Here is a 144,179-nt window from a genome sequence, read left to right on the forward strand (position 1 = left end):
AATGCTATAAGAAATGTTGCATCATGGACTGCCAAAAAGCTTATGTTATGCATTTTGGGCCTGAGGCTTGTCCCAATGGCAAATATATTTGCCGCTTAAGAGTGCCATATAGGTTCGAATTTCTTTTGATGAAAAAGAGAGTATTAAACTATCAATGGGTGTGTATTTAAGTTATTGTGAATTTTTGTTTTTTTTAGTTCAATTATTTTTTATAACTAGTCCACTCTTTTATGAATATCCAGAAATCACAGATTAGCAAGTATTCACCTATATGACATAAAGTACAATTCTCTTTGAGAAACTTAAAATAATTCTCCTTTTTTAATTTGTACGTTTCATAATGAATTGCACGGTGTCACCTTGTTTCATTTCTTACATCTGGTTCACCATCATAGTTCAAGCTGTAAATTCAAGCAACAAAAATATTTACACCAATATAAATAATGGATGTTCAAAACACATGTACTTTGTTCAGATTTTAAACCCAAACTAAATTAGGTGATATTTCATTTCATCTCTCTCTATTTGTAAAATTATATAACAATCAACGCACTCATGTTTTATAAAATATAATACTAATTTTGTTATCTCTAAAATTACTTATTTTTTAAATTAGTTTCTAAGAGATTAAATTAGTCATATTAATTTTCAGAAAATAAAGTATAAGTTAAATTAGTTCTTTCATCAGTTGAATAATAACGTATCATGTTAAATACCACATGACATAATGTCATGTCATGATGACATGATAGTTAATGTCATCTATTATAAAATGATTGATTGATATGTCAAAGCAATAATACGTATTATACCACATGTCATCTTACATGTTATAAATTTATTAAGAGTCAAATTAATTCTAAAAATATACACATTAATCATTTTTATTTTTAAAATTTTAAAAATTAATCAAATTGGTCCTTATATTATATAAATCTCTCTTGTTTTTTCTTCATAATATTAAATTGTTAATATTTTTAATACTACGGATTTTAACATGATTTTTTAGACCTTAATAAATAAATTTTTTTACATAAAATAATAGAAATAATTAAATTTTAAAAATAATTACTATATTTATTTAGTGAGATTCAAAAAAATAAATTTTTAAGTATATAATTAATGATAGTTTGATAAAATTACTAAAAAAAGAATTTGAAAATGTAAAATGTTAAAATACAAATAACAAAATAATTTTTGTAATAATTTAATTATTTTTATTATTTTATGTAAAAAAAATTTTGTTTATTAAGATCTAAAAGATGATATTAAAATTAGTAGTATTAAAAAATATTAAAACTTTATATTAAAAATAAGAAAGATTTATATAAAAAATTAATTTGATTAATTTTTAAAATTTTAGAGATGAAAATGATTTATGTATATACTTTTAAAGATTAATTTGACTTTAACTAAATTTATGACATGTCAGATGATATCTGACATGACACATGTTACTGACCTGATACATAACCAATCATCTTGTGATACATGGCATTAACCTATTACGTTATCGTGTTATATAGTACTTAATATGACATGTCATTATCTAATTAATGAAAAAATCAATTTGACTTATATGTTATTTTTCGAAGACTAAAATAACTAATTTATTCTTTTAAAATCAATTTGAATAATAAATAATCTTTTATGGACGGATTTAACTATATAAACCCTAACTTTCCAATTTCCATGTAAATGTAGCACTTACCTTTTGAAGAGATCACTGGTGACTAGTATAATTTCCATTTTTAAATGTTCCTTTTGTAGTACTAGAGTTGCATGCACATAATCTACTACCAAATGGTTCTGTACCTTTTACATCAAGTATCCAATTACTCCTAATCCTATAGCTAAGAGCTATTTTGCATAGTTAATTTCCTGCACACTTTTCAGAACTACATTTTTTTTGTGGTTTGTTAAACTAAAAAAAAATGAAAAAAAAAAGGAAGAGAAGAAGAATATTGTAGATCTATACAAATTAATGTAGACACCGGTGGAGAGGAGAAGAACATGATGCATTACCTTACAAAACTTTCCTAGGCTTATTCTTTTATCTTTTCTTTTTTATACACAAGTAGAAAATTTACATGGATTTCATCACCTTAGGTACTGTTCAAGACATTCTTTCAATTTTTGGAACGTCACAGGTTTTGACACAAATGAATCCATACCATTTGCATAACATTCCTCTGCACTCTCTGTTACTGTGTTTGCTGTCATCTACATCAATAATAAGATAAATTAATAAAGGCTCATTTAGTCATTTATAACAAATAAGATTTTGCTCATGGAAGATGCAAGTCTTTTCAATACTAAAATCACTTCTTAAACTTTTTGACCTTGCAAATTTATATCAACCAATTAACATGAGTTTGAAAGTTCAGTTAATCTGCTGTCCCTGTAGTTCAATTCAGTATGTTTTTCACTTAAGTTCTTATATTCTTTAGAAGTTCTTAATTGGTAACTTAGTCTATAGTGCTAGTTAATCACCTATTCCTTTTAATCCAGTCTAATATTTTAGATTACTCCTTTCACTCCATAATATTTATCAATTTCGAAATTCAATATGTTCATAACTCATTATATCTGCTACAAATTTGTCTAAATAGATTGAGTACGAATATATCAAATTTGTCTAATTACTCACCGCAATAATGTGGATCCGCTTTCTAGGTGGTACACAACATTCATAATCTGAAATTTGTTGTATTTGTTCAATTCCAGAATTTTTTGCAGCATCCCAGTTTCCGGTTTCCTCATAAGATCGAATCAGTTTCGTCGTCTGAAGACCGTTCATAACTGGCATGAAAACGTCCTGTGAAAGTGCAAAGTTCCAAACTATTAGCAGAAACTAAAAATTTCTAAGCAGAAATTGACCTAAAATTATGAACATACAAATTAATAAGCAGCATTATTTCCAGCAATCATACTTGTGAGATAAACCATAAGCAAAGTATGAACTCCAACCATAACACTTAGTCACCATAAAACTGCTTTATACTTACTATGCATCAAAATTGAATTCAAACTGTTATCTATCAACTTCAAGAAAATTACCATGAGAATGATGTCATAAGTGTGACGCTGAACGGCACGAACGGCTTCCACTCCATTGTTAACAACATCCATGCTATACCCTAACCTCTTCATCATTGACTGTGTCACCATCACATTGATCTTGTTATCTTCAACAAGAAGAATCTTAGGCTTCACTTTAGAAGAATCTTTAGTCTCTTCCGTCGGCGATGCAGTGCTGCTAGTAACACATTGCGAATTCGCATCTTCCTTCTTCATCAAACCCTCACACGATGACTTTCTTGATTCATTCATTTGTTTCGAAGAATCATCACAACCGTTACTATGTGACGAAGGCTCGTGCCGCGATTTCGCGGAATGTTCACGATGATCTTTTTCTTCGGTCGTCGATGAACTCGTTGATTCTGTCAGATCCGAAGCATCAACAACAACGGAAGATGAATCTTCAACGGAATTCGTTATCGCTTTGGAAGCGATGGCGTTTGGAGATGGCAATGAGAAAGGATTGGGCGGAAATCCGTTGAACTTGTGCGAGGTTCGCCTTGTGGATCCATTGGAAGAGAAGAGAGATCCTAAAGTGCGGGGTTGGAATTGGAAGAAGCCTTCTGTTAAATCGTCGGAAACGGCGTCATTGTTGTCCACATCGGAGAGTTCGTCGGTGTCGTCGGAGTTTTCATCAGAAGCTATTGAAACTTTGTACGGAAGTATGAATGTGAAGGTAGATCCAACGTGTTCTTTGCTTGATACTGTTAGACGACCTCCCATTAACTCAACCTGAAACATTTCATTTTAGCGATTCAAATTTGCTTCTTGAATTCTAAACCCTAAATCTTACAAATTTGTATACCAGTTGTTTGCATATTGCTAATCCGAGTCCCGTGCCTCCATATTTTCGAGCGTGATCTGCACTCACTTGCATGTATCTTTTGAATAAAGTAGGTATGGCCTTTTCTGTCACATTATGACATTCAAGATATTAAATACTTGTCTGTAAAAATAAGTCAATCTTATTTGAATCATAGCTACCTGGTATTCCAATTCCAGTGTCATACACATCGCAACGAATCCACACTGTTGTTTCAGTTGAGTGATTTTCCTCCTCAGTGTCACCACCATTCATTGAGTAATCACTCTTAACTGAAGATCGAAATTCGTTGTTAAACGCGTGATCACTGCCATGATGATTTTGATCACTGCCACTCTTAGCTAGTGTTGATTGATATCTATGATCCTTCACTCCATTTGAACAAGTTGTTGATTGTTCTGAGTTCATCTTTTGATTGCATTCTTCTGTTTTGGCAAATGGTGGCTCTGTCACAACATAAAGGTTTATTCCTACTTTGCCTTCATGTGTAAACTTCACAGCATTGCTGCAATCATATAATATAAAGCATCAAAATGTAAACTAAAAGAAATACATTTGTTATTGAATTTATAACTTCAATCATACTCGTAAATTATTTTAGATATGGAGCAAGTAGCAACATTAGCATATTTTTTAGGGTTTATACCTGACTAAATTTGTGAGAATCTGACGAATTCTTAACACATCTCCAATGACCTGAAATTATGCATGAACCATTCTGTGAATCTTTTTAGTTAATCACTTCAATATCAAACAATGCAAAAGTTTGGCAGAAAATGTTGCATAATGTTCTTACCTCAATAGGTATGTCATCTGCCACATTCCCTTCTAAGGTTAGCATTTTCTGCAATGATGCTGCTGCTGTTTGAAGTACATGCTTTACTACCTCTCTCGGCCGGAATTTCGTTGCTTCCAATTTCATAGCTCCTGCACAGAGAACAAGCGACTTTATGCACACGAAACGGATTCAAATGATCCGCTCCATATACAATTAATATTCTGATTATTTTATGAATTCAGTACAAATATTTGAATAATCTAAATTAGTCTTTATACAACTTTCATGTGCAGATAGATACCTTTGATGACAAGGAAAGGCGCGAAAGGATTAAGATTTCTAACCTGACTCAACCTTGGAAAGATCAAGAATGTCATTTATGAGTTGAAGAACCAAATCTCCTGAAGATATCATGACATCCAAGAGTTGTCTCTGCTCGCGATCAAGTTTTGTCGTAGAAAGAATCTCAGCCATGCTCACAACCCCGGACAAAGGTGATCTTATCTCATGAGACATTGTTGCCAGCATTTGTTTTGCTCTCATAGTCTCCTCTGTTAAAAGGGAAGGAATAAAATTAACCTTTCTTGCATCCGAAGCAAATTAAAACAAAGAAAAATCCACAAACAAGTTTATCAAAACTCAAACCTGTAATATGAATGGTTTTATTCAGTTCAGTCTCCTTTGCTTTCTGAACCGCAATCTCTTCACGAAGCTTCGCCATCCTTTCTCTTTTTCTCACCTAAATAGTTTTGTGAAGAATCCAATGTAAATAACATATCCAAAATACAAGAATTGAAGTAACAATTTAAAACCAAAATTTTTAACAATTTACCTGATCTGTTATTTCCATTCCCATGTAATTTATTCCTATTGTTTCACCTGCCTTGCTAAACACAGGTTCTACATATATCAAGAATGTTTTTGACCCGAATAGATCTGTCTCGAATGTGATTTCCTTTTTTGCAGGTAATCCTTTCTCCATAACTTCTCTCTTAAAATCTTGAGATTCTTTCACGCCAGAACCTGTGAAAATTTCGACATCTGTTTTTCCTATGATGTCCTGATAAAGCAAAACATAATGAGCCATTTAAGGCATAGTTAAACTCTGTTAGCAAAAGAAATAAACTAAGTTATGAAGAGTAAAGAGGATTCAACAGATTATGGTAAAAACTATTTAATGCAACATAAATGATTTGAACAGGCGAAATTCAGCTTCAACAGCAATCTTTACCTCCTCTTGCAATCTTGGATAGTGATTATAGATAAAGCGATAGCGCAACTCTTTGTCCTGCAAGAAAAATACATCAGAGAATCAGAATTCTCCAGACTAAGAGATCACTCATAATTGCAAATAACTATTTAACATTCATAATGAAATTAATGATGCACAAATTGAAACAAGCAAACAAGTAATTTGATACTAATTCTGAATTTTGTAACAAGTTTCTATATTTATTCATGTTTTCTGCACCAATTTGATCGCCCCATCATAATTAATACAAATATAAAAGAAGAATTTGGTTGCTCACATCACTTATTCTATGCAGCATAGTATAAGGCGAATTAATATTTGAACTAAGAAGGTTAAAGAACTTCATAAAATATGCATGTGATTTGTGATATAGTTTACTACCGCTTCTATGAAGTTTTGCTGAAACATATTGCATTAAAAGAATATAAATACTACTACATAAATGCATAATTTTCTTTCATATTCAAGAAAACAACAACTGTCAGATTAACAAAATTGGTATATTAAAATGCTTGCTGGCTCCAACTCTATAAGTTTTAGACTAATTTTGATATCAAATTCCAGAATTCTTAAAATATAAGAACCAAAATTACTCACTGAATTGTACCTGGTGACCAATGACAACAGGTGCATTTTGAAGTATAAAATGCAAGAAATTATCAGCTCTCTTCAGAATCTGCGACAACTCTTCAACCGGCGAGGACTGCCTCTCAATAGTCTTAATGCTTTCTTGCAACTTATCCATAAGCGTCTGCTCGCGCTGCATACTCGCCTCCAACTGTTTTTCCAGCTGCAGCGCGCGCTGCTTCCAGTATACAACAGTATCATACTCTGCATCAATCTCAATCCTCTTGTTCTGCACAACAACATCACTTTTCCGGCTTGGCAGATCCTGCCAAGTGTAATAAACTTCATCCAATATAGAAACTGGCCTCTTATCATCTCCATAGTCTTCCTCAAACCGATTCTCTTGCAATATCTCCAGCCTCCTTTGCTCAACTTCCTGCCTTTGCCTGCTCAAGTTGTCGAGTTCTTCTCTAAGAAGGCGAACGGCGTTGGCCTGCTTATACTCCCAATGTTTCATTAAGTAGGCCAATTGTGAAGAACCTCTATCTGTATAGTTAGTTAGCTCCATTAATCGCTGGAAATCAGCTATGGTTGGTTCCTCCATGATTGTAACATCTTCCAACATGTCTTGATCTCTGCCAGGCTTCTCTATATTGAACTGCTTTCCTGCGTCTGTTCCGATATCTTCCGGCCACATTGAAGGCAGGACTTCAACTTCCATGTCCTCAATACATTCACTCTCCAATTCCATCTCACAACCCATGATTGCAACCACAATAATTGCATCCAATTTTCTTTCTTTATTTCACCTTACAATTCACAACTTGTGATTTCAATTTCAGTTTCAACTTCAACCATCAGATTCATAATCAAAGTCCAAATTCCAGAACACTGATTTTTGCTAGCAGCAATAATCTGGTAATAAAAATAAATAAATAAAAAAGGTTACACATAAGTTTTCAGCATTAAACTTGAAAATTGGAATGCATATATATAATATTAGAACTCAATTTCCAAGACAGAAAGTGGAACTGAAATTAAACTCAAAAAAAAAAAAAGAAGTGGAACATTGAAAGTAGTCAAGATCAAGAACTTTAGACAAAAGTCACCAACTAAAGAAGAATAAGGGGAAAAAGTCATCATATGAGACGACAATTAGTGGTTACTGGTTAGATTTTAATCAAACAAATGGCAAAATTCATGTGCTGCACCATGATCAAAAGACAAACAGTAGAAGAAAATTATAAGTGGTGGGCATGAAACTATATAAGATTTTTTTAATATAAAGAATTAAGAAAATAAAAAATAAAAACAAAAGAGGGGAAGAAACTTGAACATTTTGATCAAAAGTTGAAGTGGACGTGAACATTCACAAGAAGAAGAAAGGAAGAGAAGAAAAACATAACAAAATAACACTCAAATTTCAATAAACACTTACAATTGCAAATCAAAGATAATAAATGATGAATGGTCTCAATTACAAACATGAAGGATGAAACAAATAAGATCATTATGACCAACAAATGAAATCAAATTTTTTTAAAAAAAAAGGAAAATTGAAAAATGATATAAGAATTGAAAATTGGGTTCCTTGAAACCAATCCTATAATTAGTGATAAAAAAAACAAAACCATCATTACAATGACATGAATTAAGAGAGTTCTAACCTTACTGCATTAACTGAATTAAAACCATTTAGTATGTCACCAAAGAAAGGATCATCAGAAACATATGAAAAACTGAAGTTGACAATGTCCAAAAAGCTTTCCCTGTAGATCTGAGGAATCTCTTCAACTATGGAGTCAAAACCATTCAATGAAAGAGAGCAGAAAGAGAGAGAAAGAGAGAGAGAGACAGAGAGAAGAGAAAGAAATAATTTTTAAAAAATGAAAAGAAAAGAAAAGATTCAGGAAGGACACCATGTGATTCTAAACTTCAAAGGGTAAAAGAAAAATATAATTTTTTCTTAAAAAAATCTTTAAAATGAAAAAATTCCAAACAAAAATGTAAGAGAACAGAAATCCAAGCAGCCATGTGCATTAAGGAGGTCAAATATGATAAAATAGAAATGGTTCTTTGGCAATATACTATTCTTTTTTTTTCTTCTTCTTAGTTGTCTTTGCTGTGTCATATTATGAGGCAGCAATGTTACCCTTCACAGTTTCAGAGCTCTTTTTTCTTTTATCATTGTTGCATGCACCACATGAAACCAAAAGCTATATTATTAGAAAATTACTTTTTTTTCTTAAATAATTTTTTTCCCATAGAATAATACCTTTCTATAAAATATTTTAATCACATTTAAAGGAACAAATTAAATAAACAACGAAGTTTAAAAATTAAAATATACAATTTTTTTTTTAGAAATCAAAACCAAAAATCAACATTTACCATTTTTTAAAAGAATTAATTTGATATATTGATATATTATTATTATTATTATTATTCAATCATATTTATATGTATAGATGATAATTTAAATAATAAATTAAAAATAATTATTTTTGTTAATATTACACTGCATAATTATATGTCCGTACATACACGAGCTACATAGAACATATTATGTTTTTCTAATACTTTACACCACCAAGTATATAAAAGATATTTAAAAAAAAAAAGCGAAAGAAAGAAGATGTGAATAGCATATTATATATATAGAAGAATATATGGAGCATAGAAAATTTTCACTTTAGGTGGTTGAATGTTGATGCAGGAAGTCTCCATGAATAAGAGAGGACACTTGTAAAAAACATATTAAACAAGTAAGCAAAATATAATTAGATAAAGAATACTATATTTAAATGTAGTGGAAGCTAAGACAAGACTAATTAAATCTACATGCATGAATAAACGTCACTCTAATTAAATCAATTTAGTGGAAAATTAAAATAAGGCAACCCACTTGAATCTTATATATGAAAAACTTATTAATAATAATAAGCCAATATTTATATATAGACATACATGTATAGTAGTAGCATATTGCACAATAATAATAAATATTTGAATCAAACAATCATATATATTATTGAAAGAATTTTAAATGTTTTTAAATCATATTAATATTTTAATAATTTTAATATTTAATTTTAGTTATAAAAAATATATATAATATATTAACTAAAATTAGCAATTAAAATTACTTGAATACTAATATTTTAAGAGTATTTAAAAAATATCTTATTTTATTAGGTCTCTTATTACTTATCTGAAAAATATTAACCGTAGATTCAATTAGTTATGAAAATTAGAAAATATTCGGCTAGAGAAAAGGATTAAAAATGAACCTATTTCATTTTTATTTTTATTTATGAATAAATTACCAAAAATATACTCGAATAATTTTGTCGTCGATAAAAATGCACTTAAATTTTGTTATCGATAAAAATAACTGTAAATAATGTAAAAATGCGATAAAAATGTTCGAAAATAATTTTTTTTTTGTAAGGGGCAAACGACTTTTGTATTTGACAAACTGTTTAGCATTTGATCCAGAATTTTATAAGAATATTTAGATAACTATTTAAAAAATACATACAAAAAATTAGATAAAAATTTTATCTCTATATTTTTTATTTTTCAAAAATTTATTGTATTTTAAAAATAAAAATATCTCATTTTTCTAATTATATTTGTAAAAGATTGCATCAAAATTTAATCTCTAAAATATCTTTTAAAAATATGTATTTAATACTGTGTATTTTTCCGTGTTTTTAAATTATTTAAAAGAAATTTTCTCGATAACAATATTTAAATACAGTGTATTTTTTGTGGTTTATCTTTTATTTAATTATATATTAATGGGGAGATGGATTTTTTAAATCCGAAGGAAGCCATTGATGTTCCCCGCCATTTCCAAGGTGACGTACGCGGGATGTGGTGGCTGAGAGCGTGCACTCACGCGCCATTTGTCGCGAGTGAAATTTAATTAAACTTATTTTTTATTATTATCATTATAGAGAAAACAAGTCACATGATGGATCTATGCTTAAATGCATAGTTTACTATTTTACTTTGTGATGCGATGCATGTATTTGAGACTCAATAGGGCGGTTGCACAGATTCTTAATTATATAAATAAGATTATCTCTGATCACCCGTTTTAGATTAATTGAGTTCTGAAGTTAATGCTTATCATGGTAGTTTATAGAGTACAGTCATAATTATATTTTTAAAATTTTGATTTTAAATTAATTAATTTTTATAAAAAAATATTAATTAAATTTTTTATAATAATAAATAATAGACATGTATCTTCTACGTCTATTAATAGATAGTACAAAATAAATAAAGTTATTTATATATTTTATTATTTACAGTATTTTGTTATATGTTGTCATATGAATATAGACACAGTGTAGATTTAGACAATAAAATATTTATTATCTGAATTTGCATATAATGTCTATCAACTACTTTTTGTTTATCATAAATCTTATTAAAACAGGTAAAATTTCGCTCCAAAAATTATTATTTACATGACGATCTTTTTAAAATAAACATAACACAGTATTTAACGATACGTATAAATATCACCTGTAAATTTTACATAATAAATTAATAAAAAGATATCATATTTGCGGATTGCATACGGCTCTACTATGGAATTGGTTTAGACCTTCCATCAAAGAAATAGAACATATACTAGGTCTATCAGACCCAGATCAGCATCAGTAAATGATCCAATAACCATCCTTCTTTTTTTGTTTGAAGTATTTATAAAATACTATGATGGTTCCGTTGCTTTATTATTTCGTCTGTTCTTCAGTAATCCCAAAGTGTCTTTTTTTTTTCAAATAGTTAGATATGTTTATTATTTGCTATTTTAAAAGATCAAATTATTTTTTTTAAATTAATTAATTCAAAATTAAAATTTTTGGAACCGAATTATTATTTTATTCTAATTTTTAATTTGATTATTTTTTTATATATGTTAATCAATTATATTAAATATACATTAAAATTAACTATTAAATTTATCATTAAAATAAAATATATATTAAAAATAAATTAAACTATATACATATATTTATTTATAAATATAGTGATTAATTTTAATGATGGGTTTCAGCCACAAATAGATTTTTGTGTGTTAATATGATATATGCATCAATGCATGTGTTTGGTTTTATAAGTTGCTTTTGATTGGTTAAACAAATCTAACACGTCAATGATTGATTGTTTCGAAGTTTAATAAACCCTAGATTAAAAAAATTGTTAAAATAAACCCGTGATTGGCATCATGTCATTAATTAGTAAATGACTAGTAGGTTTTTTTTTTTTTTTTCCAAAAGTACTCTACTTCATGCAAAATGCTTCATAGGGGAAATAAATAAAAATTAATGACTTGAATTTTCATCTACTTAATTACTAAAATAGAAATCTTAAGATAACATTAAACAACGTGTTAATGCTGTCCGCATACATAAGTGATTTATTAATCAAGTAATATCAAACTTGTTAATTGAGAATAGTAAAATAATTTGTTCCATAAAGCAATAGACTTAAACTAATTATAAAGAGACACATATAAAACACAAGTAACCCCACAATAATAATAAAATCACGTCCTATTAGTTGGAGAGACATGGGTAGTGTGTTATAAATTAAATGAAATGAAATTAAATTGGTTTGTGTAGGATATAATAAGCACTAAAACACATTGTGATATACCTCCTGTTTGTTTATGAATATGAACAACTAAGCCATATTCTCTCTCCTTTGTTGTGTCTGCTCCTTAAACTCTGTCAGATTAGCCATTTGCATGTGATAGGCTCCTAATTTAATTTGCACTAGTAACTACGTCAACTCAACAACTGCCACGTGGCTTGTTGACTTTTGTCAAACATCTTTCATTTTTTTTTTGAGGGATCAATTTGTATATATTATTAGTATTTATTAATACAACAAATTTTACATAGATATATCAAATTATATATCGTTACATTGTTAACAATTATTTTTGCTATGTGAGGAGATAGACAACCAAAATCATCTTATTCATATATAACGATTAAAAGTAGATTTCTTTTACTAATATATACCAAGGTTGAACCGGACCGATTAATAAATCGGTAAAATTACTAGTTCAATGGTTCATTAGTTTGATTAGGGTTTAATCGAAATTTAATCGGTTTAATTAAATATTAAATAAATTTATTAAAAAATTTAAAAATAATTTTAAATATATAAATTCAATAATTTCTAACTTAATAAAATTTAAAATTTTACATAATAAATTATCCATAACTTAATATTAGAGGTTCACAAACAACTTCAAACATCAAAGTTTATAACTAAACAACTTCATAGATCATTAAAGAAGAGAAATATAGTGATACTAAGAATTTGAAAAGTGCCACGTTCAACTCTTAAGTAACAAGTTTAAAAACAAAGTAATTTTTAGAAATTTGGGCAGCAAATAGCAGCAAAATATAAGCACATGAATCTAAAAATTATAATTAACATGAGAAAAGCATGGATTGCATGTACAGAGGCAGCATCAAACTTAATTTTACAAGTACAGTTCAGTAGGGCAGCAGGTAGAATCAGGTCACATGAAATAGAAACAGCACAGCAATGATCACACCAACATCATTTAGCAAACGAGCAGTATTAAGCCATGTTGGATAATCAAGAACGGAACAATTATCAGGCCTAGAATCCTCTAACCACAACCTAGCTACCTAACAGCATATATATCTATCTATCCTAACAAACAGAATTAATCAGCAATCTAACTAAAATTAACAGCAGAATTAATAAAAGAAAGTAAAGAAATAGAGCAGGAAGCAGGGATGAGGTAGGGGACCTGGAATGTAACAGAGACAGACTGAAAAATGGAAAGGGGAAGAAGAGCAGAAGTAGTGTTACCCAGAGTTGGTGGTGACCGGCTAAGCTCGCGGCGAAACGATGCATGGTAGAGAGATTCAGCTTCTCTCTGTGGCAGTGACGAGAGCTGGGGGACATAAACAAATCAAAATCACAAACACATAATTCAGAAAATCAAAAACCATGAACAAATAAATAATTCTTCAAAATCATGAGGCAGCAAACAAGCAAATCAAAATCGCAAACAAATAAATCAGAAAATCAAGCACATGAAATCAGAAGGCAGAGAAGAGGAATAACCGAATAAGTGAATAACAGAGTAATGAGTATTACTTACTGGCGGCAAGTAACGGCGACGAAAAAGGAAGCGAGATCGGCGACGACGAAAGAGGAGGCGGTGGTGGTTGCGGTGGTCAACGCCGTCGTTGCTGTGGCTGCGGGATGCGGTGGCGACAGCGATGGGCTGCTCGATTGATGGTGGTGGCGACGTCGTGATTCCTCTTCTGGCTTCTGGGTGTTACTAAAGAGTGAAGATTATGGCTGTGAAGAATTGAAGATTGATTAGGGCTTCGTTGTTTAGGCGTTTAGCCTTTCTTTAAAAAAAAAAATAGACAAAACGACGCCGTTTAAGAATTTTACCTTCAAACCAAAAATCTGTTAAAAAACCGGACAGTTTGACCGGTTCGTCGGTTAACCGTCGATTCGATCGATTTTTTACCTGCAGTTTTTGACTTCGGATCGATTAGATGATCGGTTTCTAATTAATCTGATTAAACCGGTCGGTCTGGTTCAATTTTCAGAACCATGATATATACACATATTGTGGTCAGTACATCATATTATATGTATGTATAGTTTGCTAATATATGCCGGTTAGCATAGTTCAATCATTCATGCAGACAATGTGAGAATTAGTTTGATGTTTTCTACGTATTTTGATGTATGTATGTATGTATGTGTTACGTTGTTTTCTGTTTCTTATCCCTCTTTAATAAATACTAAAATAGAAATGCCAGTTAATATAACATTCGACCATCCATTCTGGATAGAATGATTAGCATCCCATAAGCCAAGTTGCAACGCAATGCTTCCTTTCCTAAAACAGACATGCAATTGACGATAACATACATTATTTTAATATTATAAAATTCTATCCAATTTTTTTAAAAAATAAAAGATAAATTATTCTTTATGATATGTATATGTCTAATAATTATTGAATAAAATAAATTATTTATTATAATTAATTCTTAATTTAACTTAAAATTTGATCATTTAACTAATTAATTATGATATATTTGTTTTATAATTTATAAAAATTATTAAAAAATCTTATTTTATAATTTTTTTAAAAAAATTATACATCTATTAATCATTAGTTTCAATCACAAACAAAATCTCAAAAAAAAAATAAAAAAAATTAAAAAAAATTCAAGATGCACCAAAAATTCAAAATCTGTAAAATCTTTTCAGTAAATTATTATTAATAGGTAAAAATTTTTTGAAAAAATAAAGCAAGCAAGAATCTCAAGATTCACAGCTATGAATATTGATGACCTTAGGTAAATTCATTCGGCTATTATAAAGCTCTATAACTGAAAGTAACTTATTTTCAATTATTTATAGGGCTGATAATACTAATTCTATCAGTGGTCAGTGGTCGAGTATTTAATTTGATCCAATCTATTTAAGTAGGATTGACAACTCAATTTATAGCGAGTCAAATTGAGAGTAGATTGAGTTGTTGGTTAAGTTGAATGCGAATTTAAACTTAACGCAATCTGCCTAATATATTAGGCTGTGTTTGATAGTGAAGATTGGAACTGAGACTAGGAGACTATGATTCAGTATTGTGTTTGATGGTTCCATTTTCAAAATTTTAGTCTCTTCAGTATCTCTAGAAAATAAATACACAGGAGATTGAAATTTCGGTAATAGAGATTGAAACTTTAATAATTTGTTTTCATCAAATGCCCTCATTTAAAATTTCATATTTCAAGTTTATCCTTCACCCCAACTTCATCTCTACCTCTCACTCCACCATCACATCTCTGCTACCAATAACAACAGTGTCGACAACAATAACAACACTCTCATCAATCAAATTCAACAACAACAACAATTTCATAAATCAGATTCAACATCAACAACAATAATTTCATAAATCAAACTCAACAATAACAACAATAATACAAAAAATAAGAACCATCTCATAAAAAAATAACAATCTCAGAATAGAAAAGAAAAAAATAGTGAGATATAGAGACGGCGTGACGAACACAGAAAATAAAGATGGTACGGCAGTCTATCAGCGAGCATAGGGAATAGAGGCGGCACGGCGAGCACAAAGAACAGAGGCGCAATGAATTCGACCCCAAGTGCAAGATCGGCGACGGTGACGGCAGAATAAATGAGAGTAATTAATGGCAAAGAGAGAGGACGGTGACGGCAGAATGGTGGGTTTAGGATTTTTTATTTTTTTAATTAATAAGGGAATTTTAGTTTTTGTTTTTATCTCAAACTAAATTGGATATTGAGACACAATTCAGTTTTATATACTTTATATCAAATATAATATTGAGACTTATTTCAGTCTCCATCTCTCACTCTCAGTCTTTCAGTCTTAATCTCTCTTCCAAATGCTATTTTATAATATGTAATTAAAAATTATTATACATACATAATAAAATTGATAGAGATCAAATCCACATTCTCTCATTTTTATAATTTTAAAATACATTTTATTAAAATAAAGTATAATTTTTATCCGTAATATTTATAATTTTCTTCAAAAATATCCCTAACGTTTAATTGTATTCAATTTGTCTCTAACATTTTCAATGTGTATCAAAATTACCTCTAGATGTAACTCTATCTGAAATATTGGGAACAAAATTGAAAACATTTAGGAATAGTTTTGAAACAAATTGAAAATGTTAATGACAAAATTGAATAAATCGAAAATGTTAGGGACAAAATTGAATAAAATTAAACATTAGAAATATTTAAAAAAAATTATAAACCTTAAAAACAAAAAATATACTTTATCCATTTTATTATGATTTTATTATTTTTAATTTTAACATGGGCTTAATTTTTATTTCTGTTTTATTAGTATTTTATGAACGGGATGATTAAATATTATGTTTGATTAAAAAAATTGATTTGTTGTGAGTCGGATCGATTAAGATCAGGTGTAGAAGTTTAAAGTTTAAAGTGCAAATAGAATTAAAATTGAGAGATTTACAACCCACTAATAGAATAGAAGTGAATTTTAGAGAAAGTTTAAATTCACAATTAAAATTAAAAGTGGAGTCTAAACTTATCCTATTCTACTTGTTGCGAGTCCTATTTATTTATTAACAATCAAATCAATACTTGCTAGCTATATTGAGCAGAGTGAGACTTTCCAACTATGTTTCCTACATTTCTAAAGCAAGTCCTTCTAACATCCTCACCTTCTTTAAGTTTAGAAAGGAACTAAGAATAAAAATCGTATTAAGATATTTTTGGTGAAGTTTGAATTATGCACATGTCTCAAATTTGCATGTGAAAAACAAGCAACAAATGTGTTAACATAAGACAATAATGACGCATATCATAATATTGTTGTTGAATTAAAAAAATTAATAACAAATTAATTGACGATAACTAAATATTATTATTGGGTTAAAAATTCAATTAGGTGTGCAATTAAATCATTCATAGTACAGAAAATTAAAAAAAGCAAATCTGATCTAATAAACAAGTTAACACAACCCAAAAAAGAGACAATTTTATGTGGTTAGTGTGCCGAAATCCATATAGACCAAAACTAAGCCTCAGGCTCAAGTCCATTCAAATCACTCACTCACAAATAGTCCAAAATATGGTTGCTAGTCACTAACTAAATTGAAAGAAAAAAAATTCACTTCCATCTGAACCAAATTAAAGCTATCGAACCAGGTTTTTTTTCTTATCTCTTCTCTTCTCTCTTATTCACGTGAAATCACAAAAACAAGAAAAAAATAAAGTACAATTAGGGTTCAAAACAAATAACAAAAAGTGAATTACCGAATTCAAGTAAGTAAAAAATTATGGTTCAAAAGTTAAGATCAAATCAAGAGATGAATTAGAAAATTCTTTCTTTATTTGTGCTTCATTGTTAACTTGATGAGAATGCTCTCTTTCCATAAGCATCGAACTGAAAAGTTGAAGAAATTGGAAGTTATGGAGCTCTGCTACAAATCAAAGGTCAAGAATGAAACTTGGAGTCAAAGCACAAATCAATGGTTAAGATCTTTGAAGAAATTTGAAAAATGATAAAAAGAAGATAGTAGGTTTGGATGCATGTTTGCTATAACCGCTGCTACAGTTCCATCTCTCTTTTGCGCCGCTGTTGCTGCTAATTTTGGGGAATAAGAAGTTAACTGTTTAATCCAAGTTTTAAGTTTTAGAAGCTTTACTCCTCTATTAAAGGGATAAATAGCCAAAGATTGGTTCAAAGAGTGAGCACATAGTTTGGGTTCTCATAGCTTTCAAGTTAACCCTTTTTCTCCTTCAGAGTTTTATATTGAATTATTTGTTCTTTAGTGTTCATCTTTTCTTTGTTTCTTTTTAATGAAAAAAGGCATTAAGTGATGAATCAGTAAAAGTCATTGAGAGAAAAGGCAGAGAGAGTTATCAGATAAAAGTCAGACAATTAGTGAGGAGATTCTCTTACTAAGTTGGGTAAGCACTTAATGGTTGCAAGTCTAGGGAGTGAACCTAGCCAAATCTAGCTTGGATAGAAGTTGGATTTGTCCCATATATGATTGGGTTGAATTCTATAAAAATTGGTGTTTGTAATATTTGAAAGATAGTAAAAAATTTCACTACTGTTATAGAGGAGACTGAATGTAAGTCATATTGCATATGGTGACCGAACTAGGATATATGGCTGTGTAATTTTCTCTTCTCTACTCTCTTTTGATTTTTTGTGATAAAAGACAAAACAAAAATATCTTCTGCATTATCTATATCTCTAAAGTCACAACTATTTTCAAACAACGAAATTGTTTTGGTTTTAAACTCATCGTAAAAAGATAAAATAAAATTGTCTCCTAAATTTTTACTTGACAAACTAGAGTAATTAAGTTCTTATTTCAGTCAGAAACATAAGCAAAAAAATTTATCAAAAAGAAGCAATAGATTCAACATCTTCTCTAAACTATTTACGAACCTTCAATTATTTATCTATATATTAGTTTGATATAATGTGTGATAGCATAATTTGTTTATATGTCATTTAACATGTCATTATTAGTTTATTACAGATACATTAAATTGATTTCTAATTTTATTTTAAGTAATTTATTTTAGTTTTAAATTGAACATCGTAAACTAAATTAACTCTATACTAATTTTTTTCATTCTTTTAGTAAATTCAAAATTTTAAATATCTTTTAATTGTATTATTTTTTTATTATTTTTTGAATGCAAATATTATTATAAATGTTTTTAAATTTTAAATTTTATCCACATAATTTTTTTGGCGATTGTAGAAAACATCGTGATGGTGATGAGGTATAGTGATGGTAATGATATTAGTGTTAGTAGAAAATATAGTGATAGTAGTGAGGTATGGTGATACAATAAAAATAATGGACATGGAAATTATGATAGTAGTGATGGAAATTTTGATGGAAGTTTAAAATTCTTGTAAATTATAAATAAAATTATTTACTTCTTATTTGTTTGACAAACGTTTTTGGTATTTCAACGGGCTTAAAAGCCCAAAAACTGGGAAACAGAGATAAATCGGGGTAGTATTCTGTTTCTTTTTGGTCAGATAATGGCAATTCGCATGGTCAAAGAAATACATGATTCCCCATCCAAGAAAAGAAAGAAAGAAGTAACATAATAACCATGTACATAGGTGGCAACACTACTCAAATTTATAGGTATTCACTTCATTTTTATTTGTTCAAGACGGGTAATTATCCATTTTTATATTGGAGCAGGTTTTTGGACGGGTCGGTTTATAGTAAACTCACCTTTACCCGTTCTGATATATATATATATATATATATATATATATATATATATATATATATATATATAAAATAAGAATAAATGACTATTTGTATTTATAAAAGATAAAAAAATACTGATATATGTATCCATATTAAATCAAAACTAAATTTGTATTTACGTAAGTTGTTTTTCGTGTGACAAAAATACCCTGTTTTTAAACATGAAGGACATCTTGCGTGGATACAAATTTAGTTTCGATTTAGTATAGGTACATATGTCAACGTTTTTATCTTTTATAGGTACAAATGGTCATTTATTCTATATAATAATTAGTGAAATGATTAATAATATTGTATCATATTTAAATTTTTACTTTAATTTATGTTATATATGTAATGATGATTATATAAATTTTAAAATTTAATTTTATTTGTTGAATTTAATAATTATAAGTGCGGATAGGGACAAAACGGATACTCGCAGTCGCAGGAGATAAAAACCTTTCCTTGCTACCGAGAGCTGTCTTGCTTTCCAATAATATGTATGCAAATTATAATATATATAGACATCTTTCATCAAATAGTTTACTTTTATTTAATTTATTTTAATTTTAGTTATAAACTCACTAATTCTTAAATTAATTATATTTTTATTTAACAATAATTATAAATTCACTTATTTTTTCTTTTCATAATTATATAATATATTAATATTATTTTTTAATAAATATTTGTAATATATAATAGATATAAACTAATTAATAAATTATTAAAATTTAAAAATAATAGTTATTTTAATATAAAAACAAAATAAAAATATTTATGATAGAATAAAATTAACAAAATACTTATAGTTCCTGTTATATATTGTTTTAGAATAGTTAGATATTCTTAAAATATTAATAAAAAATATGTATTTTAAATTTTAGTTTTAAAAATTTTATTATTTTTATTTTTTATTTATATATGACCGGATTAATCGGTTCAATCAGTAATTTACCGATTAAACTAATAATCTAGTAGTAACTTAATAGCTTGACCGGTTTAATCACCGATTTAATTCTGATAATTATGCCCCTATATGTCCATGACAAAAAATAAAACAGAAAACAAAAAAGTCCAGTCCCAAATGACAAGGAATGTTCAATTCTTCAGCCTTTCGGCCTAAAGTATTTTTCTCGCCGCTCTTGGCAAACGAGAGATTTATGGCAAAACAAGGAAAAAGAAAAGTGCGATTGCAATTTAGGTTTTTTTTTTTTTTGGGTGTCTGCAACTTAGGCTTTAGTTGAAGTGGGAAATTATGGCGCTTTTTAATGTTCCACTCATTTTTTTAATACCCCTTTAGATTTATCAAATTATTGTAACCATTCCTTAATATGAGAGCAATTTTTTAAAAACATTGTAACCATTCCTTCTACGTGCAAGTCTCTTGCTCCCCTCCAATATATATATATATATATATATATATATATATATATATATATCGGGTGGATTTTTATTATTTTACTTTTATTTCAAGTCTTCTATTTTTAAAATTTAATTTAAAAAAATAAAAAATAACATCTTATTTTTTAGGATTAACTACTAAAAATGTTCTCACATTATTTAAATGCTTACAAAAATACACTAAAATTTTACTATTAACAAAAATATCTTTAAATAATTTAAAAACACGATAAAAATATCAAACAGCAAATATATATTTTCAAAATATGCCTTAGATATTGAATTCTTAATGTGATTTTTTGTAAGTATAATTAAAAAAATGAGATATTATTATTATTCTTATAATTTGGTGATTTTTTTCTAGGTATATATTTTTTGTAATTTTTTAAAAGTATTATTAGTTGTTAACAAAAAATTACAAAAAAATATATTTAACGAAAAATCACCAAATTTTAAGGATAATAATATCTTTTTTTTAATCATGCTTGCAAAAAGTTATATCAAAATTCATTTTCTAATGTATTTTTTGAGAAATACATATTTAATGTTAGATAATCTTGTAAAAAAAAACTAACATTAAATATGTATTTCTCAAAAATATATTAGAGATTGAATTTTGATACAATTTTTTCCAAATATGATTAGAAAAATGAGATATTATTATTCTTAAAATTTGGTAATTTTTTGTTAAATATATATTATTTTGTGATTTTTTAAAAGTATTATTTGTTGTTAACAAAAAACTTATAAAAAAATATATACTTAATAAAAAATTACCAAATTTTAAGTATAATAATATTTTATTTTTATAATTATTTTTATAAAAAATTGCATTAAAATTCAATTTTTTTGAGATATTTTTTAAAAATATATATTTATTATTAGGTATTTTTGTTGTGTTTTTAAATTATTTGAAGATATTTTTATCGATAATGGAATTCGAGTATATTTTTATCAACATTGAAGTAATTTGAAGATATTTTTAGTAGTTAAATCTATATTTTAATATTTAATTTTAAATTTTTTAATTCTAAGTTCATGTAAAAAAAGAAAAGTAAAAATAATAAGTGCAATGATTAATTAAATAATATATCCACCATCTATTATTTTTAAATGATCATTTCAGTTAGTATGTCTATCATCTATTTACCACTTATTTAAATTACTATGATTTTTTTGCATCATATTTTGTTTGAATTTACATTAGAATAACGTCACATATTTTAATAATGTCACTCATCTTGAAAAAATTTAATAGTTAGATGAGCGTTATATCTTTATACATTTGATGGTTAAATAAATATCATATTTTAAAATAAGTAATTTTATAATATAGTATTAGAACACTTCTATATTTCTTTTTTCTCCGTAAAAACGGCATTGAAACACTAAAGACACTTGTAGCGCTCCATGCTTCTAGAGCTGCACCGCCGCCGTATACTGGAGTGCCTTCTTGGGTTTCTTAATGAATAAGAGTGGTGGTAACAAAATATATTTTTTTAATTTTTTAAATAATAATTAAAGAGTTCTTATTTAATTTTATTTATAAATTAATTTTTTATTTATTATTTAATTTTAAAAATTACTTTTCTACTTTTTAATTATTAATTTATTATTTATGGTCATTAATAATTAAAAATAACTACAAAATAGATCTTTTATTAATAATTAGAAAAATTATATTTGTTGTTAATTCAATTGATTTATTTGACACTAATCCATTGGTAAAAAACGGGTAGCATCAAAAAATCGATTGAAGTATACCAATCGATTAAATTACACATTTGAATATGAGTTTTTTCCTATTCAATTGATTGAAAATACAACATAATTGATTGAATTTTTCACTGACAATATAAATTTTTTTTATTCAATCAATTGAATTACGTTCTAGAATATGAATTTTTTTCGTATTTAGTCGAGATCGTATTAAATTTTGCACATAAATATAGGTGTACTTCTTCAGCTATTTTTCGATGACTTTTTAAATATATGTTTTCTGTTTTTAGCTTTATAATTTTCTCTAATTTTATGCATTATATAAATATCTTAGTTTTAAAAAACTCATATTTTTATTATGAAGTAATGTCATTTCTATTTATTATATCAACAATTATATCATATAAATATTATGTTTTATTAATTATATTTTATTTAAAATAAATAATTTATTTAAAAAATTTCTATTTTTATTTGTTTGCATTGTATTTATATATTTGTATACATTAATATTATTTCTGTTCTTTAGATGTTTGCCATATAAATTGATATTTATTAATACTTTAGGTAGAATTTTTTTATTTCATCTCATATGTTTTCTGCGAATATAAATCTAATGCATATTGTATGATAGGGCAAAGTATATATATCTTTAATTTATTTAATACATGCAATAGATGTGGTTTGCATTTATTAATTTTTCCTTCTAATCTTTTTAGTAAATTATGCACAAATATTGTATTTCAGAAACAAAGCTACTAGAACTATATATTAATTATACACTATTTTTAGTAAATAGAAAAAAAAAGGAGTGAAGATGCATAATGCATGCTATTCAGTAAAATAGTGTCTACTTTAATTTTTTTAGTCACTATTTAAATGTCTCTAAAATTAGATTTTCTGACATAAAAAATTTTAAGGAGTAAAATTATTGTGTACGTGTTTTTAATATATATTATGTATAAAATATAAGTTTGATTTACATCCGATAATTATATATATTGTGTTAACTATCCTTTCTCAATCATAAGAAATATATAAAATAGATTAGTAGTTAAATAAAAATGATAGAAAAATACTACGAAACACGGATACGAATACTCATCGACATTCGTCTGATATGTATGTCTGTCGTATTCAACTGTGTTTTAATATAAAATAAAAAAATTTTCTTCAGATATATTTGAACACACCTAAATACCATCACGTGTCAGCGTGTCTAACTTTATTCTTAACATGTATTGTTAAAATGAGTTTAGAAATAATATATATTATTATTTATTAAAACAAATAATATTTTAGATACTCTTATATAATTAAAAAAGACATTAAAAATAATTAAAAAATATTTTATATTTTAATAACAATAAAATATCAAAAATTCATTATAATTTATCTAAAAAATACTTTATATTCTATATATGTCATGTCCATGTGTCTTATAAGATTTTAAAATTCGTGTGTTCGCATGTCTCGTGTTAGTGTTGTGTAGGGATGTCAATAGGGTTGGGCGGGGCGGGGCGAGGCGGGGCGGGGGCGGGGGCGGGGGCAAATTAATTTCCATCCCCGCCGTGGGGGATAATTGTCCCCATCCCCATTTCTCACGTTCCCCGTATTCTCCGCGGAGCCCCATTCCACATCCCCTTATGTTTAACATTCATATGAAAATTATAGTAAAAAATATCAAAAAAATAAAAAATAAACTAGAAAATACTATTACATACACACAAGCATATCTTATCCAAGATTATAAGTCCACAAATACAACATAGTAAATTATAGTCCATAAAATAAAATCTTAAAATACAATTTCCATTCTAAAAAAAACAATAAGATATAGTATTTAACATCAAGTGGAAACTAGAGAGAGTTGAGGCTGTGGGAGAGAACAACGTATGGTGCTGTGAGAGTTTTAGAATTTGAACAAAGTGGAGAGATGGAAGAGAGTTGGGACTGAGAATAGAGAGTAGATGGCGAGCAAACAACACAGTGAGTAGGGAAGACTGAATAATAGGGTTATGGTTTTTTAATTGGTGAAATTACTAAAAAACCCCTATGTTAGAAATAAAGTAAGGTTATTTAAGAAATTTCAAACATTCGAGGAATTATCGGAGATGGGACGGAGATTCCCGCTCGGATCCCCGCGCCTGTCTCGAGAGAATTCTACTTCCTATCCCCATTCTCACGGAAAAAATTCTCTAACATCAGGTCCCATTCGGAGCGATCCCGCAGATATCCCGCCTCCTAGAAATTTTTGACATCCCTAGTGTCGTGTTTGTGCCTGTGCCCGTGCCGTACATCATGGATAAAATATAAACGTGCAATAATGGTTAATTATTATAAGTTGCATAAAATACTAAAAAATAAAATATAATTGTAATGTCTTGCATTCTTGCACGAAATTATCCGTATATGTAGCTTTAATAGTATTTTTTAACGAATCAATTTTTAAAAAAATATTATCTTTTGGTAAATTTATTTTCCAAAATTTGTTTAAATTTATGTTGTTCATCCATCATATCTTGATCATATACTATTATTAGCTCATCTTATTGGTTAATGTCATTGTTATCCTGGTATCGTTAGTAACGGGTCAGAAAATTTTGATAGTAGGGACAAAATATATATAATATAATAATAATTTTTATAATAAAAATATTATATGTATATATAAATCAGCTATCAAAATATTTATTAATTATTATATATTTGTATATAAATATATGTATTATTTAATTTATTTTTAATGTATTTTTTTATTTCAATATGTATACAGATAGTTATTTTTTATATACATATAACATGATTAGTCTTTAAAATATCTAATTTACAAATTAAAATACTAAAATAATAATTTAAATAATAACACATAATTTAAAATTTTATTATTTAGGTTTTATATTTAAAAAAAAATTGAGTAATCTTTTTCTTAACAATACAATTAAAATATCTCTCTTTTTATATAGAATAATGCTACACTTCAAGTTTTTTTTGTTAAACAAACCCAACCAAATTAATCTAAGATAACAAAAATCAGTTATGACTAGCATTATTCTATGTCTTATTGTTTAACTTGGTTAGACTTAATTCATAAAAAGACTTGAATGTGTAGTATTACTATATATATATATATATATATATATATATATATATATATATATATATATATATCAGTATTTAAAAATTTACTTCTCATATAATTAGAAGTCAATTCTTATTGAGATTTATAGTTGAGAAAGTTCTTTAAATTAATGCGGTTGTTACTAAAAAAATAAAAATTAATATAAAAAAGTTAAATAATACTCTTTTAAGTAGATTTCTAAAAAAATATAAATTTTATTTAAATTGAGAATTGATCATTTTAATGACATCTAATATGAAATTTTTAAATTGATTATAAAGTACTAAAAATTGAATAAAAAAATATTATGGGGTCAAATTTAATAATTTAATAGAAACAAATAAATATTATTATCATATACTACTCAAAAATTTTCAAATTGTAGTGGAGACGCTTGCCCCCACAACCACCCACATAGATCCGTCCCTGAGTATCCCTCATCTATCTCCGTGTTCTGTAAATATATCTGATATGCTAAAACTGTCCAATAAAAAGACTTATTCAGTAAACTAGATCATATAACACTAAAAAAATAAAGCTCATACAATAAATGAAGTTTTAGAGTTTAGATAAATCTTTTCAAATAATTGGTTGTTGTTTGTATAATAAAAAAAATTATGAATATATATAATTATTTTCTTCAACCAATCAATTAGATAATTTAATCAATCAATTATTTTTCTCAACCAATCAATTGGATAACTGAACAAATCAATTAATTTCTTCAACCAATTAATTGAATAGGTAATAAAATAGATTGACAGGTACAAAACTTACTTTTTTTTTCTATCATTAAACAATAGATTTTTCTAAGACAAAATATATTTTTTGATTGATCAATATATTGGTTTAAAAAAAAACATATTTTTTCACTACTTAATCAATTTTATGAATAACAAAAAGATTGTCTTACGAGAAATTATGAGTGTTTGCGATACGGTTTGGTTCGATTTTAAGGGGAAAAGTCATCCAATTCGAACGTTTAATTTATGTGCGATACGGTTTGGATTGGATGAATTTTTTTGGACATCCGATCCGATCCGATCCGATACGATCCGATTAGAAGCGGTTTGGATCGGTTTGAATTTGCGGTTTTTTAAATAAAAAAAATTAAATACATATAACAAGTCTCAACATCAAATTTTAAATAACCAACAATGACAAAGCAAGTCTTAACAATATCTTAAAAAGGCAACGATAACATAACAATAGAAATAAAATTATAGATTAGTTAAAATAAATAAATAAATAATATTTTGAACATAAAATATTTATTAAATAATAATAATATATAAATAATAGAAAAATGTATAACAAATTGAATATGTTATAAGTATAATTGTAAATATAATAATAAAATAATAATATTATAGCACAGTGTGCGGTTTGGATTGGATTTGATCGGTTATGAAAAATATATCTAAAATCCGATCCAATCCAGCGGTTTGCAAAAAATAAAATCCAATCAAATCCGAATTAATGCGGTTTTAATCAGTTTTTGATTTGAATTGGATCGAATAAGCGGTTTAATTTGGATCGGTTTAAATTTGAACACCCCCTACGAGAGGAATTGCAAAATAAAAGATTCTATTTACTAGTCAATCGAATTCGAATCAAAATAATCGATTGTTTCCTAAACGATTTAAGATGAAAAAGATGCTTTCACGAACCAATCAATTACTACAATGAAAAATCAATTAAATTTCTACAGATTGTGATTTTTGTAACTGTGAAGATCGCATCACGATGAACAAGATAACTAAGGAAATTGATAAATAATTAATTGGATAATTGAAAAATAAATTGACGATACATTATACACTAATTATTAATCTTAGTATTAGAAAAGATAAGATTAGGGTATCTAAATTAAAATAAAATTGAAAAAAAATTAAAGATAGAATTCTAAAAATAAGATTGATAAATAATAAAATAATAATTTATAAAATAAAAAATAAATTTTAAAATTAAATATAGGCAAAGGATTAATTTATAAATAAAATTAAATAAAAAATTTTCAATAATTATTAAAAAAATTAAAAAATATATTTTATTATTATGAAGAATACAGAGAATGAAATAGGATGTGATTGCACATAATAAAAATAATTATCTTTTAATAGTCATTTAAAAAAAAATACTTACATTTGCATCAAAATTAAATTAAAAAAATCCTACTTTTTACATTAATTACACAAACCATCATTTAAGAAATCGAATGTGATTATGTACTTATAAAATATTTTATACCGCATCAAAATTAAATTCATAGTTTTTATTTTAATAAACACATAATAAATATATTTAAAGCTTTAATTTTTTATTTGTATAAAAAAATTCAATTAATAACCATTATATTTTTAGTTTATATTAAAAAACATTAATTCTTTCTCAAGAAACAATTACCAGTGATCCCGAAAGGTTAGGAATCCTTGAGAAGAGAGTAGAAACCAGAAGCTCGAAAGGGAGATCGGGGTTGTGGGTTTGGGTTGAGGAGGGTATAGTAACTAATTACAGTAATAATTAATAATAATATAAATATTTAATTGAGATAGAAAAATAGAATCCGAAGATGAAGGACCTTGGAATCGATGAAGAAAAACCCTAAGATAAGGAAGAACGAAGAAGAAGAAGAAGAAGAAGGAGGAGGAGGAGGAGGAGGAGGAGTGGTAGATGCTGGTGGCGGAAGGAACAGAGTGGGATCTGAAGTGGTTCCTTCAGTGGCTCTCCGCACTTGTTATCGCCCTTGCCTTGCACACTTTCGTTAAGGACACAGCCTCTAAGTACTTTCAACGGAACAGCAATAACCGTTTCGATAACCACCTCCAACAACCAATGCCTGGCGTTCTCGACGACCCTTCCTGCGCCGCGTGTGGAGCACGCGCCACCAAGAAGTGCTCGCGATGCAAAGCTGTTCGATACTGGTTAATTTTCTCTTTTCCTTTTCATTATTTATTATTAATTATTTATTATTATTACGATTAGAATTAGAATAAATATTCAGATTGGTTATTGCCATCTTTTGGAGTTTAATTTTGATGCCCTAACGATATAGTTGAATCAAATTCACATGCTTTTGATGATGTTTTAAGAATGAGTATATGTTTGTGTATCGACCAATGATCATTGACCATGCATATAAATCAAATCCTAGTACAAAACAAGAAAACAATTTTCAATGTACGGGGTAAGCAGTTTTAGTTATTTGGTTGTTTTTTAGCATAGTCTGGTACTTTTTTTTTTTAAATTTCTATGAGTACTGAAATTAAATCCATAAAGTAATAATCAATTTAAGGAATATATTGATGTCTATTTTCAATATAGAAGGATCAAATTGAGGTTTAAAACTTTTTAATCAATACATGAATAAACTTGACATGTATGTATCTTTGGAGGACTAATTTGAGTATCAGTATTTACTTTTGTTAAATTACCACTATTGGTTATTATAATTTGTGGGGTTGTATTTGGTAAAACTATATGGCATTTGCAATTGCTTTACTTTTGAGTTTTTAGAGTTCGCTTAACTTTTATGCTTCAAATTGATATAACATAATTATTTCCCGGTTACATATGAAGCTGACAATTTAGATTGACATTTTTCAATTTCATCTTTTATTTTCTAGTAGCAATGGTTGTGTTTATTTATTTACATTTTGTTTAATTTAGCTTGACATCAATGAAAATCTGCATGGTTTTTTCTGATATAATATAATTGACTGTAAGTACTAGATAAATAGGGGCAAAAGCTGAAAATTTGGGTTTTTGTTTTTACGTGTGTCAATCAAATTTTCAGCTCGCAAGAATGCCAACAGTCACATTGGAAGTCCGGACATAAGGCGAAGTGTACAGTAAATTCGAAACAAAATGGGACTACTAATTGTGTGTCAAAGCCTTCGGCAGCTGGGGAGAAAAGTTCATCTTCAATTGCACTGATACCAAGTTCCAAAACTTCGAGGCCTATCAAGAAGCCTAAGGATGTAATTTTCTATCATAATCTTTATTGACAAATTTACTTTTTTCTTTGCTTTGCTTACCATAGGACCTAGTTTGCCTAAGGCATACTGCCACTCTGAGATGATAGAAGACTAATGCCTTGAGGCCAGAGATGCGATAAGATTAATATTATGACTTTTCAGTTTGGTTATGTTAAGTGTAATTCTTTTAATATAGAACACCAAGCTAACTTAGCCATCATCTAATGGTAGATGATGGATGAGTCAACAATGTCCTATGTAAAATGAGTACAACAAACATCAACGAACATTTTTCTTTGCAATTTACAAAACTCTTGGGCCACTTGTAGCTAAGCACCAACCACTTGATTTTCTTTTTAACAGTCTCACCATTTACCCTGTGTAGCATCAGAATTAGCAAGTTAGATGGTTGGTATTTCACAGATTTTCCATAATGTCGTCAATTTGTCACTAAAACCTTATACCATCCCTGGGAAGCAAAGGCACACCCTCAGTGACTAGGGCATTGCCTCAACCAGCAAAAGATGCTGACCCTTTTGGAAATTGGTGTTGGAACCTTTGATATACTGTCTTATTCTGTAGTTAAATCTTATGTATTTTCTCTCTTGCACTCCTAACCCATACTTGTCTCATTTTTTTCAGGTTCTTTTTCCTTACGATGAATTCATTAAATTCTTTAACTCGGAAAAGCCAGGATTTCCTCCTTGTGGACTCCTGAATTGTGGAAACAGGCATGTCCTTGTCGCTCACAAGATTTGGCTTAATAATGCTGGAAAAATGTTACTTGTACATATGTGGATTGGGTGTGGATTCCACTTAAACAGGTCCACATCAAATTCAGTAGTGGATCGGTGTGATTGACATGCTGTTACGCACCCCATATGTACAAATAACACAAATCATTATGCTATCATCAATAAATTGCATTAGAGGATCAGAGTGAAATTAACATTCATTATGAGTCTTTGCAGTTGCTTTGGAAATGTGGTTCTTCAGTGTCTCTCATTCACAAGGCCACTTGTTGCGTACTTGCTGGAAAAGGGCCACCACAGAGAATGTAATGTCATAACTCAGACCTTTTGATTCTTGCTGGATCTCAATTATCCATGATGCCTTATTTTGTTAGTGTGGTTTTTCAGGCAGTTGCAATAGTGATTGGTGCTTTCTTTGTGAATTTGAAGCTCATGTTGAAAGAACAAGGTCAAGTTCTCAGGCATTTTCTCCGACCAGTATTCTTTCCCGTTTGTCTAATATTAGTGGTACTTTGGGTTGTGGAAGTCAAGAAGATGCTCATGAGTTCATGAGGTTTGTATTTTATTCTCACATTGTTATTTCACTTTTCATGTACATTGGACTGCTTTGAAAGGGTGTATATCTTATATATTGTTTGGCAATATATGAAGGTCTTTCTTTAATATATTTTTTCTCGAACTTATTTTTTTAGATTATGCATTGATGCTATGCAATCTGTTTGCCTTGATGAATTTGGTGGAGAGAAGTCCGTCCCTCCTAAGCTTCAGGAAACAACTCTTATTCAACACATTTTTGGTGGCCGGCTTCAATCCGAGGTTAGACATCAAATAAGACGGAAAGTTATATGCTATGATTATATGCTTCTTGCTATGGCTTCTTTTTCTTTTTAAAGTTTGAACTGAAGAAGTTAGTCTAGCCTCAAGAGTTTAGGCTACATGGTAGACACTCCATTTGAGATTGGACTTTGGAAAATAGCATGATATCCTGTTCAATTTCTGTGTTAGAAAACAGTTTTCACTGATCTATAATTTAGCTCATAATGATGACTTGGAACCTGCAACACTCTGTATCTGAAAGCGAATTATATTCTCCCTTTTGGCTTTGTTGTTATATGGATAAGATTCAAAGCTGCGTGTCATGTATAGCTTTTTTGGTTATAGTTTCTTCGTGGAGTAGTCTTTTCCTTATAAGAGATTAAATCTTAATAGGTTTTGTGGCCAAATATCAGTTTTTGTCTTTTGTGTTATATTGATTCTAAATGGATATGGCTATTTCATTCTGTTAATTTTTTTTCTTGTGAAATATAGGTGTTTTGCACAAAATGTGAAAATATTTCAAAACAGTATGAAAATATGATGGACTTGACTGTTGAAATTCATGGAGATGCTGCCTCCTTAGAAGAATGTCTAGACCAGTTTACAGCCAAGGAGTGGCTCCATGGAGAAAATATGTATAAATGTGATGGGTAAGGATACCCTGTATATCAAAAGATACTAGCAATAATTTTATTATCAATTTTTTGTCTTTATCCCCAACCCCATGTCATTGATATGAGCATCCTTTAAGAATTCTATGTAGTTAACAATAACTTCTTTTGAACTTGGAATGTTTGATTTATTGAATGTAAAGGACATGAGGATTGTTTCAAGGGAAGTTTTCACAGGCTTCAATTTTAATGAGGAAAATATTGTGGCTTCGAAAATTTCATGCCATTTTATATGAAGATTATGCGACTATTTGCTAAGAATCATTTTTGTCCTGAGAGCTAACCATCCCTCCCTCTTTTGCCATGCTATCCACATTTGCCATGTGCAAACCCTGTTTTAAACATATGTTCTGCTGCTGTTTGGCAGGTGCAAAGACTATGTTAAGGCGTGGAAGCGTCTCACTGTGAATCGTGCCCCGAATATTCTTACAATTGCCTTAAAAAGATTTCAGGTCTGTGTAGTACATTCACTGACAACAAATGCATGAAAATAGATGTTAATTGTTGTAATTTGTATGTGTATGTTTATTAATTTACCATAATTGTACACCATACTTGGGGCACATTTCTGTAAAGTGTTGTGTTTTGGACTTCCTTGTCAGATTTTCTCATGTTCTTTTTGGGGTATTATACTTGCAGAGTGGCAGGTTTGGAAAGCTTAACAAGAGAATATCATTCCCTGAGACTTTAAATCTTAGCCCCTATATGAGTGAAGCTGGAGATGGATCTGACATTTACAAGCTATATGCTGTTGTAGTCCATATTGATATGCTAAATGCTTCATTCTTCGGCCACTATATCTGCTACATCAAGGATTTCAACGGAAACTGGTATAGGATTGATGATTGGAAGGTAAACTTTTTTCAACCCATTGAATTATGAATTTTTTCTTTATGGTCATCAATTTTTGCATATACGGTGCTTGAGCCCTAAGTATCCTCGTATGGGTTGTGTTACATTTATTAGGTCACGAAGGTGGACATGGAGGAGGTACTTTCTCAAGGTGCATACATGCTATTGTATAACAGGTAATTGTTGTGACTGTTTTAGAGAGGCTAATGATCTCAATCTTTTGCTCTCTGAGACTCTGACATACTCTCTCTGTCTTATTTCTTCTTTCTCACTGCTCCGTGCCAATGTTACTTGTGTTTGATTGAAATGTGATTTGAATGTTCATATGTAGTATAATATCTCTTCAGCCTTAATTAATGTTGAACCTTGAATTTTTGTTGGATAATTCGATTTTTCTTATACGGATATGAAATGAATTTTTCATCTTTAAAAGCTTATTTTAGTTATTTTGCTTAAATAGGTTTGTGCTAACAACTAGTTCCAATAATCAAAATTCGGAGCCAATGCATGCAGCTTTCATTAACTTTTCCTACTATTACTTTATGATTGAGGTGGCTAGTATTGCTTGATTTGATCCTGAACAGGTCTAGTGCTCAACCATCCAGCCTTCAAATTCAAGCAACGGAATCATCAGAACCAGCACTGGCGCAAACGGTTAAGGTGGAACGAGAGCAAGGTCCAAATGAACTAGTTGAATGCCTCTCAAATATGAATGCTCAGGCTGCGACTTGCAATGGAGCTCGCGAGGTTTCTCCATCTTATAGTAGTCCAGAACCGAAGGTCTCTGGCAACAAATATGAGCCTCTGTCTGGAATGAACGCTGATGCCAAAGGAGAGCATTCTGAGGATGTCGATATTAGTGATGCTGAGCCAACGGATGTTACAAATATTTCCAGTAGTAAAGTTGAATCATCCGACATACCCATTTCTCCAGCCGACAAAGATTCACGGAACGTAGACATGGACCAATCCCAAGCGAAGACATCTAGCTGCACAGAAAAGAAAGACGACACTCATACAGTTAGGTCTGGCCCCTCTGCAGTTTCGCCAACCAATTTTGCTGTTTCAATGGGTCGTCAAAACATGGGAGAGAACTTGGAACATAATACAGAAGTGGTTAAATGCAAGTTGTCAACAACAAAAGATAATGCATACTGTGCCAATGGCAATGGCAACGGCAACGGCTATGCCAGTGCTAACAAATCCATTACTGCAGTTGAGGATGCTGAAACTGACCAAGGAAATGAAGCTAACAAAGTAGGAATAAAAGGGGACAAGTTAATAATGTAGGTGCTTCTTTATTTTTCTGGGCTTCTTTTTTTTTTCTTAATATTATTTGATTATCCCATCACCTAAAAGAGGTGGTGAGTTGGGAAATTTTTGTCTCAGGTTAACATTATTTGCAGGAACTTTATATCTTATTGTAACAGTGTTATATGGATACTCTAATTTATTAATATTGATAGAATAAAATTTTACAGCCCCTTGTTTCACTAATCCTTTTACACCTTTTAAATAAGAGGAGCAAAATAATTCTAGATTTCTGCTTATTGCTGAGGATTGTACTACCTAATCTAATTTCATAAATAAAAATTTCTTCTTGCTTCATCAAGATAATAATTTGAGTGCACGTGTCATGCTTATGGTGGCTTTCTTATTTATTTAAGGTTTAATTATTTCGTAGATCTCTATAGGTTCATTAAATTTTCAATTAGGTCTTTATATATTTTTTCTTTTTAATTTGATTCCTATATCATATTTTTTTGTAATTTAGTCTTTATTAACATTAAATGTCTAAAAAATGCTAGTGAATATCGTGAATTTATTTATCTACTCGTATCTTTCACGTATAATAGGTTCATATGAAATGAAATTTTTTCCTATTTTATTTTTTTCTTCTACTTTCTCTCTTTATTAGTTGTGTCTAATTATGATAAGAAGTATGTTGCTTATGGGAGGATGTCAAAATACAATTTTTTTGAGTGGATTGATGATGATGATGATGATGGTTCGAAAAATGGGTGGCAAAAAAAATAGGATGGGAGGGTTCACTATTTTTGTGGTGACAAATGCTTCGAATTTCTAGAACAAAAAGAAATTTAAATAGAAGATTTATTTCTTGCTCTAACAAAAGATGTAAATTTTTTAAATGAGTTGATGAAAGTGATGCAACAAGAGAAAAAGTATCTGCTGCGGTTGGAGTTGTAGGAACACAAAATTATGGTAAGTTAGAAGCTGAAATAAGAAAATTAGATGCACAAACAAAAAAGATAGAGAAATTAAGCATACAGATAGAGAGATTGATTGTGGAATCTAAACAAATAGATGCTTGTGTGAATAGATTGTGTGATGAGTTTAATGTTGTGCAATAACAACTTGAGAAATTAGAAGACAATATAAAAAATCAATGCAAAGTGCAATATATTGTTGATAGTCACAATTATCATTTATGCCTTAAAGAAGATCTTTCATGATCATCAATTGAATTTTATAAGATTCTATTTATTTTATCTCTGAACTTTGATTAATATTCTTAAATTAAATCGTTATCTCAAAATATCTTAAACAGTTTCTCTCAATATAAATTTAGATTAACTCTTAAATTCGTATCAAAATTTGAAAAATTGACTCATTCTTTAAATATTCAAATTTTACAAAATCAGAATTAGACGGGCTAAATCTGTTTCGGAATATTTTTAATGTTTACTTTTGTCATATGACTGAAAATTGATAATTCAATTTATTGCGATACAAATTCTTTTTATTTATTAACTAGTGTATCAATTGATCCACTTTTTATATATTATAGATGTGTTAAAATAATAAAAATAGAAATAGTTGAAATGATAACTTGTTTATAAATCAGCGAAAAAATCTTAAGTTCTAATTATGAAAATAACAAAATATTTTTTTATGAATTATATATAATAAAGAGTATTTTAGGAAAAAAAATTAGACACAACTTTTTTTTCATATTTTCATTATATATAGTACTAGAATTATAAATATAACACTAATTAGAAGAGAGACTAGTGTCAATAGAACAAATTAAAAGGTATTGCTTATATGATCTAATTTTTGAGAGTGATAGTGTTTGTGTAACTTAGTAAGTTACCCTACTTTGATAAATTCTATGTATATAATACTCAGAATGTCTTTATTAACAGTAACAGAAGGAGCCATTTAATTTCATTAACTTTAATATAACTAGATTCTTCATAAGAAGTTTATTAGAGCCTTCCTATGTTTCTTTTTTTCATTGGGCATAGGAACCTTTGTAGCTTTAGGGCGTGTGAGAATCTGCTTAAGGTGAAAGCACACGAGGAGAAGCAGAAAAAAAAAAAAAAAAAGAAACCAATATCATTTAACAGCTTTTACTTTATCTATAACCCTTCCCACTAATCTTAACCTAATCTAGTTATCTGTTTTAGGAATTTAAAAAGAAAAATAAAATGCTTTTCTTGTGGATGGGGCTTTCAGCATTGACTTATGTATATAGTATATAAAAAAGAGAAAAAGGAAAAACAAAAACATTAGATGCCTTAACGAGGAGAAAAAAAAAGGAACAAAAATGAGTGTTTTTCTTCCTTTTAGTTTTACTTTGGTTATGGTCAGCTGGAAAAAAAAAAAGTCATCACATCCAATTTCTTCTTTGACAATTGACATAGCCAATGATCCACTTTGAAACCTAATTGTCTTTATTCTCTTTTATAATATGCAAAGTTGGTAGGGTTAGAGATTATTAAAGTGATTATATAAATAAAGAAGTGTTGCTATGAAGTATGAAGTGTTTTCTTGTTCGTGTGTAGTGTATTTGCTTTTCTCATTTTTCAACTCGAATCCAAAGCAAAGTGTACTAAGGATTATAAGTAGAGTCAACGATTTATGTTATGTTATACCTCATCAATGTTGCAAAATGTTTATACTAACACAAGAATTTCAAGTGTACCAAGTATATCGGTATTTCAATAATTTTAATCGTTAATCTTAATTATATAAAATATATATAATATATATTAATTAAAATTAATCATTAAGATTACTAAAATACTGATGTTCTAGATATATTTAAAAATTTTTTTATACTAACATCATCTCATCATTTTTTTTAGCTCTTACTAGTTAATTTGAATAAAATTTTCCATTGAATTACATGAATATTAATAAAGTAAAAAGATATAATTAATACCATAATAATAATAAAATAATAATCAAATTTTAGCTTTGGTCTTTATAAAATATTTTATCATCATAAAGTCTTATAGTTGAAACTTTGGTCAATGAATTATAACTCAAATGACATAATCTTTCTATACTCACTTAAGAAGTCACGGTTCGAATTTCTTTATCTTTGATAAAAAAAAAAAGTTGAAGCTTTGATTTTCTTATTAAGAGCTTAGAAAAAGGAAACTGAATTCTAGAAACTAATCATTTATTTTGAAAGCAAAACATCTTTTGTGCATATATAAAAAATTAAAAATCTTCAAAACCTAAAATCAAAGAAGTGAAAAAAGAAAGAAAATACTTAATTAATTGTAGGCAATATAACCTAGACTTATAACATTGCATATAATATTCCTAAAAATAACAACAACAACTTATGTTGTATGCCAACAAATTAAAACGTAATCTTCATGTTTTGTAAACCTAAATTGTGGTTAGGAACTTAGTATAGACAAAGAGATGTAACATGTAAGAGACACTACTTTACCAAAAGTAATAAGTATCCAAAGTTTACAAAGGGAAAATGCATAGCCAAGTTCTCTTATATATAATAGCACTTCAATATCATATGATTTTGCACCCAACATTATTTGACATTAAAATCCACCCACTCGTGTGTTGTGTCTCAATTGTCAACCATCCAAAAAATAAAAAATAAAAAACTATTTTATTTTTGATTTATTTAAGAAAAGAGTACATTACATTAACACAGGAAGCTTCCTACATCACTGAGTTGAGTTACCCTTTTTCTCTTTTCCACTTTTTCTCGGATTTTCTTGCTATTCACCAAACACAAACACACTCTTTTTAAGAACACAATCTATCACTTCACTTCACTTGTGTTCTGTTCTATTCACCACCTTCTCTGCTTATTGTTCTTGCTGCTGCTTCTCACTCAACAGTTTCACTTCTATCATCAGGTACATTCATTTCTTCCCTTTTTTTTTTTTTCACTCATTTCTCATTTGTTATTGGACTGGAAACCCCTCTAATGAGAGTGTTTTGGATGGCATTTTCTCTTCCAAAAGAAAATGAGACTCCATTATTTGAAATTTTTGGGTTCTTTTCCTATAGTTTCAGTTCTTTTCATGTTTTGCTTCTAAAATCTATAGCATATGTTGTTAAGCTAAGTGTTCATTTTTCCTTTTTCTCTGTTTTTGGAGTCTTTTTGTGAGTTTTTTTTTGAAGTGTGTAGATTGGTTATCAGAGTTCAACAACTATTGCAAATCCTAGGAGAAAAGTTTTGATCTTTTGCATGTTTGTTAATTATCTTCTAGATTGTTAGTGATATATTTCTGGTTCATTTTTTGCAAGTTTTTATTCATTTTTTCTTGGAAATGTTGATTTCTTGATGACATTTTGGACAATTTGTTGTTGGTTGCAGTTTGTTTTCGAGATTTCGGGTTAATGGAACTTGGTTTGAAGAGAAAGTTACCACAAAATGACTTTTCTATGGATGAACTCAATGAAGATCTCTTGGAAAGGATACTTTCATGGCTCCCAACTTCAGCATTCTTTCGCCTCAATTCTGTCAGCAAAAGATGGAAATCTGCTGCTAATTCTGTGAGTTTCAAGCTTGCCTGCTCGCAAATTCCTTCCCGGGATCCTTGGTTCTTGATGGTTGCTCCAAACCTCAAGCAATCTGTTGTGTTTAACTCTGCTGAAAACAGTTGGAAAAGGCTCAATTATCCGTGCCATCTTCGCGAAGATTCCGACCAAGGTTGCATGCCAGTTGCAGCCTCTGGTGGCCTAGTTTGCTACCGGAAATCGTCCGGAAATTTCATCGTGTGCAATCCGGTGACAGGGTCTTGTAGGGAACTCCCTCCATTGCATTTTGCCTCAGAAAATCATCAATCTCTCAATGCAGTTGTGATGAGTAGTACAACTTCAAATGGCCAACAATCCTACAAGATTGTGTTGGTTCTTGGTGAAATTCCAAATCTTTTCCTTAAACTCTACAATTCAACCTCTGGTTGTTGGGAAGATGAGTCTGCACTGAAGAAGAATGTTGATGATAGTTCAATGGATTGTGATTCGACCGATGCCAATGTTGTTTACTTCCTTAGCACAACAGGAACTGTGGTTGCTAGTAACATGCAGAGAAGCCCATCAAAGCAATATTCATCAGTTATTACTAACAAAGACGGCCGGGAGACAGTCTACTTCCTTAGCTCGTCCGGAACAGTAGTAGCTTGTAATTTGGCAGACAAGTCCTTCTTTGAGTATCCCAGGTTGTTGCCTGTTTTCAGCGAGTATTCTATCGATATTGCAGTGTGTAATGGTGAATTGGTAGTTGTTCTGCTATCAGAATTCTTGGAGAGTGCTAGTCTTAGGGTGTGGAAATACGACGAGGCTAACCGGCGCTGGCAACAGATTGTAGTGATGCCAGCAGCTATGTCTCATGAGTGGTATGGAAGGAAGGTGGATATTAACTGCGTCGGAGCAGGCGATCGGATATTTATATGCTTGAACTCTCCTGAGATTTGCACTTATATAGTCTGTGATTTGGTGACCAACACTTGGGTTGAATTGCCAAAATGTTGCATTAATGGTGAAGTCATGGAATTCATGTCTGCATTTTCATTTGAGCCTAGGATAGAGGCTTCTGTATGAATTTGATTATCATACTTTGTTGTCTTCTGTTAGCACATTTTTTAATTCATTTTTTACATTTGTATCCAGTGACTAGTATTATCAATTAATGTCCTTGTTGATGATTCTTTTAATGATGTGTAGTTATGCTGCCAATTGTGAAGCAAACTTTCAATCATAGTAAACTTTTTGAGCTGGTTAACAACTAATTATTTTCAGAGCTAAACTTGACTCCAAGCCATCATAATTGAGGGTGTTGAGATGGAAAAATAGATCTGAATATCTGATACATGTTTTGTGGTATTAAAGTTTGCATTGATTGTGAAGCAGGTTTATACGTTTATTTATATATAATAGGTGTTAAATTCAAGTGAGTTCAACATGGATTATTCTACCAAGTTCAAGACATGTCTTTAGATTTAAAGAAGGACTAATCCTTGTGAATCTGAGTTTCATTTAAATGGACATGATTCGAATCTCCAATACTTAGTTAAATGGACGAGTGAGTTAACTACCCAATCAATCTAAGTTAGTTTAATAAAATGTCATTGAATAAAATATTGCTGAATACAGCTATGGCAGTGATAATTGTTTCATAAATTGATAAATATGTATATAATAAATTAAATATTAAAAAAAATCACTTTAAAATAAAAAATTGTAAAATTTTAGACTCTCTAACACAGTACCACTGATCTAATATTGGAATATAATTCTTCCAATACCGTATATGCTCATATAATTGATTCATTATTTACTGTTTATATAAAAAAGTTTAACGTTACATTCAAATTCAATCTTTATAAGAGTTTTTTTTTGTTAAAAAAAGGAAATCTAAATATTTATTTGAAAATTATTTAATATGAAAAAAAAAATCTATTTTCTTTAAGAATAGAATTTATTTCTATTTGAAACTTAATTTTTATTATTTAAAATAGCTATAATATACTAATAGAAAAGAATTCAAATTTAAAGAGTTTGTGAATGGATTTAAAAATCAGATTTTTTTGGTTTAATTTACAAATAAAAAAAAATAAAATTAAAATTCTCAAAAAATTTAAATAATTTAGTTTAAATTATTTTAAAACAAAAAAAATTCAATCCTTGAGTAACTTCTAATTCCTGGATTTGACTAAATTTTGAATTTTACTTTAAAAAATAAAATATAATCTATCACTATTTATTTCATGTGTAGGACAAAAAAAATATAAAAAAATATTTAATAATAAAAAATTTTAATTTATCTTCTAAAAAAATATAAATTTATAGATCCAAATTCTTAATTCCTAACCTTCCAAACAAATTCTGCCTACGCCGTTGCTTGGCAACAGCCAACCGGTCAATTTCTGTCTCTTGGTTTTTCTCTCCTTTTGAGCATTAGACTTTAGTTACACGTGGCATAGAACTATTGGCTGAGTTTCTGAGACATCAGTAGACGCGCTCGTAGAGGATCGTTCCGCTGGTTTCCCCCTTCGGAAGAAACAAAGCTATTTCAGAAGGAACAGCCAAACAGAAAAGAAGAAGAAGAAGAAGGGTTTCTGAATTTTGATAATTCGATCTGAATCTAATAGGAAAAAGAAATCATTTCAATTTCATATATAAAATGGAATCGGAGGATTCGGTGAGACTAGAATTGGAAGAATTGCAGAAGCAATTGGGGAAGAAGCAAAGATTCGAGAGCGCTGTTTCCTCTCTCAAATCCATGCTTCAGAGCAAATATCTATCAGCTTCTCCATCTCTTCGTAAATCTGTATGCTTCTTTTCTTCTTCTCTTTTTATTTATTTATTTTATTTTATTTTTGTTAATTCATATTCAATTTCCCAATTCTGTTTTTCCGACTAGTTAGAAGTGTTATGAGTTGGTTGTTATTCTTTATTCTTGGAAAGAGGAGATTTTTTTTAATGTGCTAGGGTTGATAAGTATGGATGGTTGAATATAATAATAAATAAACAAAATATATAAAATGTTCATGAATTGGTTCTGATTACTGATTTTTCTGATTGATGTTTTCTTTTAATTTTTAACTTTTGCTAATAATGATTTGTTGTTAGATTATATGTAACAAAGTGACTATGACTACTATAAACCTTGATTTGGCTTATGATGTGTAACTTCCCTTATCCTTGAAATTTGATATACAAAAGAAATGTTGCTAGTCTTTGGTGAAGAATTAAAAACCAGTTTTGACTGTGGTGATGTTGGACTGTTGGTGGCAGTTTTATTCGGTTATATGCCGAGTTGCTACCGTGTTGAAGACTAGATATACGGCACCGGGTTTCTGGAATGCTGGCCTAGGCCTGTTTGAGCAGGCTCAATTACTTGTTACTGAGCCTTCTGAGAAGGAGCACTTGAAGACTTGCATTGCTCAGGCCAGGGAACACTTGCATTTAGAAGATAACCCATCACAAACCTCGCAGCCTGCAGCGCAGAATTATACGAATGGAGGTGATTTTCTTTAAACAAATATATGTTGTTTTTTTTTTCTGTTTTCTTGAGGTGCTATTTATTTTTGTATGTGTTCATTTATCGCGTACTGTGTTGTTTCAGGATATCTTTTCGAGGGGCATCTTACTGTAGATCCTGAACCTCCTCAGCCTCAATGGTTGGTGCAGTCAAACCTCTTGTCAACTGCTGCTACTTTGTTTGCTGCTGAATCGTCTCAAGGTTCGGCAGCGACTGATACCACACCAGAGAATGCAGCTAATGTGCTTCAAGAGCTTATAGATAGATTGGAAGAAGTCATGCCCCTGGTATTCATTGAAAATCCTTTCATATGTTTCTTCTAAACTCTCGTTATTTAGATTATAATACTTCCCATTTAGGTAAGTTTAAAGACAGAATTACAATGTGGTTTAGTTGTACTTGGAAACATAAGTAAGCCCAGTATTTGGGGTTTGTTAACAATGTGGTTTAGTTGTACTTGGAAACATAAGTAAGCCCAGTATTTGGGGTTTGTTAACAAATTATTTAGGCCTAACTTGAGTGCACCTAGTTAAATTTGAGCAAGCATTCCTTTAAGTTATATTTGAGTACTTATTCATGTCACACATAAGATAAGGAACCAAAAGAGACCTCATAAATATAAGCAAGGCTCATTTTACCTCTCTATAAATGATGTTCTTTTTCACTTTCTGCTTTGGTGGATCTGTCATCAATATTGGTACATCAATAAGACAGTAACTAGATATAAATAACCTACCATTCAATTGAACTCATATTGTTTAGTGCTTGGTTGGATTATTATTTTATTTTATTTTATTTTCTTGCATGCTTTTTTTATTGTGTGCATGTTTTCTGGTATGATCAAAAGTTCCATTGCTACACTTTGCATTGCTTTATTAACGACAATTTGCTGTAATTTATTATGGTTAGATGATTGAAGATGGTCCTATGGCTCCAAGGGCCCCTCCTGCCAGTAAAGAAGTCGTGGCGAGACTTCCTGTCATTACTCTCACAGAGGAAATACTGGCTAAGCTGGGGAAAGATGCAGAGTGTGCAATTTGCAGGGAGAACCTGGCTGTAGATGACAAAATGCAAGAGTTACCTTGCAGGCACACTTTCCATCCACCGTGTCTAAAACCATGGCTGGTATTATTCGTAACATCCCAGATTCATTCGTGTTCTATGATTTGATTATTTATTTGATTTGATTAATAAACCGTCAATCTTTTCCCTGACAAAAACACAAGGGACAAAGTTGCAACTCAAAATTTCAGAGTAACAAATTTGTTCCTCGCTGAGAAGATACTTAAATCATCATATATGGATTTTTATGGAATGACAATTTTGTCACCCTTTTGTCATCTGTGTTTCATTTTGGGAACAAGATTAGGGTTTACTCTTTTATTCTTGAAGCAAATTTATGTTTCTGATAATGTGGCATTCCATAATTGAATGAGACGATTAGATATATGGTATGATCAATTTGATCATTGATGTGGTAGGATGAACACAATTCTTGTCCGATATGCCGGTATGAGCTGCAAACTGATGATCATGCCTATGAGAGCTGGAAGGAACGGGAAAAGGAAGCTGAGGAGGAGAGGAAAGGTGCTGAAAATGCCGTTAGAGGTGGTGAATATATGTATGTCTAGATGGCTATTCAGTGTAGGGTTAATATACATAATAACATGGTGGTGCAAAACTGTTATAATTTATAAGGTTTCAATTGGTGAAAAGTATAATATCAGGTGTATTCTTTGTCATATCAAGCAATAGATTTATGTTTCCTGCTAAGCCTTAAGCTTTTTGGAGGTTCTCTTATCATGGTTGTCCCTTGAAGTGTTGTTCATATCTCAAGTTTGCATTGTTATTGAGCAAAGATTGTTGTACTAAATTTCGTTTATCGGCCGCCTTTTTATTTTATTCAATAATATTTAAAAGATTTCGTTAGCAAACGTTCTAAAGAGGTTAATTAAAAATACTACAAAAAAAGCTTTTATAGAAATTACAAAATAAATGTTAATTTTTACTTTCTTAACTAATTCGTAATTATATCCATATTTAAAATGTAATTTATCAAATTGATTTAACTTTCAAATTTTATATTAGAGAGAGAGAGAGAGAGAGAGAGAGAGATTAAATTCTTATATAGAATTCAGATCTTAGCATATTAAATTGAAAGACATAGAAAACCGATTTACGAATATACGTAGTGGGATACTTAGTTAAGTAGGTAGCTTATAAAATTTAGGGGTTGATAAGCATTTTTATTTCCATTTTCGATGAAAATAAAAAGTTCAAATTGGAGATTTTTAGGTGATATTTAGTTAAGTAGGTAGCTTATAAAATTTAGGGGTTGATAAGCATTTTTATTTCCATTTTCGATGAAAATAAAAATAAAAAGTTCGAAATCGAGATTTTTAGGTTATGATAGAGAGATAGTGTCATTTGAACTATAATTTATTGGCATTGTTAGTTTGGAGATTAAAATTTTATAGAGTTATATGTAGTATATGGGATAAAAATTTATTTGTCCCCCACTCAATAAATAAATTTGACTCTACTATAAAATTTTTTTATCTATCTCTGATTTCATAATGTATAGAAAAAAATCTCACTATTTTATAATAATATCATATTGATTATAAAAATAATTAAATAATAATAAAAAAAATTAAAAATTAAGTCAGTAATTTAAATTTAAGTACTAAAAGCATAATTTTTGTATGTTCTCTAAAATTTTAATTTTCTTCTTTTGTTGTTATTTTTTGACTCTTTATCTCTTAATAAGACTCATTAACTTCATTCTTTGATTTTTTTATTCAATTAAAGATTTATTTTTATTTTTTTTATATTTTTAATTCATTCAATTATTTTACATTTCATTTTGTAATTATATTATTGTATATTTTTTTATTACATGATTAAATATTCTTGAATAATAAGATCTATTAGTAATTTAAATTTTGAAATTTAGTAATATTAACTAACAACAAATAATAGTTAAAATGAAAAGTAACATCTAAATATATGGACATCTATTAATGTTTTTTCTTTTGAAGTTAGTTCTAGTTTTTTTAGTAATAACGACATCAATTAAAAAAAATTAATTATGAATATTATAAAGAGTCAATTTTGTAATCTTATAAGACATGAATTTTTAAATATTTATTTAGTAATATATATATATATATAATATTTAATTGTATTAATAATGAAAGAATTATTCTATCTTTTTAAAATATCAATTTAAAAGAATAAAATTCTAAGTTATATGTTATTATTTAAATTACTATATAAGTGGTTTAATTTATTAGTTAAACAGCTAGAAGATTAATTATATTTTATAATAATAAAATATAATTATAAAATTATTATCATCTTATACATATATTGTCCCCATTAATAAAATTTTTTGGATCCGTCAGTGGTTATTAGGATATCTAATTATTTACTTCCAATTTATATATACATCTCTTGAAAAGATAAAGTTTTTTTTTTATTTTTTTATTTCATTTGACTCTTTCGATTTTTTATTTTAGGCTTGATTTTTGTATCTTTGAGTATATAGACAAAGTAATTAAAGATAAAATAGAGTTTTAATTAAAATTAAAATACGTATTTATTGAGTTTTTTTATTTTATTTAGTATTAAGTACGGACTCTTCGAATTGATGTGTATTTGTTAAATTTCTTTATTTTTGACATTCATTTTTTCGTTTAAAAATATAATTTTGTTATGAAAATAATTTTTTAAATCGACAATCAATCATAAAAATTAAAAGAATACATAAAAACTTAAAAATATTGACAAAAAAGTTGGCTTTTTGTTTTAAATTTTTTTAACTTTAATATTTATTTATTCATTATTTTATTAATAAATTATTTAAATCAATAAATTTTGATATTAATTAATTGATTCGTTTGGTGTAAAACTAATTTTAATTTCGATTTTTTTGTTTCGATTGATGTTTTTTATTGTTATATACTACCATAAAAAATAGGGCAATTTACCAATTTAAAACAATTGGTTGAAAGCTTTATCAAATTACAACATTTGGAAATTGGATACCATTTTGCATTGAATCACTTTATATAGAAACCGTGGGAGGCAACCACGGATTCCAAATCCACATAAACCGTGGCAGGTAGCCAGGTTTTATGATCAAATCATGTTGTATGTAAACCGTGGTAGGCAGCCACGGTTTACGTGAAGAGAATTTAAAGCATAAACCGTGGTAGGCAGCCACGGTTTATGAAGGATGTAATTCGTCCATAAAATCCACGGTTTATAAATAATTAGAATTTCAAATTATAAAATTTGTATTAGTTTGTAATTTAAAATTTAAATAGACATAATTTAAATTAATAATTTATAAAATTGTATGTATTCGTATTATTGTACTCATATGATTTATTTTACTATTGTATTCATATGATTAATTATATTTATTCTATTTAAAAAAATTAACAGTTGCTAATTTTTAACTAACAAATAAATATACTTATATTATTTTTAAATTAAAATTTTTTAAATAAATGTACTCTTATTATTTTAAATTTTTAACTTAAATAAATATATTCGTATTATTTTAAATAAAATTTAAAATTAATATAAACAGGTTTATTTAAAATTTAAAATTTTAATATTTTAAATAAACATATTCTTATTAAAATTTTTTAAATTTAAATAAACTTAATCATATTATTTTAAATAAGTATATTCTTTTAATTTGAAAATAATATGAATGTATTTAATTATCATCTAATTTCATCTTTTATTTTTATTTATCCTCAACATTTTAAATTATCATATAATAATACCATTGAGTCGTATAATTTAATTTTTGAATTATATTTAATAACTTCAGTGACAATCGTTAAATATGCCTATTGATCTTTGACTGAGTTTTTGAGATATTAGTACATATATATGTAAAGTTCACAATGTAATTATGTTGGATGTCTTATATCATATATTTTGACTTTGGAATACTTCAAATTACAATATAATCATTGAATTATAAATACAGTGGCTGAATGATGTGCAATAATATTAATAGTAGTTGATTATAATAAGCCATGATAATTTTAATAGTTTTTTTTATCTTAATGCAAAATTATAGTGTCCAGATTAAGTATATAAATAATTAACATATTAGTTTCAATAAATATCCTTATAAAGTACGTTACTTTACACAATTACAATAACTAACTATAAGTTTACACATATCATTGATTTATATAGTATCATATTTGTAAATTTATAGTATCATATTTGTAAATTTATAGTTAGTTATAGTTAGTTACAAATATTCATATGAATACAATAGTAAAAATAAATCATATGAGTACAATAATACAAATACATACAATTTTATAAATTATTGATTTAAATTATGTCTATTTAAATTTTAAATTACAAACTAATACAAATTTTATAATTTAAAATTCTAATTATTTATATAAAATTAAATTAATTAAAAAATAAAAATATACTAATACAATTCAAATCGTATTAAAACATAAATAAATTTGCTGACTCTATAAACCACAAAGCTCCTCGAATTCTCTATCAGTCACCCTACTTTACATAGTCGCTCATGTATAAACCGTGGCTGCCTCTAGAGTTTTATGTACGAAACCATTTCTTCATAAACCGTGGCTGCCTACCACGGTTTATGCTTATCTCTTTCTTCACGTAAACCGTGGCTGCCTACCACGGTTTACACTCAAATTGCTTTCCTCATAAAACCTGGCTACCAGTCACGGTTTATGTTGATTTTGAAAACGTGGTTGCCTCCCACGGTTTCTATATTAAATTAAACAAGACAAAATGGTATGCAATTTTCAAATGTTGTAATCTGGTAAAGGATTCAATCAATTATTTTAAATTGGTAAATTGTCCTAAAAAATATATAACCAACTATATATATAAGAGATATCGAATTTTTCTAAAATAGTATAATAAGATAGTAATTTATTTCATATTGATACCATATAAAAATTAATTATTAATTTAATAAAAAATTAGATAACTAAAATCGTACATTTAATAAAAATATAATTTTGTCATTTTAAACTATTAAAAATATATTTTAAAAATAAACCAACCAAACATATAACATATTTTTATTATTTTTGATACTTAGAAATAAATCTTCTTTTTACAAACCCATTTCATTCTCTAAAATACAAAAAATTAAAAATAATTTTCATTTTTCAAAAAAAAAAATTAGAAACTAATCAGGCCTTTATAATTTCTACTTTAAATTTGTTTATATTTGTTGTTATCTTTAATAAATTCTTTTGGCGTATTTTTTAGCAAAGAACAATCCACGCTAAGATTGCTTTGCCACAGTCTTTTAATAGAAATCAACCATATTATATATACATAAAAAAATAAATTATTAAAATAATTATTTTTATAAAATAAATAAAAATACAAAATATAAATTAAAATATAAAAAATATATTTATGTACAAATGTATAATAATTAATTTTTTAGATACACAACAATTTTAATAGAGATTAACACCGGTAGAACACACTTTAGAGATGGTCTCAAGATTTTCAGGTACAATGTCAAACTCGAAAAAAACAAGAATAAAAAATCGATATAGACTACACCAATACCATACTAAAATAATCAGTGAGGTGAACATTCACCTAAGTTTCTTCAAGTAAAATTACAAATGATGTGGAACCTCTGACATCAAAGGGATAAAGAAAAAAAATACAATCAATTGATGAACTTGAAAACATTACTTAACTCATCTTTTAAACTGATCCAACTTTAAAATCTCAAATCACCATATCCCATTATTAGCTAAATGTTTACCTATAAACAATCAGTACCGTATAATGCATCATGCTAAAGGACTCAAAGCACTACTTTCACTAAATCACAATCCTTCTTGATTTCAAAGTCACTCAATGATAAGCTGGAACCCGAATAAAATTGAAAAATTGCAGATGTGTGAAGGTTTCTTGGATACATGAACCTTGGATCATGATGATACCGGTTTCTTTCAACTGCTAGGCCTTCCCCTACTCCACCGATTTGAAGATCTTTGTGAACTATGATTTGACTCACGGGGCTCTGAATATGATCTTTGTGAACTATGATTCGACTCGCGGGGATCTGAATATCTATCGCCTCTAGTCGCAGATCCCATTCCTTCATTTCTGCCACCTCTCCTGTCTCTATTTCTTCTAGGATTACGATTAGATCTCAATCCGGTTGATTTCTTTTCCTTGTCATTATCATAGGCCAATGGCTGGATACCCTGAAGATCAGGTTCTGGAACATACCCCATAGGCCGCTTCGCAGGATCCATTCTTCTAAATGTGATTGAAATCCTAGTGGAAATTTTGAGAAAAAGACCAGAAATCAATTAATTAGCCATTAGTGTAAAAAGGAACAGAGAAAATATTATATCATTACATACTATATAGTATATATACCTTTTAGTAGGAACTGCAGGAACACAGTGCTTAGCTACATCAGCTCCATTTCCATTTAGGACAAGTACAGACCTGAAGGACAAAGACCCACTATAAGATTCTGATTCCTCCATAATAATAGCAAACTGATAAAGAATCCAAAATAACTATACCTAAAAGCATGTATCAATTGATCAGAAACTAATACATGTGCAGTAGATGAATTTGCATTAATACGTACCCAACGGGCAGGGGAATAGCAAGTGAGCCATCAAATTCACCAGGGCCTATAACCTTCAGGTTTGATCCAAAGAGTATGTTGCACTCACTGAGAAAAGAAACCGTGCAGAATGGCCGAACAAAATCATGATTATCTATGTGCGGAGGTATACAATCCCCTTCTTCATAGATATTTACGATGCAGCTGTCTGGCACGCAAGTCGGAGGGAGTACATGCCACTTGATCAGCCTTCGAATGATGACCTTAAAAAGATCAGGTATAGGATCTACCATTTCACTTTGAAGAATACCAGGTGGGTTACCATCTCTATCCTGTAAGCATAAATTAATATACATTACATCATTTTATCAAAATCAGCAGAAATAATACTGCACCATTATGCATTAGTATTGCTTTAAAGCTTATTTAATGAGAAATCAAAATTCAGCATGAGAGAAATACTAACCACTGCATAGTTGTAACAGCATCCAAATTGGATAGTTTGACGTCCCTTCCCCCTCATCCACTTTTGAGGAGCCGAAAATGTCCGATCTGAAAAAGTTTAAGAATAAGCATCATATGTTCCCAAGAAATAATAGTAATCAACACAAATTTTCAACAGAACTTAAGAATGAACATTATATAAAGTTCCTCTTCCACTCCTTTCTTATATTAGGCACGCTTTCCTCAATGTCTAGCAACATAAATCTTGTCATTTGACTACTTCGTCCATGGTTATATGATAATAAATAATATATATTCTATATTCTATAGCATATAAAATATATGTTCACGCCCATCTCACCCCTTTTTTACTTTCAGCACACATTTTAATACTCTGAAGTCTGAATTTCCATCTCAAATTGAATTAACTAGACATTCTTTGAAGAAAAAGGAAATATAGAATTATGAAAAATAAAATCAGCAATACAATAAAGAAGAAAGGTGGATATTGGACTAATTAGCAATTGCTGGAAAAACATCTTAATAGAATAAAGAGACAACAAAGTGAAAGTGATATTAATAATTTGTAATCATCAGAGGCATAAATCTAAACTTTGAGGTGAAATTATAGATAATCAAATTCATGGTATTACTGTTCTAGATATCAGCCACTTTTCTATGTTATCCAAAGCATTTAGTTCTCTAGTTAGTTTAGACAAACTTTAACTGTGTCCTAAGCAGGCATGCAATGTGATCACAATTTTGGAATTGAGTTAATTTTATTAGGTTTCGGTACTTCTCTGTCAAACATGTAAACTAGGGAAGGATCTCTCAATTCTAGTATTATCAGATTATTACAAAACAGTAATACCATACACACCTTAACAATGGAACAAATTTAAACACTCATCATAACATAGAAAAGATAGATATAGAATTAGGGTTAGAACACAAACCTTTCAGTTCTCCTTTCCTTCCCATCTCCTGCAGGGAAGCAACATAATTGACTATCCTTTTCTGTTCAGCAGCACTAAAAATACCCGTGTGGAGTTCGATCCCTTCAAGGATGTTAACAAGCTTTCCATTAACTCTCTCAAAGCACATGAAATCCTTCTTACGCCTCACATTCATGAACCTAATGTATTCTCTTTGCTCCCTAGGCAAAGTAGGCTTCTCCGGGGTAGCTTTAGCCACTTCTTCAAGGTTTGAATTAGAAGCTGGCACGGCTGTACTGCCATTGATGGTTTCATGCTCTTCTTCACCAAACTCATCTTCTTGAGCCATATCAGCCCATGACATGCGCGGACTCGGTGTCTCAATTGGTGAATTAGCCTCAGCACCATCTTTCCAACTCCCAATTGAGTGAGTGTCACAATTATCATCATGATTGTCGCTGTTCTCATTGGATTGGCCATTGCAAACCTCTGAACCATTGGAAACTTCCTTTTGACCACCACAATGGGAGAGTTCTGCACATACAAAAGAACCAATGAAGCACGAAACAATAGGAACACATATTCAAGATTTAAGTAACCCTAAATCATTATATATACAAAAATAATTTATTTTACTACCCAATGGCAAGATATTTACCCAGTCAGTATCAAAATTAAACTCATTCTATTATGGGTGAGAATTTCGAATCTTTATGTGAAAGAATCGTTGCCCTGACATTGTGCTGGAATCATATTCTTGTTCAATTACAAGCAAAATTTCCATGCATTTATAATTACTTTACATAGTCATTCAGTATAAATTAAACATCGGCTCCGCTACGTTACCAACAGCATATCTGCCAACTTCTGCCAACTCTTGTTTATAATTGTGTTTCATGAAAGTGTGTTCGTGGATGTGTCTAATAAAAATGTATTTTTTATAACTGTGTTTAATAGAAGTGTCTTTATAGATATATTTTCTGGATGTGTCTCTTTATATATGTATTTAAAATATATTAATTATTAGACACATCTATGAACACACTTCCATGAAACACAAATATAAATAAGAATTGGCAGAAGTTGGCAGATGATATGTTGGTACTCTATACTTTTCCATTAAACATATATCATAGTCGGCAGTTACATAAACTTTAGATAACATTCCAGTTTCATATACATATATTAGATGACACTATATTAGTTCACTTAAATTATTCTCATAAATTAATTATTATAACAATTCAAAAGTAAAAAATTAAACTTTGTCTAAAATATTTAAGGGTTTGGAATACATAAAACTTATTGGAATGTTCGTACGTACTAGGTCAAGAAATCAATGAAAACAAGGTAAAATTAGAAAGAAACAACAAAATTCACTGCGGAAAATCGAAAACGAAGCAAAAACCAGTTGAAAAAAGAGAAACTTGGACGGGATTCGATGGTTTTGGGGACGGAACTGACCTGGGTCGATGGAGCGGATTCGATCGGAGAGCGATTGGGTGCAGTGGTTGCAGAGATCTTTGGAGAGGAAAGGGAGCCAATTCGTGAAGAACTCAGAAGCAATTCGAAGCTCCGAAGGTTGGTAATTGAGAAGGAAAGGGTCTTTGGATGCGTGAGATTGATGAGGTCGTTGCCGTTGTTGTTGTTCGTCCATGGCGAAGACTCAGTGAGTCGACTCGGATGGTAGAACCAGAAGCGAGAGAAGAGAGAGAGAGAAGAAGAAGAAGAAGAAGAGTTGAGAGCAGAACTGAAAAGATGCTATGCCCCTTTTTGCTGCGTTTACAATTTTCCTTTTGAGTTTGCTGTTTATTTATATACACAGAATCAAATATATATAAATAAATATTTACTTGTATTTCAAGTTTTTGGTGACTACTTGTATGTCAAGTTAAGAGGTAAGATGAGCTTCAAAATTAAATAAAATCATATCTAATCTAATTATTTAGAATAATGATTCGATATCAATTTTTTGAAAAATAATATTTTTCTAAGAATTTAAAAGATATGATAAGAATAATTAAATATATATTAAAAAATAGTTTTTTTATCATATTGTTAAACCTTTTAAAGATTTATTTATCTTTCATATCTTTTGATAGTTAACTCTTGTTGTTTTTGTTGCTTATCGAAAATTCAGATGGTGATTTTTTTTATATATCTTTTATATCTATTCTATGTATATTTATTTATATCTTTTACATCAATTTGGAATTGGGTTAAATTTAAAATTTGAATAATATCTATCAAGTTTAGATTATTATTACAATGTTATTATTGGAAATTAAGTTATATTATTTTAACAGATTCGATTTTTTTTGTCAAGACCAATTGACATCCGGCTGATTTTTTTTATATAAAAAAAATATTTTTAATATTTTTGTTAAAAATAGAATTATTTAATATAATTACAGTGAATAATTTTTTAATTAAAAAGTTAACACATAAAAAATATATTAAATAATTTTTATAATATTATAATACACTTTAAATATTAATATTCAACTTATACTATTTTTATTTTCATATTAAAAATTTATCTATATGATATTGCCTACAAAAACAAAATAAAACAACAATTAACCATTTAACTCAAATTTATTATCATCGTAAAAGAAATAAGTTTGCTTGACCAACCTAATATTGGTACACACAATACGATGAACTATCTATAAATTCAACAAGAAGATAATTATCAAAATGTAGTATTTCAGTTTGAAAATAGAAGAGAAATGGAAAATCCATATTAGAATTCAATTCTTGTACATTTATGAAAGTATCATCCCGAAAGTGTGGTGTACTTTCTATTACTATTAGCAGGGATACTGTTAATTAATTTTGTATCCTAACATACTCCAGCGAGATACTGAATTAATTTTAATATGAGTGTATAGTGTAAAGTGTAAACTTAGTGTTATACCAAAATATTTAATTAGAGTGGTGTACTACACACGTATAGGCCTAGTAAATTGGTTAAAGAAAAATCGTAAATCATGATTAGTTATTATTACTAATAAGTAATAACAGCTAGGTTGAGGAGGAGACTTTTGTTTTGACTAAATTGAGAAGGAGGTTTGAAATTAATGGATAATTTTTTTAATTCTTTTAAAAATTAAACCGGTCGTCATAATTTGTTTTAATAACTATATTCATTTAATTTAACAATACACATCCATATTCAAAACAAAGGCATCGTAACATGGGTATACTAAAAAATTTAGCCGCGTAATATTGTACCTAAGGATATCTCACTTTGTCTTCACAAAATACCTACTTCGTCTTTAAACTCGTAAAAGATTTTCTTTTATTAACTTATATACACATAGCTAAATTTCGGGCAATGTACTGAATTAAATAAACTGACTCTCAAATTTATTATAATACATATTTTATAAAATAAATATTAAAATATATTTTTTCATAAATGATGTAAACTGCAATAGGAATATTGTGGTTTACAAATGTACGTAATTTGTTATAGGAATGTCGCAGATTACGTTCGAAGAAAATTATCACATAATTCGCGGTAGGGGTGTCGCGGTTTATGTGTGTGTTTGCAGACGTGCATAAACTGCTACAGGAGTCTAGCAGTTTATGCTTTGTCAAATTCGCCTATATATACCATTCAAGATAGAGAGTGGGACATTTGAGAAGAGTTATTTTCACACTTTCACAAATGGAGAGTGAGGAGAGCTTGTTGGTTCTAGTCCACTGCTCTGGTAAAATAAAAAAAAGTAATAGGCATGGTATTAAGTTCACTAATAAAGAACCGTTGAGTGCTTTTATCCGCTCGATTGATACTTTGTCGGATCTGAAGAGGAACATATTACAGAAGGCAGAGTTGTGTGTGGCCAAGTTGGTAAAGAAGGTGTTCTACAAGATTCTGATGGCAATTGTGTCAAGTGGTATATAGTATGAAACATTTGTCACAGGGTCGGATGAAGACATGGGGGTCTTGTTTCATTGTCGACGGAGTTTTCCGGAGGTGAGAATACACTAGTTGTTTGCTAAGTTAGAAGACCGTGTGGACACTTCTGGGACTTCAGCGCTAAATCCTCAGTCGACGATGGTGGGGTGCTTATACTTCGATGCCTGTAGTTGCACCTAGTTGTCTTTTAGCTGCACCTTCACTTGTTCTAGCACCGGTAGCTAGGTCATCTGGTTTGATTACTGGTCTTGTTGTTGGTGGTGAGCCGGATCACGTTGAGGATGCGATGCGGGAAGATGATTTGGACAATGAGCCCGATCACATATCGGGGGATAGTGAGGAGGAGAATGTTGAGTTAAGAAATTAACTAATATAATTGATGATGACAAACATTATTTTATTGGACAAAGTAAATAATTAGTGTTGATTGTTTTATGATTATATGTGGCTAATTATTTATTGATGCAGGCCAAAATCAATACACCAAGGTAGCCCAAACTAAAAGAAATCAAAGACAAGGCTGAAGGGCTACAAAGCAAATAAAAGCCCAAAGAAAAAATCAAAGCAAGGGATCAGACGGGCCAAGCAAATCAAATCCGATCCAAGTCCATTAGCAACAAATCCCTCCAATTTGATCTCACATCACAAGCAACGTTCAATTTTGTGTGTTGGTCAGAAAATCAGAAAAGTGAGAGAGAGAGAGAGAGAGAGAGAGAGAGAGAGAGAGAGAGAGAGAGAGAGAGAGAGAGAGAGAGAGAGAGAGAGCTTATTCCCTAAGTTATTCACCAAAGAAGCAAGAAAGAGAAGGTTAATCAAATGGTAGAAGTCCAATCACCAACATCAATTTGTATCAATAAGAGGTTATAAGTTAACGGTGATTTTATTTCTTTCTACATGCATTTCATTTTCTTCTCCTCTTTCCAACTCTCTGCTAGTCTGAAAATGGAATTTATAGAAAAGTTTATTTCTGTTCAACTCTGCTGTGTATCTACGGTTGAAAATGATGTCTTGGGGACCAAGTTGTTTTTCAATAGCTCAGATCTGGTTTACCATTGAAAAACTTGTTGTGGTTGTTGTATTGAGGCTTTTGGTGAAAAAGATGGTCAGAACCAAAGTTCCTAATTTGAGGAATAATGGAAGAAAGTGAATTGTTGGGTTGGTGAAGCACAGAGCTCAAGAAGTTGACTTAGGGAGAGCAGCCCAGTAACATGCAAGGTGATAAAAGAGTTTTGCTGTTCATTCAGAAGTTAAGGAGAGAAAACCAGAGTTTGGTGAGTTGTGTTCTGTGAAGGTTTCCTTGAAGAAGTTCCTCTACTTGGATAATGCTTTCTTTCAAAGAAGCATTCAGCCAACATTGAAGAGCTAAATCAGAGGCTTGCAAATCTGGTTTATCATATAGTAAAGAGGCTGTTGATGAAGTCATTCTCCTTCATGTTTTACAGATTGTAATTTACTTTTCAATGTTTATCTTTTTGTAATTTCTTGAGTGAAAAGGCATAATGAGAGAGCTCAAATAAAAGCCAAGAGTGGAAAGAGGCTGAGTCATACACTTGAGAGAAAAGCCTAGAGTTATTCTCAGATTTCTTTAGGTATATCTGTGTCTTGTATCTTGTACATGTGAGGTATCCCTTTCTTAGTTGGATTAGCACTAAGAGTGAAGAGTTAGGTATTAACATAGCCAATGTCAAGTTAGGTTAGAACTTGAGTGTGAAAGAATTGTGTCAATCCTGTGAAATTGGTGTATGTAATACTTTTAACTATAGTGGAAATTCCTCTATTATTGTGGAGGAGACTGGATGTAGGTTGCGTTACACAAGGCAACCGAACCAAGATACATGCTGGTGTTAGCTTCTATCTTCTCTGCTATGTTCTGTTTTCTGATATTCATGAGACAAAATAAAATTGTCTCATAAATTGTCCGCTGCTGAGTTCAAATAGAATCAGAATTGAAAGTTTGCTTTAAAGGGTTCATTTCAGTAAGTTAAAAGAGAGGCATAGATTCAACCCCCTTCTTTAAGTCTACTACAACCTTTAGAGACTCCAGTGCCCCACCTGCACCTCAAGGGCCATCCAGTTCTAGGTCCCATCAACAACTGCCGCATTTCTCAACGCTGAACATGGAAGCAGTGAGTCAACAACCAGATGATGCACACACCTTTGGTTACCAAGGATTACACGAGGGCAATACTTCTGGAAAATTTCAGATTGGCCAATCTTTCCAGACTAAGGAGGAAGCTGTGATGAGTGTTAAGGATTATAACATTCATCGTGGAATTCAGTATCGGGTTATGGAATCAGATCATCTGAAGTATATTGGGAGATGCAAAGAGTTTAGAAGCGGCTGCACGTGGATGATCCGTGTGGCACTTCGACAGCGCAAGGGTAACTAGGAGGTTAGAAGGTACAACGGAGTCCACACTTGCCTGGCCACTTCGATTTCGAGCGACCACCGACAGCTCGATTACCACGTAATTTGTGAGAGGATCTATCTGCTGGTTAGGGCGGATGCAGCGATTACCATAAAGGTGTTGCAAGAAGCTATTAAGTCAACCTACGGATCAGGCTTAGTTATAGGAAGGTGTGAAAGGCAAAGCAGAAGGCAGTCGCACAGATTTACGGGGATTGAAAAGAGTCGTATGCGGAGTTGCCCCAGTGGATCCTTGGGATGCAAGCAACGATGGACGAAACCGTAGCCTTGTTGAAGACTTCTCCAGTGTGTGTAGGTGATAAGGTTGATGAGTCTACAGAGTACTTTTATCGACTTTTCTGGACATTCCCTCCATGCGTTGAGGCTTTTAAACATTGCATGCCACTAATCAGCATTGATAGCATGCATCTATATGGGAAGTATGGCGGGACTTTGCTTCTGGCTATTGCGCAAGATGAAAACTCGAATATACTGCCAGTTGCGTTTGCACTTGTTGAAGGGAAGAATGATGAGTCGTGGGCTTTTTTCTTATCCCAATTGTGTCAACATGTGACCCCATAGGAAGGGATTCTGGTGATCTCCGACAGACACAACGACATTAAGGCTGCATTGGAGGTACCAGACAGTGGTTGGAAACTGCCTCATGCATATCGAGCGTATTGCATTCGACAAGTTGCAACTAATTTTGCTCTCAGTTTCAAGGGTCAGGATGCAAAGCAGATGCTCGGAAATGCAATGTATGCCAAGACTGAGGCCGAGTTTGACTACTAGTTTGATATTATGAGAACTGAGAATCAGGTCATGTGTGATTGGGCCAACCGACTAGAGTACGATAAGTGGACCCAACACCAGGATGGAGGCAGACGATTTGGCCACATGACGACGAACATATCCGAGTGTATTAACTCTGTACTGAAGGGGACACAGAATCTTTCGGTTACTGTACTTGTCAAATCCACATATGAGAGGTTAGCAAGCTTTTTGTCGTCCAAGGGCAGACAGCAAAAGCGCAGTTGGGATCAGGCCAACGGTTTTATCAGGCATTGGTCAAGGCGATAGAACGCAACTTGAAAGATTCCAGGTGCTTCCAGTTGCGCGAAATTGTGAACAATACTTTTTCACAACTCTCATAATCCCCGGTCATGAACCCCAAAAACTTGGTGGCTCAATACCATGGCATTACACAACTTCGCACAACTAACCAGCAAGTGCACTGGGTCGTCCAAGTAATAAACCTTACGCGAGTAAGGGTCGATCCCACGGAGATTGTTAGTATTGAAGCAAGCTATGGTCATCTTGTAAATCTTAGTCAGGCAAACTCAAATGGTAATGGTGATGAACGAAAATAACACAAAGGTAAAGATAGAGATACTTATGTAATTCATTGGTAGGAACTTCAGGTAAGCGCATGAAGATGCCTTCCCTTCCGTCTCTCTGCTTTCCTACTGTCTTCATCCAATCCTTCTTACTCCTTTCCATGGCAAGCTTAAGCAAGGGTTTCACCGTTGTCAGTGGCTACCTCCCATCCTCTCAGTGAAAGTGATTGCATATGCTCTGTCACAGCATAGCGGAATTCATCTGTCGGTTCTCAATCAGGCCGGAATAGAATCCAGTGATTCTTTTGCGTCTGTCACTAACGCCCCGCCCTCAGGAGTTTGAAGCACGTCACAGTCATTCAATCATTAAATCCTACTCAGAATACCACAGACAAGGTTAGACCTTCCGGATTCTCTTGAATGCTGCCATCAGTTCTCGCCTATACCACGAAGATTCCGGTTAAAGAACCCAAGAGATATTCACTAGAGCCTTGGTTGCTTGTAGAACAAAAGTGGTTGTCAGTCACCTTGTTCATGGGTGAGAATGATGATGAGTGTCACGGATCACCACATTCATCAAGTTGAAGAACAAGTGATATCTTGGATAAAGAACAAGCGGAATTGAATGGAAGAACAATAGTAATTGCATTAATACTCGAGGTACAGCAGAGCTCCACACCTTAATCTATGGTGTGTAGAAGCTCCACCGTTGAAAATACATAAGAACAAGGTCTAGGCATGGCCGAATGGCCAGCCTCCCAAAGTGATCAAAAGATCTAAAGAAAAGGGTTCCAAAGATCAAAAGATTCTCCTCAATACAATAGTAAAAGGTCCTATATATAGAAAACTAGTAACCTAAGGTGTACAGAGATGAGTAAATGACATAAAAATCCACTTCCGGGCCCACTTGGTGTGTGCTTGGGCTGAGCAATGAAGCTTTTTCGTGCAGAGACTCTTCTTGGAGTTAAACGCCAGCTTTTATGCCAGTTTGGGCGTTTAACTCCCATTTGGGTGCCAGTTCCGGCGTTTAACGCTGGGATTTCTGAGGGTGACTTTGTACGCCGGTTTGGGCCATCAAATCTTGGGCAAAGTATGGACTATCATATATTGCTGGAAAGCCCAGGATGTCTACTTTCCAACGCCGTTGAGAGCGCGCCAATTGGGCTTCTGTAGCTCCAGAAAATCCACTTCGAGTGTAGGGAGGTCAGAATCCAACAGCATCTGCAGTCCTTTTTAGTCTCTGAATCAGATTTTTGCTCAGGTCCCTCAATTTCAGCCAGAAAATACCTGAAATCACAGAAAAACACACAAACTCATAGTAAAGTCCAGAAAAGTGAATTTTAACTAAAAACTAATAAAAATATACTAAAAACTAACTATATCATACCAAAAACATACTAAAAATAATGCCAAAAAAGCATACAAATTATCCGCTCATCACAACACCAAACTTAAATTGTTGCTTGTCCTCAAGCAACTGAAAATCAAATAAGATAAAAAGAAGAGAATATGCAATGAATCTCAAAAACATCTGTGAAGATCAGTATTAATTAGATGAGCGGGGCTTTTAGCTTTTTGCCTCTGAATAGTTTTGGCATCTCAATCTATCCTTTGAAATTCAGAATGGTTGGCTTCTTTAGGAACTTAGAATCCAGATAGTGTTAATGATTCTCCTAGTAAAGTATGATGATTCTTGAACAAAGCTACTTATTGAGTCTTGGCTGTGGCCCAAAGCACTCTGTCTTCCAGTATTACCACCGGATACATACATGCCACAGACACATAATTGGGTGAACCTTTTCAGATTGTGACTCAGCTTTGCTAAAGTCCCCAATTAGAGGTGTCCAGGGTTCTTAAGCACACTCTTATTTGCCTTGGATCACAACTCTTATTTCTCTATTTTTTCGTTTTCTTTTCTCTTTTTTTTTTCAATTTTTTTTTGAATAGAAATGCCTTTTTCTTGCTTCAAGAATCATTTTGATGATTTTTCAGATCCTCAGTAACATGTCTCCTTTTTCATCATTCTTTCAAGAGCCAACATTCATGAACCACAAATTCAAGATACATATGCACTGTTTAAGCATACATTCAGAGAACAAAAATATTGCCACCACATCAAAATAATTAAACTGTTATAAAATTCAAAATTCATGCAATTCTTTTTCTTTTTCAATTAAGCACATTTTTATTCAAGAAAGGTGATGGATTCATAGGACATTCATAACTTTAAGGCATAGACACTAAGACACTAATGATCACAAGACACAAACATGGATAAACATAAGCATAAAATTCGAAAAACAGAAGAATAAAGAACAAGGAAATCAAAGAACGGGTCCACTTTAGTGATGGCGGCTCTTTCTTGCTCTTGAAGATCCTATGGAGTGCTTGAGCTCCTCAATGTCTCTTCCTTGTCTTTGTTGCTCCTCCCTCATGATTCTTTGATCTTCTCTAATCTCATGAAGGATGATGGAGTGTTCTTGATGCTCCACCCTTAGTTGTCCCATGTTGGAACTCAACTCTCCTAGGGAGGTATTTAATTGCTCCCAATAGTTTTGTGGAGGAAAGTGCATCCCTTGAGGAATCTCAGGGATCTCATGATGAGTGGGATCTCTTGTGTGCTCCATCCTTTTCTTAGTGATGGGCTTGTCCTCCTCAATGGGGGTGTCTCCCTCTATGTCAACTCCAACTGAATAACAGAGGTGACAAATGAGACGAGGAAAGGCTAACCTTGCCAAGGTAGAGGACTTGTCCGCCACCTTATAGAGTTCTTGGGCTATAACCTCATGAACCTCTATTTCTTCTCCAATCATGATGCTATGGATCATGATAGCCCGGTCTATGGTAACTTCGGACCGGTTGCTAGTGGGAATGATTGAGCGTTGTATGAACTCTAACCATCCTCTAGCCACGGGCTTGAGGTCATGCCTTCTTAGTTGAACCGGCTTTCCTCTTGAATCTCTCTTCCATTGGGCGCCCTCTTCACATATGGCTGTGAGGACTTGGTCCAACCTTTGATCAAAGTTGACCCTTCTAGTGTAAGGATGCTCATCTCCTTGCATCATAGGCAAGTTGAACGCCACCCTCACACTCTCCGGACTAAAATCCAAGTATTTCCCCCGAACCATAGTAAGATAATTCTTGGGTTTCGGGTTCACATTTTGGTCATGGTTCTTGGTGATCCATGCATTGGCATAGAACTCTTAAACCATCAAGATTCCGACTTGTTGAATGGGGTTGGTAAGAACTTCCCAACCTCTTCTTCGGATCTCATGTCGGATCTCCGGATATTCACCCTTTTTGAGTGAAAAAGGGACCTCGGGGATTACCTTCTTCAAGGCCACAACTTCATATAAGTGGTCTTGATGCACCCTTGAGATGAATCTCTCCATCTCCCATGACTCGGAGGTGGAAGCCTTTGCCTTCCCTTTCCTCTTTCTAGAGGTTTCTCCGGCCTTAGATGCCATAAATGGTTATGGAAAAACTAAAAGCAATGCTTTTACCACACCAAACTTAAAATGTTTGCTCGTCCTCGAGCAAAAGAAGAAAGAAGAGAGTAGAAGAAGAAGAAATGGAGGAGATGGAGAGGGCTTTGTGTTCGGCCAAAAGGGAGAAGAAGTAGTGTTTAAGGTGTGTGAAAATGAAGGAGTGAAGGAGGGTTTATATAGGAGAGGGGGAGAGAGAGGTTCGGCCATTTGAGGGTGGGATTGGGTGGGAAAGTGGTTTGAATTTGAATGGTGAGGGGTTTTTGGGGAAGAGGTGTGGAGGTGATTGGTGAAGAAGAGAGAGAGTGGTAGGGTAGGTGGGGATCCTGTGGGGTCCACAGATCCTGAGGTGTCAAGGAAAAGTCATCCCTGCACCAAATGGCATTCAAAATCACGTTTTGAGCCATTTCTGGCGTTAAACGCCGGGCTGGTGCCCATTTCTGGCGTTTAACGCCAGCATCTTGCCCCTTTCTGGAGTTTAACGCCAGTCTGGTGCCCCTTTCTGGCGTTAAACGCCCAGAATGGTGCCAGACTGGGCGTTAAACGCCCACCAGCTAACCTCACTGGCGTTTAAACGCCAGTGGGTGCGTCCTCCAGGGTGTGCTGTTTTTCTTCCTGTTTTTCATTCTGTTTTTGCTTTTTTCATGGATTTTGTGACTTCTTATGATCATCAACCTACAAAAGACATAAAATAACAAAAGAAAATAGTTAATTATAAAACATTGGGTTGCCTCCCAACAAGCGCTTCTTTAATGTCATTAGCTTGACAGAGTACTCTCATGGAGCCTCAGAAATGCTCAGAACCGTGTTTGAACCTCCCAACACCAAACTTAGAGTTTGAATGTGGGGGTTCACACCAAACTTAGAGTTTGGCTGTGGCCTCCCAATACCAAACTTAGAGTTTGACTGTGGGGGCTCAATTTGGCTCTGTTTTGAGAGAAGCTCTTCATGCTTCCTCTCCATGATGACAGAGGGATATCCTTGGGCATTAAACACCAAGGATTATTCATTCACTTGAATGATCAACTCTCCTCTATCAACATCAATCACAGCCCTTGCTGTGGCTAGGAAGGGTCTGCCAAGGATGATGGATTCATCCATGCACTTCCCAGTCTCTAGGACTATGAAATCAGTAAGGATGTAATGGTCTTCAACTTTAACCAGAACATCCTCTACAAGTCCATGGGCTTGTTTTCTTGAGTTGTCTGCCATCTCTAGTGAGATTTTTGCAGCTTGCACCTCAAAGATCCCTAATTTCTCCATTACAGATAGGGGCATGAGGTTTACACTTGACCCTAAGTCACACAAGGCCTTCTTGAAGGTCATGGTGCCTATGGTACAAGGTATAGAAAACTTCCCAGGATCCTGCCTCTTTTGAGGCAGTTTCTGCCTAGACAAGTCATCCAGTTCTTTGGTGAGCAAAGGGGGTTCATCCTCCAAAGTCTCATTTCCAAATAACTTGTCATTTAGCTTCATGATTGCTCCAAGGTATTTAGCAACTTGCTCTTCAGTGACATACTCATCCTCTTCAGAGGAGGAATACTCATCAGAGCTCATGAATGGCAGAAGTAAGTCCAATGGAATCTCTATGGTCTCATTTTGAGCCTTAGATTCCCATGGTTCCTCATTGGGGAACTCATTGGAGGCCAGTGGACGTCCAGTGAGGTCTTCCTCAGTGGCGTTCACTGCCTCTTCTTCCTCCCAGGATTCGGCCAAGCTGATGGCCTTGCACTCTCCTTTTGGATTTTCTTCTGTATTGTTTGGGAGAGTACTAGGTGGGAGTTCAGTAATTTTCTTGCTCAGCTGTCCCACTTGTCCTTCCAAATTCCTAATGGAGGACCTAGTTTCAGTCATAAAACTTTGAGTGGTTTTGATTAGATCAGAGACCATTGTTGCTAAGTCAGAGGTATTCTGCTTAGAGCTCTCTGTCTGTTGCTGAGAAGATGATGGAAAAGGCTTGCTATTGCTAAACCTGTTTCTTCCACCATTATTGTTATTGAAACCTTGTTGAGGTCTCTGTTGATCCTTCCATGAGAGATTTGGATGATTCCTCCATGAAGGATTGTAGGTGTTTCCATAGGGTTCTCCCATGTAATTCACCTCTTCCATTGAAGGGTTCTCAGGATCATAAGCTTCTTCCTCAGATGAAGCTTCCTTAGTGCTGCTTGGTGCATTTTGCATTCCAGACAGACTTTGAGAAATCATATTGACTTGTTGGGTCAATATTTTATTCTGAGCCAAAATGGCATTCAGAGTGTCAACCTCAAGAACTCCTTTCTTCTGACTAGTCCCATTGTTCACAGGATTTCTTTCAGAAGTGTACATGAATTGGTTATTTGCAACCATTTCAATCAGTTCTTGAGCTTCAGTAGGCGTCTTCTTCAGATGAAGAGATCCTCCAGAAGAGCTATCCAAAGACATCTTGGATAGTTCTGAGAGACCATCATAGAAAATACCTATGATGCTCCATTCAGAAAGCATATCTGTGGGACACTTTCTGATCAATTGTTTGTATCTTTCCCAGGCTTCATAGAGGGATTCTCCTTCCTTCTGTCTGAAGGTTTGGACTTCCACTCTAAGCTTACTCAATTTTTGAGGTGGAAAGAACTTTGCCAAGAAGGCATTGACTAGCTTTTCCCAAGAGTCCAGGCTTTCTTTAGGTTGAGAGTCCAACCATGTTCTAGCTCTGTCTCTTACAGCAAAAGGGAATAGCATCAGTCTGTAGACCTCAGGGTCAACCCCATTAGTCTTGACTGTGTCACAGATTTGCAAGAACTCAGCTAAAAACTGATGAGGATCTTCCAATGGAAGTCCATGGAACTTGCAATTCTGTTGCATTAGAGAAACTAATTGAGGCTTAAGCTCAAAGTTGTTTGCTCCAATGGCAGGGATAGAGATGCTTCTCCCATAGAAGTCGGGAGTAGGTGCAGTAAAGTCACCCAGCACCTTCCTTGCATTGTTGGCATTGTTGTTGTTTTCGGCTGCCATGAGTTCTTCTTCCTTGAAGAATTCGTTCAGGTGCTCTAAAGAGAGTTGTGCTTTGGCTTCTCTTAGCTTTCTCTTCAAGGTCCTTTCAGGTTCAGGATCAGCCTCAACAAGAATGCCTTTGTCTTTGCTCCTGCTCATAAGAAAGAGAAGAGAACAAGAAAATGTGGAATCCTCTATGTCACAGTATAGAGATTCCTTTAGGTGTCAGAGGAAAAGAAGAGTAGAAGACAGAAGTAGAAAATTCGAACTTATCAGAGAAAATGGAGTTCAAATTTTGCATTAAGGGATAGTGTTAGTCCATAAATAGAAGGATGTGAGAAGGAGGGAAGTGATTTTCGAAAATTAAGTAGGAAATTTGAAAACATTTTTGAAAAACATTACTTAATTTTCGAAAATGAAAAGGGAAAAGAAATCAATTGATTTTTGAAAAAGATTTTGAAATTAGAAATCAAAAAGATTTGATTGAAAACTATTTTGAAAAAGATGTGGTTAAGAAGATATGATTAGTTTTTAAAAAAGATGTGATTGAGAAAATATGATTTGAAAAACATTTTTTAAAAAGATTTGATTTTGAAAATTAAAAACTTGACTAACAAGAAAAGATATGATTCAAACATTAAACCTTTCTCAACAGAAAAGGTAACATACTTGAAATGTTGAATCAAATCATTAATTGATAGTAAGTATCTTTAAAAAATGGAAAGAAATTGATTTTTGAAAAAGATTTGATTGAAAAATTGATTTGAAAAAGATTTGATTTTGAAAAGATTTTGAAAACTTAGAAAAAATTTGATTTGAAAACAAAATCTTCCCTTCTAGCCATCCTGGCGTTAAACGCCCAGAATGGTGCACATTCTGGCGTTTAACGCCCAAAATGCTACCCTTTTGGGCGTTAAACGCCCAACCAGGTACCCTGGCTGGCGTTTAAATGCCAGTCTGTCCTTCTTCACTGGGCGTTTTGAACGTCCAGCTTTTTCTGTGCAATTCCTCTGCTGTATGTTCTGAATCTTCAATTCTCTGTATTATTGACTTGAAAAGACACAAATTAAAAATATTTTTGGATTTTTAATAGTAGGGAAAAATCAAAATGCAACAAGAATCAAATAACAATGCATGCAAGACACCAAACTTAGCAGTTTGTATACTACTGACACTAACAAAATGAGAATGCATATGAGACACACAAGACACTCAAGTCAATAGAATTCAAAGATCAGAGCACGAAAATCATCAAGAATTACTTGAAGATTCTTAAGACACATGCATGAATGCAATAAGAACAGAAACATGCAATTGACACCAAACTTAACATGAGACACTAGACTCAAACAAGAATTATTTTTGGATTTTATGATTTTTTTTTAATTTTTTTGTGTTTTTCGAAAATTAAGTGGAAAAAGATATCAAAATTCTTAATGAGAATTCCAGGAATCAGTGCAATGCTAGTCTAAGACTCCGGTCCAGGAATTAGACATGGCTTCACAGCCAGCCAAGCTTTCAAAGAAAGCTTCGGTCCAAAACACTAGACATGGCCAAAGGCCAGCCAAGCCTTAGCAGATCACTGCTCCAAAAGCAAGATTGATGAAAATCAACAAGCTCTTGTGGTGATAAGTTGAAACCTCGGTCCAATGAGATTAGACATGGCTTCTCAGCCAGCCAGACTTCAACAAATCATCATGAAACTCTAGAACTCATCTTTAAGAATTTCGAAAAAAAAATAAATACCTAATCTAAGCAACAAGATGAACCTTCAGTTGTCCAAACTGAACAATCCCTGGCAATAACGCCAAAAATATGGTGTTGTTGCCGGATCTTGGCACTGATGTTACCAAAAGCTTGCTCAAAACTTGAACAATCCCCGGCAACGGCGCCAAAAACTTGGTGCGCGAAATTGTGAACAATACTTTTTCACAACTCTCATAATCCTCGGTCATGAACCCCAAAAACTTGGTGGCTCAATACCATGGCATTACACAACTTTGCACAACTAACCAGCAAGTGCACTGGGTCGTCCAAGTAATAAACCTTACGCGAGTAAGGGTCGATCCCACGGAGATTGTTAGTATTGAAGCAAGCTATGGTCATCTTGTAAATCTTAGTCAGGCAAACTCAAATGGTAATGGTGATGAACGAAAATAACACAAAGGTAAAGATAGAGATACTTATGTAATTCATTGGTAGGAACTTCAGATAAGCGCATGAAGATGCCTTCCCTTCCGTCTATCTGCTTTCCTACTGTCTTCATCCAATCCTTCTTACTCCTTTCCATGGCAAGCTTAAGCAAGGGTTTCACCGTTGTCAGTGGCTACCTCCCATCCTCTCAGTGAAAGCGATTGCATATGCTCTGTCACAGCATAGCGGAATTCATCTGTCGGTTCTCAATCAGGCCGGAATAGAATCCAGTGATTCTTTTGCGTCTGTCACTAACGCCCCGCCCTCAGGAGTTTGAAGCACGTCACAGTCATTCAATCATTGAATCCTACTCAGAATACCACAGACAAGGTTAGACCTTCCGGATTCTCTTGAATGCTGCCATCAGTTCTCGCCTATACCACGAAGATTCCGGTTAAAGAACCCAAGAGATATTCACTAGAGCCTTGGTTGCTTGTAGAACAAAAGTGGTTGTCAGTCACCTTGTTCATGGGTGAGAATGATGATGAGTGTCACGGATCACCACATTCATCAAGTTGAAGAACAAGTGATATCTTGGATAAAGAACAAGCGGAATTGAATGGAAGAACAATAGTAATTGCATTAATACTCGAGGTACAGCAGAGCTCCACACCTTAATCTATGGTGTGTAGAAGCTCCACCGTTGAAAATACATAAGAACAAGGTCTAGGCATGGCCGAATGGCCAGCCTCCCAAAGTGATCAAAAGATCTAAAGAAAAGGGTTCCAAAGATCAAAAGATTCTCCTCAATACAATAGTAAAAGGTCCTATATATAGAAAACTAGCCTAAGGTGTACATAGATGAGTAAATGACATAAAAATCCACTTCCGGACCCACTTGGTGTGTGCTTGGGCTGAGCAATGAAGCTTTTTCGTGCAGAGACTCTTCTTGGAGTTAAACGCCAGCTTTTATGCCAGTTTGGGCGTTTAACTCCCATTTGGGTGCCAGTTCCGGCGTTTAACGCTGGGATTTCTGAGGGTGACTTTGTACGCCAGTTTGGGCCATCAAATCTTGGGCAAAGTATGGACTATCATATATTGCTGGAAAGCCCAGGATGTCTACTTTCCAACGCCGTTGAGAGCGCGCCAATTGGGCTTCTGTAGCTCCAGAAAATCCACTTCGAGTGCAGGGAGGTCAGAATCCAACAGCATCTGCAGTCCTTTTTAGTCTCTGAATCAGATTTTTGCTCAGGTCCCTCAATTTCAGCCAGAAAATACCTGAAATCACAGAAAAACACACAAACTCATAGTAAAGTCCAGAAAAGTGAATTTTAACTAAAAACTAATAAAAATATACTAAAAACTAACTATATCATACCAAAAACATACTAAAAACAATGCCAAAAAAGCATACAAATTATCCGCTCATCAATCGCACTTGTGATTGCGGGTATTTTCAAACTCTCCATTACCCGTGCTGCCATGCGATTACATGCTGTGCTCAGTCCCAGTTAGACTAGACTACGTACGTCCATGAGGTTTATACCATCAGTAAGGTGTTTAGTGTTTACCAGATGGGGTTTTTGCCCCCTATTTTAGAGGGTCTGTGGCCACCGTACGCCGGACTTACTATCGTTCCTGATCCTAACATGAGACGTGTCAGAGAAGGGAAACCGAGGTCAACAAGAATCCATAACACCATGGATGAGGCCGATACTAGTCGGCCGAAGCGATGTGGGCTATGCAGACAGACAAGACACACTCGCAGGACTTGCCCTCAGCGAGGATTCGCCCCCAGTGCCGAGGCATAGGTGTCATTAGGTCGTCATGATTAGCTTTTATTTTTCTTTCCTTATTTGTATTCTTGTCCTGTTTTAGTTGTACTTACTGTTAAGTAAAGTTGTACCTGTTGTTTGTTTTACGGTGACGTTATTGTTAGCGATTTTCTACATAGTTGTGATTCTCTTGAGTAAAGGTGTTCTAATTTTGTTGGTAATTCTATGAGTTCACGAGACTAATTTCAATTACATCAAAGCACCAACCTATGTTGCGCTATACATAAAAAATGCAAACCAAACTTTCATCCAAAAACTTCCATGAAAAATGAACTAAGTCCACACTAAAGTATAAACTGCGACACCCCTACCGCGGATTATGTGATGATTTTCTTCGAATGTAATCCACGACGCCCCTGTAGCAGATTACATGCATTTGTAAACCGCGATATTCGTGTCGCAGTTATTGCAGTTTACATAGTTTATGAAAAAAATGCATTTCAGTATCCACTTTCCAAAATGCGTATTATGTAAATTTGAGGGCCAGTTTATTTAATTTAGTAAATTACCCCTAAATCTCTGATATGCTTTGTACCAGTTCAAATAATTATCACAATTGAATAAAATAAAAAAATTAGGCATTTAAATCTATTTTGAATTAAATTTTCAACTAAAATTTCACACTTTTTTCTTTCAGATATAAATGGGCAAACTATTCTACCGTTATCGTTATTATTATTATTATCGTCGTCGTTATTAGAAACAAGAGATTAAACTGGAGAAAGGCTCTGAAGGAAGCGTAGATGGATCTGCTGCTGTCTGAAAAAGCGCAGACGAAATTGCCGAAAAGAACGGCAGATAAAACTGTCAGAAAAAAGCGCATACGGAACTGTCACAAGGAAGCGCAGACGGAACTACGCGAAGGAAGTGCAGATAAAACTGCCGGAAGGGAACGCAGATGAAACTACTGGAAGAGAACACAGACTGTGGAAAAGATGGCGAACTGATAGAAAATTGTTGAAAATTGACAAAGGGCAAAGAGATGGCAAACTATCGAACCGTGACGAAAAACATATGGTTTCTCCAAATAAGTAAGTAGTGGATGAGCTAATCAGTGAGGTCAAAAAAGTATCAAAGCATTACAAAAAAAAAAAGAGAAAAAATGACACGGAAAAAAAGTATGAAAAGTATGGTGATTTCACCAGACGGAAATCAACTTATCATCCTCAAGAAGGATACCATGGCTTCGATACCATGTTAGAAACAAGATACTAAACTGGAGAAAGTGTTTTGTGTATTATTCAGGTTGTGTGTTCAAGTTGTCTAGAATGATACAATATAGAAGGGTATTTATAGGTGCTAAGAGAATCGAAATAAAAAAAACTTAATATCTTATAATTGAAAAAAAATTTGGTGTAGGGACCAATTAAAAGAAAAAAAAGTATAGGGACTTAATTGAAAATTTTGCGAAACTATAGGGACCAATAGAGTAATTAAACCTAACTATTCAGATATGTTAAATAATGCTAATTGATCCTAACTATATTGTAACAATTGTCATTATCTTTTTCTCCTTTTATGTGTTTCTTTTTTTAACGTTGTTGTCATCGATGTTATTATCGTTGTTGTTGCCACCATTGTCTTCTTTTTCTTCTTCTAACTAGTGAAATATGTATAGCACCTAAATAATAAAATATATTCGCAGCAAAATTCGTATGTATGCATACAAATTTGTGTGCTATATACAAAAATTTGTATACTGTACCAATGAAATACGCATAACACATAAATTTTGGTGCATAACATATAAATTTTTGAAGAATTACATACCTAAAATATTGACTCACCCAATTAACAAAATACATTCGTAATAAAAGTTTGTGTGCTATATATAAAAATTTGTGTATTATACTAACGAAATACACACAACATATAAATTTTGGTGTACAATAAAAAAATTTGGTGTATAACATAGAAATTTTGATGTATACCCAAAATATTGACTCATCTAACTAACAAAATATATTTGCAGCAAAAATTTGTGTGCTATTTGCAAAAATTTGTGTATCATATCAATAAGTTTGTATTATATGCAAAGTTTTTTGTGTTATAGTTTAAAAATTTGTGTGTTGTATTAATAAGATTTTGTACTCTCCAGTTTTAACCATGAATTTAGTGAAATGAACTTGACAAAAATAAGAAGTTTGGCAACAACTCAACGAAAAAAAAGGAACTTGCAGCAAACGTAGTATGACAAATTTGAAAGGTCTGAAATAAGACTCTATTAAAAAACTAGAGATGTCATCCTCTTCAAATTGTTAATGCTGCTCGCCACGCCATGGAAGAAGATCGACATCCTCACTAAACACTCTTTTCTTTGAGATTCTGTTCACCTTTTAATTATTTTACCTTTTCATTCCCTTTTCTTTCTATTGAATTATGGTATTATTACTTAAGTTGGATCATTCCACTTTTATTTTTATTATGCTGTCCGTTTTTAGACTACCAATTTTATTCAATAAATTATTTTTAATTTAAACAACATATATTGTAAAAAATATACATAAAAAAAGAAATAACAACATATGTGCATATTTTTTTTTAAATTTTATACCAATTTAATTACACTTAATAATAAAAATATTCGTATATATAACAACACTTTAAAATATAATATGTATCCAGAGTATAAATTGTAGTATCACTTTAATCTAAAAGGCTGGAACAAATTTTAAAGTTATAGTCTTTAACAAGTCATCATATAAAAATATACAACATAAGAATTTTAACAGTCATTTGATTAGCTACTTAAGTTTATAAGTATTTTAATATAATATAAGTGACCGAATTAAATAATTTTATAACAATGTGGTAATAGTAATAGACATACTTTTATGAGAAGACACATTTGTTTGGTGTGTGGTTGGGGCATGTGTTCAATTTTCATTTGTTTGTTTTTTATTTTTAGATTTAGCCGATATGTATTTTTAGAATATATATTAAAATTATTAATAAAAGTACTTCAAAATTTTAATTTTTAATATATTTATTATACCTTTTTTTTTACTAAAGAATAAGAGACTCGAACCCGCAACTTCTTAATTAAGTATGGAGAGATTATGCCATTTGAACTATTACTCATTGATATATTAAATAAAAAAATAAAATTTTTACCAACAATATTATTAAGATATACCCTTATTTTAGCTAATTCCTTAGTTTTTAATTTTTATTTTTGTCTTAGTCATGAGCCCTAAAATGAATTGGTCATGAATGATGATATGAAGTCAACTAGTCAAGTCAATGTGGTTAGAAATTGGGCCCAGCAACTTCCACCCAATAACAGGGTGAGACCTCCAAATCGTGGCAAAATCTTCAACATATATATGTGCCAATTATTACCCGCATTCATTTTATATATGCAAAATTAATTGAATAAGTTTTTTCAGGGAAAAAAAAGTTTATTATAATTATTAATATGAATTTAATTTTAATATAATATAAATATTAACTTTATATATGTATTTAATTATGTAATATTACATTAATAAAAATAATTATAAAAAACGAATATAATTATATAATAGTTAGTATATCAAAATTAAATTCTTATTAATATATGTTAGCACTGATTTACTTTCATAATTTATTATTATTTTTTAAAATAGACTTAAGAGCGTTTGATGAAAGTTTTGTTATTTTCGTATTATTATTTATTACAAATGGTTTATTATTTACTCAAAAAATGCATACACTTTCCCACAGTATTGGAATGGTGGTTGCTGGTTGGGTATATGAATATGATTTCAGAAAGTCTTGGAATTAAAAAAAGGACAAAAAAATAGAAATAAGCCAAAGAGAAAAAATAATTTACGTGAATCAGCTAAAACGAAAACTGCTTTATGAATTTATCAATGCATATTTATATGTAGTTCGAACCAGCTTGATTCGAACTCCATTTTTACATAATTCGAACCAGCTTTGTTCGAATTATACACAAACACACGCACACATTAATTCGAACCAATCACACAAACACACGCACATACTAATTCGAACCAGCTTGGTTCGAATTACATGGTATAATTCGAATTATGCTGTTAAAAAATTAATAATTTATTAAAAAAATAATAATTTAAAAATTAAAAAATATATTTTATTCTATACAAAATAATTTTAAAAAACGGCTTAAAAGATGTTATGAGTACTATAAAAGTTTGTAATATTCTAGTGATTTAGGTAAATACATGATAAAAATATTTTTTCTTTAATTTCTAAATTATTAGTGACTATGTGGAGTATTTCTTTAATGTCCCAAGTCATTAGGACATTACAAATTTTTATAGTACTTCTAACATCTTTTAAACCATTTTTTTAATTATTTTGCATAGAATAAAATATTTTTTATGGTATAATTTAAATAAATTTATTAAAAAATATTCATGATAATTTTTTAATAAAATTATTTAAATTATATGGTGAGATATTATATGATTCGAATTACACATGGAAAAGTTCGAATCACTGATTCAAATTATATGGTGAGCAATTGGAATTCTATACAATACTCTTCTGCCCATTCTTGATAGTTCATGAATATTTTTTAATAAATTTATTTAAATTATACCACAAAAAATATCTTATTCTATGCAAAATAATTTACAAAATGGCTTAAAAAATATTAGAAGTACTATAAAAATTTGTAATGTCCTAATAACGTAGGACATTAAAGAAATACTCTACATAGTCACTAATAATTTAGAAATTAAAGAAAAATACTTTTATCATGTATTTACCTAAATCACTAGAATATTATAAATTTTTATAGTACTCATAACATCTTTTAAGTCATTTTTTAAAATTATTTTGTATAGAATAAAATATATTTTTTAATTATTTTATATGAAATAAAATATTTTCTTTCATTTCTAAATTATTATTGACTATGTAGAATATTTTATTTAAAATTTGAGTACATGCATATATTTACCTAAGTTATTATAACATTATAAATTTTTATAGTACTCTTAACATTTTTTAAGCCATTTTTTTAAATTATTTTTCATAGCATAAAATATTTTTTTAGTATAATTTAAAAAAAAATTATTAAAAAAATTTATTAAAAAATGTTCATGAGCTATTAAAAATGGACAGAAAAGTATTATATGGAATTCGAATTGATAGCTCATTAATATTTTAAAGAAGTCTCGTAATTAAATATTTTGTTAGCTTTTTTTTAACGTATGAAATAAAAAATATATTTTTTAATTTTTAAATTATTAATTTTTTTTAATAAAATTTTTAATAAATTTTTTTAATAAATTATTAATTTTTTAACAGCATAATTCGAATTATACCATGAATTACTGTGTGTAATTCGAACCAAGCTGGTTCGAACTATTGGTGGATTCATGAAGCAGTTTTTATTTTAACTGATTCACGTAAATTATTTTCTCTCTTAGCTTATTTCTGTTTTTTATCCTAAAAAAATTCTATAAAAAAAATATTATATAATAAAAAATTGAACAATTCACATAAATAAAATAAATTAAAAAATCTTTACGTAAATATAAGATTGAGAAACGCAAATTCTAAATACACGTATTTCGCTACCTTTTGTTACAGATTATACTGAGAAACTAATTTCAAGAAAATTTCGCTATAACCTAAAAAAATGTGGTTACCAAACTAATATATATAGCCGAGAAAATTAATTAATTTCTAACAAACTTGTTAAGTGGTCAAAAATATCTCCACTTTATTAGCTATTCTAACAGTTTTAAAAAAATCTAACTGCTTTAATCTACAAATTAGTCATCTCTAATAAACTATTATTAGCTTATTATCCCTGGGCTATATATATGAACAAATGGGCTATATATATTAAGTTGATTTAAATATTTAATATTTAAAAGAAAAGAAACCACACTCTGCAATCTGCATACTCTGGTATTTTCTGTTCCCGGCAATGGCAATGGAAATGGCAAACTCATGCTCCTCCATCTTAGGCTCAGGTTTCAAATGCATGTACTCTTCTTCTTCTTCTTTGAAGAATACTAAGACCCTCTCTGATTTTCGTGGATTCAAACACACACATGGTTCATTCCAAAAATGCTTACACTTTCCAACACAGAGAAGTTCTAAAATGGTGGTTGGTCCTACAAGGATGGTTTCTGATGCTTATGTTGGAAGCACCACCACCACCACAACTATCGGATTCAATAGCAAGAATTTCACTAAGCTAGATTCATGTCTAGTGGTAGCACCTACCCCATATCGTTCCAAGCCTAGAGCTATAATCAAGTTTTTGGGGGGTGCTTTCATTGGTGCTATTCCTGAAGTTACATATGGGTAAGATTGCGTTATACCCTTTTGATTTTTCTTGCAAATTTTGTTTCTTTATCATTGATAGATAGAATTATAGCTGATATTCTCGTGTTGGTTATATTGAGGTTGTGCTGAATTTTTCCTGGGAAATTTACATATGGATAATTTCATGTTATTCCCTTTTGGTTGTTCAGTGCAAAGTTTGGTTTTTTAACATTTGATAGCTGCTAATTTAGGTGGTAGTGGTTGAGTGTGATGAATTATGTGCAGATTTTTATTTATTTTTTCACCAGTAGCTGCTAAGTTCCATTGCTAGCGGTGTTCAGGATGTGATGAATTTTCTGCTGAAAGTTACATACGATTATTTCATGTTATGCCCTGTTGGTTTTTCAGTCAATTCTGATTTTGCGTTATTGAGGTTGTGATGGATTTTTCTTCTGAAGCTAAATATGTGATTATGCATATTTCATGTTTACTCTGTTTCTCAGTGCAAATTTTGACTATTTTTCATTTATAGATACTAATTTTCATGTTAGTGGTATTTAGGGTGTGTTGAATTTTCTGCTGAAGTTACATATGAGTATTTCATGTTATATTCTTTTGATTTTTCAATGCAAAATTGCAAATTTTCATTCTTTTTCAGTAATAGTTGCTAATTACCATGTTAGAGGTATAAAGGCTTGATGGTTTTCGTTGAATTTTTATTCTTCATCATGCATAGGTAGGTAATATTCAGGTTGTGATGAATTTTCTTCTGAAGTTTCATATGATCACTTCTCATTATACCCTTTTGGTTTTTCAGTTGAAAGTTTGATTCTTTATCATCAGTAGCTGCTATTTTCATGGTAGCGATGTCGAGGGCATTGTCATGAATTTAGTTCTTTTCTGTTCGGAAATTGCAGGTACCTAATAGAGTTTTTGGCAAGAGAAGGTTTTCTTGTGGTGGTGGTGCCTTACTATGTGACATTTGACCATTCTCAAGCTGCCAAACTAGTGTATGAGAGGTTCAACACTTGTTTGGATACACTCCTATCATCTGGTTTATCTCAAGCGAATTTGTCGCCTGCTCAGGTTCAAGACCTTCCACTTTTCTCCGTTGGCCATAGGTAAGTGGATTGTTGAATACATCCATTGGCTTGTGTTTGATAACTGCCTCGAGACAAAAAGTATGGAATTTTTGTCTTAGAATAGAAATGTTTTGTCTGTTTCTGCTTCTTGTCTCCTTTCCTAAACACGTTTGTATCTCCCAAATCCCAATGTCTTTATATTTCTGTCTTTAGATAGTTACCAAACAAGGCTTTAGCCTTACTAGAGTATGGCATCGGAGTAATGTGTCTATTGTTTCTTGAATTTGTAGCAATGGTGCGCTTCTTCAACTTCTTACAGGAAGCTATTTTTCCGAGAAAATACCAAAGGTCTGGCATATCTTTCATTTCACTGGCAGAATAAGTTTGTGTTTATTTATGCAGAAACTGATTTTGAAATTTAAAGTTTTAACCAAAAAGTAGATGTTAATTCCATCTTCATAAGTATATGCTAGTTTGTGCAAGCATAATGCAGATTATGAGGTTTTATTTACCTCAATAAAATTTGTAACTCAAGGAGTGTGACGAAAAGGTATATACTCTTTTGGAAGGCTAATATCATAATCTCATACAACAACAAGCCAGCAACAGTGGCAGTTCCTTACTTTGAGCAGGTATGAACACTAATAATACTTGTTGAATCCTATTCTTCTAATGATACTATTTATCTTCATAATCTACTTCAATAGGATGATCGATTTCTTAGCCAAAATAGAACTTTTAGTATAAAAATGCAGATTTAAAACAGCGCGAAGGATCGTTGTTATAAAAACTGCTCATTTTACAGATGACTATGCTTTCTTAAGCAACATTCACTGTTTGGACTTTGGACATAATTTCTTTATATTTTGAATTTTAGCTGGATGATTTACACAAACTAATCAAGGTTTTGGGTTGATCTTGTTTGTGCTCTAAAATATTTTGGTGTTCTGCAGTTGGGACCTGCAGTCAGCCAGATGATGCCAGTTGTGGAAGCAACTCCAGGTTATTCAATTGCTAGAAATGCATCAGGTATCTACTTACCTTACTTTTGCTGATTTTTTCTTTGAATTTTGTGTAGTTTCGGTGCAGACTAAGACTACTATATCTTACTCATCACAGATCTAAGATCAAGCAAAATACATCACAAATTATGTTTAAATATGACATAGTGACTTTGTTCTACATATAAATCCTGCACCAAAACTCTCGATCGTCACTGGTTCACTAATGGTCTACTTCTGCTCTTGAAATCAATGGCTGCAATTTCATTTTTTTAGATTAACTGTGAGAAATAAGAATTTATGTAAATATGATGATTATGTTTCTCAACTGGAACCCATTTGTAGGAGATGCATGGAAGGTCATTTTGGATGCTGTCCGATCAATTTTACCGGAAAGTGAGCAGGATGTTCTTAATTCCTTAACTAAATTTATTGATCAATTGCCATCAGTAATGAATGAGGTATGTTTTATGTTTTGATTTTTTTTGTTTATGCTGTGCGCTTTTAGCTTCTTCTTTTTTTATAATTTATTTCAATACAAGAAGGTAAAGCTTCAGAGATTGAGCTTAATTGTTGATTTCGTTTGTACATTTGTGGTTTATGTACCTACCATTTGCGTGAATCATTTCTTGTCTAGTTACATTTGCTTCTAGTAAATGCCTATGATTCCTTTAGTTTTCGGGAGAATCTTTGTTGATTGGTCTATAATGATTAACTGCAATTTAGAAGTAAACTTGAACATGGGTGAATCCTTTTGTCTTGCAAGTCGAATGCGACTGATGCTTAAAACTTCTTCATTTCATCATTTTACACCTTAACTAGGTTTAGACCTGCGCAATGCACGAGAAAAATAGCAAAGACTATAACCCAATGAATAAAGGCTCCTGTCATTCTGTCATAATGAATCATATTATCTATTGATGATGAGTATATGATGCAACTCAAGTCATAAAATCTTGTGCTATAAATGTATAAGCGAGTAAAAGAGTAGTTGTGTTGAGAAATAAAGTTGGCAAAAGGAATACATTCACTTTATAAATTTAATGTAAGTGATTAAAGGTTAAAAAGGTGCAAGCTATATTCAAGGTCATGGATGTTTAATTTATACATATAAGAATAGAAATTTCAATAAGTTTGAGTTAAAAAGAGACCGAAAGAAAAAAGCTGATGTGGTACTATGATAGAATAGCTGAAATGTTGATAGTATGCTGAAGCATCAGATGTTTGCGTATGCCAATGTGTTTATGTGTGCATGTATTTTTGTCAGGTTACCGAAGGAGTATCGGAGTTCAAACCGACACCATCTGAAAACCGTGATTGCTTTAAAAGTTCCTATAATGTTGAGCACACATTGCTGGTTTGTATGATGCTCTCTTTTTTTTTCTTAGAACTTGTGTTGAAATGTTGGATGGTATCTCTGATGTGTGTTTATATGATTCTGTAGGTTAAGTTCAATCTTGACACAATTGATGAGACAGATATTCTTGAAGAAACGTTAAAGCCTCGCGTCGATTCTTTCGGTGGAACACTAGAGAAAGTACAATTGAATGGTAACCACGTCACACCATGCATTCAGGTAAAATAAAACTCTTTGGCATCCTTCTTCGTCGCCATACTCTTCGGCAGGATTTGCAACTGAGTTATCATGGTGGTTGACTTCATTCTCATACAAATTGATATTTACTCTTCAAGTTGTTAGATTTTATATTTGTAGTTATCATTCTTGCACAACTAGCAGATTGTGTGGTTAACACTTCTAAGGGTATGTTTAGTTTGGGTAAAAATCTCCACCCTATTTTTATCCGAATAACTTTCCAAGAAAATTTCAAGATTCTTTTCTATCAAGAAAGAACATTTTAGTTTTTCTTATGGCACATGTACTAAAAATAAGATATTGAAGCATGAAGATTTATAACTTTCTGGAATGTAGAAGGTGAATATCACCTTGCTTTTTCATTTTTAGTTGACTTAATGTATTTACTTGCTTTGTTTTTTTTCCATTGCCGGCCGGTCTCGTCGATCAGGAACCGAGATGGGAAGTTGGTGAACTGTATACTCCAGCAGATGCTGTTGGACAAATGTTTATATCACTGACTTTGAAAGATACTAGAACCCTTGCAAGAACCATTAGCAGCTGGTTCAGAAGATTTGAGAATTGAAGTGCAAAAGGGGAGACTTGCATTAATTGGATGCATAATTACATATAATTAATTAATAATTGGTCTTTATGTTTAAAGATGATTATTGCTGAAACCTCTACACTCTCTAGTAGTTTGTCATTTATTAGAATTGATGCACATTTTCAAGTTGGTGATTTTCTATCAAAGTTATGCATGATCTTGCTCAATGCATTCTAAGGGTTTGGAATAAGTCTTAACTTCTTATGAGCATGATTGGGAACGGTCCATAACCAGATGATTTTTTTATGAGAAATAATCTTGTTTGAATAGCATCCACGGACCAAGAAAATTTGTTATGGAAGCAAAAAGAACCATTTAGCCACTCATCTTCCATCTGATTATGAAGTTGACTTTTTATTATATTTGTAGTAAAAAATGTTCTTTCGATTGATATTATTTTCACAAGCAAAATCAAAACTAATTTTAACAGAAAAAATACCAATGAATAAATGTGTTTTCTTGTCGCAACCAACTTTTAAAATGTTATACTAATTAAATTCATATTTTAGAATTAATCATTAATACGCATCTAAAGCGAAATTTTTATATTCACTATCAAGTGTCAAAAATTTAACTATTCAAACAAATTATACAAAAAAACAAATATTTATTTATATAAAATAGTTAAATTAGAAATAAGACTGGAATCCACGATTTAGAATTAAGGAAAAGGTTTAAGGCGTGCCTTTCTTTAATTACTTTTGCATCCTTTTTCATCCAAGTTTGTATGCAATTACAGGACTCAAACAAAACTTCAAAGCAAAACCTGCATGGAAGACCCTAAAGTGTAAGCATCGTATAATCATCAATTATAGCAACAATCTTTTTAATTAAATTTAAGTGTTATTACTTTTTTATTTTTTAAATAAATTAGTTATAATATGAGAGTCAATGTTTATTTTAAATATGATATTTAATTACTAAACTCTATTATTATGTGTCTTCTATAACCCTTATTGGTGTAACAATATGGAACAAAGACGGGTGAATAAGAAATTGTTAATTTTGCCATTAAGATAATGTAGCAATAGTATAAATAGTACCTGTCAATTTTTTAACAGCATAAGCCTCTTTTCAACCAAATCTCAAACAAATCCATTAATTTCTATGAGCGGTTTTACTTTTAATGTAATATACTTACTATCTTGACTAATCTCAAATTTATTATTTATATTTACTTTACAAAAAAGTGGATTAATGCATTAGTTTGATATAAAGCAAATGTTGAGGACACTATGAATTCACTTTATAGGTGCAGTGCAAAGTATTATGGGTATGGATTTGCATGCCTTGGTCCGGACGCTTCACTCCGGCAACATCCACATCAACATCCACCAAGGTAGACAACTCCACCTCGTATTCCTCAAAGCTGGCATCCTCAGCTCCTCCATAACTGTCGCCAATCGCCTCCTCCAACTGTATTCCAGATTGGGCTCCATCAATGAGGCACGCCGCTTGTTCGACGAAATGCCTCAAACAAATGCCTTCTCATGGAGTACACTCATGCAGGCTTACATCAACTCTGGCCAAAGGGACACGTCCTTGAACTTGTTCTTTACCATGCCTCACAAGAATCATTATTCCTGGACCATGCTAGTTTCCACGTTTGCAAAAGCCGGGGACCTTGATGTGGCTCACTCCTTGTTCAGTGCCATGCCCCAGAGGAGTGAGCTCGTGTGGAATTCCATGATTCATGGTTATTCTCGAAATGGTTATCCGGGGAAGGCATTGTTGTTATTCAGGGATATGAATTTGGATCCTTTGGAGGTTGTGCACAGGGATTCTTTTGTGTTGGCAACTGTCCTTGGTGCGTGTGCCGAGTTGGTGGCGCTGAATTGTGGGAAGCAGGTGCATGCTCGAGTTTTGGTTGATGGTGTGGAGCTTGACAAGGTGATGTGCAGCTCACTGGTTAATTTTTATGGGAAGTGTGGTGATTTGGATAGTGCTTCTCGAATTGTGGGTATTGTTAAGGATGTGGATGAGTTCTCAGTGTGTGCTTTGGTATCTGGTTACGCAAATGCTGGCAGAATGAGAGAGGCAAGGAGGGTTTTTGATGGGGTTGTTGGACCATGTAGTGTTCTGTGGAATTCAGTTATTTCAGGTTATGTATCCAACAGTGAGGAATTGGAAGCACTGGCTCTCTTCAATAAAATGCGCAGGAATGGAGTCAGAGCCGACATCTCCACACTTGCAAACATTTTGAGTGCTACCAGCACCTTACTTATGATTGAGCTTGTTAAGCAAATGCATGCTCATGGTTGTAAATTTGGGGTGATTGATGATATTGTAGTGGCTAGTGCTTTGCTTGATGCATATTCCAAGTGTCAAAGCCCTTATGATGCTTGCAAGTTGTTTAGTGAGCTAAAAGCTTATGATACAATCATGCTTAATACTATGATCACTTTATATTCAAACTGTGGAAGAATTGAAGATGCTAAAAGTATTTTTAACAATATGCCTAGTAAGACATTGATTTCTTGGAATTCAATCTTAGTTGGACTCACTCAGAATGCATGTCCAGGCGAAGCGTTGGATATCTTTTGTCAGATGAACAAGCTCGACTTAAAAATGGACGAGTTTAGCTTTTCCAGTGTTCTCAGTGCCTGTGCCAGTAAATCATCACTTGAACTTGGGGAGCAGGTATTTGCTAAAGTCATCACCATTGGGCTTGAATCCAACCAGATCATTTCAACCTCCCTCGTTGACTTTTATTGTAAGTGTGGATTTGTTGAGTTAGGACGTAAAGTTTTTGATGGCATGATCAAAACTGATGAAGTTTCATGGAACACAATGTTGATAGGATATGCCACAAATGGATATGGAACTGAGGCACTGACCCTCTTTACCGAAATGGGGTATGCCAGTGTGAGGCCTTCTGCCGTTACTTTTACTGGGGTTCTTTCAGCCTGTGATCACTGTGGTTTGGTTGAAGAAGGAAGGAATCTGTTCCATGCTATGAAGCATAACTATAACATAAGTCCAGGAATTGAACATTACTCTTGCATGGTAGACCTTTTCGCTCGTGCCGGTTGTTTCGCAGAAGCAATGGATATAATTGAAGAAATCCCTTTCCAGGCTGATGCAAACATGTGGTTGTCAGTGCTTAGAGGTTGCATATCCCATGGAAACAAGAATCTTGGCAAGAAGGCCGCAGAGCGAATTATTCAGTTTGATCCTGAGAATTCAAGTGCTTACATACAATTATCCAACATACTTGCAACTTCTGAGGACTGGGAAGGATCAGGACAAGTAAGAGAATTGATGAGAGAGATGCATGTTCAAAAAACTCCCGGTTGCAGTTGGGCAGATTGTTGAATGAGAAACTCTCTTACTACAATTTATAGTTTTATTAGAAGAATAGAATTTGTAAACAGGATCCATGTAAAGTACGTAGCTGCAGTGAAAAGGTTGCTGTCTTGAGGGCATATAAAAATGTTACCCATTTGTCACACTATAATATGCACAAGGCTAAGATTGCAAGAATACAATTTATACAAATAAATTCCATTAAATTTTTAGAAAGACAAATTTTGTTGCTCGATAAACTTTGATATTTATATACAATGATATTTCTATTTAGATAAATTAATTAAAATTTGGATAAAAAAGATAAAAAAAATTAATAATAGCAATAATATAGGTTAAAATTATGAATAATAATTGACATTGAATATTTTGATACCGTAAGAGAAAACCGAAAGAGTTTATATATATTATGCTGCATTATTTTTATGAAAATTCTCAAAACGTAATTACATGTGTGTTTATTTTGTAAAAATATTTTCATTAATATACCACCAAACATATTTTCAAGTTTATTTTCTGTTTTTAGTGAAAATAAAAATTGTCAAATCAATAATCCCCCTAAAATGCTAGCAAATATATCTCACATATTTATTTATTTATTTATTTATTTTATCAAATATTGGAAAACTCGAAGTCGCAACCTCTTAGATGAATATGAAGAGACTATATCATTTGAGATATAATTCATCGATATATCTTACATATATTTTATTAGTTAAATATAATGCATCTTAATGATGGCTTCTGGCCTTCTGTTATATATTAATTATTATATCAAATAATTTATCATTTACTTAGTATTAATAACGATAGAGACTAATTTCTTAGCATGATAATTTTGTAGCGACCAGCTTATTGAATTATTGACCTTTTAAAGGTTAAATTATCGGTAAATTAATTATTTACAAACCAGTACCACAAAAAACGATTAAATGATATTGATTATATCGTGTTTATCTTTTTTGATGTGCAACAAATAAAAACTAACACACTAAATTGAGATGTTAGACCCAAAAGCAATTATCACACTACCACAATTTTATATGGGTCAAATTACATAAGATGAGATATGTGTGGCGAAAGCCTATTATATATCCCTCGGGCCTGTAAGTGTTTTAAGTTAGAAAAAGTATTGGGAGTGAATCATTTTAATATATAATGTGTATAATGAATTAAAAAAAATAAAAATAAAATTAAAAATTAATTTATTAATTAATGATTTAATTTCAAATTTTAAAATTTTAAAAATTAAGATTAGCATTTAAATGCATTCATATTATGTACTATTATTGGCTTATTGCTAATCTCACAATAATCTCCCATACATGTCTAAAATGTGCCGTCATTATTTTTCGGTCTCACTTCGTGCTGTTGCATCCCCGTTATATCACCGCAGCCTCGTGCTGACACCACCCGAAATCGCTATCCCTCCATAACAAAGGTAAATCTCCCCGCCTGGCTAAGGCACTGGACGACAAAACATTGATTTTTGGCCGGCATCCGATTAGTTGTCAAACCATTGAAGAAGGAGCAGCAGAGTTAGTCATTGCGTTGTTTTTAACACGACCTTTCAATGAAGCTACTTCAATGGCCAGTTTAAGATGATCATTTTAATAAGTATGTGGATGCGGATGGTTATTTTAATTCTTATGTGAGTGATTATTTTGATTGAATTGGATTTAGTTATATAATATATATAATTAAAATATGTTTTATCCTCAAGTGGATAGTTATTAGGTATGTGGATGATTTATTAGGTATGTGGATGATTTATTTTTATCCTCAAGTGGATAGTTATTTTCACTAGGGGTGAGCGCAGGGACGGATCCAGAAATGATATCATGGGGGCCAATAACACATATAATATTAAAAATTATGTAAACAAAAATGATATAATATAAGATGTATTACAAAAATATACCGATAGAGAATATATTTTAAAGTACAAAAAATATGTGTATACTTTTTACTAACGAAGTGGTCGATTCTTCGTATCATAAAATTCATCAATAATAGAATTTGTGTCAAATTTTTCAACAATTTTTTTCAATATAATTAAAAGACAATTAGTAAGAAATTCATCTTTTATTTTGTTTCTAAGTTACTTTTCACAATATTCATAGTTAAAAAAGATCTCTTAATTGTAGCAGTTGAGATAGAGAGAATTAATACCAAATGAAAAAAAAAAGATAGTCACAAAAAGAAAAAGAATTAATTTATGAGATTTAAAATTTTTTATTTAATTAAACAATATTAGTCATAATATATTTTTTAATATTGTTACTTAGTTTTTAGATATTAAAAATTATTAATATTTAAATTAGACTAGACTTTTATTTATACTAGACTAAATACTAAATATTTTTTTAAATTAAATTATACATAATAACTTATTACTATTAATTTTTTTAAAAAAAGTTGGGGGCCGAGGCCTCCACTCGTCCACCCTTCTGTCCGTCCCTGGGTGAGCGACGCCAGTGGCGAGTGTGGCAAGCCAAACAACGACGGTGAAGTGGGATGATTATTGATGAAGGTGGGGTGGCAGCCGGTTGGAAAATAAGAAGATATTGGAGTGAAAGATTTTGGTAAATTAGGATTTGGGATGGTTATTTTTTTGGAATAATTAAGTGAAATTTTTATTTAGGTAATTTGTGGAGTGTTTTTTATTTTTTTATATGTATTAGGCTAAATCTGCTAAAGATTCTTCATTGTCTCCCTAGCGGAGTTCTTTAAGTTATCATACAGAGTAAACTATTATTTTTATCCACGAGAGTTGAAAACGTTGAAACATCTACCTATAGAAGAAGGAAATTATTATTAGTACTCATAAAATATGAATTTTGTACAACAAAATTACCCAAACACTAAAAAATTACCTGAAGATTCCAAATTACCCTTATCATCGTCTGTATCATCATCACATTATTCTCTCTCTGAAACATACGTGTTGTTACAACAGAGACACCAACAACAACAGTAACCGAACACATCAAATAGAGAATAACTAGAAACCAACTGAGCCAACGCAACCACATCATCGCAAAAGAAATAGATCCAACGCAACAAATTCAATCCGCAAGTTGAAAGTCCACCATTTCATCTCTGCTCCTTTCTACCTTCTCCAACAACAACAGCACCAGCAACAATGATGAAGGGGTAATAGAAAATGAGAGAAGAGATGAAGAGTTTGACGGGTAACATTGCAAAACTAGGCGTTGAAGTCATTGGCGATGGTCCTCAGCAAACTCTCCATTTTCTGGTTTTCCGGCGACAGCAACCACATGAAATTCTCCTCCAATCTTCTTGCAAAGCAATGGAGTCTAATCCTCATCGGAGACTGCGTCCTCGCGCTCTGCAACGTCTGCTCATTGTGGTTGATGAAAATTGTGCGACGGTGCTGATGGTTGGTGAATTGAAGTCTGATGGAGGTCACGTGACAGTGCTTTAGGGATTGTGAGATATATTTTCAAAGGTGAAAACTCAGGTGCAGTCGATTTCACATAAAGTTGATAGCTGAAAGCTATTAGATGAACATTTAGTCAAATCAGTCAAATCATCTAAAGTAGACTGCACCTGAGTTTCTACCATTTTCAAAATATGTGAAAAGCTATTTTGAAGAGTTATATCTCTTCATAGAGTTGTGCCTTATTCAAAAGTTATGCCTTTTAAAAGGTTGCAACTATTTGAAAAGTTATGTCTGATGAAAGGTTATAACTATTTGAAAAGTTGTGTCTATTGAGTACGTAGCTGCATGTTGCATGTACTCCATATCTATAAATTTCCCTCATTTCATTATTGCTGATCCATCCATTTCAACACTTTCTTTACGCGCAAAAGAAATAATGAAGAATATTATTCTGTAAATTATCATTTAGTGTAAGACTTGATTATATGAGTGCATAAACAAATCAAGTGTTCTTCATTGTATCCTACAGGAAATTCGCTAGTAATCTTTTTTGGAGGTAGAGATAGGATTTGCTTCTTGGCGAAATACACCAAGAATGGGAGGGTATTGGAGGTCTTGGGAGGTGGAAGAGAAAGTGTAATCCAAAAATCTATTGTGAATAAGGGTGGAAATAAAAAAAAATGCGAAGAGAGAGGGGAATAATGGTATTAATGGTGAAGATATGGGTAATTTAAGATTTTTAAATAATTTTTTAGAATTTGAATAATTTTATTGCCTGAAACTTATATTTCATAGATACAAATAATTTTCTTTTTCTATGAATAAATGTATTAACCTTTTCAATTTTCGACAGAAATGATAATTTACTTTATTGTATATAACTATTGTAGTACTTTATTCTTAATCTTATATACGTAGTTTTGCAAGTGTTAATTTACTTAACTATCACATTGTCATAGTAAACTACTCATTCCATTCTAGTTTTGTAAAAATAAGAACAACAGTCAAACACAACATTAGAATCTAAAGAAAAAAGGTAATGTTATTTTAAAATTGATCACGTCACTATGATTTGATAAAATTTTGATATAACTATAATATATATCAAAAATAATATATATATATATATATATATCAATTTATAAATGGCATTATCAATTAGAAACAGCAAAGTTTATTCTCCTCAAATAAATATGCAAAAAAATCAATTTAATTTGTCGACTAATCAGCTTATTTATTAATTTAAATAAATATTAAAAGTTTAAGTTTTATCTTATATATGATAAATTTTTAGTAAAACATTGATTTATTATAAATTAGTATTTAATTTATCAAATTAAAAAATAATATAAAAATAAAAAAAATAAATATACAAAGAGATAAATTATTAGACCGTAAAATCAACATGCTGAATGTAATTTGATTGACTATCAATCTATCATACAAATAGGTGATGGAAGAAACTTTCTGTATTGTAACTAATGTGATAGAGATTAATGAGTGAAAAAAAAAAACACTTATGTTTTATTGGAATGAATGAGCGGAAAATGATTTTCTTCTTGAGTAGAAGATATCATCTTATCCCAATAATGAGGCATTGACTTTCTCATAGTGAGAAGCTAGGTGACAACTGAGATCAAAAGAGACCACAATTTGCACAGAAGGGGAATCACCTCCATTTAAAGTGAAGTCATAAAATCGAGACAAATTAATTCACTAAAACAAGCAAAAGTCCAACATTATTAAAAGCCCTGAAGTCCAAACATTATTAAAAGCCCTGTGTATGTTGTGCCCAAATTGGATCTTGTAATATTTATTTTTGTCTTTATATTAGATTTTGACTACTCAGTATTCACTACTCTTGCTATGAGTTAGGATAGATATTCTTTAGGCGGCCTTTGATTTTTACTAAAAAATAAGACAGTAAAAACATTAACACAAAAGTTAATATTTTTATATTCTGTTTAATAATAAACTAAATAAAAAATACAATAAAAAATAAAAAATTTTAATTTACTTCTATTTATTTTTACATAAAATTTAGAATAAAAAATAAAATGATAAAAAATATTATTATAAAAATTTAATAATAATAATAATAAAATTAGTTGTGACTTCGTCTAATAATTTTGTGTCTTTTTTAACAGAAAAAATATAAAATACAAGATACAATATTTTTATTTATATTTTATTTTTAAATACAAGTTTGTCTTTTTATATTCATATCTTATACCTGTTTTTATAAACAAATGCAACTATTATTGGTAAAAATTTTAATTTTTAACAAATGTATTATAAATATGATACCAAAAAATGTTGGCATTAGTGTCTTTTTAATTTAGATAAAATATAATTCTTTTTTAATTTGTGTAAAGACCAGAAGATCTACGTTTTTCTGTATTATTAGCTAATTTTGCAAGTATATTACAAAATTAAAGAAAAAAACATATATATTTTGCAAGTTGCACTAACAAAATAAGTAAAAAATAAAATTGTAATTTCATTTCACTAGTACTACTACTGAAAAAAAATAAGCAAATCAGTTATACACAGTTTCTTCTCTGCAGCTAATTATTTTGCATTTCTTGTTTTGGTTTTTTTTTCTTTAATATGTCATTTGTTTTAAAAAAAATTATTATCCAATTTTCACTCTTTTTAAATTATTTACTCAATATTATGGTGACACAACGTATTTTCTTAAATGACTAAGAATCAATTTGAATTGATTTTTGAAAATCATTATATTTTTTTAGTGATTAAGGCTCAGTTTGGATTTATAATGCACGGATATTGATACGAGACAATACGGAACACATCAATATACGAATTTCAAATTTTTATAGGACACAGGGACACGTATATATATATAATGTGAAGTATTTTTAAAAAAATAATAATAATATTTTGATATTTTATTAATATTAAAATATAAATTAAATTTTTAATGATTTTAATATTTTATTTTAATTATATAAAGTATTTAAAATATTGTTTTATTTTAATAAATAATACTATATATTATTTCTTAATTTATTTCAACAATATACATGTTAAGAATAAAGTTGAACACGCTGAAATGTGATGGTAATTAGGTGTGTCCAAGCGTGTCCGACGAAGAATTTCTTATCTTTTATTATGACATGGTTGGACACGGTAAACATGTGTGTCGGACGAGTGTTTATGAGTGTCGTGTTCGAAATGTGTCCGACAAGCAAACACGACAACTTAGCGAAGTGTCAGTACTTCATAGGTTTGGATTGATTTTTGAAAAAAAAAAATTATTTATTTATATATTTTTTTAAAAGAATTTTAATGGACAAAAACTATTTCATATTTAGATAAAAATTTTTTTAAAAAAATTTCAAATATTTAAAACATCTTTTATTTCTTTTTTTTTTAAAGTAAGATATTGTTAACTTAAAAAAAGTAAATAATTTATTTTTTATTAAAAGTGCTTTTCTTAAAAGATATATCTAAATATGTTTAAAACTTAATTGTTGTATTTTATCATTATTGAAATCTTAATATAAGAATATTAGTCATAAAAAATTTTCATAATAAAATATATAATCTTAATAAAAAAATTCATAATACAATAAAATTACTTTCATCCATTGTTTAATATTTTTTATCATTAGAATATTAAAAAATATTAAATAATTGATGAAAGTATTGTATTTTATAATAAAATTTTTTGTTATCAAATATTTTTTTATTTATTGATACATCATGTAAAATATGCTACTCCTTAATTTTGATGCAAAATAACTCTGCAAATTCAAATAATAATACAGAATACATAATCCTTAATTACTAGGGAGAAATTAAAATTTAATAAATTTTTTATTTAAATATAGAAATAAGACAATAGTTAGCAAGACTCTATTAAATTGACACACTTTTTACTGTAACGGTTCTGCTACGTTACCAACATCATATCTGCCAACTTCTGCCAACTCTTATATAATTGTGTTTTATGAAAGTGTATTCATGGATGTGTCTAATAAAAATGTCTTTTTTATAACTGTGTTTAATAGAAGTGTCTTTATAGATATATTTTCTGGATGTGTCTCTTTATATATGTATTTAAAATATATTAATTATTAGACACATCTACGAACACACTTTCATGAAATACAAATATAAATAAGAGTTGGCAGAAGTTGGCAGATAATATATTGGTACCCTATACTTTTCCTTACTGTAATAACTTTTTAAGATGCTATTGTGGTATTCATAGTAAGTACTCCGCATTTATCTAAAAAAGAGTGTATGTTCTAAATTTCAGTATTAATTTGATAAAAAATAAATATATTTTTATTTTGATATTTTTGTTGAAAACATCATTCTATTTTTAGAATTTGATGACTTTAGACGGATGTTTCTAGTGATTTTATTTGTAGGTGTATAATAAAAAATTAAAAAAAATAAAAATTAAATTTTGTAGATCAGATATAGATGCACTTTTTTATAATTATTAAAATATTCTCACCAGAAATTAAAACATTTGTCACTAATTCGTTACCAATATTAATGTTAAATTTTGTCATATTTTTCTCTCTAATGCTATATTTTCATTTTTATTCTTAGATAATATTAGTTAGTATCTATAAACAACAAATATTTTTTGCTCGCTCATTGGCAGTATATATCTGCCTCTGCATTATACACTCAGTATTAAAACCTTTGATTGTACCAAGTACCAACTTATCATTACCTATTTGAATTTCCTTTCACACCAGAATCGATATAACTCTGTGTAACGATAGAACCAAAGTAGTATAAGATTACATCAGAAGTCTTACTAGACAACTAACCATCACCTCAAAACCAACCGATACAATTATCATGATGAATAATAACAACTTTGTTTTTAACGAAATGAATACTGTTTTCACAAGCAGCTATATTATGAGAAATAATAACCATGATAGAGGTCTTGCTGCGCAACAACACTACATAAAACCTCTTCGGAGGAGAAGAAGAAGGCTTCCCACAACTAAGCCTTATCAAGAAAAGTTTCTGAATCTAGCTCAGGCAAGAAAAGAGATTGCTATTGCCTTGAAATTACATAAAGCTGCTACTAAAGAAGTCTCCAAACAACAAAAGCAGCAACAACAACAACAGCAACAAAGATCAGAATCAAAATCATTTAATAAAACAGGTTATGAGCAACAACAAGAAGAATTTAAGCAGATGATATTAAATTCAAGTACCTTATTATCTCATGTTAATTTTTTTCATTCTACAAGTTCTCCTTCTCCTCGTCTTCTTCCCTTAGTTCCAAATTCATGTACCTTTCCTTTTTATTCATCAATTTCTTCTTCTCCTCCTCTTCTCCCCTTAGTTCCAAATTCCTGTACTGTTCCTCTTCATTCTCCAATTTCTCCTCCTCTTCATCATTCTCATTCTCCTCCTGCACTACCTTCTATGGTTGAAAATTTTAGTTATGCCATTCCAGATCATACTTTAGGATTAAACCAAAATTTTCATGATTTCAACTATTCGGATGATATCCTTTTTCTTGATAACAATATTTCAGTAAATTCACCTTTGTTTAATTATTCATCTTCATCATCATCATCATCTTCTATGCCACTTTCTGCTATGGTTGATCAAGACGTTCCTTTAGTTGTAAAAGAGGATTACGATGTTTTTTCTAATTCAATGGTTGTTGAACCCATGACTAAATTCGAAGTTGGTAGTAGATTTTCTTCTAATTCAATGGCAGCGAGTGTTGGAGTCACGGCTAAAACCCAAATTGGTGGTGGAGCTTTGCATACAGCTATGGATGACGAAGCTATGGAAGAGATCAGACTAGTTGGGGAACAATATCAAAAAGAATGGGATGACGCTGTGGATTTAATCACGTCAATTTCGTGGCTCGAATTCTTGAAGAACATGGAAAATAATGGTGCATGGGAAGAACAAAATTCTTGATCATTTTGGATGCACCCGGTTCAATTTAGTGTATCATACATTAAGGTAATCCAATAATTAACTTATTCAAAAGTATGGAATTAGATTACTTGTGTATGATATACCTAATTGTTAATTCAATTTAATATATTAAATATTAACTTAATTGTAAGTTAAATTTAAATTATAAGAGTGTAGCTTCTCTCTAATTGTTCAAATTTATACCATTATTTGATGCATTATGCACCTAATTCAACTTGATGTTCTATTATTTCCGTAGAATATAGTGCATGGGCATTATGCATTGTTTTAAACTTTTTATGTTTTTTTACTTTTGTACTCATAGGTACTCTCTTGACCATCTTTGTGAATTTCCTCATATTTAGGGTGTACTGAAAGTTGTGTATTTTAACAAAAAAAAATTAATTTTTAAAATAGTAACATCTACTATAATATAAATTTATATTATTACATTAATTTATGATGTATAATAATATTGTCTTCTATTTTTATAATATAAGAATTTAATGAATTCTTACAACATCTTTCAGCAGAGCGAAACAAGAATGGATATGCATGCACATTTCTGAACAAGACAATGCGAATGAACAGTAGGACGTGGATAAGAAATGTACAAACATTCATGAAATAACTAAATTTAACTAAAGTTCATGCTTTTTAATTCCGAAACAATAAATGTATAAAGTGTGAATTATGAGCTCTTTGTAATGAATTAAACTCTGATACTTATTGTTTAAGTTTCTTTAAATGTGCTATAAAATTATTAGTGGTAGATGCATGATTTAAGTTGTCTCTTATCCAAACTCTAATTTACAGCACCTTTAATTAGGCTATGAAAACATTCTTATTCTTTAGTATTCTTAAGTTTATCAATGTTTAATACATATTTATAGATTCACTACTAGTTAGAATATTAATTATTATGGCTCAACAATTGGTAATCAATTTTAAAGAGGATCAAGGACGACCATAAAATTTTGCTAGTGAATCCCATATAAATAAAATTCAACAATTTTTGCCAAAGTTACATGTGATTATTGATAATATTAAATAATATTAGCAACTCTTGAGGAGTCCCCATATAAATATGCAAATTAAATAATATTATTGACAGATTTCTATAAAGATAATATTTTTTATTTTAATATCATGGATGTGTTAACCTTTGATAACACTTTTTGTTTTCTAACTTACTTTATTGATGAAAATGTAAGAAATTGTAACCATGAATAAATTTATATTTATTTATTACTAAAAACATATAATGCAAACAAATAAAGTTAATATAAATGTAAAATGACATACAGTAGAATCATAAAATAATAATATCAGATACATTATTATCTATTTAAGATTAATTTTGAGTCATTCTTGCTAGAATTTTTTTTACTTACATTTGAAGAAAAGGTTTGCTCTGCTAGAGTTTTGGTGCTTCTAGGGGTTGAGTGAAAAATCCAAATTTTGCACCTCCGTGTGTTTTATTCACTTGGATCGGTGTGATTGTGAGTAATGGAAGGAAGGAGATCGGGGAATGGTGGAGGAGGGGATGATCGCGAGAAGCGGAAGAAGAACAGAGTGGTGGTTTTTTTTATGATAGTGATATTCATGAAAGATTGGAGATATGTAGGAAGAGGCTTATGGGTCGCATTGTGGCAGATAAATCATTCTCTATTGGTACAATTAAACCTGCTATGTTCTCACGTTACTAATCATGGAGACAACACTTTATTTTTTCTTTGATAGAGAACAAGACCTGATTCTGTGGAGAAGGAGATTCCATAGCTCCTCAAGAATTATATTGTCAACATACGAAAATAGAATAAAGAGATGAGCATTGCTACTGAAGAATTTTCCTTTGTCCCGATATGGGTTTAACTTTGGGTCTCCCAGAGTACTGCAAAAACAACTGAAATAGAAAGGAAAATTGGTGGTACTAGATGCCGGGGTGTTTGCGATGAAAAAGAGGGAATCAAGGATTGTGAAAGTTCAGATCAACCTTGATGTCACCCAAAAACTGAGGAAGACCATGAAGATTGCATGGCCAAATAGTAGAACTATCGAGATTAACCTAAAGTATGGGCATATAGGATATTCTGCACAACTGTGGTCATTTAGGATATGAATTGAGAAGTTGTACCACCTTGATTGATGACAGTTCAAGGAGAAACGGTGGAGGAAAGTTGGTGTAATACCCAAAAATTTTATTATGAGTTAATTTCAATTTATTTATTCATTAAAGATTTTAATTTCAAAAACTATTTTATTAAAACTAGCTAAATCAAATTTTGATAATTAAATAAAATTTTTTATCTAATTTTATAATTATTGGATAATTTTTATATTTAAATTATAAAGTTTAAGAATTGTAAAATAATAAGAATTTACATGATTTGATGTAAATAATTATGATTTTAGAAATTAATACTTTAAATTTTATGAATAAAGAAAATTAATTATACAATCTATAATTATCGAATTAGAATTATTTATTTAAGAATAATTTTTAAATTGATAATTAAATAGTATTTTTTTAATAAATATTAGTGTTAGATTAAAATAGATTTTTAATTATTTTATTACCCTTAATTTTATTAAAATTATTACATTACCCAAAAATCTCTAAATTGAAACCCTAACCCTAATTTAATCCTAACAGTCATTCACCCTCAAAGTCCCTCACCCATCAAAGAAAGAGGAGTTGGGAGATTGGGCAGAGAGGAGGGGACGTGCTGCGTGCTGCCGCCGCACCACAATCGCCGGAGAGAGAGGGAGCGAGCCGCGTTAAAGAGTTGAGGAAAAAGACGCCGTCACCGAGCCGCGGTCCATGGAGGTTCGCGAACAGGAGGAAGGCGCACCGTTGTGCCCAGAGCCCGTTTCGTGCCGCCACTGTGACTCTTGTCGCCGCCGGATCTGTCGCTATCGCCACCAGCTTCCACCACCGTCAAGGTTGTCACGAATGAAAGAGGATGAAGGAGCCGTGAGTCCCATCGCTGTCATCGTCGCAAATGGTGTCGCTGTTGTGGTCAAACTCAGCCGCCACCGTCGCAAGCTCCGTCGCCACTGTTGGAGGTGGGTTGCCGAGTTTTGCCGCCGGAAAGCGACGCTGCCATAGCTGAGGTCCATCGTCGGTAAGAGCACATCTAATAATATCCATAATGAATTCAATAAAGAGTACATTCAATAATAAATAAAAAATAATAATTATTATTATTTTTTATAAATTATTAAAAATTAAATATTTTCTAAAAAAATTTTAAGATTTAGAATTTAGTCTTTAATATTTAAAATTAGTAAAATATTTGCCAAAAACATTATATTTTGTTGGTCAACTAGCATTATTGAATTTATTAACCACGATAATATGCAGATGATTGATTGGTTTTCATATAAAAATATTTTTATTCTATTTAGTATTTAATTTTGATAAAATATTAATTAATTTTGAATTTAGTTATTATGAATTCATATATCTAAGAATATAAGTTAAGATTGTAATTAAAAAAATTTTAAATTTTTTATTTTAATAAATGCTCAACAAATCATTAAAATAAAAAGTTTAAAATTTAAAATTATAATTTTGGTAAAATTAGAAAGTTTTGAATTTTTAACGACTTGTAGAAAATATTTGTAATTATTAATTTTTTGTCAGGTCAATATGATGTTGGAGAGAAATTTTGATCTTTTATTATAAGAGTTACGTTGATTCCTTTAATTTAAGGAAAAGTATATGGAACCAAAAGTTATCGGCCAAAAACTAAACAAAACCACATTAATTTATATTAATTATTAATTTTAAATTTTTTAAATTCAAAATTTAAAAAATTTAAAATTGATTAAGTAAACCTAATTAAAACCTATAAAAACCTTCATATTCTCTCTCACATTAACCTACCCACCTCCAACAATCACACACAGACCTCTCTCTTTAAGCAATACTGCTGGAAGCGCCAGCGACTTCCATGCTCTCCGCGACGCCCTCAACAAGCGCATATAAAGTTTAACATCTTGAAACCCTCCATCTGTTGTTTTGATTACCTTATCAGATAAAAAGGGACCTAATTTACTGCAGAAATCATCAGAGCCGTTGCATCTCCAATTCGGCACGACATTTAGAGACTGCTCTCTGGTAATTTCTTCAAGGATTTCACAGAATATTTCCCATTGATAAACATCAATGCCTTCGGTTGTTGTGTTATCTTTATAAGGGTATGGACTGCATGCCTTGGACAGGACATGTGGGGTGGCAAATTTGTATTTCGCTGACTTTTTTAATTGTGATGATATACGAACCGGATCAAAATATTTAGGATTTGATAGTGGGTTCACACTTGTTAACTCTCCATTGATGATCCTATTTGTTAATGTGAATGCCATGAATTATAAAAAAAATATTCATTTAATATGAACAAAAAACATCATAATACTTAACAAAAAAAACAACCAATTATATTTTAGCAAAAATAATTAAAAATCTATAAAATTAAAAAAAATATGAAATTCTTAAAGAAATAGAGACATTCATATTTGCAATATAAAAAAATTCGAAAAATATGTAAAAGAACATCCATTTAGTATGAAAAAGAAACATTCTTATACTTAGCAAAAGAAACATCTATATATATTAACTTGTAGAGATTTTAGATTCACCCAAAGGTATTTGGCTAATTTTTGGCTAATACCCTTTTGGTTCCCTAGCATTGCTCTTTATTTAATGATTTGGGTCACAGTTTTATAACTTTATCTACTCTCAGAGTTTTCTAATTTATGTTTACTAAGGTATAACTTCAAAGAGGAGTAACTTTAATATATGCTCGTTAGAACTTTATTTTAATTTTATAAAATCAGCCTATAACTATATTTTTTATTTTACATTTATGTTTGAATACAAATTTAAATGACAATAAAGTAAACGAGAAAATCTTATTGGTAAATTTGTTCACATGAGTTAACGTATATAACTTATTTAATTTGTGAAATTTTTTACGTAAAACGGATTTAAAAAAAAGTGTTACGAAATTAGGTAACAATGATTAAACCATATGTAAGCTAAAATATAATAGTCTTAAATTAATTAGATTATATTCAGATGGTTGTTATTAAAAGAAACCAATGAAATATGTCGTTATACGCATTTTGCGGCGGTTTGAAGGAAACCAATGAATAAAAACCGCCGCTAATTACAATCCTGATTGAAGTATCGCTGCTAACCGCCGCTAAATACAATTCTGATTGCAGCCTCGCCCCTAACCGGTGCGATATGCACCGCAATATGTCATTTGGTGGCGATTTTGTAAAACTGCCATAAAATTTTTACCGCTATCTGCCGAAATTGTTGTAGTGAGTGAGCCGCCCATATTATAAAAAAAAATCATATATCATTAAATAGGCATTTATATCTCAATATTAATCAATTATTTTTATAAAAATATAAATAAAAAATAATTATTTTTATATTAATAATAATAATTATATTTTATAAATTAAATAATATATTCAAAATTTCGTAATTAATTAACTGAAAAATTATTTAAGATATGTATAAATATACATAAATGTTTTAATTTGTCATCTTCGTATATATATAGCACATCGTTAAATAGTAATAATGTCAGAGATACAATAATAATTATCTTATTTAACTTAATATATATTTATAATTTCATATATATAATATTTATAATTATATATTTATTATATTTAATATTTTTTAATTATTTCAATAGTAATTAATAAATATAAAATAAAATAATTTAATATAAATTTTAAATTAATTTTCTATCATATTTTAAATATTTTTATCGCAAAAATTATCATGTGCTAACATTTATGTGCCTCTGCATTTGCTAGTCTTTTTTTTTTTTTGGTTTTCCACGGTATCCCCCAACCCGGCAGGTCAAAGACTAATCCGTCGCAGTACTGAGCTCCATTTAAGGATTTGCTGCTGGCCAATGGGTTGCTGCATGCACAAGGCGAGATTCAAACCCCCGACACTTATTTAAGCAGACTAGTGAGCTAATTACTAGACCAACCCAACTTGATTTCATTTGCTAGTCTTTATTGATTTACTACTGTATGTTTACTCTAGACAGTTTAGAGGATAAAAAAAAAATATTTTTTTCACATAAATATCTTTAGCGAGCGATCTTATCAATATCATATCCGTGGATAAAAAGTTCAATTTTATCATTGCTTAGCTACTATCAAATTATAGAGACAATATATATACATATAGATGAAAACATTTTAGATATGTCGAAGTTAAAATATTTTAGTATTTTTAATTATTAGTATTAATCATAATATATATACATAATTGAGATCAAGAATTACAAACAGTAAAATATGTTATTTCTTGGCGTAACTATATATAATGCATCCTGTGTATATACATCTCTTATAAACTTCCACTTGCTTGTGTTTTTATTGGTGAAAACTGTGTTGGCTTCTTAAAAATTGATAATTAAGAGTTATTAGATGGTAATTTAATTAAATTTATTAAATTATCTAATTCACCATTTTTATTATTTATCTTATCAAATCAAATCAAATATCTCTCCCATATAAGGGCATGCATGCATGCACACAATAAGGATACTGTATAAGAGAATAAAAGTTGGTGGTGTTGGTAGCAATTTAAAACATGAAAATTAGTGGTCCCTAGCCATGCCGTTATTATAACTGAAAGTGACCTTACAATTTGGGGAGGCAAAGATGGTGTGAATCGAACCACTGCAAGATGCTGCATTTAATTTATAAAAGACAATTTAATCTTACCGCTAGGTACATTAAATTCATAAGATTTTGATAGAACCTAAGGAAGATCGAACGTAATAGAACCTGCTATAACTAATCCTAATATCTAGTTTGATAGAACACTAATATTTGAATTCTATGAAATACAAAGAATGAACTCGATTCATTTGGCTCAATTTTGAGACTTTAATTTTGGACTATATATATATATCCTAAGTTCCTAACCAATCATATAAAATGGTATAGTCACATATATGGATTATATATCCCTAATATATTAAGCTAAGTAAAAGATTAATTAATTAATTAATAAAACTTAAAGCGTAATATAGGACTCAGCCCACTCAGCTCTCATAAATTAATTTTAAAAATAGAATACGCATAGTAAAGTTCAGTTACCAAATTAATAATTACAAAAAATATTATATACACATTGTATCGTATATTTTTAACATATTTTTTTATACATATGGTTTTTTTTGGTGACTTTTCTTTTTTATATACATATGGTTGATTTGGTATATATATAAATATATATATATATATTATAATTAACTATTAAATTAGTCATTTGTATATATAAAAAATATATTAAAATATAAAATACATATTAAAAATAAATTAAATAAAATATATATTTATATAAATATATATTAACTAATTTAATAAATATTTTTTATGTGTATATAATATTTTTATTGATTTTTAATATACATATAATATAATTGAATTAATTCTTACTATTTTTTTCTTTTAGGGTGGGAGGGGGCTAAAGATAATAAAAAGGAGAAATTCTCCATATACAAGCATTTTTTTATACAAGTCTTTACAAGTTATTATATTAGCGCGTTTGAACGTTACTGCACGTTCCTCTTCTTCTTCCTCTTCTTCTTCTTTTCTTTCGTTTCTTACTTTCTCTTTCTCCTTCTTCAACCGTTACTGCACAATTTCACTGCACCGTCTTCTTCTTCTTGCTGCACATTCTTCTTCCTCTTCCTCCTCTTCTTCTTCTTATTTTCTTTCGTTTTTTGCCTTCTCTTTCTCCTTCTTCATTTACGTGCTTTTCTCTTTGTTTTCTTTTTTCGTTATTCTTGATTTCCATTATTTTTTGATATCAAGCTCTGAAATCATTTTTGAAGAAGAAGAAGCAGCAGAATATAAGGAGAAGAAAGAGAAAGAGTTCTGAATTATGCATAAAGTGTCCTTTGGGTGTATTTTCTATAATCGTTTGGGTGTATTTTCTATAATCGTTTGGGTGTATTTCTGAAGTTTCATTATTTTCAAAACGATTTCAAAGCTTGATTTCAGAAATCATGAAAATCGAAAAAAAAGAAGTAAGAATACCAGTAATAAACGAGTAAAACAACTAATGAAAAGGCAAAGAGAATAACGAAGAAATATCGTTTGGGTGTATTTTCTATAATCGTTTGGGTGTATTTTCTATAATCGTTTGGGTGTATTTCTGAAGTTCTATTATTTTCAAAACGATTTCAAAGTTTGATTTCAGAAACCATGAAAATCGAAAAAAAAGAAGCAAGAATACCAGTAATAAATGCAAGTAAAACAACTAATGAAAAGGCAAAGAGAATAACGAAGAAATATCGTTTGGGTGTATTTTCTATAATCGTTTGGGTGTATTTTCTATAATCGTTTGGGTGTATTTCTGAAGTTCCATTATCTTCAAAACGATTTCAAAGCTTGATTTCAGAAACCATGAAAATCGAAAAAAAACGAAGCAAGAATACCAGTAATAAACGCAAATAAAACAACTAATGAAAAGGCAAAGAGAATAACGAAGAAATACATGGAGGAGGAGGAAGAAGAAGAAGAAGGAGAAGAAGAGGAAGAGGAAGAGGAAGAGGAAGAGGAAGATGAGTTGTTCATAATCCACGGTGAGTGAAGAAGAAGAAGAAGAAGAAGAGGAAGAGGAAGAGGAAGAGGAAGATGAGTTGTTCATAATCCACGGTGAGTGAAGAAGAAGAGGAAGAGGAAGAGGAAGAGGAAGAGGAAGATGGGTTTTTCATAATTCACGGTGAGTGAAGAAGAGGAAGAGGAAGAGGAAGAGGAGTCGTTTATAATTCACGGTGAGTGTAGCGCTTTGGAAACTAAATAACGCATTAAAAGACTCTAATGTGTAGCAACTTGTAAAACTTGTAAGTCAAAAAGACTTGTATGTGTAGCAAGCCTCAATAAAAAGATACTATATATGTGCGCGCGTGCGCGCTCTCGCAATAAATTTAGTAAAATGTTATACCAACCAATTTTTTTTTAAAAATAATTATTGTAAGTTTCCGTTTTTTAAATAAAAAACATAATCATAACTATCGAATTGAATCTTAGAAAAATGAATCCTCTGAGTTCTTCGGATTATTTTTACTTTTCATTTGACAATATCAAGTATGATGAACTCTCACGTACAAATGTTAAGAATAAGAGCCAAAAATTGTATAATAAAGAGTCACCGGTTAAAAAAAAAAGGAAAAATTAAAATGGGAAAAGAAAAAGATAAACACTCCTGAACTTTAGCAATTGATATTTTAGATAATCATCTTTTATTAAGTTTTTCCAATTTAAAAAGCCTCCAACAATGACACACTAAAATTATATTAAAGTGCCAAAAATGCACTTTAATTACAATTGAATAATAAAAGATCTTATTTTATTGGCCAATAAATTATAATTTAAATGACATAATCTCTTTATACTTACTTAAGAGATTGCGAGTTCGATTCTCCTTATTTTTGGTTAAAAAAAATCTTATTTTCTTGTATCTCTATATGATTTGGCATTATTATTTATCTTGAATTTCTTTGTTTTCAAAAATAGTAGTCTTGGCTGGTATAAGGGCTAAAAGCTTCAGAGAACAAATTGGTCTTCCGCCAAGGATTCAAGCCCATTTCTTGGCAAATGACATCATTATGGTTAATGCTGAATGTTGAAATGCAAAGCCTCTTGTAAAACCTTGTGGTCCTTTTCATGATTTGAATCTCTTGTGTTGTTTGTTCAATCATTTTTGTCACACTTGGAAGCTTGAATTGTTCATCAGCAAGTCTAGCTAGCCATTTGCACCTTAATTCAGCTGTTTGTAGGTTTGAAATGCTTTCGATGTAACCCACAAATGCCATGTTTGGGATTAGTGGATGAATTGTTCCCCTGTTACATATGTTCAATTATTAGTATCTTAGTTTTCAAATATAAATAACAAACATGACTATTTTGTTAAGATTTGATTATAATTTTTTTTTCCTACGGTATCTCCCAATCCGACAAGTCAAGAACTAATTCGTTATGGATCTAAGTTTCATTTAAGGGTCTGCCGCTAGCCAATGGATTATTGCATGCACAAGGCGGGATTCGAACCTCCAACACTTGCTTAAGCGGACGAGTGAGCTGATCACTCGACCAACCAAGTTGGTTATTTGATTATAGTTATTGGTTTGGTTAATGGTGAATACTGACCTATACAAGGGCATGATCCCAGATTGGTCCACAACCAAGCTTCTAAATGGCTCAGGCAAGAGAGATTGAAGTTTTTTCTTGCCATCAAAGCCAGTGGCAAGAACAACAACATCAGCCTCCAACTTGGTCTTGTCTTCAAACTCAATTCCATTTTTCCAAAACCACCATTTGGAAGAAGAAACCTTCTTGAATTGTATCATCCCCTTCTCTGCCTCTGAGAAGAAATTATCAGGTAAGATAGCCATTTGGCAAGAAGCATAGTCCTCCACAAATTGGTGCTCTGGTTTCAGACCATACTTTTCCAATGGAAGCTTCCAAACCAAGTATGATTCTATGAACTTGGAAATTGCTTTTCTCTGTTTCAGTTTAGAGACACAGGAATTTTAAGTTAAATAAAACTTTTTTAATAAGATAATTTTTTTTTGTAATATAATTGTCAAGTATAAGTGGAAAAATATTGTGTAATGTGAATTAATTAACCTCATTAATTTTTTTAATAATATATTACTTTATTTTACTTTTTATTTTTCAAAATTTTGGAAAAAGGACAACATTTTTTTATCATTATATTTAATTTATGAAGTATGAAGAATTTTTTACATACATTATAGTAATAGTCATAAAAAAACGTACATTATAATAATTTTATTAATTATATGACGAATTTTGAATAAATTTTTATACTAATAATAATTAACAATAAATATTATTTTTTAATTGTATTTTAAGAATATCAGTCAAGAATCGATTAAAATTCGACACGATAGTACAAAATCATATTTAAATATTTTTAAATGTGTGAAAAAAATATTTTTTATTTTTTATTAAAAAATAATTGAATAGAAGGAAATGTGGAGTATTTGTAGCTTATAATTAAAGTTGAGGTTTACCATTGGAGATGAAAGAAGGCAGAGCAGAGCCCTTAACAATGTTTGGTTTGGTCTTTCATGGAGGAACTGAGAGGATCTTGTTGAATAAAACAAGAAGAATGGTAATCCCCAAATCCAGTATGATGGAACTGTCCAATGTAAAGTCCTTATCACCATTGTGCAAGGTTGTCCTCCAGCTCCTTCAATTCAACAAATTAGAAACACAGATTAACATAACTATGCTAATTAATTTACTTAGGGAGACTAAAATATTATAATTAATAAATATTGGTATTTGTACATGCTATTTTTTATTTATTATTAGGAGGGTATGTGGATAAAATGAGAGATGAATAAAGGATAAAAGGTAGAAAAAGATACTATTCATAAAGTGGTTAAACAAGATCTACATACAAACAGTCTCTCTATAGACATGATACATAATAGAGTTCAATGACATCGTTTAATCCATATAACTGACCTCATTTAGTGGGACAAGATTTCGTTATTATTTGTTGTTTATTAATATTTTTTAATGTTATATCTATGGTAAAAATATTAGTCGTACATATATAGTGCAAAATATATATAAAGATGAATACTATATCTTGTAAAACATAACATATTATGAAGTGTATTATCGTTTAATTAAAAAAAAATTTCATAAAGTAACATATACGTGTACAATAATGTTGTTTAAATTCATTATGAGGGTCCTTGTAATTTATCCTTAAATTTGTGTTTACATGAACTATTTTTTTATTGAACTTATTCTATCTCTCTATCTTTATGTGGATTTATCTAACATGTATAAGCTAATTATTAATAAAAAATTTAAATTTTTATATTTTTAATTAAAATTTTCTTAATTTGTACATTAATTATTAGTATATTACACTCAGGCGTTGACCAAAAATGGCATGACGTACGAAACTTCAGATTGAAGGTCAACAAGTCATCTCATGTCATATGATCATCATTGCGACTCTTCATTCATTAGTTTGACTATTCTCTCTGTTTTTCAATCTCAACTAGCTGAAATTGTTTATTAACTAAAAAAGTTTAATAATATATATTTGAAGGACATATTTTCTTAGCTAAATTTTCATTATTATTTGAAAATATTTTTTTGAAAAAAATATTTATTCTATATATAATTTTTTCATATTATCAATATTGTTATTTATTCTTATTATTTTTCAAATTTAATAAATAAAATTAAAATATAATAAAATTTATGAGTAGACGAATTATTCAAATACAGTGAAAGAGGTATGGTATCCTTATCAAAATAAATAAATAAAACTCATTTATTACTATTTGACAAATCGCAGTGGTACGGTTTTTGACTCTAGGTTTATAAGGTTATTAGTCCCACTTATTATTATTTAATATTTATCTTATTTAATATTTATTAATTATTTAATAAATATTAAATAGAAAATTTTGACTATTTTTTATTAATTTTTGTATTATTAAATATTTTTAATATATATATATATATTATAATTCTTTAATGTTTTAATTATTATTTTTATTTCGTCTCTAACATTTTAATAAGTTTGTTTTGCCCTTTTCAGTTAACACACTTATTACTATCAACTTTAGCAAAGAATTTTTTATTTTTTACTTTTGTATGAAACCTTACCATAGAAATTGCAAACCTAATTTTAATTTGACGGTGCCATTTTACAAAGCTTTATTTTCGTCTAAAAGTGGTCCTTACTGAAAACAAACTATATGCTATATATAGTTAATAGTTTTTTTTTTTCTTGGGTAAGTAATGTCATAAACATGAATGGTTATAATCAAAAGTCCTAAATTTCAACTATTTTTACACTCAAAAGAAATGATTTTATGTTTGTTAACATAAAGTTAAAAAAAGAAAAAGTTTAAACTTCATATTTACTTCAAGTCTAAAAAGTAAAAAGTGTTTCCTTTTTTGTGAGGAGCCGTGTTGTTATATATATAACTTTTCATATTTCTATGCCTAATTTCTTAAGTTATTACTTATATATTTTTTTTGATATTTTTTTAATTATATAGATAACTATTTATATACTTTTATCTTTATTATGACAAAAAGAAAACAAAATTTTAGCATATAAGGCAAAAAAAAAAAAAAGAAGAAGAAAGACATGCAACATTCATGCAAAAAAATTATTTAATAAAAAATTATGTTAAAAATATAATTATTCATATATTTTTATCTATCATCAGTTTAAGTTTTGAAATAAATAATGTTATGATAATACCAACTTTTTTCATTTTTACAGGCAAACTTTATTATTGAATTATAAAATAAATAAAAAATTTATATGATTGTTGAAAATGTTAGTTTCTACTATATATTCTCTCTTTTAAGGGTTGTTTACCGGCATTGTTTATACTTTATACTACTCTTAATCTAATGATTATGCATTTAAAAAAGTATAACAAATTATGGGAATTTGAATGCGAGAGATTGGCCTAGCTTGTAGTTTTGCCAAGTTTTATAGTTTTGATAACGTACTACTACTCAAAAAGAGTTCTTGAGATTAGTAAATTGTATTGATTTAGTTTTTAATTTTTTAATTGTTATAATTAGCTTTTAAATTTAAAAAAGCGTATCAATGTAGTTTTTATGTATTTTTTGTTATTAAAAATTTAATGTCGTTAGTGACGTAATTTAAGTCTTATCATGTTGGACATATTAAAATGACGTCGTACGCATTTTGGCGCTAAAAATTATACACTAAACAACATTGTTTGAGAGTTTAAATAATACTAAAATGTTATGTCCCTCTCTTTTAAACAATACTAATCGTTCAAACTCTCAAATGACGTCGTTTAGTATTTTTTTTAGTGCCAAAATGCATAGACGTCATTTTAATATGTTCAGCGTGATAAAATTTGAGCCACGCCACTAACGGTATTAAATTTTGATGATGAAAAATATACGAAAAACTACATTAGTGCACTTTTTTAAATCTGAAAGACTAAATTGTAGTAATTGAGAAGTCAATGAATAGATCATTGCAACTCGCCAATCTCATATACTAAAATAAAGCTTAACTCACTCTAAAATGTGTTGGTAACTTTAGTTAAATTCAAACTTACGTGGGAAGTTATTAAGTTTTGAGTTTCTAGGTTTAGTTAGTCTTTAAAAAAAATATAAATTTTGTTAAATCTGAAATTACTTATCTTAAAATTTAATTATAGACTTTTTTTATTTATGCTAAAATTCTTTATTTTATTTAGTAAAATATGAGCAACAAGGACCAACTAAGTTTTGTTCATACAAATTTTAATATTATATTATAAAATTATTTTTTTCCAAAAATTTAAATTATTAACTATATAAAGTACATATATAAATTATTATATATTTAACAAGATGTTTTGCTTCTCTCTTTTGAGAGTCAAACATCATGTAATTATAGGAGAAAAAAAATAAAGCAACCAACAAACATATAATAATAATAATAATAATAATAATAATAATAATAATAATAATAATAATAATAATAATAATTAATAATAATAAACCTCGTTGACTATCTACAAAGTCAAGTTAATTATACTTAATCTTCATCAATATGATCATCATATATATGTGTCATGTTTCATGATTGCTTTGGTCTCCTATAAAATAAAATATACAGTATTAACAAGAAATAGATGGTATCTTTTTATATTTTAATTCTATAATTAGTTAGAATAAAAGACTAGCTAGTTTGAATAATATAATTTACGTTCACATCAGGCTTTCGGATGCATCTTCATATATGCCGAGTTGTACAGGTCAAGGTCAACACACACAGTTTACAAATGAAAATTTCACGAAATATTATTCCTCAAATGAGAACTTGAAAAGTTTAGTATATCATTTACTATTTTAGCTTTTTACCGTATTTATCAATTCAACAAACTAAAAATTAATCTGTTAAGAACAAGCAAATCATAATAATTTTTTTTATTTTTTGTTATTTTCTTATCTCTTGTTCTTGGAATAAATTTTTTAAAGTTTAAATATTTGTAAACAAAAAATAATCCAATTTTTCTCTTCTTTTTTTTTAAGATTCCTTGTTTTGATAAAATAAAAAAACAATAATTTTTTAAATTTTATAAGATTAAATAAAAAATATCAATTAATTTTTTTATATAAACCTCCAAAAAAAATTAAATAAATTCTCAAATAATTCGTTTATATGGATCATTTAGGATTGAGACCAAATATCAAAATAATATTATCAAAAATAAATGAGATAGTATCTCCATTTATTCATAAAAAAAAGGCGCATTCTTTGAAGTCAGAATGAATTTTCGTTCTATTTAAAAATTTATGATTCATTAATATATTGTGTATGCCACAATGTAAATTTTAAATTTTTGACTCTTATTTAAAATGATATATTATTCATTTTGTGATAATAAATATGATAAATCAATAATTTTATAACCAAAACCCTTTTATTTATAAAATGAAATAAACTTTTATCTCTAATATTTTTAAAATTATTTTTAATATTTAATTTAACAGTCAACAATTAATCATATTTTCTTTTTTCTAATTTTAGCCTTCTCTAATTTAACTCTAAATTTCTAAATCCAACATTAACCTCAACCTCTTATTCTCCATTGTCATCCTTGAGTACCAAAAGATAATTAGAATAGTTAAAATGACTATTAATTTTCTTTTTTTTGGTAATTTTTAAATGTTGAATAAAATAAATAAGTTTGGCTATGCAATATGCCATAAGAAAAAGTTTAGAGGTAAATACTTTTATTAAAATTTGACCTGTATTTAACTAACAAAAAAAATGAATAATCTCACATCATTAGATATAATTTTACATCATTAAAAATACTAAAAATAATTAATTAATAATTATAAATCACAAAATTTACTGACCTCTTAATACTCCTCCTCATAGCATAAATCGATGAGAGAGAGTGAATCCAATTATTTACTCCGAAAACAATTAAGAAAACCTCACTTCACCACACGCATACGAGTCACCACAAAAAAATCATATTAGCTGATACCAAATGGTTGCATTTTTTTAAATTTCTCGTTTGAATCATATAGAGATCATAGTCATTAATTGAAGCCTTTCTTTTTTCCTGCCCAATATGTAGATAATCAATAAGAAAAATCTACCCAAACCAAAAGTCATGAAACATTTCCATTTTCTCTTGTCAACAAAATGATTAACTGTTTATTAGAAGAACTAACCCCTAAGCCAGCTGGTCCATCTTCCCTTTGTTAGAACATATATGCGAATATCTAAGTACGTACAAGCACATCGTGGCTAGATATATATATAGAACAAAATCTAACACTTCACACTGTTGGTTGATAATAGAAGAAAACATGCATGTTATTTGAATTATTTGGATTAATGTTCACACTTATGTCATATGCACACTAATTAGTAGTCATTGTTAATATAATATTTTTATATATGATTGCATAAAATCATGACCAAAACCATTGATAGAGAGTCACGTGCCTTGAGAAAACAAATATTTTGCTCTCGACCTAATAATAATGCAACAACCCTTGAACAAGTCCAAAAACTAATTTAATTCATCTTTGTTCGTTTGCTTATTCGAGAACACGTTAAGGAAAATTCTGAGAAGAACCTGGATTATATTACTATTACAAGTTGCTTACAGTTTTGTTTAAGGAAAAGTATATGAACCAAGAGATATCAGTAAAAAAACTAAACAAAACTACGTTAATTTATATTTCATTCTTAATTAATTTATTTTTTTAATTTACGATATTTGTTATTAATTACTGTTTAATTAAAATCAACTTTTGAGTAATATCTTTCTAAAACTGTTCCTAGGATTACGGTGCAGAATAAGCTTGTTTCTTCACACTTAACACTCGAAGTTTTTTGGGTGTTACGCTCATACAAAAAAAATTCAAAAAATATATAAAAGAACATTCATTTAGTATGAAAAAGAAACATTCTGATACTTAGTAGAAGAAACATCCTAATGCCTAACATAAGTACCATCTACGTAGAGATTTTGAATTTACCCAGAGACATTTGGCTGGTTTTTAGTCGGTACCCTCTTTGATTCCCTTGTAGCCTATTGAATTTTACTAATGTATTCATCTTAAATTTTTGTAGGTTACAACGATCTTTGAGAGAGTAAAATAAACATACAAATTCTTATATAGCTTATGAGTTTCTTCATTATTTCTTTATAAAATTCATTATACTATATCCAAAAATCACATAAATCGTTGTAGTATAATAACAACATACATGCTTATCAAGAGCTTAACAGTAATGAAATCAAACTAGCTACTTAGAGTTAGGCTAGGCAATAATTAAATCATTGTTGCATCAATTTTAGGCCACATCGATTTTTCAAAATCATTGAATCACACAATATGTTTAAGATCTTCCTTCATTTGCATACAATAATATACATGTCTCAACTCATAGTATCAATCAATTGCCATTTTTCCTTCCATAAATACTAAAAAAGAAAACGCTGAATATTGTCGAATTTACCGTTAAATTTAGCGTCGAATGTTAATGGCGAGTTTATAAGCGAATTTGACAATAAATTCGTCGGATAAAAAAGTTACCATCTTCAACCACTCTTCGCTAGTACTGCCCACCTCCACTCTCTTCTAAAGTCTGTGTCAAGTTATCTGGACTCTGGATCGTGTTTCGTTGCTTCAAACGGAGTTGCTCCATCTATCTCTACCACCATTAGAAGAGCTGTCGCTACTGCTCCTTCTGTCGCCAGAGCTGTGTCTCTCTTTCATCGTCCAGGTAGATAGTTCTCATCCCTCTCCCTATTTCATCCTGTTTTCATTTTTCTAATAAAAATCCTAACCCCTTTTTGCCCTAACCCCTTTTTTAAACCACCATTCAAGTCTACCTCTAGTTTTTCTGCCTCGGCTGCTTCATTACTTCATTCAAGTAAATTTTTCACTGCTTCTTTTATATTTATCATCCTGCGACTATTTTATAATTTAGATATCATTCATTGTAGAATGTTAATTAAAGAGTTTTGGATTGGAAAGATTATCTGTTTCAATACTTGGGTATCACTACAAGAAAATCACTTTTAGCAGCCATTTATTTCGCTTTTAGCGGCAATAAAAATAGTCACTAATACATTTATTGGCAAATAGACATTAGCCGTCTTATGCTTTGTCGCTAAAAGGTTTTAACGACAATATTATAATTGCCGATAAAGACCTTTTTAATGGCTGCAAAAAGTATATAACATTCGGCGGCCATTTTCTTGGCAATTTATATGGCCACCAAAAATAATTCTAAGATTACAATATCATTCACTTTTAGTGGCCATTACTATTGCTGCCAAAACCCATTTTACCGGCAATTTATATGGCCACTAAAAATAATTCTAAAATTATAATATTATTCACTTTTGGTTGCCATTACTATTGCCGCTAAAATCTTAAGACTTTTTTAATTATACTCACTCTTTTAGAATTAACAACCTATCCTTTTTTTTAATTTCAAATTATTTTTAACAATAATTATTATTATTGTACATAATATGAATATACTAAAATTAATTATTACAAAATAAAATATTTTATTAAATTTAAAATATTTATACACAAATTTTTTTAAAAAAATAATAAAGCATAATACAAATTTAAACAACACAAATACTTCTCTGGAAAAGTAATAAAGCATAATACAAATTTAAACAACACAAATATTACAAATTTATGTTACATCAATGATTAGCACATAGCTAATGATCAAAACTAAGTGAGTATTTTATATCATGATAATTGCAAATACCACTATTATTCCCATAATTCACATAATTCACAGTAACAACCAATTCTAAACAAGAAAGTGTTCAATAACCCTTCTTTATATAACTTAATAAAGTATTGGAGGCCAAAAATTATACATAATGCAGCAAGCCAAAAAAGAGTTGTTGTTCAAAATTATCTCTATCTTTAATAAAGTTGTACAAATAAGTATACATGATGATGGTTGGTTCAGCAACTCTAAATATGAGAACAGGTTGACTACCAAATATTGAGTGTATGATTCCTCTAATGGCCATAAATTCTTTTTAATCATTGTCAATAATTTTAGTAGATATATATGAATATTATTAATGAAATTATTTGAAGCTAGTAAATTAAATTAGCTCATTATTTAGAATATAATCCAATATGTATCTCATAGTTTCAAACATAATTAAATGCATAAGAAGTGAAAATTCAAAAGAATTTCAATTAAATGACCTTTATATATATATGTATCAAAATTTAATGTGTTGAAATTTCCCAATAAAATAGCATAATAGAAAAAAATTACCAAGACATAATGGAAAGAGAATAATTTGTGTATAAGTGAAGCTTCTATCAATTTTGACCAAAGAACAAACAGTAAACATTTTCACTAAGTTATCAGCTCCAACGCTATTTTAGCGTGTATTACAACAGGTTATTAGGATTAGCTTGTTTTAATTCATCTTGTTTGGTTTTGTTGTGATTAGTGCTGTGAAGCATTATGAGAACAAGAGTTACATGAGACTGAATGAATGGATGGAATTGTGAGTAATTAATATTCTGAATACAATAATGACACCCTGCATAACGGTTTATTTATTTAGCTATGTACACTATACATACAGAAAGCTTAAAAATGGTTGTTGAACCTAACTAACTTCTTTTAGCTTAACTCCCTTAACAGATTTCATTCATTTTTGTTTAGTTCTGTTTTGTTTTCTTTTATTGCAATTCTTGATTAACTCATTGTAAGTTGAATTTGTAACAAATATCAACTTGAGGGGGGCATAATAAGATATTTAGGTGATATGTTATTTAACCATGTAGCGTAATTTGGTGATAGAGTTTAGTTAGGTGGTTAAAAAGTTAGTTAGGTTAATCCAGTTAGTTTCAGTTTCTCCTAATACAACTATTTTGGGGTGATATAATCGGTGTGTTCTTGAGTTATAATTGTTGTGACTTACTTTCATCATATTACTTATTTCAAAAATTTAAATTGATATAAAGAAGTAACATGAATGATTATATCTTTATATTCTTCTTTAAGCAAAAATCTTTTTTTTTAATTTGTTTGAATTTTGTATAATTTTTTTATTTATCTTATGTTATTTTTTTTTTATTTTTAAGATTCACCAAGAATTAGATTCTAAATCTATTTGTTTGAATTTTGTATAATTTTTTTATTTATCTTATGTTATTTTTTTTTTTATTTTTAAGATTCACCAAGAATTAGATTCTAAATCTTTTTGACATAAAATTTTAATATCATATTATGATATCACTTATCCAAAAAATTTAAATTGTTAAAAAATGGAAATTAATTCGCGATATGTTAGTCCTATTTTAATGACAGAAGGAAGTAATAGAAAAACATTTTAAAATATAAAAAATAATAACGAATCTAATACTGATATATAATGAATTAATTTACATTTTCGCTATGCCCTCTGAAAATTGGTATGAGGACCAAATATTCTAGCTTAGCAACCATAATATGAAATTTCATTCGTTCAAAGACATGGTGGAATCATCATAATAAGTTTCAACTAGTTTGACTAGGACAGTGTGTGTTTAGAAAAGTATGGTTATGGATTTTGAAACTGCCTAAAAACAGATGCTATATTAATCTCCAATGATATGATGTATTGTTTCTTCAATCATATCGTTTTTCAATGTAAGGATACCATAGAAGCATGCTTTTGATTTTCTGTTTTTGACTAATAATATAAGCAGTTTATTTATGAAAGCTTTTGTTCTTCAGTTTTGACGGCGCATTCGCGTGGTGTTGCAAATTGAGACCGGCAACTGAAAAATTATGATGACGACCCAAGTTGATATATCTTCTAAAAATAAATTCGATTTTGTAAATTTTATATGAATAATTAATAATAAAATAAAAATTGTATGACTTTTTAAAATAAATATGTGACTTTTTTAACAATGTTAATATAATTCTTTATAAATAGGCTCATTTTTTTAATAATGAAAAATGAGCATATACTATACTCAATTATGGATTAGTGATGTGTTTCTTGTTAGTATGAAGATTATTTTTTTTAATTTTAAATTGTAAATCGGACGCTCAGATTTTGTTAATATGAAAAAATTGAGTGTCCGATATGTAATAAAGTGAATTTTAAATTTAAGAAAAAACAAAATTGAGTCTCCGATTTATTCTAGATAAATTTGTTTTATTTTAAAGGAAAAATAAATCAGTAGGTAGGTTTTTTAAAAAAATATAAAATTTAAAAATCCAAATCTGAAGATAAGTTTTGTGAAAAATTTTAAAAATTCAAAAAATTCAAATCTAAGAAAAATTTGTAAAAAATTTTTTAAAAATCTAGAAAACTCAAATATGAGGATTTGATTTGTGATTTTTTAAATTTTGACCTTTTGATCTGTTTGTCGTCATCTTTCACACCTAAGAATAATAGTTTCAATATTAGGAGTGGTAAGTAGAGAAGTCTGTCAGACCCCGCCTAATGAGGCAGTCCTAAAATTTCACATGTCCCGTCTAACAACGGGTTAGTGGGCTTCCCGCCAAATCTCTTGTTTTTTTTTTACTATTAATTATTAAATAATGTAAATTACCAAAAATATATTAAATAATATATATAATACCACAACTATTTTAATAAATTTATAATTTCTAAAGACATAAAAAAATTATAATTTCTAAATTAATAAACATTAAAGTCTTTATAATTATAAATATGTAATAAACGTAATCATAAACCAAGGTTTTTGAAACAAAATAATAAAATCAACATTATCTAAAGTAAAATAAATATTTTCTAAAATATATAATTAAGCATCTACAAATTTAGAACATAATCAATTAAACACAAAACATAATCTAGAATACTAAATTAGAACATTTTCACAAAAAACCCTAAGCCTGGCAGGAACCCTGCCCTACCCCGCCAAATCCCGTCAAAGTCTATGGTTTAAGCGGTGTGGTTAGGCGGACTTTTGATGTGCGGCGGTCTCAATTTTTCAGCCCGACTTGCCATTTTGGCGAGTTACACGGGCCGACCCAATAAGGTTTATACCCGTTTGCCACCCCTGTAAGGTCCCACATCGGTTGGGGAGGAGAACGAAGCATACCTTATAAGGGTGTGGATACCTCTCCCTAGCATGACGCGTTTTGACGAATGAGTGTGGGGGGCTTCGGCTATCATCCCTATCGTCAAAGGTAAAACCGTAAGGCCTTGTGTGCCAAAGCGGACAATATCGTGTTAGCGGGTGGTCTGGGCTATTACAGATGGTATCAAAGCCGGAGCCCATATCGATGTGCCAGCGAGGGCGCTGGACTCCCTTAGAGGGTGGATTGTAAGGTCCCACATCGGTTGGGGAGGGGAACGAAGCATGCCTTATAAGGGTGTGGATACCTCTCCCTAGCATGACGCGTTTTGACGAGTGAGTGTAGGGGGCTTCGGCTATCATCCCTATCGTCAAAGGCAAAACCGTGAGGTCTTGTGTGCCAAAGCGGACAATATCGTGCTAACGGGTGGTCTGGCTGTTACAGATGGTATCAAAGCCAGAGCCCGGATCGATGTGCCAGCAAGGGTGCTGGACTCCCTTAGGGGATGGATTGTAAGGTCCCACATCGGTTGGGGAGGGGAACGAAGCATGCCTTATAAGGGTGTGGATACCTCTCCCTAACATGACGCGTTTTGACGAGTGAGTGTGGGGGTTTTGGCTATCATCCCTATCGTCAAAGGCAAAACCGTGAGGCCTTGTGTGCCAAAGCGAATAATATCGTGCTAGCGGATGGTCTGGGCTGTTACAACCCCTATCCAATGTCGGTGGAAAATACCATTCCGTCTCTAATATGAAAATTATTTTAAAATCTTATAAGATACGGGATATGCATCTATATATAAAATATAAAGTATTTTTAGATAGATCATAATGATATTTTAAATTATTTTTAATATTTTATTTAAGTATATAAAATATTTAAAATATTTTTTATTTTAATAAATAATAATATATACGATTTCTAAATTTATTTTAAAAATATATGTTAAAAATAAGGTTAGACACACTGATAAATAAATAGTATTATGTATATCCAAATGTGACCGAAAAAAATATTTTTATTTTTTTATTAAGATACGCATATCAAACAAATATCGATAAATATCGTGTCTAAAATACGTCGGACACAAGTGTCCGGGCTCATTGTAAATATGAAACTTCCTAAATTTTATTCCTGTATAACTCTCACGTAAAAATTCTCATCACGTTTGATAAAATTTTTGTATTGAAAACAGTACTATTTCATACAAATGTAAAAATAAAAGATAAATTCTCTTCCTAAAAAATTAACTCACTTTTTACTAAAATAAAATACAAGTCATATTTATGCATTTTATATTTTATATTTAAGAAAAATGTAAATCTATTTTTTGAAATTTAATCTTCTTAAACGTGCATCTTTATAAATAAATAAACAAATAAATAAATAGGAATGCTAATATGCTATACTCTTAATTATTCGATATATACATGTGAATCCACTCTTACAATTTTTTAATTTAAAAATATTATTTGTATACTAAAATCAACTATTATGATGGTATTTGGATATAAATACATATGTTGTCTAATTTAATTTTAATATAATAAATTTATTTTGTATTATAACAAATATTTTATCTTAATGACTAATTTTAATAGATGATTTTAATATAAAACTAATATAGTTGTTTCTAATTATGTATAACCAAATATCCCTAAATTGTTTTGAATATGCATTGTTTCATTAAAAAATGAAAATAAAATAATTAATTTACAAAATCAATTTATCCCCTTTTAAAAATTATAATCATGGAACTAAATTGCTCATAATTTATAGTTCAAAGAAATAAAATAATTTGTTTCATTTGAATAATATAAAAAAAATACAAATTGTGCATGAATTAAAATCTGACATTTTCTACGACATTATTTAAGGTAACTAACTTTAGCGAAATACAAAATACTAATTAGTAATTGCCATTTTAAAATTTTGGAAAACTCATAAATAATAAATATATTTAAATACATTATTAATTAGAATATATTAATTTATAAACGTATCAAATTTTTTAAGTAAAAACATTGTAAAATAATGATACATAAATAAAGTTACAACTTTGAAGAATATTGTCATATTAGCAAAAATGTGAAAGAGTTTTACAAAGTTAATCGTGTATTGTGATGGTAACAAAAATATTTTATTTTTAAATTTATTATTTAAAAAGTTATTTAAATATATGAATTGATTGTCATATAAAATTATTTTTATTGTTAGTATATTAAAATCAAATATAAATATAATTTTTGTTTTGCCAGAAACAAAAAATTTTAAAAATATCAGGATTTTAATGATTTTTTATCATACGTGACACACATTCATTAGGTCACTCACAAGTCACAATCAGGACACTATAAACGCTCATTTTAGCCACATTCCACCATAATGCAACAATAATATACTAATACTGATAAAATAGCATTTAAAATTATTTTTTAATTAACAAAAAAAAAAGAAAAAATCTGATTTTTTTTTTGGTATTTAAAAAAAATGTATTGGTTATTGACGGGACTGATATAACAATGTGCCAATGTCATTGTCTATCATATTGGGCCAAAACCTCATGTGGATCTACAGCAAACCTATTGTAATATATCGATGTGTATTTATTGTTGACCAAAAAAGCGTATATTTATTTGGCCCTCTTCTCTAAACTGAAAAAATTGGGCATAAAAAAAGAAATATAAAAAAATAAACAACTACTTAAATAAAAATGCCCAAAACATATTTCATGAAAATGTTTTGTATAAAAGTGTGATTTAATCAGATTGGGTTAGTCTAGTAGTTAATTTACTAGTCCGCTTAAATAAGTGTTAGAATTTAAATTTCGTCTTGTGCATGCAGCAACACATTAACCCTTAAATGGAGTTCAGTACAGCGGCATATTAGTCCTTGGCCTGTCGGGTTGAGAGATACCGTGAGAAATAAAAGAAAGTGTGATTTATTTATTTGACCATATTTTAAACAAAAATAACACTTTTATAATATATCAAAATCTAACTCTATAATTTATTATCCAAGAGTAAAAATTTATATAAAGACAATTATAAAATTTTTGTTAGAGTACCCACCTAAAAAATATCCCGAAATTATTAGAGTTTGATTAAAATTAATCTTGCATGTGCTTAGTTTAGTGGTGAAATTTCTTACCTTGCAAGAAAAGAAGGTTGAGTGGTTTAGAAAATGTATATCCTTTCAAAAAAAAAAAAAAAACAAAATGCTTATGTTAAAAAAAATGAAAGTGGTCGGAAAAAATTAAAAAATGTAAAAAATTAGTATTTGGTGTTGTGATAAGAATAACAGATAGATACCCATTAATGATATGGGCAGCTGAAATTTTTAAGAGAGAGAGTTGAAATTATTATGTAGACCAACTTTAATGAAAGTTGAATTTGTAAAACTATAAATAAGACTTCATAACCTTACGTACATGATACAAACAATAAAGTATTTCTCTCTCCTCCTTCTTATACATTGCTAACACTTCTCTCTCTTTTATTATAAATATATAAATTATTCCTATTATATTGAAATTATTACATTAGCTAATATTAATACTAGATTTTCTATTTCTACTTTTATATTTATTATATTTTCCTTTATTTATTTCACAACACGTTATCAGCACGAAGTTCTAACAAAATTTTAGGAAGACTCCAGGTAACAAATTTTTATTATGTCAAAACTCTTTCATCTTAAATTTAATGCTCTTAATATATGTGGAAAAAATTATTTATCATAGATACTAGATGCTAAAATACATCTTGATTCAATGGATCTTGAATATATCATTAAAGTTGAAAATAATACATCCCAGAAAGATATAGTTAAGGCTATGATTTTTCTTCATTGTCATCTTGACGTATAATTGAAAAATCAATATCCCACATTAAAAGATCTTGCAAATCTGTGGAAAGACCTTGAAGAAAGGTCAATCATCAAAAGACAGCGATACCTCCTCAAGCCCGATATGTTAGAGAAAACTTTCTCGACGTTCCATGCCTTGAATGTGCTCCTGCAGTAGTAGTATCGAGAAAAAGGATTTAAAAATTTTTTTGAGCTAATTTCTTACTTTCTTGTTGCTGAACGAAACAATGAGTTGCTCTTAAGAAATCATGAAGCGCGCCTAGCTGGCGCTGCCCCATTTTCTGAAGCAAATGTGGCAAATTATAACCCTAAAAGAGGTAAATGACAAGATTTTGATAACAAGAAAAATTATGAAAGGAAAAAAATTATATTCAAAAGAGAGGATCTCGCCAGAAGTGGGATAAAGAAAGAAATATCGGGCAGAATAAATTAACAGAGGATAAGTATTTCCGTTGTGGTGGAAATGGCCATTGATCACGTACCTGCCGTACCCCAAGGCACCTAGTCGATCTTTACCAGGCATTTTTAAAAAAGGACGACAAGGGAAAAGAATCGAATTTCGTTTCAAATGATGCTGAAAATTCCACCACTCATTATGATGTATCTGATTTCTTTGAGGATCCTGAAGGAAATATTGGTCATTTGATAAATGATGGAATAGTTTAATGTGTGAGATTGTTAAGTATTCATATAAATAAATAATGTAAAGAACTTATTGTTAAACTTTATTTTCTATGTATTTAAGGTTCAAATATGATGTATATAAATAATGAAATATTAATGGTTATGAATCTTGAAAGCATTAAATATGTCATGTTTTAAAATGAAATTTTAGTATATGACATTATTTTTATGTGCAGTATTTCTTAGAAAAATAATTCTGATCAAGTATTCAATTTAACTGTGCATACTACTCATTTTATTATTATTTGTCTTTGAAGAAAATGACAAGGATATGTAATGAAGATGTATGCCTTACGGATAGTGCAAGTTCGCACACTATTCTCAAACGTGATATATATTTTACCCATCTTGTGCCAAAAGAATAATATGTTAATACTATTATTGGCTCAAGCAATGTGATAGAAGGCTCCGGAAGAGCTATAATTTTTTTTCAGAGGAACAAAATTTATAATAAATAATGCAATATTATCTACCAAGTCTCTGAGAAACTTGTTGAGTTTCAAAGATATTCACCGAAATGGATATCATATTGAAACAATGAATGAGAAAAATCACGAGTATTTATGTATCACAACTCATGATTTAAATAAAAATGTTATATTAGAAAAAGTTAGCCTCACTTTCATCTGGGTTGTATTATATCAAGATTAGTGCAATTGAATCACATGCCATTGTAAACCAGAAGTTTACTAGCCCAAATAAATTCATAATTTGGCACGACCGATTGGGTCATCCGGGAACAACCATGATGAGGAGAATTATTGAAAACTCCCATGGACATTCACTAAAGAACCAGAAGATTCTTAAAACTAGTAAATTTTGTTGTGCTTCATGTTCTCAAGAAAAGTTAATTTTAAGGCCATCACCAGTAAATGTTGGATTTAAGTCCCCTGAATTCCTAGAAAGGATTCAAGGTGATATATGTGGACCTATTCATCCACCATGTGGATCTTTTAGATATTTTATGGTCCTAATAGACACATCTTCGAGATGGTCACATGTGTGCTTATTGTTCTCTTGCAACCTGGCGTTTGCGAGATTATTGGCTCAAATTATTCAATTAAAAGCACAATTTCCAGAAAATCCAATCAAAGCAATTCGTCTTGATAATGCTGGTGAATTTACTTCCCAAACTTTTGATACTTATTGTATGGCTAATGGAATAAGTGTTGAACATCCAGTAGCTTATGTTCACACACAAAATGGGCTAGCAGAATCACTTATTAAACGCCTCCAATTAATTGTTAGACCCTTACTTATGAGAACAAATCTCCCAACCTCGGTTTGGGGGCATGCTATTTTACATGCCGCAGCACTTATTCGTTTGAGGCCAACGAGTTACCATCAGTTCTCTCCTATGCAATTAGCTTTTGGCCAGTATCCAAATATTTCCCATTTAAGAATATTTGGGTGTGCGATATATGTTCCCATTACACCACCTAATCGCACCAAAATGAGACCCCAAAGAAAATTAGGGATATATGTTGGATATAATTCTTCGTCTATAGTGAGATATCTTGAGATACAAATTGAAGATGTATTTAAAGCCCGGTTTGCGGATTGTCATTTTGATGAATCAAAATTTCTAACATTAGGGGGAGAGAATAAGCTTCTTGAAAAGGAACTTAATTGGAATGCGTCATCCTTGATGCATTTAGATCCTCGATCAGGGCAATGTGAACTAGAAGTTCAAAAGATTATACATTTGTAAAGAATAGCAAATGAAATGCCTGATGCATTTTCCGATACAAAGAGGATAACCAAGTGTATATATCAGCGAAAAATGTCCCAATTCAAATTGATGTCCCAGTTGGACAAATTGCCACTAAAGCAAATACACGCCAGAAGCGTGGTAGGCATGTCGGTTCCAAAGACAAAAATCCTCGAAAGCGAAGAAAAGTAAATAATTGAAAAAGACATAGTAGAGACACCTGCAGTTGTCCAAAGTTCTGATATAGTTTTAAGTCCAGAAGACATTCAGGTACCTGAAAATTGTGAAAATAACAAAATCTTGATAAATTATGTCTTTACAGGAGAGAAATGAAACCAAAATAAGACAATTGTCAATGAAATATTTACATATAATGGGTATTTGTGAGAAAACAAAATGAGAAAAATGAAGTTGTACGCTACAGAGCTCGACTTGTAGCACAAGGTTTTTCTTAGAGGTCAGGTATAGATTATGAAGAAACGTATTCCCCTGTAGTGGATGCGATAACATTGCGTTATTTGGTCAGTTTATCTGCATATCATAAACTGCATATGCATTTAATGGATGTGGTAACAGCCTATTTATATGATTCATTAGATCGGGATATCTATATGAAAGTCCCTGAAGGACTAAAGATATCTAAACCACCCAGTGAATATTCGCAAGGGTTATACTCAGTTAAATTGCAAAGATCTTTATATTGTCTGAAGCAATCTGGACGAATGTGGTATAATCGTCTTACTGAGTATCTGGCTAAAAAATAGATTCAAGAATGATGATATCTGTCCATGTGTTTTCATAAAGAAATCTACATCTGGATTCATTATAATTGCTGTGTACGTTGATGATTTAGATATCATTGGGACTCCTGAAGAGATTCCAACAATTATAAAAACTCTAAAAGAAGAGTTTGAGATGAAAGATCTTGGAAAGACTAAATTTTGTCTCGGCCTACAGATCGAGCATATAAAAAGTGGGATCTTTCTTCATCAAACAACATACACAGAAAAGATCTTGAAGAGATTTTATATGGATAAGTCACATCCATTAAGTACCCAAATGATCGTAAGGTCTTTGGATGTGGAGAAGGATCAATTCCGTTCTAAAGAAGAAAATGAAGATATCCTTGGTCCAGAAGTACCATATCTTAGTGCCATTGGAGCGCTAATGTATCTTGCTAATAATACACGACCTGATATATCATTTGCTGTGAATTTACTAGTAAGATATAGTTCCTCTCCAACCAGAAGACATTGGAATAGAATCAAACAAATCTTTCGATATCTTCATGGAATAGTTGATATGGGATTGTTTTATCCCTATGAATCCAAGTCACAACTAGTTGGCTATGCAGATGCTGCATACTTGTCTGATCCATAAAAAGGGAGATCTCAAACAGGATACCTGTTCACATATAGTGGAACAGCTATATCTTGGAGATCCACGAAACAGACGATTGCTGCAACATCCTCTAATCATGCCGAAATACTAGCGATACATGAAGCTAGTCGCGAGTGTTTTTGGCTCAGGAGTTTGATCCAATATATTCTGTCATCACGTGGACTGATTGATCATAAGATAGCTCCAACTGTTTGAAGATAATACAACATGCATTGCTCAACTTAAAGGTGGATACATTAAAGGTGATAGAACAAAGCATATTTCTCCCAAATTCTTCTTCACTCATGATCTTCAGAATCAAGGGACAATTGATATCCAACAGATCCGCTCAAGTGATAATCTTGCAGATTTATTTACAAAGTCACTCTCAAAATCCTCCTTTGAAAAATTGGTACATGAGATTGGGATGCGCCGATTTCGAGACATTAAATGATGTCGGCAAGAGGGAGAGATTGTGCTCTTTTTTCCTTGGTCAAGTTTTTTTCCCATTGGGTTTTTCTTGACAAGGTTTTTAATGAGGCAGTCCCCATCACAAAGGATATTGTACTATTTTTCTTTCACTAAGGTTTTTTTCCCATTAAATTTTTCTTTAGTAAGGTTTTAACGAAACAATAATCCTAAATGGTCATCCAAGGAGGAGTGTTGTGATAAGAATAACAAATGGATGCCCATTAATGATACGGGCGGCTGAAGTTTTCAAGAGAGAGAATTGAGATTATTATATAGACCAACTTTAATGAAAATTGAATTTGTAAAGCTATAAATAAGGCTTCATAGCCTTACGTACATGATACAAACAATAAAATATTTCTCTCTCCTCCTTCTTATACACTGCTAACACTTCTCTCTCTTTTATTATAGTTATATAAATTATTCCTATTATATTGAGATTATTATATTAGCTAATATTAATACTAGATTTTCTATTTCTACTTTTATATTTATTATATTTTTCTTTATTTATTTCACAACACTTGGATAGTGCAAAACCTGTCTTTGATACGCAATTATAATTACGAGATAGATCCTCATAAAAAAAATAATCGCGAGATTAATTTTTTTTAATCAAGATTGATCAACATATTTTTTTTGACAAATTCTTTCTGTAATTACTTTATTTGACATTAAATGTATACGGTTTAGTCAACCCAAAAAAAAAAATGTACGGTTTGTGAATGAGTATTTGACACTAATTAAGTCTTTTATTATAAGTTTTAACTCTCTTATATCTCAGGCTATAAAATGATTTAAAAATGTATGGCAGTATAATGTATTGGAAAATATTAATAGTGAAATAATAGGAGTATTTTTCTCAAAATATTTGTTAGTCACTTTTAATAATATATTATTAGAAATATTAATTCGAATTTATTTATGGATTTAAAAGTGACATTATTAGGCAAATTTGAACATAAAAAATCATAATATGTGTCATGCCCAGGACTATTTTTAAAAAGTGGTAGATAATTATTACTAATAATGATCTCAATTCTCAACTCTTAAGTAGGTCAAAACAAAATAATTTAGAATAACTCATACAAATATATAATGTATGTGAAACTCCATATAATGTGAAACTCTATATCGACTGGAGGAAAAAAAACTGAATCATAGTTTATAAAGATGTAAAAAAAAAATTTTAATGAACATATTTTGATGTATGAATGTAAAAATTTTGTCATCATTTCTACCATAAAAAATAAATCTGTCGTATATGTATATCTTACACATGGAAAACACAAAATCAGATATGGACTACATATTATTCCATTGTTCAAAGTAATAGAGTCAAACTTAAACATTAATTAATCCTATATATAACTAACTATATCAGTGAACTTCAAATGTGATTTTCCAAGCAATTATGCTTAAGATTCTTGGGAATGTCAGGAATAGGGATGAAAAAAAAAATCTATATCAAAAATCGAATCGAGGTATTCGTCCCACAGGAATTTGTAAAATTTTTGCAAAAAATTTTTACTTAAATTCCTTTATATATATATATATATATATATATATATATATATATATATATATATATATATATAAGTTATATAGGTAATCTCAATTTATTTTATTTTAATTTATATATTAAAAATTTTATGTATATGTTATTATGTTAAATTTGTATTTGATTTGTGTTTGATTTAATATATTTTGTTAAATTGTATTAGATTTTATATGGTTGTATTAATGTTGTTTTTAAAATATCAAAATTTAGAGAAAATATTACTCTTCTCCCCTATAAGATGTTAAAATGACACTTTTCTCTCTTCTATTTATAAAATATATATTCTCCTCCTTTATAACTTTTAAAAAACCTCATCTTTAATACATTTTAAATTTTTTTGTGTTAACTAATGTTAACTTTATCTATTTTCAAGAAAAAATAAATTATTTTTTACAAAAATACCCTTTAGCAAAAATTTTATTTTTTATCATTAAATTTTACTTAGCAAAATACTCTTCAATAAATTACTTTTTTATTAATTAAATTGTATTTTTATCAAAATATTTTTTTAAAAAATTAATAATTAAATTATTTTTTTCTAATATATCCTTCAATAATTTTTTAATTATTAAATTATAATTTGACCAAAATTTTTGTTAGCAATTATTTTTATATTTTATTATTAATTTTTCGATATCAATATATATTATTTTAACATTAAATAAAAAAATCTTACTATTGTTAATATGTATAACAATCAATATATATTTATATTAAAAAATAATCTTACTAAAATTTTTTTATTTAATATTAAAATAATATATATTGATATCAAAAAATTAATAATAAAATATACAAAAATTATTGAAGGGTATCTTAGAAAAAAATTTAATTATTAAATTTTTAAAAAATATTTTGGTAAAAATATAATTTAATCAATAAAAAATAATTTATTAAAGAGTATTTTAGTAAGCAAAATTTAATGATAAAAAATAAAAATTTTGTTAAAGGATATTTTTATAAAAATAATTTATTTTTTCTTGAAAAATGGATAAAGTTAATATAAGTAATACAAAAACTTTAAAATGGATTAAAGAGAAAGTTTTTTAAAAATTATAAGGGAGAGAAATATATATTTTATAAATAAAGGGAAGAAGAGTGTCATTTTAATATCTCGCAGGAAAAGGGAATGATATTTTCTCTAAAACTTAATATTCATAGATACCTGCGGATATCTGCCTCTCTCGTGAAAAGAAATAAACGGTAACAAGTGACGAAGATGAGAATGAGACGGGAGCATTTTATTAAATGAAAACGGGAGATGGGGGTGGAATTCCCGCCCTATAGAGACCCATTGCCATCCCTAATCAGAAAAGGAAATGTGTATTATTTAGTATATTTATTTTTGTATTTTTTAGTCTGATAATCCAAAAATTAATTTGTGGCGGATTAGAATTCTATTTAAAAATTTATCGCTGATTAATAAGTTGTTACATGTAAAGATGAGATTCGAACCCCACACATATTTAAACAGATTAAAGAGATAACTATTAGATCATCCCAAATTGGTTCATTTTTCACAGGCCCTCATTTTAATTACTGTTTGGGAGGTGGAAATTAATCAAATCCCTTTTCATGAGAAGGTTTTAATTTTAAACAAAAGGCCTTCTCCTTTTAGAATAGTAGCTAGTATGAATATGAAATCATGAAAAGGTAGTGGGTCATATTTTAATTTATGAAAGATTCATGGCCACTAATTTTACTTGAAACAAGATTCATAATCAAATGATAAAGACAGTGTTTGACATATAAGGAAGTAAATACCTAATTATCACATCACATACGTAACGTAACAATCAAATCTGTTAAAGGACCAAATGTACAGAATAAAGGTTCGTAGCAAAGTATATCGTTTCTTTTTTTCAATTTTTCTTCTTCTTTTTAAGCGTGACATTTCACATACATTAATTCTCTGATCCGTGTTTCCATCTAAATTTATGCCTTCTTTTTTAATTATCACGTGGTTATCATTTTATTATTTGAACTTCGTTTCCTTTTTAACCTTAATTTTCTCCTTATAATAGTGAAACCGGTATTTTTTATGGACCTAGGATAGCAACATTTTTCCTAAAATAAAGAAAAAAAAAATCAAGACAAGCTACATGCGAAACAAAAAATAACTGTATCGATGATCTATCTTCTCATTCTCCACAAAAGATAGACGAAGATGTAACTAACCAAAATACATGACTTTTTTTTTTTTGTACTTAACCAAAATACATGACTTTTAGAAGACACAATTTTTTTTTCCAGTAGTTGTTGGTTGATTAGTTATTTTTAATTGTTAAATTAGTATTTTTCTATTTTGAAGACACGCAAAGAGGGTACACAAGTCATTGCAAGCTGGTGGTTAAAATTTATTACTAATTATTATTTACCGTTATTACAAGTTTTATATTTATCAAAAATAATTTTTTTTATGATGCTATAAGTGTGAAACATTCACTTCTTGAATTAATTTATGGGATAAGTTAGATTCAATTGATTATAAAATATATAGACGAAGATTTAAGCAAAGATATTTAAAACATTTTTGACACATGACATAGATTAAAAGTGTTGTCATTATTAAAAAGTGTTACTATATTATTGAAATTGTTACTTTAGTTTTGATACCAATTTTTTAATTTGTTTAAAGTTTAAATTTTTAACAAAAATTTTATTAGAAGATTGTTTTATCTTTTTATTATTTTTTTTATAAATTTTATAATATTATTTTTCTGCTTCTATTTCATTATCATTTTGATATTTTTTATTTTTATTGAATTTAATAATTTTTTACAAGTTTAATTTTTATTTATAATTTTTATAATTTTTTTGTTTTTATTTTTGATGATCTATCTATATTTTAATGTATCAATTCTTATTACTAATTATTTTATTTTTAGTCTAACAATTCTTATTTATTTTTTATTTTTTTGAAAAAAACTTATTATAAAATTAAAATTTTAAAAAAAATTATTTGTATTGATTTAAGAAATCTAGTATCATTTGAATTAATATTAGTTAAAATTATTAATTTTTAATCTATCAGTTTGAATCATTTAATTATTCATTCTCTTAAATTTTTTAATTTACTTGTTGATTCCATTTTATTCATATTTTATACTTCTATTATTAACTCACATTTTTAAAATATATTTTTTAACTATGGCCAAATAAACAAATTAAAAAAATATTTTTATCATTTATATAATGGTGGCCAAATATATAATATCAGAACTTATTAAATTTAGTGTTGTTGAGTTATTCATTCGTAAATGCCCACACTTTATATATTTAAGGAAACGTTATCGTTTTGAGCAATCACTTTTTCTTTTTATTATATTATTATTAGCTACATATTTTATATAATCAATTTAGGCTGATCCGATGATCAACTCATCTATTATCATAATTTTGTATGTATTAGTATATATGTAGCAATTTATTAGCCTACGATAAACTTTTAAATAAAACTCATCATATCCGCAGTGATTAGTTATTGTCTCCTTGATTTGTCAAGCTAAAAATACCTTGAGAATATATATATATATATATATATATATATATATATATATATATATATATATATATATATATTTTAACATTATTAGTAAGTTAAAAATGGTTCACTACGATAATTTTAATAGTAGGAGAAGAAAAATTTGATTTAATAGCTATGGTAGATTCAGGAGCTGATGTTAATTGTATACAGGAAGGATTAATACCCATAAAATATTATGAGAAAACTACAGAAAGAGTCTTAATGACAGAAAATGACAAAATGACTATAGACTATAAATTATCTAAAGCAAAAATTTGTAAAAATAGGGTATGCTTTGCCACTACATTCTTTTTAGCAAGAAATATATATCATCAAGTTATATTAGGAAATCCTTTTACATTATTATTATATCCCTTTAATATCGACATCGACGGAATAACCTGTACAAGAATTCCCAATCATCCTGTCCATTTTGAATTTCTCACAAGACCAAAACAGCATGAACTCAATATGTTACAACACCTATCTACACATGTTAGTGTAATGGAAACATAAGTAAGACAAATTAATTGTTTGAGTCTAGAGAAAATTTTACAACACTTACCGCGTCAAGTTAATATTATAGAAAGGAAGACAAGACAAATTAACTACTTAAACCAAGAAGTTACACATAAAAGAATAAAAGAACAATTACAAACTCCAGAAATACAAGATAAAATAAAAGCAATCGAAGAAAAAATTAAAAAAGAATTATGTAGTTTAAATCCCACAGCTTTTCAACATAGAAAATTACATGAAATAGCTTTACCATATGAAGATGGGTTTAATGAAAAAGATATACCAACAAAAGCAAAACCGATACATATGAACAAAGAGTATCTAGAATACTGTAAAAAAGAAATACAAGAATATCTAGATAAGGGACTAATAAGGCCTTCAAAATCACTCTGGAGCTGTACAGACTTCTATGTGATGAAAGCATCTGAAATAGAAAGAGGTGCTCCAAGATTAGTTATCAATTATAAACCTCTAAACAAGGTATTAAAATGGATTAGATATCCTTTACCAAATAAAAGTGATTTAATTAAAAGATTAAATAAAGCAAATATCTTTTCAAAATTTGATTTAAAATCAGGATATTATCAAATTGCAGTAAAAGAGGAAGATAGATATAAAACAGCTTTTATAGTACCCTTTGGACATTACGAATGAAATGTAATGCCTCAAGGATTAAAAAATGCCCCAAGCGAATTTCAAGAAATAATGAATATTATATTTTACCCGCATATAGAATTTATTATAGTATATCTTGATGACGTATTAGTATACTCAAAAGGAATAAAGCAGCATATATATCATCTAGAAAAATTCATGGATATTATAAAAGAACAAGGATTAGTTTTATCAGAAAAGAAAATGAAAATTTTTACAACTAAAGTAAGGTTCTTAGGATATGAAATTTATCAAGGAACTATAGTACCTATTAAAAGAGCCATTGAATTTGCAGATAAATTTCCAAATGAAATAACTGACAAAAAATAACTACAAAGATTTTTGGAATGTTTAAATTATGTAGCAGAATTCTTACCTGGAATAAGAGTTACATGCGAACCTCTTTATAAGAGACTAAGAAAAAATTCACCTCCATGGACAAAAGAAATGACTTCCATAATAATAAAAATAAAAAATGCAGTAAAAGAAATACCTTGTATAAGTATACTAGACCCATCGGCTAAATTAATTGTAGAAACAGACGCATCAGAATTAGGATATGGAGGAATTCTTAAACAAATACCTCCTAATAACTCAAAAGAACAAATAGTAAAATATCATTCAGGAATTTGGAACCAAACTCAAAAGAACTACCCCACAGTCAAAAAAGAAATACTTGCCATAGTATTATGTGTTTCAAAATTTCAAGAAGATTTATTTAATAAAACCTTTTTAATAAGAACTGATTGTAAAGCAGCTCCAAATGTTTTAGAAAATGATGTTAAAAATTTGGTTTCAAAACAAATATTTGCAAGATGGCAAGCTATTTTATCATGTTTCGATTTTACTATTGAACATATAAAAGGAGAACTAAATTCACTCCCTGACTTTCTTACTAGAGAATTTTTGCAGGGAAAGAATGGAGCAAAAAGCAGCCTCCAGTGAAGATTATGGTCAACCTTTTGACCAAATAAAAGAAACAAAATTATCTATTACTGTTGTACCAGCAAAACAATTATCATTAAGACCTATGACAATTTCACAAGTTGTAAAAGCTGCATTATCATCGTCATCACCTTCTAAGAGCCCTTTAATTACTACTAATAATAAATTCTCATTACTACAACCATCCGACCTCTATAATACTCAACCCTTGAAAGAACAATTTTCTTACTATGAAAAACCCAATCCTATAAAGATATTAACCATTGAAAAAGAGTGGTTCAAAAAAGACAGAAAAATCCTATACAAGACTATTTTCCCAAATACTTTTCATTATATTCCTATTAACCCACAAAAAACTCAAAAATTTTATGAATTCATATTAGTAGACACCGGATCCATTGAGTTAACATATTACAGAGATTCCAACACCAAGCAGCCTATTTATTCAAAAATAAAAATTATAAAAATATTATCTTTGCAAGATTGGGAAATACCCCATATCAGTCTAAAAACTTATCATTAAAATTTGAACCTCAGAACTATACCTACTATGATTACCAAGAAGCTTAGAATCATGTTTTATTTCTATCACCAAATCCTCATTCTTGGTTCATTTGGTTCAGAAAGGGGATATCATTACAATTTCCCAAATGGTTTCAAGCATGGTTCCAGAACTTTGGACCAATGGAAGCTTTCATCCCAAAAGAAGCCAGTATGGCGTATGAATACTTTAAAAGCAAGTCATCATTCCTACAAGAATATAAGTTCATTTCATTCATAGCAGCCATGGGAATAAGCTGGATTATGACATGGAAATATGATTCAGCAGCATATGAAGAATCTCCAAGCATACAATATCTAGTAAGAGTAATAAAAATTAAATGGTGGAACAAATATGATATAAATTTACTAAGAAGAGCAGCTATTGATCAATGGTTAACAACATCACGAAAGCGTCCAGCAATAACAACCTCAAGCACCACCAATGAACAAATAGCTTATAAAAAAAAGACCCAATTCTTAGCACAAAAGAGACAAATTATGGCAGCCCTAGCTGCAGCAACCTCAGTAGAAGATATCCAAAGCTCTCTACAAGCAATACAGACCGTACCTCTTGAAGAAGACGAAGAGGTCCAGTCCAGTCCAGCTCATTACTATCAAGACTCTCAAGACCCATTTGAGATGTAACAAGTACTGTATATGCAATCAATGTAAAAGGCCAATCAATGTAAAAAAAAAAAAAAGAGAGTAAAAAGTAAAAAGTAAAAAAGTAAAAATAAAAAGTAAAAGCAAACAGTGAATGTCGGCAAACAGTAAAAGCAAACAGTACTGTCGGCAAACAGTACCCAAATAGTCATCATTTGAGATCTATAAATACCAAAGGCCTCACTCATTCAAGATCATCAAAAACTTGAAAGCTCAAGAAATCTCTCTACTCTTATATCTTCTTACTTTATAAATTCTCCAAGTATTTGTAATCATCTTCAAGAAGTGTATCAACTCTGCAAGCAATAAAAGTACAAATTTATCTTTGTAAGCTTACTATCTTTCTTTTATTTATTTTCTTAGTTATTATTTTTATACCATGAAAGAGTTTTATAAAAGGCTTAGATCTTTAAAATTAGTTAGAAGAAATATGAAAACAAGAGTAATGGCAATAGATAGAAAAATAAGAGAACTAATAACTGAATCTTCGGAATTAAAAGTAGAAATAAAAAAGATGGACAAGAAAATAATCAGAACCAAAAAGCTTCTACAACAAATTAAAACCAAAAAATCAGTAAAAACCGCTAGACAAACTATTAAGAATAAACGCATTCATTATGTTAGAAGGGTGCATTACTTACATGTACAAAGCATGAGACAAACTTTTAGAGATAGAATCAAGAATACATGTATATAACGTTCAAAGAATGGATGGCAATCCCCAACCTACAGTATCCGTACAAGATCTAGAACTTCAACCTTTACAAGAACCTCAACCTTTACAAGAAACAAATCAACCTACAAATCAACCTATAATAGCTCAACCTATACAAGCATATATATATATATATATATATATATATATATATATATATATATTCTCATCTTATTTTTAAATTTTCCCTATATACCTTTTATTTGTTTTTATTAAACTCTTTATTATGATTGATATTTAAATTTGACTAGTATTTTGTATATTAAACAAAACGCCTCAAGCATTATCCCTTTGCTCCATTCTATTGTACAAGAGGAAGAATTGGTCAATATATATAAAATCTTCTAAATCATTTTCATAGCTAAAGTTCATTCCTCCCATCAACCAACATTTCTCTTGAGTGATATTAAAATAAGAAAAAGGAGGGAAGTAACATTTTTTTTTCTCAACCTTTCCACTATTTGGAAAAAGGATAATACCTTTCACAGTGTGAAAACTCTCAAAATATGGCTAACAACAACTCCAAGGAAGCCAACGTATTACTTTTTATGATAAGCAATATATTATCTTTTAAGAAAATTATGATTATGTTTTCCACAAAAACCGCAAAAAGTAAGGTAGTCACATAGTCACATATACATTTTTGGTTTCATCTCTCCGTCCATGCATATATATAAATATAATTATTAGTGTATTCTTACACCTTATCTTAAAACTTCTACGTGCGTCTAATTTATGGTCCCTTTTCGGAGCTCGCATAGAATAACACCAACCAGGAATGAAAGCAACATTGTTTGGTGTTGGACTTTAACTCATCACAACAACATGTTGGTATTTATGCAACCTACATGAAATATTAATGCCATACAATTACACTGTAGAATTTACAACTAGCTAGGTGTCCTTACTTCTTAATCACTGCCAAATAAATAAATAAATAAATAAATAAATAAATAAATAAATGTTAAAATTATTAAATTGTAAAACTCAGAAAAATAAATAAGTTTTGTTTCATCGAAAAATAATCGATTGTATTTTACAGAAGGTTATTATCAATAGTTTTGATAAAAAAAAATATTACTACTACTGTCCAACGCATAATAAATAGATTTTATAATTTTATTTACTAAATATCTATTTAAATTTATGTAAAAGAATATTTAAAAAAAGTTCAAATTTAACAGTGTATATAGCATTTCTTTAACAGTTAAAAAGATAAAAAATATATAGATCAGAAGATATAATCCTATAATAACTAAACATAAATATATATAATAAACTTAAAAAATCTAGATAAAAATATTACAACATTAATAATATAAAGGATAAATTTCTTAAATAAAATAAATGCTTTTTCATATGGAGTTATATTATTATAAATATTTTTTAACTCATAATATAATTCTCTCTTCTGATTTTGATACTATTATTAAATTGAAGCTTATTATACATACAAGTCTTTTTGGCAAATAAGTCTAAACAAGTTAACTCTGACTTAACAAACCTATTTCATTCTCTTTATTATTCTTTTTTTATTGTTGTTGCTGTATTTTTTCATCCTAAGAGTTGTTTTGAATTATGCAGAACTTATCAGTATAAATACATCGAAAATTCTTAACAATACATATAAATGTATTAGTTTTACACCGAAATTTACTATAAATACACAAAAATATTTTTTTTAATGCTGCATTTTTTTCTTCTTCTTTTTTTCTTTATTTCTTTCTTGCTTTTAGTTGAACGAATGTAGGTTCTTCCTCTTCCAAGTAATTTTGCAGCATCATGTGTTTCTTCTTTATCTTTATTTTGATTTTTTTATTTTTTTGAGAGAATAAAACAAGAAAAAACTTAAGAAGGTAAAATAAGATGGAAAAGATGAATAACAAAAGAAAAAGAAAAGATGATGATGATGAAGAAAAAGAAGAAGAAGCAGCAGAAGATGAGGAGGAGAAAGAGAAAGAGTTTTGAATTATGCATAACTTATCAATATAATTACACCGAAAATTTTTAACAATACACATAAATATTTTAGTTTTACACAGAATTTTACTATAAATACACAATATTTTCTTTAATATTATATTTTTTGTTCTTCTTTTTTTTCTTATTTATTTTTTTTAGTTGAATGAATGTAGGTTTATCCTCTTTCAAATAATTTTATAGCATTATGTGTTTCGTCTTCTTTTTTGTTTGATTTTTTGTTTTTATTCTTGTTAAGAGAGTAAAACAACAATAAAATTGAGAAGGTAAAACAAGAAGAAAAAGATGAATAAGAAAAGAAGAAGAAGAAGAAAAAGATGATGATGATGATGAAAAAAAAAAAGAAACAGCAGAAGATGAGGAGGAGGAAGAGTAAGAGTTTTGAATTATGCAGAATTTATCAGTATAAATACACTGAAAATTCTTAAAAATACACATAAATATCTTAGTTTTATACCGAAATTTGCTGTAAATACACAAAAATATTTTATTTAGTGCTGTATTTTTTCTTCTTTTTTTCATATTTTTTTCTTTCTTTTAGTTGAATGAATGTAGGTTTATCATCTTCCAAGTAATTTTGTAGTATTACGTGTTTTTTCATATTTTTTTGTTTTTATTCTTATTAAGAGAGTAAAACAAAAAAAAAAACTTAAGAAATTTCTATGAAAAAATTTTTGGATCAAGCAACGTCATTGATATGGCAAAAATTCTACGATAACAATAACAATAATGACGATAACGATAACGACGATACGTATAAAAAGAAGACGACAATGATTATAACGATGATAATTATGATAAGCTGATAGAGGAGAAGGAGAAAAAAGTCCAATGAAAATTAAAGAAGGAAGAAGAGGAGGAGGAAGAAGAGGAGGTGGTGTTAGTGACGACGATAATGAAAGAGAAAAATAACAAAAATAAAGGAGAAGACGAAAAAGTGACAAAAAAGAAAAAGAAAAAGAAAAAAAATGTGTAGCAGAGACACGTGAGTGTAAATAACTTGTTAGACTTGTTTGATTAAATAACTTATATATAAAAATTAATATTATTAAATTTGTGTTTTAAAAAAATTATAATTATATTATCAAGAGACACTACCTTCATATATCATGCTATAGATATGTTCAACTATTATATTTTCCTAATCATTTCACCATACATGTTAACTTGCACAAAATATAATATAAAATTTATTCTTATATCTTAATCTTAATTATTCTAAAATTGATATAATTTTACATAAAAAAATTAATTATTAATTTTAACCTTTTGAAAATTGAATATATATATATATATATATATATTGTATAAATTTTTAATTTTTAAACTACATAATAATATTTATCTTTTAAATATATTTTATTTTTGTCTATAATAAGGCACCTAAAAATTGTATAAAGAATGATGAATAGGTTGGAATATTTTTAAGGCTCATTCTTCATTTGTGATGAAGAATTAGTTTGTGACATGTTAACTGAAAAATAAAAAGAATATTTAAATCATAATGTGGTTAAAAGATTTTGATATAAAAGTATTACTAAAAATATGCTTAAAAATAGGATTAAAAATGTTATCTGCAGATGTGATCGTTCTCTATTTCTGGATAAAATTTATTTAATTTTAAAAAATTTTTGGTATGCTATCTGGCACCACATAAAAGGGTGCTGCAAGAAAACATTTTTCCATACATTTCCCTTAGTACGACAAAGACTTTTTTTTTAAATTAATAAATCAAACTGTTTACTGTGAAAAATATTTTTTATTATTTGTTGTCATTATTTAACTAATATTTAATAATTAAATTTGATTTAATAAAAATAAACATAATCATATTATTATACTCGTATGCTTAATTAAGTTTATTTAATTTTAAAAAAATTAATGGTTTAGAATTAATAATTTTAATTTAAATAAACATACTCATATTTTTTAAAATTAATACAAATAAATTTATTTAATTTTTTTATTTTAAATAAACATATTCATCTTATTTTAAATAAACATACTCGTATTATTTTTTTTAAAGAGACATTTAAATTATAGCTTTTAAGTACCTTAACAAAAAATATGGATATATATAATCATTCAAATTAATAATATTAATAATATTAAAATGTATATATATAATTAAAGTTTATATTTAAAGAATTATAATATCTATCTCTTTTATTGAGATACTTAAAGATCATATTTTGTCGGCTGAAGTCTCTTTAAAAAAATAATATAAAAATATTTATTTAAAATAAGACAAATATGTTTATTTAAATTTAAAATTTAAAAATAATAAAAATTTGTTTATTAATATTTTTAATTTAAAAATAATATTGATTTCTAACTTAAAATTACTCATTTTAAACTGTTAATTTTTTTGAAATCCAATAAATATAATTAATCATGAGTACAACAATATAACTACATTTATTTTTAGCATATGCGAAGAAGCATAACCGTCATACACACATTCAACCTTCCCTCCCCCTTACATGTATATCACCGATAACAGACCAATATAATAAATAATTTTTGTCACGATGTTACATTACATTATGTTTGGTTAGAGATAAAAAAAAATAAAAATAAATAAAGAAAAAATGATTTTTTCGTTTGAATATAACAAAAAATAGAAAAACAATTTTGTGAGTCCATCACAAACAAGAAAACAAAAAAAAGTTATATTTTTATATTTTTAATATTATCTTTAGTTATATTATTATTAGGACAATTTATTATAATAAATAATGTAGGATCCATTATTGCTAGAATGCATAAAATGAAAAATAGATACCAAAATGTATTTTTTTTATAATCTATGTAAATTGCGACAGGAGTCTCGCGGTTTACTAATACACGTAATCCGCTATAGGGGTGTCGCGGATTACGTGCTAGGGAAAATAAGCATAAACCGCGAAAGGGGTGTCGCGGTTTACGTGTGAATGCCATTTGTGCATAAACTATGACAGGGGTCTAACAGTTTTTATGCGTTAGTATAAATACGCTTTAGGGGTCTCGCGGATTACATTTGTAGTGGAGATAAAGTTTTTTAGAGAGAGAAGGAGAGGTTTTCTAGAGAGAAAGGAAAAGAAAGAAAAGTGTGGGTTGGTTGAGTTGAGATCAAAGCCGGGACTATGGCGGAGGCACGCGGTCTTTACAGGCTCAACGGCGTTACGCACGTTGCGGCACCATAAACAAAGAGGCTAGTTTGGTTGTTTTTAGTTAATGTATTTCGTATAATATTTTTTCTATGACTATGATTTAGGTATTTAAATTTAGATTTAAATTATTATTTTAAATCATAAAATGTAGTATTTAATTAATTTAGATTAAGGTCTTGAATCATTTATGCCTTTCATTGAATTTTGTGATTAGAAAATAGGAACTGTATGTTACCTGTTTAAACTTTAATATGGTATTTTTTTGTGTTAGATTATTTTAAATTAGTGTTGAATTTTTTATATGTTTGGTTTCTTCTATCACATGCTCCAGCCGACTAGGTGTATTTATAGTGTCCGGAGGTAGCAGAACATGCCTCTGCATGACAGGATCGTACCCTATCTGGAGAAGGATGGTTCGTACCACCTGGCGAGGCTCAACGCTAGGTGATTTTGGTTGGACGAGCCCTTAGTCAGCGCTTTCATTGAGAGGTGGTTCTGGTTGGACGAACCTGAGCCGGCCTCGAATATAGACTGGCTCCATGCCAAGGATGGGAGGGGTGGGGACAGATGGTTCCCAAGCCACTATCAGGTATGGCACCTTAGTTGGCATAATAGGGTTGATGCTGTCCTGAGTATCCCCCGGGTGCCTGATCCCGGGCTGTCCGCAGACTTTCTGCGATGGTGGTACAGAGTGGCCCATAGGTTTCTGTCGCCGAATTCCTTGATTGCCGATCCTAGGGTCGAGGAGATCTGTCAGGATGTTGTTTAGAGAGGGTCGTCACAGGCGCCTTCTAGGGTTCCGATGCTGGACGTGCCTGATAACAGGCGCGTTGAGCGGTGACGACGCGTTGGTACCCGGGCTACAGATTGGGAGTGGCGATGGCTGGATGACATGATTCATGATGACAAATCTGGTGACGACGGAGTCGGACATGCCGATCACCGTGTCCGGCGTGGCCGTCCTCAGCGTCAGGGTTGGTTCATCAGGAGTTGCATCTGGTGGTCCTGGTGATAGACCCACTGAGCAGGCAGGGGCGAAGACCCAGAAGGTTCTTCTTACACATGTTTTGAGCTCGCAGATATGCCATGAGATCCATGGATAGATATATGATGATCTGGTGGGTCCGACTTTTACGATGGATATGGACCACGAGGTTGGGAGTTCATACTTCTATTCTGACTTTGCAGATCTCATCCGAAATGATGACCCTCCACATTTTCAGCAGCAGACCCCACAGGATTAGGTGCCGGAGACCCAGCCCCAGATGGACGTTGCGCAGGGGTACCGCCCAGATATAGAGGATATGCAACGGTACCAGCCGCAGATGTCTAACCCTCATGGGTTCTAGCCCGAACTTCATGTAGACTTGAATGAGTCTGCTGGCAGCCTGTATGACAGTTGGTTAGGCATGAGAGGGACGCCTCCATCTGCATATGGCGTGGACATGCCTGTTGATCCTCCAGCACAGCAACGCCAGAGGCCAGCCAGAGTGAGATGGGCCACTCGATGTGGTACAGGGTCGCATCTCCTGGGCGTATTTGGACATGACTCGCTCTCATGAGGAGGATGAGGACAGACAGGAGTCGTATCTTACTATTTTATGTTTTCGTTGATGATACCTATGTATGTCAGATTTGTCATGTACTTTTGTATTATATGTGTTTGTACTTAGTTTGTTTCCATTGAATTAGGTGTGTGTTATGTATGTTTTTGTTAACTATAGACTTACTTTATTCTATGTTTATGCAAATTGCTCACTAACGCATAAACCGTTAGACCCCTGTGGCGGTTTATGCACAAATGGCATTCACACGTAAACCGTGACACCCCTATAGCGGATTACGTATATTCGTAAACCGCGGGACCCCTGTCACAATTTACATAAATTATGAAAAAACGCATTTTAGTATCCGTTTCTATTTTATGCATTCTGGTAATAATGGATCCTACATTATTTATTATAGTAAATTGCCCTTATTATTAACAATTATTAATATAAATTTAGTTTTAATAATTTTAATATATTACTATAATATAGATTTATATTTAAATATTATATATATTAGATAAATAATTTAAATTAAATATATAAAATTATAATGTTTATAAAATATAATAAAATATAAATAAATAAAAATATTTATACTTTATTTTATAATAAAAATATTAATATAATTAATATCACTATAATTTTTTTTATCTTAATAATTTTTTTTTATCCAAATAATATATAAATAAGTTTATTTTTTTTATCTTATTTGTTTTTTTTTTAATATCCAAACAAAGTGTACATGTATGTGCATGGTTCGTGCGTTAGTTGGTAATAATGGACCACTGAAGACCTTTTGTTTGTTGTATCTATTATTATTACTTATTAGATTAGATAATAATGTCGGTGTCACGGAGATATGGAAAATAGAACACTATTTTGTCCAAGTCAAAATTATTATTAGACATATGGCCTTTCTAGCAGAATTAACTAGCCACAAAATTCATTAGCAAATATACAAAATGATAAGGAAGAATTAAGTGATAGTCTAACTGTAGCAAATGCGGCTAGTCCAGTAGAAAATACATAAAAAATTTTCAGAGGAATTAAAATGATAATGAGAAATGGACAAAAGCATTTATACATAGGCTACTAGGGTGTGGCAGCGGTAACCTATTAGGGTCTAGTACAATACTTGACAGGGAATGAAGCCAAATTTAGAGAGAACAGAAAACAATGTCCTTTGACAATCTTATGCGGCCAAATGATATAGGAATAAGGTAAATGACATGATTGAATAAAATGTGCGTTTAAATTATACAAATATAATATCTAAAATTTGGTTACATTAAAATTTCAATCTAATTCTATGTAAATTGCGACCTGGTGTTGTGATTTAGGTTTTTACATATAATCTACTTTAGGATATCAAGTTTTAGATGCAATATCATATAAAATATAAAGTTATATATAGGAATTTATAAAGAAATAATAACAAAGCAGAAATCGCTACAAGTCATAATAGTTTATGAGAAAAAAAAATAAAAGTATAAATTACGATAGGTTGTAGTAATTTATGCTCTGAATATAATATTTTATAAGTTGTAGCGGTTTATGAATATGAATTGTATGCTCTATAAATATTGGATGAATATTAATGTGATATAGAATAAATAAACACAATGTCTTATGAAAATAGTTTCTTAACTCATATGTACTGTACAAGAAAGATTTAATAGAGCAAAAGATATGGTATAAAGTTTACAACAAGAAATTATTGGGTGTTTTTATCCGTTTATCAAATAGTTGTGTTGATATTTAAATCAATATATTACAAAATCTTGGGATGTGTCGAACTGAACAAGTAAAAAAATTATTTTATAAGATCTCCATCACCGTTGTATTAAGCGGGGTGAAGTATGACACGTGTCATAAAGTCCAATAAAGATATGCAAGTTCTTTTTCATTGGTGGAGAATTTTTTTAGAAGTGAGAATCCGTGAGTTATTTGCGAAGTTAGAAGATGTTATCGTCAGTTCAAGGGGATCAACTCCAAACCCTTAATTGATTAGCTTAGGGGGAGCTTCAAGTTCGATGCATGTGTTTCACCAACTACAGCTAGGGGTGTTCAAAACCGATCCGGATCGAACTAAACCGACAGAACGAACCGAAAAAATTGAAAACCGAATTAACCGAAAATCGAAAAAACCAAAAAAATGATGTGTTGCTGTTTTTTTGCGGTTCGGTTCGGTTTTCGGTTCTCACAACCAAAACCCTAACCGAATCGAACCGAACCGCTTCTTCCCAAAACCCTAAAAATTTAAAACTACCTACCCCACCCCCCAGGCCCAGACCCAGACCCAGACGTGAGAGTGTGAGACGGCCACACCCCCACTCCCCCTGTCTCCCAAACGCGTCCTTGATCCTTCTCCTTCCCCAAACGGCCAAACCCATGCGCGACAGCTTCCCTCTCCAAATCCCTCTCCAAATCCCAGATCGAAGCCTTCCTCAGTTCCTCCAAATCCCACCGCCGCACAGAGGAGAACCCCCACCGTCGGTGCACGACCCAGCCTCCACCCAGCAGCGTTTCTGGAGCCACCTCTGACCACGCCACCTCCGACCTCGCCGCCTCCGGTCCACCCAACAGCGTTTCTGGAGCCACGTCTGACCTCGCCACGTCCGACCTCGCCGCCTCCAGTCCACCCAGCAGCGTTTCTGGACCCCACCCACCCAGCCACCGATTGTCTGATTCAAGTGCATATGGAGCCCGAGCCATCTATTCAGGTAAACTTTGCTGATTTGTTGTTCAGTTTAGGCCTAGGGTTATAACTTAATGATTTAAACTTCAGCTGCTTGTTTATTGCTGGTTCTGTGCTTGATTTATTGCTGCCTTGCTGGTTCTGTATTTGTTTATTGCTGGTAAAAGTGCTTGTTTATTGCTAGTTCTGTGCTTGATTTATTGCTGGTAAAAGTGCTTGTTTATTACTGGTTCTGTGCTTGATTTATTCTTCAGATTATCTGGTTTTGTTGAGTTTATTGCTTGTTTATTGCTGCTTAATGATCTAAACTTCAGCTGTTTATTGTTGAGTTTATTGCTGGTTCTGTGCTTGTTTATTGCTTATTATTTCTACTGCTACTGTTAACTGTTATGGTTTATTATAGGTTCATATTTGTTCACTAGTTTGAAATTGATATGAAGCAAATCATGAATAGTGGTCTTGCTACAGGAGTCAGGGTAAGTTGCGGGTTAAACCAATGAATTTATTTAATGCTTCTTTTTAAATTGTGAAGTAAGGGGAAATGATTGTGATTTAAAGAAAAAATGAATACCTAGCTGAAAATAGTTATGTTAACGAGAAGGAATTTTGAATTTACTAATTATGGAGATTTTCAATGGTTACAGTTTGTGTTAGTTTTAGAATATTATGGCTGAGGAAGATTGATGTTATTGAAACTTGGTTGATTAACAAAATAATTGGAGAAATCTACTTTACTAATGCTTTAATTGTGAGATGCAGGTCAGAAGTTTTGTTTTTACAAAGAGTCTACTAGCACTGCATAGTAGCAGATATAAAATCCATCAACAAAGCCACTCCATTTTTAAGGTTAGTTAATTTATGCACACTGCTATACTGCTCTGAATCCCATTTCTTATAGTTTTAAAGCTATATCATATTTCACTCTCTTTACATGGAAGCTTCTACATTGCAGAACATAATTAAAAAAATCTGTTTGAGTTGCTACATTATTTATAAATTTCACTGTTAGGATATCCATAACTGTAGATGTTCTCCAGAAAAGCTTAAACTAGTTCGATGATTTATTGTTATTCTATTTTTGGTTTTGATTCACGATTGTGTTGATATTTAATGTTGTATCTTAATATTTTTGCAGTTTGGCCATAGTACGAGGGATAATATTGGTGAAAGTGAAGGTGGAACTAATGGAGTGGTGGACATGTATTGCTCCTCTAAACAAATCTGCAAATATAAGATCACCAACAAATTGATTGATTGAATCATTTTTTTCACTAATCTAGTTTTTTTTATAAATATTATGTTATGATTGTTCCTTGTTTTATAGAAGTTGTATCCACTCCTATCTTTTTTTATATGTTTTATATGATTCTTCCTTTTTTTATTTTGTATCATTATGAATTTATGATGAGCTATGTGCTCATATTGTTCATTGTTTTTGTCTGAATTTAAAAAACCGAACAAACCGAACCAAATCAAACCGATTTTAATTGGTTTGGTTTGGTTCGGATGGTCTTGGCAAAAAAATCGAACCAAACCAAACCGCAGTTTTAATAAACGATCGGATCGGATGGCTTTTCCTTAAATAACCAAACCAAACTGCACCGCGAACACCCCTAACTACAGCATTGGTTGCATCTCCATTGTTTGCGGTTGATTTAAATTGCAATGATGGGGATGCATGTGGTAGTCCCCACGTGATTATTGTTGGTGAGGAGGATGGAGAAGCAAATTGAGTTGAAAATGCAATGCGAAAAGATGATGATTTGGATAAAGATCCAGTTGAGATAGTTGGGGACAATGATAAGGATCGAAGGAGCAATTCACCTAGACAGCATGGTTCATCAAGTTCCAACACACAGCAATACCTGACACACTTTTTCACATTAAACTTAGATGTGATGGCGCAATAGCTGGATTTGAGTATATTTTTGGTGGCTAGAGATTGCACGACACAAACAGTCCAACGGAACTTCAGATTAGGAAATCATTCCAAAATAAAGAGAGAGTTATACTTAGTGTCAAGAGTTATAGCATTCGTCATGGAGTAGAGTATAGAGTATTAGAGTCATACCATCTTAAATACCATGAAAACTGCAAGAAATTTGGTAAAAGCTACAATTAGTTGATACGGATCTCACTTCGGCAGAAAAAGGTTACCTAGGAGGTTAGGACGTATAATGAACCTCACATTGGATTATCACATGATATGTGCTTTTATCTTTCTGTTGGTTAGAGCAAATGATGTGGTAACAATAAAGGTTTTGCAGCAAACAACAGAAGCAAGTTATAGTTTCAGACCTAGTTACATAAAGGTTTAGCTCACAAAGTAGAAGGCATAGCACATATATATGGAGACTGAGAGGAGTCTTATAGCGAGTTGCTATGATAGATTCTCGGTATGCAGTCTACCAATGAAGCATTGTAGTGTTAAAGACTTCTCCAGTTAGAGTTGGTGATTAGGTTTATGATTCTACGATGTACTTTCACCGTCTGTTCTGGACATTTTCTCCATGTATCGAGGCATTTTGGCATTGCAAGTCACTTGTGAGCATCAATGAGATTCATTTGTATGGCAACTATAGATGTATTTTGCTATTGGCAATTGCGTAGAATGGGAACTCAAATACTATGTCGGTGGCGTTTGCACTTGTTGAGGGTGAAAATGCAGAATCGTTGTCTTTTCTCTTGTCCAATCTTTTCTACCACATGATTCTGCAGCAGGCCATTCTTGTTGTCTCTGATAGACACAACGGGAGGCCCCTAATGGTAGTTGGTTTCCTCCAAGTGCTTATCATGCATTCTGCATTCACCATGCCACAGCAAAATTTGCTTTGAGTTTTAAGAGTAAAGATGTTAAAAGGCTACTTGTCAATATTGTGTATGCGAAGATGAAATTTGAGTTTCATTACTAGTTTGATATTCTGTGGACGGAAGATCCGGCTATGTGTGATTGGACAAACAGAATAAACTACAACAAGTGAACTTTTCCAACATTAAGATAGTGGGAGACGCTTCAAGTACATGACCACAAATATTTCTAAATGTATTAAATTTGTTCTAAAAGACATTAGGAATCTTTTAGTAATTTCGTTAGTGAAGTCTACTATAAGAGACTTGCAGAGCTATTTG

The 144,179-nt window shown here is 30.1% G+C and overlaps 10 protein-coding genes across 11 annotated transcripts; 7 read left to right on the plus strand and 3 right to left on the minus strand.

The window, feature by feature from the left end:
• Positions 1-1,712: 1,712 nt before the first annotated feature.
• LOC112697615 (histidine kinase 5) lies at positions 1,713-8,658 on the minus strand. Its single transcript, XM_025750857.3, has 13 exons — positions 8,169-8,658; positions 6,542-7,416; positions 5,914-5,970; positions 5,515-5,742; positions 5,328-5,421; positions 5,027-5,233; positions 4,701-4,831; positions 4,551-4,600; positions 4,066-4,409; positions 3,887-3,990; positions 3,061-3,813; positions 2,651-2,818; positions 1,713-2,223 (listed from the first exon to the last, which is right to left on the minus strand). Exons 2-13 carry the CDS (start codon positions 7,262-7,264, stop codon positions 2,101-2,103), a joined length of 2,982 nt encoding a protein of 993 aa, XP_025606642.1. The 5' UTR covers positions 7,265-7,416; positions 8,169-8,658; the 3' UTR covers positions 1,713-2,100.
• A 19,351-nt stretch (positions 8,659-28,009) lies between these two features.
• On the plus strand, positions 28,010-34,162 carry LOC112697616 (ubiquitin carboxyl-terminal hydrolase 18). The gene is made up of 11 exons (XM_025750858.3): positions 28,010-28,538; positions 29,411-29,594; positions 30,234-30,322; positions 30,563-30,648; positions 30,731-30,896; positions 31,036-31,159; positions 31,652-31,809; positions 32,198-32,282; positions 32,470-32,682; positions 32,797-32,858; positions 33,267-34,162. Exons 1-11 carry the CDS (start codon positions 28,288-28,290, stop codon positions 33,970-33,972), a joined length of 2,124 nt encoding a protein of 707 aa, XP_025606643.1. The 5' UTR covers positions 28,010-28,287; the 3' UTR covers positions 33,973-34,162.
• A 3,474-nt stretch (positions 34,163-37,636) lies between these two features.
• Positions 37,637-39,632, plus strand: LOC112697617 (F-box only protein 13-like). Its single transcript, XM_025750860.3, has 2 exons — positions 37,637-37,826; positions 38,291-39,632. The coding sequence occupies exon 2, from the start codon at positions 38,314-38,316 to the stop codon at positions 39,517-39,519; it is 1,206 nt and encodes a 401-aa protein (XP_025606645.1). The 5' UTR covers positions 37,637-37,826; positions 38,291-38,313; the 3' UTR covers positions 39,520-39,632.
• Positions 39,633-40,786: 1,154 nt separating this feature from the next.
• LOC112697618 (E3 ubiquitin-protein ligase AIP2) lies at positions 40,787-43,735 on the plus strand. Its single transcript, XM_025750861.2, has 5 exons — positions 40,787-41,248; positions 41,716-41,944; positions 42,047-42,249; positions 42,872-43,087; positions 43,444-43,735. Exons 1-5 carry the CDS (start codon positions 41,102-41,104, stop codon positions 43,591-43,593), a joined length of 945 nt encoding a protein of 314 aa, XP_025606646.1. The 5' UTR covers positions 40,787-41,101; the 3' UTR covers positions 43,594-43,735.
• A 4,826-nt stretch (positions 43,736-48,561) lies between these two features.
• LOC112697619 (RNA demethylase ALKBH9B) lies at positions 48,562-52,815 on the minus strand. Its single transcript, XM_025750862.3, has 6 exons — positions 52,451-52,815; positions 51,008-51,520; positions 50,074-50,159; positions 49,629-49,939; positions 49,409-49,480; positions 48,562-49,303 (listed from the first exon to the last, which is right to left on the minus strand). Exons 1-6 carry the CDS (start codon positions 52,641-52,643, stop codon positions 48,973-48,975), a joined length of 1,506 nt encoding a protein of 501 aa, XP_025606647.1. The 5' UTR covers positions 52,644-52,815; the 3' UTR covers positions 48,562-48,972.
• Positions 52,816-57,591: 4,776 nt separating this feature from the next.
• Positions 57,592-58,113, plus strand: LOC112805944 (uncharacterized). The gene is made up of 2 exons (XM_025848261.1): positions 57,592-57,834; positions 57,904-58,113. The coding sequence occupies exons 1-2, from the start codon at positions 57,592-57,594 to the stop codon at positions 58,111-58,113; spliced, it is 453 nt and encodes a 150-aa protein (XP_025704046.1).
• Positions 58,114-74,741: 16,628 nt separating this feature from the next.
• On the plus strand, positions 74,742-79,783 carry LOC112697620 (uncharacterized). The gene is made up of 9 exons (XM_025750864.3): positions 74,742-75,369; positions 76,248-76,451; positions 76,703-76,760; positions 76,982-77,044; positions 77,366-77,441; positions 77,759-77,874; positions 78,681-78,770; positions 78,858-78,989; positions 79,438-79,783. Exons 1-9 carry the CDS (start codon positions 74,987-74,989, stop codon positions 79,570-79,572), a joined length of 1,257 nt encoding a protein of 418 aa, XP_025606649.1. The 5' UTR covers positions 74,742-74,986; the 3' UTR covers positions 79,573-79,783.
• Positions 79,784-79,914: 131 nt separating this feature from the next.
• Positions 79,915-83,121, plus strand: LOC112697621 (putative pentatricopeptide repeat-containing protein At1g77010, mitochondrial). Its single transcript, XM_025750865.3, has 2 exons — positions 79,915-80,380; positions 80,846-83,121. Exon 2 carries the CDS (start codon positions 80,863-80,865, stop codon positions 82,906-82,908), a length of 2,046 nt encoding a protein of 681 aa, XP_025606650.1. The 5' UTR covers positions 79,915-80,380; positions 80,846-80,862; the 3' UTR covers positions 82,909-83,121.
• A 7,885-nt stretch (positions 83,122-91,006) lies between these two features.
• On the plus strand, positions 91,007-93,037 carry LOC112698316 (uncharacterized). 2 transcript variants are annotated; one of them, XM_025751615.2, is made up of 2 exons: positions 91,007-92,290; positions 92,776-93,037. In XM_025751615.2, exon 1 carries the CDS (start codon positions 91,154-91,156, stop codon positions 92,243-92,245), a length of 1,092 nt encoding a protein of 363 aa, XP_025607400.1. In that variant the 5' UTR covers positions 91,007-91,153; the 3' UTR covers positions 92,246-92,290; positions 92,776-93,037. The 2 variants fall into 2 exon arrangements, with proteins under 2 accessions (XP_025607400.1, XP_025607401.1); XM_025751616.2 differs by having other exon boundaries at positions 92,779-93,037.
• Positions 93,038-101,617: 8,580 nt separating this feature from the next.
• LOC112805945 (probable flavin-containing monooxygenase 1) lies at positions 101,618-103,518 on the minus strand. Its single transcript, XM_025848262.2, has 3 exons — positions 103,348-103,518; positions 102,458-102,813; positions 101,618-102,151 (listed from the first exon to the last, which is right to left on the minus strand). The coding sequence occupies exons 1-3, from the start codon at positions 103,501-103,503 to the stop codon at positions 101,815-101,817; spliced, it is 849 nt and encodes a 282-aa protein (XP_025704047.2). The 5' UTR covers positions 103,504-103,518; the 3' UTR covers positions 101,618-101,814.
• Between the last annotated feature and the right edge of the window lie 40,661 nt (positions 103,519-144,179).

The sequence above is a fragment of the Arachis hypogaea genome, chromosome 16 (assembly GCF_003086295.3).
Source record: "Arachis hypogaea cultivar Tifrunner chromosome 16, arahy.Tifrunner.gnm2.J5K5, whole genome shotgun sequence".
Taxonomy (NCBI): Eukaryota; Viridiplantae; Streptophyta; class Magnoliopsida; order Fabales; family Fabaceae; genus Arachis; species Arachis hypogaea.

Bases quoted from the DNA above. Each gene is read 5' to 3' on its own strand.
- LOC112697618 (XM_025750861.2), top strand. From the start codon at position 41,102: ATGGAATCGGAGGATTCGGTGAGACTAGAATTGGAAGAATTGCAGAAG. The intron at 41,249-41,715 runs GTATGCTTCTTT...TGTTGGTGGCAG, and splicing joins CTCCATCTCTTCGTAAATCT to TTTTATTCGGTTATATGCCG. The intron at 42,250-42,871 runs GTATTCATTGAA...TATTATGGTTAG, and splicing joins TGGAAGAAGTCATGCCCCTG to ATGATTGAAGATGGTCCTAT.
- LOC112697621 (XM_025750865.3), top strand. From the start codon at position 80,863: ATGGGTATGGATTTGCATGCCTTGGTCCGGACGCTTCACTCCGGCAAC.
- LOC112805944 (XM_025848261.1), top strand. From the start codon at position 57,592: ATGGACGAAACCGTAGCCTTGTTGAAGACTTCTCCAGTGTGTGTAGGT. The intron at 57,835-57,903 runs GTTGAAGGGAAG...GTGACCCCATAG, and splicing joins TGCCAGTTGCGTTTGCACTT to GAAGGGATTCTGGTGATCTC.
- LOC112805945 (XM_025848262.2), bottom strand. From the start codon at position 103,503: ATGGTGATAAGGACTTTACATTGGACAGTTCCATCATACTGGATTTGG. The intron at 102,814-103,347 runs GTAAACCTCAAC...AAACTGAAACAG, and splicing joins GCCTTCTTTCATCTCCAATG to AGAAAAGCAATTTCCAAGTT. The intron at 102,152-102,457 runs GTCAGTATTCAC...CATATGTAACAG, and splicing joins GGGATCATGCCCTTGTATAG to GGGAACAATTCATCCACTAA.
- LOC112697615 (XM_025750857.3), bottom strand. From the start codon at position 7,264: ATGGGTTGTGAGATGGAATTGGAGAGTGAATGTATTGAGGACATGGAA. The intron at 4,601-4,700 runs GTAAGAACATTA...GCATAATTTCAG, and splicing joins CAGATGACATACCTATTGAG to GTCATTGGAGATGTGTTAAG. The intron at 3,991-4,065 runs GTAGCTATGATT...ATAATGTGACAG, and splicing joins CACTGGAATTGGAATACCAG to AAAAGGCCATACCTACTTTA.
- LOC112697616 (XM_025750858.3), top strand. From the start codon at position 28,288: ATGCTGGTGGCGGAAGGAACAGAGTGGGATCTGAAGTGGTTCCTTCAG. The intron at 30,897-31,035 runs GTTTGTATTTTA...TTATTTTTTTAG, and splicing joins GATGCTCATGAGTTCATGAG to ATTATGCATTGATGCTATGC. The intron at 31,160-31,651 runs GTTAGACATCAA...TGTGAAATATAG, and splicing joins GTGGCCGGCTTCAATCCGAG to GTGTTTTGCACAAAATGTGA.
- LOC112697620 (XM_025750864.3), top strand. From the start codon at position 74,987: ATGGCAATGGAAATGGCAAACTCATGCTCCTCCATCTTAGGCTCAGGT. The intron at 76,761-76,981 runs GTCTGGCATATC...CTCTTTTGGAAG, and splicing joins TTTCCGAGAAAATACCAAAG to GCTAATATCATAATCTCATA. The intron at 77,442-77,758 runs GTATCTACTTAC...ACCCATTTGTAG, and splicing joins AATTGCTAGAAATGCATCAG to GAGATGCATGGAAGGTCATT.
- LOC112697619 (XM_025750862.3), bottom strand. From the start codon at position 52,643: ATGGACGAACAACAACAACGGCAACGACCTCATCAATCTCACGCATCC. The intron at 51,521-52,450 runs GTCAGTTCCGTC...TTGTATGTGCAG, and splicing joins AATCCGCTCCATCGACCCAG to AACTCTCCCATTGTGGTGGT. The intron at 49,481-49,628 runs GTACGTATTAAT...TTTGTCCTTCAG, and splicing joins GCTATTCCCCTGCCCGTTGG to GTCTGTACTTGTCCTAAATG.
- LOC112698316 (XM_025751615.2), top strand. From the start codon at position 91,154: ATGATGAATAATAACAACTTTGTTTTTAACGAAATGAATACTGTTTTC.
- LOC112697617 (XM_025750860.3), top strand. From the start codon at position 38,314: ATGGAACTTGGTTTGAAGAGAAAGTTACCACAAAATGACTTTTCTATG.